At 42.5% G+C, this 144,179-nt stretch overlaps 1 protein-coding gene and 2 pseudogenes across 1 annotated transcript; 1 reads left to right on the top strand and 2 right to left on the bottom strand.

Annotated features, from left to right (window-relative positions):
• The first annotated feature begins 27,323 nt into the window (after positions 1-27,323).
• On the top strand, positions 27,324-31,508 carry LOC101430386 (zinc finger protein 42 homolog; annotated as a pseudogene).
• An 18,311-nt stretch (positions 31,509-49,819) lies between these two features.
• On the bottom strand, positions 49,820-96,902 carry TSPAN2 (tetraspanin 2). The gene is made up of 8 exons (XM_004462944.5): positions 96,658-96,902; positions 80,913-81,015; positions 65,696-65,793; positions 63,924-63,998; positions 62,954-63,052; positions 61,659-61,730; positions 55,347-55,430; positions 49,820-52,410 (listed from the first exon to the last, which is right to left on the bottom strand). Exons 1-8 carry the CDS (start codon positions 96,724-96,726, stop codon positions 52,345-52,347), a joined length of 666 nt encoding a protein of 221 aa, XP_004463001.1. The 5' UTR covers positions 96,727-96,902; the 3' UTR covers positions 49,820-52,344.
• Positions 96,903-101,293: 4,391 nt separating this feature from the next.
• On the bottom strand, positions 101,294-105,007 carry LOC101429944 (zinc finger CCHC domain-containing protein 10 pseudogene; annotated as a pseudogene).
• Between the last annotated feature and the right edge of the window lie 39,172 nt (positions 105,008-144,179).

Raw genomic sequence — 144,179 nt, 5'->3', positions numbered from 1 at the left:
AAGGGAATTTAAATAATCATACAAAAAAATCTTTATATTTACTCATGCAATTACCATTTCCTGTGCTTTTCATTATTTTCTATATATTCAGATTTCCATCTGGTGTCATTTTCCTTCAGCTTAAAGGACCCACTTTATTATTTTAATGCAGGACGGTTTGTGATAAATTCAGATTGTGCATGTTTGTAAAGTCTATACTTTGCTTTCATTTTTGATATATATTTGCTGAGTTAAGAAATCTGGATTGACAGTTTTTTCCTTCTTTCAATACTATAAAGATATTGATCCATTGTTTCTAGCTAGTATTGATTGTTCCAACTAGAAGTCTGCTGTCATTCTTACCTTTGTTTTACACTACATTTTTGTCTTTTTTCTTCTGGCTGATATTAAGATTCTCTATTTCTTACAGGTTTTAAACAATTTGATTATGGCATGTTTTGGTTTGCTTTTCTTCAAGTATTTTTGTGCTTGAGGTTCATTGAACTTTATGGATCATTAAATTTATAGTTTTCATCATTTTTGTAAAATTTTTGGCTATTATATCTTCACATATTTTTTCTGTACGCCCCTCTTTTGGGGACTCCAATTACATATATACTAGAGATCTTGAAGTTGCTCCATAGTCCACTGATGTTCCGTTCATTTTTCCAGTTTTTTTCCTATGTGTATCTCATTTAGAATAATTTGTGTTGCCATATCTTCAACATCACTAATCTTTTCCTTTTTAACATCTAATCTGTTGTTATCCTATTCCAGTGTATTTTTCATCAGAGACATTTTCATCTCTAGAAGTTCAATTTGGGCCTTTTATATTACCATATCTCTACTTTACCAGTTTACTCTTTCCTCTACCTTCTTTAATATATGGAAAATAGTTATATAGTGTCTCTTTTGTCTTCTACTAATTCTGTGATCTGTGTAATTGCTGACTTAGGCTTAATTGATTGATTTTCTCCTCACTATGGGTTGTGCTTTCCTACTTCTTCACACATCTAGTGTTTTTTGATTAGGTGCCAGATATTGTGGATTATACTTTCATGGGTAGTGATTATTTTTGTATTCCAATAAGTATTCTGCTTGTTCTGTGATTCAATTATGTTACTTGGGGACAATGTAATCCTTTGAGGGCTTTCTTTTAATCTTTGTTATGCAGGGCCAGAATATCATTTAGTCTAGGCTAATTTTTCCCAATAATTTGAAGCAAAACTCTGATTTCCCATGAATTGTGAGATTTTCTACTGTTGCTGGTTGGAACAGACACTATGCCTACCTCTTCCAGGGTTGTTTTCTCTAATCCTTTCTGCCTTCTCCAGCCTTAGGTAAATTCCACACATACATAAGCTTATCCGTTTTCAGCAGTTACACAAGAGACATCCTACCCAGATGTCCAGAATTCTCTTAGTGCAGTTCTCTCCTCTCTGATGGTTTTCCTATGAACTCTAACTGCTTTAGCCTCCTTGGACCAAGTCCCAGGTCCATTTTCTCAATCTGGGGACATTTCTGTCCCCTGCCTCAGTACATCTGTCCATCATGACGTAGAAAGTTTCTCCAGCCAATAAGCTGGGATTCTCTTGTTTGTTTCCCATCTCTCTGTTTGCCTGATGTCCAGTGTATTTGGAATCATTGTTTCATATATTTTGTTTTGTTTTATAATTGTTTTAGGTAGAAGATTAAATCCAGGCCAGAGGTAAAAGTTCCATCTACCTGGATTCTTTTAACAGTATGATATCATATACATGAGAGCCCCTTTGAAAAGAAAATCACTAACCACATGCATATTTGTTTGTATTTCTTCAAATGAGAGGCCAAGTCAATATCAGTTTTGCCTATTATGTGTTTCCCCAAGGATATATATTAAAGTTTCCCCAAGGATATATATTAAAGTTTCCCCAAGGATATATATTAAAGTTTCCCCAAGGATATATATTCAGATCCATTAGGAACTGCATTCCTGAGTCAAGGCAATAAGAGGCATTAGAAACAAACATTGAACATTCCCCCAGTTACTCTACATCTGTCTTAGTATCTCCCCTGAAATCACATGAAGCAGGTGACGTTGGCGCCCACCTTTCCATGTTCCCTGCTTTAGAGTCCTTCTCTTACTGTAAACTGTTTTCACATTCCTAAGACTTCTGACAAGACAAGACATTGTTATCTTCTGGAACCTGGAATGGCCCTTCCTGGTATATACTCTGCCATGATCTCTCCATCCGTCCTCCAGGGCGACTCACCTACACCGAGTCTCACTTCCTTTGTTAACTTCTAGGTAATAAATGACAACAAACTATGTTGTCAATAATCTGTAATAATATCTACCATTTATTGAGCACCTGCTATGTTCTAGGCATTCTGTATATTTTCTCTAATTCTCTTAAAACCACTAACCAAGAGGAAGAACATGGAGGGAACCAGAGAAAGGCTTTGCAGAAGAGGTACTTTCTACGTTAGGTCATAAAGGATGATTAGGAGGTTGGAGAGATGAGGTATGGAGTTGGGCGTAGAGCAGGTATCCCAATAAGAAGGAATGGCATGTGGAAAGGCATATTGATAATAGGGAATATTGCTTATTTAAGGAACTCAATTGGTTCAGTTTGACTGAAGAACAGAGCAAGTGGGAAAAGGGCATGGGAAGGTGGGCGGGGGGGGAGGGATGATGAAAGATGAAATGAGAGTTAAAACAGATCCTGAAGGGCTTTGTGAATGATGATAAGGGTTTTGGATTTTTTTCTAAGGGCAGTGAGCAATTTCCTTTGCCTTTTTTTCTTTCCTTTCCTTTTCTTTTCTTTTTTTTTTTTTTTTTTTTGGATGTTACTTTATTTGGAGTGAAGAAAAATAGTTTGAAAATAGCAAAACTGGGTTTTACTTATGGAGATGGAGAAAAGTATAGGCTGTTTGCAAAAATTCAAGGGGAACAGATGTAGCTCAAGGGGTTGAGCACTGGCTTCCCACGTACGAAGTCCTGGCTTCAATACCTGGTATCGCCTAAAAAAAAATCAATAATTATTTATTCATGCATTTATTGCTGACTCAGACATATATTTGTGTTAAGCAAATATATTAACTGCCTACTATGTACTAGGCAATGTGATTAAATATTTATTAAAGAAATAAATGTTGAATTATTATAAGCTATCATATATTGAGTACTTTTTATGTGGTAGGCACTGTACTAAGTGCTTTATATAAACATTGATATTAAACAAATCAATTTTATTGACACATTTAATAAAGCATAAATCCTCCAAAGTATAAAATCAATGGACTTCAATCATTTTTAGACCATTTTCATTTTTCTAGTAATAATAATAAAAATAAGAAAAACAAAGACAAACAAAACTTATCACCTCCAATCTGTTTCCCCTGCTGTACATAGTTGCTATTCAGTTTCTTCTCTCTAGTATAATTGTATTTATATTGTGTAAAAACAGAATTATATATGCAATATCACCCATATTTGTGTTTTAGCTTTCCTTCTAGTAACATACATGACTTTAGACTTTTTCTTCAACCACTGTCACACCCATACAATAGCACTGCTAGTTACAAACACCACGATATGCTTTCACCATTTCTATTTATTTCCAAAGATTTACAAATAACCTTTTTACCAGTTCTGCACAGATTAATCCTTAGCTTCCCATTTTCCACCCTCCTTCTATTTTTGAATTATTAACTCCATGAGTTTACACAATATATTTATTTCATAATATTTCAATCATTCAGTATTTGTCCTTTTGTGTCTGGCTCACTTTATTCAACATAATGTCCTCTAGGTTCATCCATGTTGTCTTATGCTTCATGACTTCGTTTCTTCTTATCACTGCGTAATATTCCATCATGTGTATACACCACAATTTGTTTATCCATTCATAAGCTGATGGATACCTGGGCTGTTTCCATCTTTTGGCAATCATGAATAATGCCACTGTGAACATTGGTGTGCAGATGTCTGTGTCTCTGCTCTCAGTTCTTCTGGGTATATACGTAGTTTATGGTATTGCTGGGTCATGTGGCAAGTCTATATTCACCTTCCTTAAGAACTGCCGAACAGTCCTCCACGGTGGCTGTACCATTCTACATTCCCACCAACATCTTGATTTTGGACTTCTAGGCTTGAAAGTTGTAGGATAATAAATGCTTGGTATTTAAGCCAACCCATTGTATGATATTTGTCATAGCACCTCTGGGAAACTAAGACAGGAAGGAAAAAATAAAGATTATAGTGGAATTAAATGAAATAGGGAATAGAAAAACAATAGAGAAAATCAATGAAAGCAAAACTTAGTTCTTTAAAAGACTGACAAAATTGGCAAACCTTTATATAGACTAAGAAAAAGAGAAGACAGATTTCTAAAATTAGGAATGAAAAAGAGGACATGACTATAAAACCAACAGAAATAGAAAGGAGAAAAAGAGATTATCAACAACTCTATGCCATCAAATTCAATAACCTTAATAAAATAGACAAATTCCTAGAATTAATTAAATTAAAGTCTATACAAATATCTTCACAGAAACTGAAAAGACATTTAGCAAAATTCATGATAAAAACAACAACTGCACTAATATCATACTTAATGGTGAGAGACAGAAGTCTTTCTCCCTAAATCAAGAACGAAACCATGGTGTCTGCTCTTGCTACTTCTTGTCAGAATTGTACTGGAGGTTCAAGCAAGAGTAATTAGGCAAAAAAGAAACAAATGCGTCCATATTGGAAAGACAGAAATAAAATTATCTCTATTTTCAAATGTCATTATTTTGTATATAGAAAATCCTAAGGAATCCACAATAAAATATTAGAACTAATAAGTAAATTCAAGGTTTCAGGACACAAGATCAATATACAAAAATTAATTGCACAAGGACTTCCAGGATTAGAGAGACACAGGAATCTCTACTTTCCCAGAAAAAATAGCTGGAGGACAGACATAAATGGCCTGGAAAAAAATGTTCTAGGGATTAGGAGGACACCAAGGGAAGGCTGGATACCCAGAAGAAAGAGGGGTACAGGAAAAAAATCTTGATGGAAAAACCGTGAGTAGAAGCCACAGCTGCAGTTGCAGCTGCCAGTGCCCTCCCCACTATGAGCAGGCAACTTTGAATTCTCCAGCCTCAGGCCAGTGGCTACAGACAGAAAGGGCACAGGGGACCAACTCCCCAGGAAATGGGAGAGAGGGACACAGCCTAAGGCCGATTCGGCTTTTGGCCAATTAATTTGGTCTGCTGTGTCCCATAAGAACTTCCAGGCTGGGTTTGGGCATGCCATTGTCTGCCCTGGGAGCCAGCATGGGACTGGAATCGCTCTCCCTACTGCCCAAAACTGGTTGTTGAGGACACGGAGGGAAGGGGAATCATTCCTACCTGGGAAAAGGGAGGGAGCTGCCAGAAAGGTTGGGGAGAAGCCTCTGAAAAAGAATTGGGAGGCTCTGAAGCCTCTAGGTAGGATCCTCTCTTTCATTGTTGTAGCTGGTGTTGCAGCAAACATGCTCTGACCAGGCTTTGAACTCAAGGAGGGCTGATGAGGATCACCATCTGCTGGAAGAACAAGGAAGTGCATGTGAGGATATTAAGAAGTAAGAGACACTTTTTACGGCCTTTATAGCCTCCCTCCCCAGTCCCTTGGAAGCAGTCTGTATCCCATTACTGGGTCCAGGGGCCAGACTTGAGCAAATAACAGGGACAATCTCAAGACCCAGAACAGGTTGAGCCAAGAATCAAAGAATGGCAATAACACACAGCCCCCAGCCAATAAATCCCTATGAAAGAGAGAGAAAAAGAGCATCAGAGTAAACTCACCATCTTAATTAGATACCTAGACATCACAAAAAATTATAAACCATACTAAGAAAAGGGAAGATGTGACCCAAGCAAAGGAATATATCAAAGACCCAGATGAGAAACAGGATTAAAGACAACCAATCAATGAGATGCATACAAATTTTCAAAATCAAATTAAGGAGTTGAAAGACAATATGGCTAAAGATGTAAAGGACATCAAAAAGTCCCTGAGTGAGCACAAAGATGAATCTGAAAACCTGAGTAGAAAAATAACAGAGGGAAGCGGATGTGGCTCAAATGATTGGGCTTCCATCTACCATATGGTAGGTCCAGGGTTTGACTCCCAGGACCTCCTGGTGAAGGCAAGCTGGCCCAAAGAGAGAGCTGGCCCAGGCAGAGTGCTGGCCTGTGCAGTGAGCTGGCCCATGTGGGAGTGCTGGCCTAAGCAGAGAACTCGTAAAGCAAGATGATGCAACAAAAAGAGACACAGAGGAGAGACAATAAGAGATGCAACAAACCAGATAGCTGAGGTGGTGCAAGAGATTGAGCACCTCTCTCCCACTCTGGAAGGTCCCAGGATTGGTCCCCAGTGCCACTAAAGAGAAGACACAGACACGGAAGAATGCACAGTGAATGGACACAGAAAGCAGACAATGGGGGGAGGGGGAGGTAGAAATAAAGAAATAAATCTTTTTTAAAAAAGGACAATAACAGAGCTCATGGGACTGAAAGACATGATAGGTGAGATCAGAAACACATTAGAGGCATACAACAGCAAACTCAAAATGATAGAAGAAAGAAGTTATAAAGACAGAACAGCTGAAATTTAAGAGAGAGAAGAACAGAGAGAGAGAAAAAAGAATGGAAAAAGCTGAGCTGGGGCTCATGGAATTGAGTGATAACATGAAGCACAACAACATGAGTGTCATGGGAGTTCCAGAAGGAGAAGAGAAGGGGAAAGGGGCAGAAAGAGTACTTGAGGAAATAATGGCTGAAAATTTCTCAACTCTCATGAAAGAAATGAACTTACATGTCCAATAAGTACAGCATACCTCAATCAGAATAAATCTGAAATAGCCTACTCGAAGGAAACATACTATTCAGAATGCCAAACATTGAAGATAAAGAGAAAAATCTGAAAGCAGCAAGGGAGAAGGAAGTTATCACATATAAGGGACACTCAGTAAGATAACATGGATTTCTCACCAGAAATCATGGAGGTGAGAAGACAGTGGTATGATATAATTAGGATACTGAAAGAGAAAAACTGCCAGCTGAGAATTCTTTATCTGGCAAAATTGTCCTTCAAATATGAAGGTGAGCTTAAAATAGTCACAAACAAACAAACTAAGAGAGTTTGTAAAAATGAATCAAACTTTGCAGAAAGTATTTAAGGGAGCTTTACAGCCAGAAAGAAAAATACAGGAGAGAAAGGCTTGGAGGAGAGTGGAGAAAGCAAGAATAGCAGAAAGGATAACCATCTCTTTGTGAAAAGACAGACAAAAGTAAGATATGACATATAAGAATAAAATGGTGGAAGTAAATATTGTGTTTGCAGTAATATCATTGAATGTGAATGGATTAAACTCCCCAATCAAAAGATATAGGCTAATAGGATAAAAATACATAAGCCATCAATATGCTGCTGACAAGAGACTCACCTTAAACCCATAGTTACAAACCAGCTAAAAGTGAAAGGTTAGAAATAGACACTCCACATAAACAATAACAAAAAAAGAGCAAGAGTATACGAATATCAGGCAAAATAGACTTTTAATGCAAAGGAGTTATAAGAATATAGAAGACCATAATATATTAATAAAAGGGGCAATCCACCAGGAAGAAATAACAGTCATAAATATTTATGCACCTAACTAGGATGCCCCAAAATATATGCAGCAAACTCTGGCAAAACTAAAGGGAGAAATAAACATCTCTACAGTAATAGTTGGAGACATCAACACAACACTTACATCATTAGATTGAACAACTAGACAGAAGATCAACAAGGAAACAGAGGACTTGAACAATGTGATAAATGAGCTAGACCTAACAGACATATATCGAAAATTGCATCCCAAATCAACAGTTATGCATTCTTCTCAAAAGCTCATGGATCTTCCTCCAGGATAGACCACATGTTAGGTCACAATGCAGGTCTCAGTAAATATAAAAAGACTGAAATTATACAAAACACCTCCTCAGACCATAATGGAATGAAATTGGAAATCAATTATAGATGACAGGAATGGATGTGGCTCAAGTAGTTGAATATCTGCTTCCCGTATGGAAGAGCCTGGGTTGGTTCCTGGTGTCTCCTAGAAAAAAGCAAAAACAAACAATAAGCAAAACAAATGAAAAAACCAACTCAGGGGACAATGTGGCTCAGCAGTTGAGCACTAGCTTCCCACTTATGAGGTCTCAGGTTCAATTCTCAGCCCCCAGTACCTAAAAAAAAAAAAAAAAAAGTAGATGGGAAAGGGGAAAATTCACAAATCTGTGGAGGCTGAACAACACACTCCTAAACAATCAGTGGATCAAAGAAGAAATTGTAAGTGAAACGAGTAAATATGAGACAAATGAAAATGAGAACACAACTTATCAAAACTTACAGGATACAGTTAAGGCAGGGCTGAGAGGGAAATTTACAGCCCTAAATACCTATATTAAAAAAGAATAAAAATCAAAGATCAAACTGAACAACTGGAGAAACTTTAGAAAAAGAACAGCAAAACCATTCCCAAACAAAGCAGAAGGAAAGAAATAATAAAGATCAGTGTAGAAATAGATGAAATTGAGAACAACAACATCAACAACAATAACAAAAATAACAGAGAAAATCAACAAGACCAAAAGCTAGTTCTTTGAGAAGATCAATAAAATTGACAACTCCTTAGCTAGACTAACAAAGGAAAAAGAGGAAAGATGCAAATAAAATAAAATCAGAAACTAAAGGGGGAAGTTACAACTAACCCTATGGAAATAAAAAGAATCACAAGAGGATATGATGAGAAACTGTATGCCAACAAAGTAGAAAACCTAGATTAATGGACAAATTCCAAGAATCAACCTACAGTGGCTCTACAAGAACTTAACAAACCACTCACATTTAAAGAGATTGAACCAGTCATCAAAAATCTCCCAACAAAGCAAAGTCCAGGACCAGGTGGCTCTACGGGTGAATTCTACTAAGCATTTTGTGAAGAATTAAAACTAAACCTGGGAAGCAGATGTGGATCAAGTGATAGAGTTTCTGCCTACCATATGGGAGGACCTGGCTTCAATCACTGGGGCCTCCTGGTGAAAAATAAGAGAAAGTATGCCTGTGTGGCAAGCCAGTGCCTGCATGAGTGCCTGTGTGGTGAGCCAATGCCCGCACAAGTGTCTGTGTATGTGCCCACACGAGTGATTGCATGAGTGCCTGCATGGTGCGCTAGTGCCCTGTGCAAGTGAGTCACATAGCAAGATGATGATGATGCAGCAAAAGAGAGATGAAGGGGAGAGTCAAGGTGAAGTGCAGTAGAGACCAAGAACTGAGCTGGTGTAATTGACAAGGAGCATCTCTCCAAACCAGAGGTCTCCAGGATCAAATCCAGGTGAATCCTAGAGGAGAGAAAATGAGAAGAGAAGAAAAAACAAGACAGCAAAAAACAGCAGGGTGGGAGGAGGGGAAGAGGAGGAAATAAATAAATAAATCCTTTTAAAAAATTAAAATAAAACTATTCATTTTAAAGATATTTTTGTCTATTCAGGGTCCTTTACCTTTCCAAATAAATCTAATAATTGGCTTTTCCATTTCTGCAAAAAAAGTTGTAGAGATTTTTAATGGGAATTGTGTTGAATCTGTAAATCAGTTTAGGTAGGATTGACATTTAGTCTTCCAATCCAAAAACATGGAATGTCCTTCCATTTATTTAAGTCTTCTTCAGTTTCTTTTAGCAATGTTTTGTAGTTTTCTGAATACAGGTCCTTTTATGTCCTTGGTTAAATTTATTCCTAAATATTTGATTCTTTTAGTTGCTCTTACTAATGGATTTTTTCCCCTGATTTCCTCCTCAGATGACACATCAGTAGTACATAGAAATGCTATTGATTCTTTGTGTTAAGCTTGTATCCTGGCACTTCACTGAATTCATCTTCTAGTCCTAATAGCTTTGTTGTTGTTTTTTCCCCAGAATTTTCTAGATATAAGATCATATTATAAGTGAATAGTGCAAATTTTACTTCTTCATTTTCTATTGGTTGCCTTTTATTTCTTTATCTAGCCTAATTACTCTAGCTAGAACTTCTAGTACAATATTGAATAACAGTGGTGACAATAGGCATCCTTGTCTTGTTCCTGATATGAGTGGGAAAGGTTTCAATCTTCCACTGTTTAGTATAATGCTAGCTGCAGATTTTGTACATATGCACTACCTTATTGAGAAAGCTTCTTTCTATTCCTATATTTTGAAGTGTTTTTTATAAAGAAAGTATGCTGTATTATCTGAAATGCCTTTTCTGCATCAACCAAGAGGATCATGTGATTTTTTTTCCTTTAATTTATCAATGCAGTTTATTACACTAATTCATTTTCTTGTGCTGAACCACCCTTGCATACTTGGGATAAAATTCATTTGATTGTGCTATATCATTCTTTAATGTGTTTTGGATTCAGTTTGCAAGTTCATTGAGGATTTTTGCATCAATATTCCCTAGGGATATTGGTCTGTAATTTTCTTTTTTTCATAGTATCTTTATCTGGTTTTGGTATTAGGATGATATTGACTTCACAGAATGAGTTTGGTAGCATTCTTTAGTGCTCAATTTTTTTGGAAGAGTTGGAGCAAAATTGGTATTAAATAATTTTTGAATGATTGGTAGAATTCACCTGTGAAGCCATCTGGTCTTGGGTTTTTCATCTTTGGGAGATTTTTGATGACTGTTTCAATCTCTTCAGTTGTAGTTTGGTTTGTTCAGGTCTTCTATTTCTTCTAGGGTTAGTGTAAGTGGTCTGTGTATTTCTAGGAATTTGTCCATCTTGTCTACATTGTCTAGTTTGTTGCATACAGTTGTTCAGTGTCCTCTTATGATCTCTCTTATTTCTGCAGGGTCAGTGATAATATCTACCCTCTCATTTCTGATTTTATTTATTTGCGTATTCTCTCTTTCTTTCTTTGTCCATTTATCTAAGGGTTTGTTGATTTTGTTGATCTTCTCAAAGAAACAACATTTGGTTTTATAGATTCCTTCTATTTTTCCCCCCTTGATTTCATTTATTTCTGCTCTTATTTTTGCTATTTCTTTCCCTCAGCTTGGTTTGGGATTAGTTTGCTGTTCTTTTTCTCATTCCTCCAAGTGTGCAGTTAAATTTTCAATTTTAGCTCTTTCTCCTTTTTAAATATAAGCAATGAGGGCTATACATTTCTCAGCACTGCCTTTGTGGTATCCCATAGGATTGATATGTTGTGTTCATTCATCTCAAGATATTTGCTGAATTCTCTTGCAACTTTTTGTTCCACTGATTATTTAAGAGTGTGATGTTCAAACTCCACATATTTAAGAATTTTCTCTTTTCTGACCATTATTGATTTCCATTTTCATTTTGTTATGTCAGAGAAATTGTTTTGTATAATTTCAATCTTTTTAAAATTTATTGAGTCTTGTCTTGTGACCTAACATATGGTCTATCCTGGAGAAGGATCCATGTATGCTTGAAAAAAATGTATACCCTGCTGTTTTGTGGTGCAATGCTCTGTAGTTGTCTGTTAGATCTAGTTCATTTATCATATTATTCAAGCTCTCTGTTTCTTTATTTGTCCTCTGTCCAAATGTTCTATCCACTACTGAAAGTGGTGTATTGAAATCTCCAACTATTATTGCAGAGACATCTGTTTCTCCCTTCTGGTCTGCCAATGTGTATCTCATGTATCTTGGGGGCATGCAGGTTAGGTGCATAAATATTTACTATAGTTATTTCTTCTTGGTGAACTTCCCCTTTTATTAAAATATAATGACCTTCTTCATCCCTTATAACAGTTATGCATTTAAAATATATTTTGTCTGATATTATTATCATTACTCCAGCTCTTTTTTGTCAACTGTTTGTGTGGAATAAATTTTTCCAATATTTCGATTTCAACCTAGTTGTGTCTTCACATCTGAGGTCTCTTATAGACAACATATGGATGTCTCATTTTTAAAAAATCAATTCTATCAGTCTTTGTCTTTTGATTGGGGAGCTCAAACCATTAACATTCAATGTTATTGCTGTAAAGGCATTATTACTTCATCAATTTTGTCCTTTGACTATCTTTTGTCATATCCTACTACTGTCTGTCTTTTACCATTTAATTTACTCTTCTTAATAATCTTCATTTCTATAATCTTCTCTAAGTCTCTCACCCTTGATTTTTCCTTTCAGGCTACAGCACTCCCTTTAGTATCGCTTGAAATTCTGGTCTTTTCATAACATATTCTCAGTTTTTCCTTGTCTGTGTAAACTTTGAACTTGCCCTCATTTATGAAGGAGAGTTTTGCTGGATACAGAATTCTTGGCTGGCAGTTTTTATCTTTCAATCTATATTGTAACATTTTCTTCTCACCTCTGTGGTTTCTGATGAAAGGTCAGCACTTAACCTTATTGAAATTCCCTTGTATGTGATGCTTTGCTTTTCTCTTGCTGCTTTAAGAATCCTCTCTTTATCTCTGATATTTGTCATAATGAATAATAGGTGTCTCTGGGTAGGTTTATTCAGATTTATTCTGTTTGTGGTTCTTCTTGGATATTGATATTTACATCTTTCATAAGGGTTGGGGAGTTTTCAGTCATTATGTTCTCAAATATTCTTTCAGCCCCTTTTCCATTCTCTTTTCCTTCTGGGACACCAATAATGCTTAGGGTTGTGCATTTCACATTGTCATTCAATTCCCTGAGACCCTGTTCCATTTTTTCCCCACTCTCTTCCCTTTTTATTCTTCTGTCTTTTCCCGATCAGATGTTCTGTCTTTGAAATCACTAATTTTGTCTTTGAGCAATTCAAATTTCCTCTTATGTGCATTGACTGTATTTTTCAAAGATTTATTTTATTTATTTATCCCCCACTCATTGTTTGAAATCTCTGTCTGCTCTCTCTGTCCATGTGCTGTGTCTCTATGTCTGTTTGTCTTCTCTTTAGGAGGCACTGGGACTTGAATCCAGGACCCCCCATGTGGAAGAGAGGTGCTTAATCACCTGAGGCACCTCAGCTCCCTGGTTTGTTGTGTCTCTCATGGTCTTTCCTCTTTGTGTCTCTTTTGTTGTGTCATCTTGTTGCATCAGCTTGCCATGCCTGCCTGCTGTGCCAGTTCGCCTTCTCCAGGAAGCACTGGGAACCAAACCCAGGACCTCCCATGTGGTAGGCAGAAGCCCAATTACTTGAGCCACATCTGCTTCCCATCTCTAATGTATTTTTAATTTTATCCATTGTGCCTTTCATTCCCATAAGCTCTATTACTTTTCTTTTCTTTTTTTAAAGATTTTTAAAATTTCTATCCCCTTCTCCCCACCTCCCCAACCCCCCCCCCCCATTGTCTGCTCTCTGTGTCTATTTGCTGCATGCGTGTTCTTCTTTGTCCACTTCTGTTGTTGTCAGCAGCATGGGAATCTGTTTCTTTTTTGTTGTGTCATCTTGTGTGTCAGCTCTCTGTGTGTGCGGCACCAATTCCTGGGCAGGCTGAACTTTCTTTCGCGCTGGGCGGCTCTCCTTACAGGGCGCACTCCTTCTGTGTGGGGCTCCCCTATGCGGGGACACCGCTGTGTGGCACGGCACTCCTTGTGTGTATCAGCACTGTGCATGGGCCAGCTCCACACAGGTAAAGGAGGCCTGGGGTTTGAACCGCAGACCTCCCATGTGATAGACAGACATCCTAACCACTGGGCCAAGTCCACTTTCCTCTATTACTTTTCTTTGAAGGCTCTCAAATTGTTCTTTATGCTCACCCAGTGTCTTCTTAATATCTCTTGTTTCTATAGTCATATTTTCTTTCAAGTCTTTGAATTGATTTAGGAGAGTTGTGTGATTATCATCGATTGTCTTAAGTCCTGTATCTCTTCAGGATATTTGGTTTATTTCTTTGGTTGACCCATCTCTTCCTGTTTCTTAGTATGGCTTGTAATTTTTTGCTGATATTGAGGCATCTGAATATGTTGGTGGGTTTACTCTGATAATCAATTTTTCTCTTAATCTTACCTATTTTTTTTTTTCATGGCTCTTCTTTGATATTTGGTTCAAGTTATTCTAAGTCTTTAAAATTGCCCAGCACAGGGAAACGGACTTTGGCCCAGTGGTTAGGGCGTCTGTCTACCACATGGGAGGCCCGCGGTTCAAGCCCCGGGCCTCCTTGACCCGTGTGGAGCTGGCCCATGCGCAGTGCTGATGCGCGCAAGGAGTGCTGTGCCACGCAAGGGTGTCCCCCGCGTAGGGGAGCCCCACGCGCAAGGAGTGCACCCGTAAGGAGAGCCACCCAGCGCGCAGGAGGGAGCAGCCTGCCGAGGAATGGCGCCGCCCACACTTCCCGTGCCGCTGACGACAACAGAAGCAGACAAAGAAACAAGACGCAGCAAAAAGACACAGAAAACAGACAACCGGGGGAGGGGAATTAAATAAATAAATAAAAATAAATCTTTAAAAAAAAAAAAAAAACTGCCAGCACAAGATATCAAAATTGGGCAAGGAACTCACTAATGGGGTGCAGATTTTCTCCCAAGAGTTTGGGTTAAGAGAGACCTCTAAAAGCAGTTTTTCTCTGTGCAATGTCCAGACTGGCCATCGGCCACACCCTTCCACAGAGGTGTTTCAATCTCTGCTTTCCTGTGTTTTGGGATGACCAGAGGCAAGATTCAAAGCAGGCTTTCCTGGCCAAATTCACTGAAGAGATATCCCCTCACTCCCCCGCCCTTTTCCTTTGTAACAGCTGACAAGGGAGGAAGATGTCTCTTCTCTCAGTCATCTGCAGTGAGCCAGGGATTTTACTCAGCTTAATATTTTGAGGGTGGGGTAGGGAAGCCCCTTCCAGCCATACCGGGGATTTGGTAACTCACATTTGTTGTTTTGGCTTCTTCTCTCTGTCTCTCACCCTTCTGGGAGTTGTGTAGCACTGTTCTGGTCTGCCGACCACCAAAACAGGTCCCTCGAACAACTTTGACCCTTTCTTCATTGATTTTGTGAGAGAATTGAGCCCTGCCTGCTTACTCTGGTGCTGTTTTCCTGAAATCCAACATTACCTTTTAACAGGTGAAGAAACTGAGGTACAGAGAGGTCAAATATGCCAATGTCATATAGTTAATAAATGTCAGAGCCAGGACTTAATCTTAGGTCAGTTTGACATCCTGACAGATTTGGCCATTTGCTTAAATGACTGTTTGTTCCATGCATATAAATTTTATTTAAAATTCAAAGAAAAAAGACAATAAAATATTTGGAAGTAATTAGTTTTTTTGTTTTAATGAGTCTTTGCTATGTAGATAAGGAGTAGTTTTTTATATGTCTAAATAAACATTTAAGCACATAAAATTTGGGCACTCAAACCCCAAATAAATTCTTATTCCTAAAACTTACTTAAATAATGTTAAGGTTTTGTTGTTTTTAAAAAAAATTTTTCCCCTTCTGTGTTGAGATCATATTAATAAAGGATCTATTTAAAAGGGTAATTTTATTTTGAAATAGGAGAGGGGAAAATGCATGCTGCAATAATGTCAGAGTTTCCAGAGGAAGATCTTGTGAACTTGTTTGTCTAAACACATTTTATTTGGGGTTCAGTATGAATTTTCAATAGATATTTTTCAGATAAGAGAGCAGTCATTCAAATGCAATTATATAAACAAGAAGATCAGAGGGGAATTAGCCTGAAAAGTATAAAATGAACAAGGAGCTTTTAGTATGGGCCATTACAGCATCAACTCATCAATGCAAATTCAGGTAAGTTTCTATACTGAGAAAGTTTTGGGAAATGAAATGTTCCTATTCTAATTTTCTTTCATTTTCACCATTTTAGTATTTATTAAAAAATGGCAAATGCTGAGTGATAATTTCCTTCAACAGGCTTTAAAATTTTTTTATTGCTCCAAATCGTTCAGTGGTAGGTAAAGGTGAGTGAACTGTTTCTAAGGATAAGAAAAAAATTTATTGACTTTAAGGAAGAGGCCAAGACAGGAAATATTTTAGTCAATTTCTCACAGAAATTTGTGGGGAGTTCTTGAAATAGAATTATGTTACTTTTATCTTAGACCACTATTCTCACCACTAGGTCACAATACGTCTACTTTATATAGAATCATAGAGATTGAAGTTAAAATTAAAATATGTGAAATTCATTTTTGCCAATGGCAAACCCCAGTAGCTGTTTGGCTATATAGGCAAGAACCCTGTGAGCATGGTGAGTGAGTTTTTTACATAATTTGCTCAGTGATGTTTTTAAGATCCTGTAGAGAATCCTGTAGGTCTGTGGCTCTAAAATAATGGAATCAGATGCTGTACCATAGAAAGTGCTCATAATTGTGATGCGTCTGAGTAAACAGGACTGTGTGAGCATGAATTCTTGTTTTCTTTCCTTAATTGAAATACCAAAAAACCTCCAATAGATGCTTGAATATGCAACTTTTTTTAAAGTGTTCATCAGAAAACCCTTCTTATTTAACTTTTACTGTGAAAAAGTCTTCCTAAAATGGGTTAGTCCATTTCCTTGTCTATACAGAAGAAAGAATATTAAACAAAAGGAAATCTTTGGTAATTGTAGGTCTAGAAGACATAATTTGGGCTCTTCCAGAATACTTAAAACAATCTATTTTCATTGTTTGTGTTAATCTTTATCTCCTCCACTAGACTGTCAGTCTTTGACATCCGTTTTGTGTCTCTCAGTTCTTGGCTCAGTTGCTCAACATATGTTTATCCAGTTGAACTGCAGTTCTCATTCTAGTAGTGCAAGACTGGATAGAATGGCTACTTATCCTGGAAGTTGACATTTAAAATAAATCCCTAATATTTCAAAATGTAGTTTTCGTTTTTTCTTTTAAGTTATTTGAAGACAAAATTTTGGTTAACTGATGTTTTATATAGATAATTGAGGTTTGAGTTAATGAAGTTTTTAATATATTTAGCTTGAAGAGAGTCTTAGGATATGATTGACAGGTTTGAGAAACTCTTGATACTTTTTTGATGAGTGAATACAAATGTTTGCTGAATTATAATTTATGTAATAGAGCTAGAAAAAATAGTTGTGTTTGTATATAGCAATACTGCTCCATTGAGGTGAGGTGTGTATTTTCTATTCTAGCAATGATACTTAAGAAGGAAAAGAAATCCGAATACACCCAGCTAGCTGTACAATATTTTTAAAACAAAAAATTCTTAATCTTTGAAGTTATCAACTTACACCCAGAAGCCTGAAATTTGATTGCCCTTTTATAGTTGCAGAACTAAAATAATTATGATATAAAATTACACAGCTCATTACGATGTCCATTGGGATATTGAGAAGGCTCTCCATCAGACAAGCACTACTGAAATCCACATTTTGCTTCTACCTGAAGCACAGTGGACCCTCTTTTGTCTTCCATGCAGTCAAAACTTATTTTTCTTTCCTGTCTAACTCATATTGGGTCTATCATCCATGACTGGATTACTTTCCTTGCATTCTTGCTCAGTAATCTTTTTGAGACAATGTGTTCAATTCATCTTCTCTTTCAACCTTAAAGGAATATCCTAAGGGCTGAGAAGAGAGGTTTCTAGACTTCTGGGATAGTCCCTTAGTATCACTGGTAATTTTTATTGACATTTTCTGGGCTTTCTACAGCTTCATGGTGTCTCGCTTGAAAGGTAATGAATAGAATTAGATGCAAGATTCCTGGGAAATTGCATTCGAATGGTACTGAAGTTTGGTTATGCTTCTTCTTGCCTTGCCTGTCCTGATTATGTCCACACAGTCTGTTGGCCTTTTAGGTTATTGAAAGTATAGCTCTGGGAAGGGATTTCCTGAAGTGACTCACTTCCTATGATCATAGAGGCGAGCATTTGATTATTTTTCCATTGAATGAATTGTTTTACAGCTAGTTACCATATGCATCTATGCTGCTTTTCTGCTGTGGTAGCTACCAGGGCAGCTTAATGGCACTTGCAAACAGAAGGTTCACTATTTGAACACTTACACTATGGTAATGGGGATCATAGCCACATTTAAGTGTATAAAGAAAGGTTATTGAGAGTATTAAATATGTAAAAGTACTAAATATAGGGCCTAACATATAATGGGCATTCAATAAATGCCAGCTATTATTGGTATTAATATAGCCCTTTTCAAATGTCCTGAAAGGCTATCTGTAACAGGTTATTTATTTTTATCTTTGTTTTAGCATGTCTGCTATCTTCCTGGTCTCCATGCTTCTTGGCCTTGCATGTGGGCAAGCAATGTCTTTTTGTGTTCCAACTGAGTATATCATGCACGTCGAAAGGAGAGAGTGTGCTTATTGCCTAACCATCAACACCACCATCTGTGCTGGATATTGTATGACTCGGGTAAATAGCTCATCTCACTTTTTAAAAACTATGAATTAGATAACCCTAAATTCATCCTATTCCCATCCAGAAAGAAAACAAAATAAACCACAGCCTCCTTTTCTAAATCTAACAGCTAACTGACTCTTAAGGAGTGCACAGGTTACAATATTATGTGGATATACTTAACACAATGGGTACACTTATTGCTAATTTTCTAAATTAATAGATAGATAATAAATCTATCTTAGATTTGTGTAAACCTTATCTGGTTCTCATGCTCAAGATTAAAAGGAAGGGGGGCGTCAGTTTGCTCTCTGTGGGAGTCTATGTGGATGTGTTAAATTGGTATTGGGGAATGGGGCCAAGAAATCTTTCCCCATTCTTATTTGTGACGGAGGACATTCTAACAGCAAATATAAGAGAGCTGACTTTTATGTTTCCATTAGCTGTATGTTTCCTTAAGTCCTATCACATCATATTCATTTTCTGTTCTTTTCTCAGGATATAAGTGGCAAGCTGTTTCTTCCCAAATACGCTCTGTCTCAGGACATTTGTACATACAGAGACTTCATCTACAGGACTGTGGAAATACCAGGATGCCCATACCATGTTGCTCCTTATTTCTCCTACCCTGTCGCTGTGAGCTGCAAGTGTGGCAAGTGTAATACTGACTATACTGACTGTATGCATGAGGCCAGCAAAACAAACTACTGCTCCAAACCGCAGAAGTCCTATGTGAGGGGCTTTTCTGTCTAACTTCATTCAACAACATTGTAATTTGCAATTTGGTTAAATGTGTCTACCCGCACTAAAACTAATAAAATATCAATATATTTCACAACACTGTGTGTACATTTTTTTGTCTTTATTTATTTATTTATTTATTTATTTATTTATTTATTTATTTATTTTAAAGATTTATTTTTATTTATTTAATTCCCCTCCCATCCCCCGGTTGTCTGTTTTCTGTGTCTTTTTGCTGCGTCTTGTTTCTTTGTCCTATTCTGTTGTCATCAGCGGCACGGGAAGTGTGGGCGGCGCCATTCCTGGGCAGGCTGCTCCCTCCTTCGCGCTGGGCGGCTCTCCTTATGGGTGCACTCCTTGCGCGTGGGGCTCCCCTACGCGGGGGACACCTCTGTGTGGCAGGGCACTCCTTGTGCGCATCAGCACTGCGCATGGGCCAGCTCCACACAGGTCAAGGAGGCCCGGGGCTTGAACCGCGGACCTCCCATGTGGTAGATGGACGCCCTAACCACTGGGCCAAAGTCTGTTTCCCTGTCTTTATTTATTTTAATGTTACATTAAAAAAAAATATGAGGTCCCCATATACCCCCCACCCCCCTCCCCCCACTCCTCCTCCCATAACAACAACCTCCTCCATCATCATGAGACATTCATTGCGCTTGGTGAATACACCTCTGAGCACCGCCGCACCTCATGGTCAATGGTCCACACCATCGCCCACACTCTCCCCCAGTCCATCCAGTGGGCCATGGGAGGACATACAATGTCTGGTAACTGTCCCTGCAGCACCACCCAGGACAATTCCAACCCCCGAAAACGCCCCCACATCACATCTCTTCCTCCCACTCCCTTGTGTACATTTTGAGTGTTACACATACATGTATTAGAAGCTTAAGGGACTGCAGACCAATCATGAGTGAATGAGCCATTCAAGCTCATATGAAAGATGGTTTCCAATGAGAGGACAGAGTGGAGGTAAAAGGAAGAACTGGAATATGAAATTCTAATGAAAACCAGCCTTGAGCAGGCTCACCTAACAGAGGGCTAGGAGGTTTGTCTTGACATAGAGTAAGAGGGGGACCACTACAGAGTTATGAGGAGAAGACGTGCTCAGAAACTGAAGGAACGTATGGTACTGGGGTGCTAGAAACACCTATTTTCAGAGACTCAAAGCAGGGCTGGCGTTGGGGGGAAGTAAGAAATATGTGAAATCTGCAATGTAATACTTTACCCTCGTCATTCAGATTCGCTGAGTAAAGCTCCACCAAAAGCCAGTAAAGAATATATGAACTATTCTCTTTAATTTAATTACTCTGGTGGGCCAACTGACCTGTGAAGTTATACCTCAAAAGGTCAATTTACAAAGCCTAGAAAAGAGCCATGATCATCTTACACGTGGAAGTCTAAATCCGTCATAGTCCTTCAAGTAATAGGAGATTCTTTCCAGCATTTATATCCAAAGCAACTCGTGCTGTTTTGACTCTTGATATCATGAAAGGTCTTAGGGGCATGGGGAGAGTGCTAAGGGGTTTAATAGAATAGAGTCATCCTAAATTCTAATCTAAACCTTCAATACTGAAACATGGTTTTCTTAAAAAGGTGCTTGGCAAGTGGCTGTTTATTTCTATTTTCCTTCATTAGTTACGCTTTCATGAGAGTTTGGTTTCAATAGATGCATGAGGATAGACCTAGAACCCTGCAGACTTCACCCAAAGACTACTATATTTATCCATATTTGTCCATTTCTTTTGATCCACACGACCACCATCAAGGTGAAAATCAATTGTCAGCATGGCCAGTTTGCTTTGCTGTAACACATCGTCACAGCTTGCAGTCATCTGGACACATTATAAAGGCCACATGCTGAAAGTGCCTGGGAGTCTGGTGAGGTGCTGTAGATGCATCAGTCCCAAGCCCATAGCTACCAAGAGGGAGGGAAGAGCTGTAATTTTATATACAAGAGAGGCAGACACCCACATTATTTTTGCCTTAATTTCTGAAGGTGGTATTAGTACGATCTCCAAATATCAGCCTGAGGCTTTGGTTTCTCATATTTCTTGATAATATGGACACTTAAAACTGCAGGATTTTAATTTCATCTGAAAACTGTCTAACAAATATAAATTTTGATTAATGAGTAAAAAGTCTAAAGTTTAACCTTATACTAGCACTGGTCACAAATGAGCTTCACAGATTTTTTTTTTTTTTTTTTAAAGATTTATTTATTTATTTAATGTCCCCCCCTCCCCTGGTTGTCTGTTCTTGGTGTCCATTTGCTGCGTCTTGTTTCTTTGTCCGCTTCTGTTGTCGTCAGCGGCAGGGGAAGTGTGGGCGGCGCCATTCCTCGGCAGGCTGCTCTTTCTTTTCACGCTGGGCGGCTTTCCTCACGGGCGCACTCCTTGCGCGTGGGGCTCCCCTATGCGGGGGACACCCCTGCGTGGCGCGGCACTCCTTGCGCGCATCAGCACTGCGCATGGGCCAGCTCCACACGGGTCAAGGAGGCCTGGGGTATGAACCGCGGACCTCCCATATGGTAGACGGACGCCCTAACCACTGGGCCAAAGTCCATTTTCCCTTCACAGATTTTTAAAAAACCATTTTCCTAGACCTTGAACTTGGGAAGTTTGGGAAGTTTAGGGAGGCCCCTTGTAAACAGACCAGTTCAGAAGACATTAGCGGAATGGACTTCTGCAACCTGCAGGGAGGAGGGTGGGAATGGACATGGATGGGTGGGCCTGTACCATCGTGGGCCACAGATTTCTCTAGAGGGTGCATCAGAGACACCTTGTCTCTTCCTACTAAAGGTGAGCCATTTGGAATAGATGCAAATGTATATGATATTAAGTTATTCTTGCTCAGGACAGAGGATCTTTAAGATTAGAAGTTGCTTGGCTGAGGAGAGAGTTAAGGGATTGGGATGACCACTAATAACCTGGACCTAGAAATCTGGTATTCTGTGGGTTTAAGAGAGGGAGAAGGAATAGAGAGTTTAGAAATGGGAAGGTGAAGAATCACTGCTGTGGAACAGGAGGTACATCCTCTCAAGTGGTCCTTAAAGTTTAAAGTCGTCAACTCTTGGCAGAAGACGTTTGGGACTTTGTGCTTTTAAGAAGTCTCTCTTGTTTCTCATTTAACTTTGAAATATAGAGTTCTTTCATAACTAAATGAATTTGGAATCAATGCAGCTGCAATCTCTGCTTTCCAAAGAGCCAAACTCTTTTAGAACTAAGTGAATGTACCAAGATGGGTATATTGGCATGTAACAGCATGATGCTTCCAGGTAACAGGAACTTCAGGTAATAAGAGCTCTCCTTTATATAAGAAATCTCTTCCTCCTCCCCCACCCCTTCTCCTTCTCCTCCTTCCCCTTTTCCTTCTCCTTTTCCTTCTTTTTCTTCTCCTTCTCCTTTTCCTTCTTTTTCTTCTCCTTCTCCTTTTTATTTTTCTTCTCCTTCTCCTTCTTCTTTAGAGCAGCAAATCTGAGTCTAAGTGCAATATAAATTATTTTATCAAGGTAATTTTGACTCTAACCCTATCCTTTAATGTTGGGCTCTTCCTTGCCCTCTAATTTTTCCTGGTTAATTCCTACTTATCCTTTAAGACAACTCCGTTTCACTTTCTTCATTTCTATTACCGTTCCTCTACCTGCTGTTTCTGCCTGCTTAGCATCCATCGTCTTTCTCCCGGTAGCTGCATCTTGATTGCTCCTTGGAGGCCCACTCAACCCCATATCTCAATTTCAGAAATTTGAGTGGAGCTGATGGGTGGAAATGTTACTCAGGTTCGCTTGGTTAAGGGGAAGGCATGTTACCTAAGCTCTTTCAGTGGCAGTCAGTCCGAGGCTGTTATTGTAACTATTGGACAGAGTGTTCATTCTGCTGGGATTTCTAAGCTGATAAAATGTGAGCCTGGAGCAACTGTTGGCCATCTTTGATATATTCTAGAAACAGTCTGCCTGAGAATGAAGCCAACCCAGAAAAGAGCAAGATAGACTAAGAAGAGGAGAGAGATACTTAGATATCATTTAAGCCTGATCTAAACTGGCTTCACCATCTAAAGAAGACATAACTTTCCTTTTCTGCTTAAGCTAATTAGAGTTGGGTTTCTGACACTTAGAACTGAAAAGTCCTAACTGACTCAGCATCATAGCTAACTAGAGTCAGAAGATTCTCCTGATCCCATCACCCATCTCCTCCAGGATCTCAATGTTCCCTCTTGTATCTTCTCTCATTTCCTTTGTTGACTCCTTCTTAGTAGAAAGCATCCTCCAATCTGTTTCCATTTTATAAACAAAAACGAAAACAAGCAATCCTCTCTAGATCCTGTGCAACCTTCCAGTTATTAGCCCTTTTGCTCCGTGACTTCTTATTCCAGGTTCTTCTTGAAAGACACCTCTTCATTTACCATCCACGTCTTCACTTTTCATCATCTCTGCAACCTGCTACTATTTGGCTTCAACTCCTATCCTCCCTAGAAACGGTTTTTCCTAAAGTCAACAATAACTTGCTAATGGCCCAATGTACAGGACACATTTTAGTCCTGATCTTCCCTGATCTCTCTGCTTTCCTAGAGGGCTCAGCAAAAGTCACGTATCTGGATTCGCAATGTAACACATTCAAGGCATTCATAATCAGTTAACTCCCTGGCATCCTAATGAAGCTTAAATCAACATTTTCTTCTCTTTTTCTTGCCTTTTATTTCTGCCCTTCTTCCAGATTACTAAAAATCTATGCTATGGGTTGTAGCAAGCAACAGAAATGTAGGCCTGTACAGTACTACCCTCTGGGAAAGTAATTTTGCTTGGTATTATATAGATGAGATTCTAAACCTTGTGAAAGAAAAAGGATTTGTGCTGTGATCCTTATGTGTCCTATTGACACTTTGGACACTAAATGTGGAGCATATAAGAACCTGGTGTTTGTATTAATTCAATTTTTAGATGTCCTAAAGGAATTACAGCCATTTTAGTAAAAGTCAGTCCAGATGGCAACTGCTGAAGGAATACAGGTAGCTAAGAGGGATCCTGCAGCTTGCGATTAAGAAAAGGGTGGGAAAAAGAATTGTTTGGGGCTTTTAACTTATTAGAGTAGGGGATTCTAATTTTCTAAACTTTAATTTCTCATTGAGGATTTGATCATGAGAGATGGCTCATATTGTTCAAATGTGGGCACTTTGACTTTTATGTTCCTCTAGTTCTAGTCCAGATTTCTTTCCTGAGCTTCAGACCTTTGCATCCAAGTGTCTGTTTATATCTCTGCTTGAATGTTCTATAGATATGTCTGACTCACCTCATCATTAAAGTCTGCTGTCCCCGCTGTGTCGTCTTCTCTGTGAGTGGCACCCACTACCTCCTGGCTGCCAAGTCAGAAACCTCAGAGTTATTATAGTTTCCTCTTTTCTTCATCCCTTGCATCCAGTTAGATTCCTTCTCCTTAATTTCTCTTTTAAGTCTGTCTACTTCTTTGTCTTGGTAGAGTTTCCAGTACCTTAGTTAGAAATTTTCCTGTCTCCAGCCTTTTGCCCTCCCATCATTCTTCATCCTGAGGCTTAGTGCTCTAAAAGGTTTTAACTCATTGTTTAAAATTTTCAGCATGTTCTTACAGGGGCCAGTTTACCTCCTCAGCCTCAGCTCTTGGAATGTCTTCCTGAATGTTTCCATACTTTCCTATTTCAGGGTCTTCTTGCATGCAATTCTCTTTTCTTCCTTCATCCACACAAATTTTTATTTGGTTAATTTGTACTAATTCTTTTTTTTTTTTAAGATTTATTTTTTATTTCTCTCCCCTTCCCCCCCCGCCCCCACCCCTGCCCCCACCCCTGCCCCCACCCCTGCCCCAGTTGTCTGTTCTCTGTCCATTTGCTGCATGTTCTTCTTTGACCGCTTCTGTTGTCAGCAGCATGGGAATCTGTGTCTCTTTTTGTCGCGTCATCTTGCTGTGTCAGCTCTCCGTGTGGGCGGCGCCATTCCTGGGCAGGCTGCTCTTTCTTTCGCGCTGGGCGGCTCTCCTTACGGGGCGCACTCCTTGCGCGTGGAGCTCCCCTATGCGGGGGACACCCCTGCGTGGCGCGGCACTCCTTGCACGCATCAGCACTGCGCGTGGGCCAGCTGCACACGGGTCAAGGAGGCCCGGGGTTTGAACCGCGGACCTCCCACGTGGTAGGCAGACGCCCTAACCACTGGGCCAAGTCTGCTTCCTGTACTAATTCTTTGAAAATTCAACTTAGGGACACCAAGATTGAGGAAACTTCTCTCCCCTGATCACCCTCCCCAAGGCTTGGTTCATCCACTCTGGATTAGTGATTATCAGAGCTGTTATCTCCTGGTAATATATATTACCAGGAGATATATATATTACCTGCTTTTCTCCAAAACATAAACTCCTTGAAGGTGAAGACTTGCTTTGTTCATCTTAGCATATCAGTTTTCTTACAAAACCTTTCTTTCCTCAAACGCACAAAATAGTGGCCCCCAAACAAAATAAAAAGTCAGCTCTGTTATGAGAGTGAGCTGCATTTTATAAAGCAGAGCAGGCCTGAAGAAACATAGGTGCTTTAGCTACTTGATACCACGTCTTTGAATTAAAACAGAACAGGGAGGTGCATCTCACCCTGTAGCATGGGCTGTAATCCATGTCTTGGATTGTGTACTTAACTCTTTTCTTGTTTCTTAATAAACTCTTTACTCCCTTGCCTACCCTACGGCATGTCCTTAAATTCTTTTATGCGGCATAGCCAAGAACCTAGACTCCCAGAAACCAGAGCATTCCACTACCTATTTGGTGAGCCAGCCAAGACACAAAGAGGCAAGTCATGCTCCCCATGCCTGCTGAAGACTGATGAGTTTTTAATTAAAGCCTGCCTGTGCCCTCTTTTGTTTTATTAGGGAGGTCCCCAAGACCCTCACCTTGAGCCAAGCCCAGAGGTTTTTTTCCTTACTCAGCCCCCTGGAGGCCCTGAGATTCCTGGTAATCCACTGCCGTCAGTGCCCCTGAGGCTGTTTGTAAACTGCAGATCAAACTCGGCTTCTTAAAGTGCCTCTTAATTTCCCATTTAACTGCAAACTCGGTTCCCTGGTAGTGGCCATAAAATGGGCCCTTTCTCGTGGCCAACCTTTCTAAGACCTCTGCAAGAGCAGGCCAAAAGAAAGGTTTCAAGCCAGCCCCTTTTCTAGGAAGAATAATGTAGCCTGGTAGCTTTGGTCCAGAACCCAGGTCTAGGCATCTCCCCAAACCTAGCTTGCCATGGGGTGCCCAGTAGCGTGGCTCTGAGTCTTCAGGATGCTGAGAACCAGAGCGGCAGCTCCAAACACCTCCCAAGGCCTGAGCAGCGCGGGAGCTTCAGTTTGGAGGGTAAAGTTGAGTCAGGCTAGGATCTGGGATGCAGATCTGCTGACAGGCTTTTTTCCCATTTCCCCCTAGAACAATAGGTGAGGCTTTTCCAGCAGACTCCCCGTTGGGGTGTCTTCTCAGGAACTGAGACAACCTGCCTACTAATGGTCTAGAAGGAAGAGGCTAATCTTTTCCTGCCACACCACATGGCCGCAGTGTGGCCAAGCATGGCCTCTGTACGGGACCTTGACCTCCAGTTAAAGCTGTCTAAGGAGGAAGGAGGGGACAGGCAGATCTGAGGGTCAGAGACCACGGGGATGTGTCTCCCTAAAGGGGTAGGAAATGCACTACCAAACTAGTCAATTATAAGCTCAAGGAAATTACTCAGAGGCAGGACAAAAACCCAGCCTTGCTTCAAGGGAAGCTGGGAGAGGCGAGAAAAATACCCTCTGGTGACTCCTGACTCTAGGGAGGGGGGATCCCCCTGCAACTCGCTTTATTAGCCAGTCTGCCTTGGACATCCACAGGGAGCTACAGAAACCTTCCCTGGGCCCCAAACGTCCTCTAACGCCCCCTTAGAAACAGCCTTCTCAGTTGTCGACAGTGGAGATGACCAAGATGGAGAAGGTAGGGAGCGGCGGGCACCGGGTCCAGGACAGGCTCACCCTTTAGCCGCCACCATTAGAGGCACCGTCCCCCAAGTCCAGGCCCCACGTCAGCAGGAACCTGGCCCCCCGCTGCCTCACCCCCAACGATGGTGCCTTGCCCCAGGGGAGGACGGAAAGGGCCTGAAGCCGCGCGTGAGCCGTCAGCCAGGAGGAGGCTCGGGTGACCCTCGAGGTGGCAGGGAAGAGTCTTAATACCTTAATTATCCCAGGAGCCATTTTCTCGGACCTGACCTGCCACCCCGCGCCTCTCTAGCTTCTCTGTGCCTAATAAGGGCAGTGAATGAGGCGTCAGGATGGAGGCCGTTTACTGCACCTCTCCCTGTAAAGAGGAAGCCTCCTCGTAAGCCAGCAAGAAGATTAAGAAGGTCCTGGAGAACGGCTGCCCTCAGGTCTTGCCCTATGATAAGTGTGTAGAATTCTCTCCTGTTCAAATCTGTGCTCACTTTAACTTTGTCAGTCTGCTCATACCTAGGAACTCATAAATCAGATTTGGGGTTCACCTGTTACAAATTAGATAATGGTGAAAGGTAACCTAAAAATGAGCCTTTAAATTTCAGCACTATCCTGCAGTTGAATGTGATGTATAGAAGAAATCACAAGTGGAATTAATTCACCTGCCAGAAAAGTGGGAAAACTTAGCAACATTAATGTTACTAATAAAACAGTTTTAGTTGCTTAGTTAATAAACAAAAGTGTGCAATTTGCTTTGAAGTAAAAACTTACTAGAAACTGTAACTAAGAATTAAGATCATTATATAAATGTCTTTATGTTATAAAACAGCAGAGGGATATCTGAAATTGCCATAATTGGGTGGATTTAGCCAGTTGTAGGAGAATCTTACATGTGTTGAGATTTCACAAACAATGAGCATTGTAAACTACCACCTATATGCAAAGCCTAGTATGTGATGGCATAGAGTTTTCATTAGCTTATCACAATATTCACAATGGAGAATTATATTACATGGTAGCAGAAATAGGCATTTTTAGATGTTGCTAATATTTTACCTCAAACTACATTGTAGATATAGGCTAATATTAATAAATGAAATCTATCCATGCCTTTCACACGCACAAAAGGAAATGTATCAAAAGGTCTTCATCCAATAAATGAATGCATTCAAATAGTCAGGTATTTGGTGTCATGGAGAAGATTTTTTATGCATGATTTCTAGAAAACTATGTTTGAGTTATAATTAACAAAATTTCTCAGCAGACTATCAACATAATAATTATAACACTAGCTATTTCATTAGCTGCCAGGTATGCTAAGCACTTTGTGTTGATTATTTCTTTTAACTTAATTTAAATCTCTTTTAATATAAGTGAAAACACCATAGCTTATATGGGGGAAAACATCAAATATCAAAGCTTTGGAAGGGTTACTGGCTCAACAGTAAAAAACTTCATGAAATCAGCATAGATTATGCTTTACAGCATTTGGAACTTCACTTCTATACTTCATGCATTTTCTGCCCCTAGGAGATGGCTATGTGAAGACTGGAATCTTGAACTATATCTAGCTTTCATTGTAATAATGAGGATGTCAATAAAAAAACAAAGAGCAACATTTTACATTGTATAGTCTGTTCACCTTTCAAAGGACACTTACATGTAATACCCTAAAAGATATATCTATACAGTAAAAAGTGAAAAGTCAGGTTAAAAAAGTAGAAGCCATTTATCCCTCTTAAAATATACTTTAACAGACGCACGAGGGAATGTGGGAAGATGGCAGGGTAGGGAGCTCCAGGAATCAGTCCTTCCACCAGAACAACTATTGAACAGGCAGAAACTGTCTGAAACAACTATTTTGAAACCCCAGAGGCCAGAAGAACACTGCCTAGCATCCAGGGAAAGAGGGAAAAGAGGTTAATAAATTATGGTAAAGAACAAAAATTGTTCTCTCCATGTGGCTGCAATTGGAGCCCATTCCCCGTTCATGGAGTCCAGCCCTGGCTAGCTTGCTGGTGACAGAAACGGACATAAAAATCCTCCTCCCCGAGACTAGGTGTGGGCGCAGCCGGTCACACTCAGGGCTGTTGATTAGTGACGTTGGCTTGCTGGGGGCCCAGCTCTGAGGGTGGCCGTTGTTCCCACTCCCCTGGAGGACACTTGAAGGGTCTGGATGTCCTCGGGGTGGTGGGGAATAGTCAGTTGAAGGGCAGCATTTGCTGAGCAGGCCACAAAAGCTTAGTGGTGGGGAGCAGTGAAAGAAGCCCTTGGCACCTTTCCTGATCCCCTAACCGGGGATCCTTGGGGCCAGTCTGCGCCCCCTTCATGGGCGCCTGACCCTGGTGCAGCTGGGAAACACTGACTTGGGAAAGTCTTCTCCAGGGCCCTCCAAGCAAAAGCCACTGGAGACAATGAAAGGAGTGTAAGAAACTACAGAGGCAGACAGTCTGGGACAAATGTTTACCAGTTTCAAACACCTGGGAGAGGGAGGTCTGTACCCTGGGAAACAGAGGGGACAAATTCCTGTAAATAAGAGAATTCCAAAACAACTAACATGCAAAGATCCGGACAAGACACAGGCTCAGGAAGACAGGGAAAGCCCTTCACCCTGCAGACCTTGGGCTGACCTTCCTGCTAAGGGGGCTGAAGCTCAAGAAAATCTCTGTCTTATCATCAGCTGGTTACAAAATCAAGAAACAGGCATCTTAGGGAAGGCATCCTAGATTTAACATGAAAAATATTAAAATACACAGTTGCAAAAAAAGAGTGCAAGACAAAGAAATAGGAAACGATGGTCCATCCAAAAGAAGAAAATAAAAATCCAGAAAACGCCAATGAAGACTAGAAGGGGATAGAAGTTCAGGAAATGCTGGTAAACTCCTATTTCCGAGGGGTCAAAACTGCCTCTGCTGCTTGATTTTAATTTTATTGATACACAACTTAAATATGGTTACCCCAGCATTCACGCGTTCAACAGACATTTACTGAGTGCACGCTGCATATTAAGGGTAAGCAAATGGGCTCAAAAAAGTGCCCACATGGCAGAGGCCTGGCGGCAGAGGCCAGTGACTGCAGCAGCGGGAGGATTACCATCTGCCCTGGGGCCTGGTCCAGCCTTTGCTGAAAGTGACAGAATCCTGGCCTGGGGCCCAGCCCCTGGGGCCCTGCGGCAGAGCCGTTATCACTTCTGCCACCCAACCCCTCCTCTTCCTTTGGAAGAGATTTTCTTGGGAAAACCAAACCTAATCAAGAAGTTAAAATTTACGGGTAGCCTGGTTAGAATGTGTCCATCAACAGGAGAGTGGGTGTCTAATTAGTTGAGTATGAGGCTTTGTTGGTTTCAACGGCTGTTGGGGTCGTGAGTAGCAGTTTCGCCCTCATCTTTGCTTTTCATGAAATGGAATAGAAAATAACAGAATGCATCGCAATAGCATGAACAAATGTGCTGAGTTCTGGGATATGTGGTGTACAAGACAGAAGAGGTCCTTGCCCTCACTGAGCTTAACGTCTAGGGGCAGGTGCTTGCTGAAGACAGCTTACTCAGATCAGCACTACCTGGAAGTGATTGAGAGATACTGGTGCTAACCTTCAAGGAGGAAGTAAGGCAGGATAACATGAACCAGCAAGTGAAGAAAAGGGCAAAGAGAAGTTGCTGTTAAGGTCTGCATGGAAAGGCTCTCAGTGAGAACAAGCCACGCTCAGCAGGTAGAAAGAGAGCCTCACAAACAGTGGGGACCTTATATGATGAAGATGTATCCATGAAACTAGACATCTGATTGTGGGAGAGGATTCCTTCCTTGACTGTTACTTAGAAAGTATAATAATGTGAATTTTTTCAACCAGTGATAGAAAAAGACTCATTTTCTTAAGTCCTTGGAATACAAGAAAGACATATCAGAGTAAGGGTTTTCTGAACAGGTTCTTGAAGATAACTCACTTCTCCAATGTTCTTTAGAATACATGAGAAAAAAAAAAAAACAAAACCAAAAACGAGGCAAAACAAGAGCTTCCTTAACAGATTGCTGGAGAGAATTCAATTCTTGAAAATTCTGAGCATATAACTGGTAAGGAGCTTCCTCCCGTAGGAATATCTGGTATTGCCTTATCAGATTCTAAACAGCTGGCAGAATTTGCTAGGAAGAAGCCAAGACAAAATAAAGAATATGGTGCTCTAGGAAAAATCATTTCACAGTGGATTCACAAGAAAATTGAAGGATAGCGCTGCCCTAAGTAGGCATTTCCTCATTCATGGTCCCTGAGATCATGTGCAGAATGGGAAAGCTTTCCATGAGAGCTCAAAATTAAAGAGACATTTTCTGTTTCATGCTGGAGACAAGCCCTTGCAGTGCACTTTTGAAGGGTGTGGAAAAAGTTTTGCCCTGGATTTCAATCTGCACACACTTGTATGGATCCACACTGGGGAGAAACTGCTCATGTGTCCATTTCAAGGATGTAATGTGGGGTTTAGTCAATCAAATAACCTGAGCGCTCACGTTAACTCATTTGAAAACAAAAAAGAATAAATGAGAAAAGATGGACTATAATCCTCAAGTAGGATAAACATCTCAATAGAAGAGGGTTTGGGAGTAAATATGCCTCTTTGATAATCATTTCTAGGAAAGAATGTTAAAATCAATATTGTAACCCCACAAGGTTTTTCAAAAAATGTTACCAAGATGCTCTCATACGTTGTGATACCATATTAAGAATATTGTTGTAATCTAAAGTGTGCTTCCAACAGGAAGGTCAGTGATAAATTTACCTCATAGGATAGTATCTAATGTACATTATTGGAAATTGGGTTTATTTTCACATACTAAAAATATGAAAGTGAGTTCTGACTTTTAATTTTATAGTTTTTACTTGTTACATTTGTAACTTTTAGGAGGAATATACTTAATGCTACATGTGCTAATCCTTGATATTGAAAGTAGATTGTTAATAAATGAGTAGATATGCATTAAAAAAAAAAGACCAGAAGATGGATATACCACACAAATCCTTTAAAAAATGATCTTAAAAAATGCTCAGTGAGGTGAGGAAAAAATACAGAGAAAGAACTAAAGGATATCAGGACAATAATGAATGAGCAAATTGAGAGTCTTAGTATGATGTGGGCTATGGGTGGAGGGCTCTGTGTCTCTTCAGAGATAACTAAGTTGTTTGACTTGTGGGTGTAGAACGGTAAGAGGCTGCAGTCCCAGGAAATGTTTAACAATGCAAGGGCTATAAACTGCGGTCACCCCTCGGGCTGAAGTGTGGTTTGCTGGCCTGGCAGGGGAGCGGCCGCGGTAGGCCTAATTCCGCTGCCCCCATAATAGGGTGGTTGGTCGGGCCCACCGCCACCCCTGAAGGAAGCTCGGCATGGGCGCAGAGTGCCCTCGGGTCTCCCCTTCTCGGCAGCCATGCTTCCACGGCCGCCCCTCCTCCCAGATGGCGCCACCCGATGCCTTGTGGGGCGGCACCCTTCTTCTTCCTTCTCCCTGCGCAGGCGCAGGGCAGAAAATTCCAGTTTGCCCTTTTCCCCTCCCCCGACAGCAGCAACAGCCAGGTGTGGGCGGAAAAATCCAGCCCGCCCTTTTCCCCTCCCCCGACAGCAGCAACAGCCAGGTGTGGGCGGAAAAATCCAGCCCGCCCTTTTCCCTTCCCCCGACAGCAGCAACAGCCAGGCGTGGGCGGGAAACTCAGGTCTGCCCTCCACCCCAGCAACAGCAGCCACCAATCCCTGAACCCTGCCCCTTCCCCCAGCAACAGCGACAGCCAATCCCTAACCACCACCCCTCCCCCGTCCAGTACCGCCCACTGACCTTTCGCCGGCAACCAATCAGAACAGGGCGTGGCTTCGACCAATCAGCCTTCCCCAGCCCCTATAAAACTGTTGCCTCTCCCTCAGTAAAGTGGACTTGCGTGTTTACCTTGTCTCCGCGGTAGTTCTTCTGCCGTGCGCCCTCCAGTCCTGAAAGCCCCCGACAAGGGCCTGGCCTCCCTTGTCCCCAGTTTGTCGCCTGCTTCTCCGGGCGACCCGTTCGTCGCCTGCTTCTCCGGGCGACCCCTTCATCGCCGGCTTCGCCGGGCGACCCCGTCAGCCGAACCGCGCAACCCCTTGTGAGACCGATCCCTCGTCTGCTGCCGGACCGACCCCTCGTCCCAAGCGGGACCGACCCCTCGTCCCAAGTGGGACCAACCCCTCGTCCAGAGCTGGACCGACCCCTCGTCCGCAGCCAGACCCCACCTCTACCGACCGAGCAAGCCGCCGCAATAAACTTTAAGTATTTAGGGGAAATGCAAAAACCAAGGCTTATCTAGAATGTCTGGAGTCCATGCTAAAAGCTTACCTAAGATGTGGAAGAGATATATGCTAATTGAAGCCTATTGAGAACTGAAACAAAGGGACCATTTGGCCTTTCCTCTCTGTATAAAAGACGTTTGAAAATCTTGTTCGGGGCTCGGGATTCAAACTGAAAGCTCCTGAGTCCGGCCGGCCGTCAATAAACCATTTTTCCTTCTCAAAATCATTCCTGAGTCCTGGCCTCTCTATACTCAAATAATTGAACTTCTCTTAAATTCCACAACATTTTTGGCGACCCAGATGGGACTTAAATGAAGGCCAGAGACGGTAGCATTTTGCTGCCCCTTCCAAATCCCCGAGGAAGCCGGGAGGACTCGGGTGAACCCCAAATCTGGGCGCCCCTGGATTAAATTTAATCCAGAAAAGATGTGGGCTCCACCAGAATCTTCCTGACAAAATCGAGGGCAATGGAAGGTCTGAAGAGAAGGATTCTGGGAACAAAAAAGAACTCCGAACATGGAAGAAAGTAAGACTCCCTGGGTGAGCACAGTCTGGAAGGCCCTAGCTTTAATTGCTAGGAAGGGGAGGCTGATCACCTCCCGAGAGAACCCTAGTAGCCCCAGAAGGCTGGGGGGAAGCCGTTCTCTCTAGGCTTGGGAAAAGGAGGAAAACCGGGGAAAAGCCCTGGTGTTTTGGGTTTGTCTAACTGCATGTTAGAATCTGGTACTGGTCTTATATCCACTAAAGGAGTGGAGTCTCGATTTTAATAGGAAGGGCTATTTATAGGTTCAAGTCCTAATGTCCTGGAAATTGGTCTAGATTAAGGGAAACAAAACTTGGTTACAGGAAAATGGATCGGCTTTTCTGGTGGAGCTTGGTCTGGGTGTAAAGTTTAAACAGTGGAAAAGTCTAGCTGAAATCTTTTGTTATGGTGCTAATTTGTGAATGAATTCGCTTTATACCAAATGTTAAATGTTCTGAGGTTTGTGATGGCTGTGGGGGCAGCCATGGTGAAAATAAATATATAAACTTGTGGGTCAGATTAGTGACCTTTGTGCTTCTGTCTGTGTCAGCTCAAGGCTAGTGTTGGAGTTGTGTCCTTATGTAGAGTGGAATTACAGCTGAGCTGGAGCCCTCCCTTGCCATTGGCAAGGGGGTGAAATGATTCTGGGGCAAAAGCTGAGGAGTCTGGATGTTTGCGGAGTCTAGATGTTTGTGCATGTTCTGCTGTCTTGTCTCTGGTCTGGCCCTTTACCGGGGCTTGGAGGCCATCTGTGTCCGCGCCACGCACCCAAGTTTGTTGGGGATGTCCCAGTCAGGGTGGCTGGGTCCCTGGGAGAGTTGCCAAATTTGAGTAGGTTCTGTCTGCCCATTTTGGCTGAAAGCTGGAAAGGGGGGAGCGGCTTGCCCCTTTCCAGTGAGTCCACCCTTCTATTCATAAGCCGCATTCCTGTTTGTTGTGCACCCGACTGCCTGGAAGGGGGGGGGGAGTGAAGAGGGTGAAAAGCAGAATCAGAATAAATGCAGTAAAGTTCCCTCCTTAGGGTGTCAAAGCCAAAATACGTTTGCATTCTGCTCAGGTTCTTAGAAGGTATTGTAGTAACCTTAAGTAAGAGAATGTGTTCTGTGAATGTAAAATTTGTCTTAAGGGTATAAATAATTATAAAAGTTTTACAAAGCATTGTTTAAGGTATTTAAGTGGCTAATTGCAGAAAGTCATTGTTTAACAAAACTGAATTGATAATAATAATAATAATAAAAGGCAATTTTATAACAAACTTATTCGGCAGCCAATCTCCCCTGCCAACTTGCTTCCAAAAAAACCATTTCTGGTATTACATGCTACTAAGTATTTAAAGTGAAGAAAAGTTCATTATTTTAACAAACTTGTTTAGTATTAATGGCAATTATATGTTGTAAGACGTTTGCCTGGTAACTTAGTATGTGGGATATATGGAGTGTGTTTTTATTGTTAAGGAAACAGAAGATGATTTTGTCCTAAGATAAAATGATTGATTATTGGAAAGAGTAGAGTGTGGGACAGAACCTGAATGAATACTGAAAGTGTAGAAGGTTTGTGGAAGGAAAATTTTTATGATTAAATTGAGTAAGATCAATATACAAAGAAAATCTTTTATCAATAGCTTCTTGTGCTTTAACCTCATCATATCCTCAATGTTTGAAGAAGAGTCTTACCTCTTTTAAAAGAACATTTTATGTTCTAGAAATCAAATCCTGAAAAGTAGCCTTTTATTTCAAACTAACTGCAAGAGATTTATTCTTTTACTTTAAAGGAAAAATTAAAGTAATGGTTAAGTTCATTTAATATGTTATAAGTTGAATGAAAGGTATTTAAAGGTGTTATAAAATTAATAGGTTTTTAAAAATTAATAAAAACTGTAACTAAGAGTTAAAATCATTTATAAATGCATTTATATTATAAAACAGTGGAAAGACAATAACTGAGATTATAGCTGGGTGAATTTAGCCTGAAACTATTATTTAAGTGTAAATTCTACACTAACCTTTCCTTTGTTTATGGTTACTTCAAGCCTAACCTCACCCTTTGCCTTTGCCTATGGTTATTTCATAATTGAGAAGAGCTGGGACATCACTGTCTCCTCTCCTGGTATTAGTAACCCTTTCTCTCATGAATTCAAGTGTAAACTAAATAAATTGCTGCCTGATAGAATAAGGTTAAATGGCCACTGGAGTTTTATTATCTCCAAAATCAAAAAGGGGGGTGGAGGGGGAGAAGTCTCCTGCCTTGACAGTCAGTGTTCCTAAGAGTGGCAATTCATGAGTGAAAGCAGTCTGTCTCCCTGAGGCTTCAAATAGCCTCAGTAAATATATATAAAGTTAATCTTGTTGCTTATCCAAAATTCTGCTAATTTCAAAGTAAAATATAAAGTTCTAAAACAAAATGGTGCTAAGGCATTGAGAACATTTTGGTTATTACAATCCATTAAGTAAGAAAGAAAATTCTTGTGGTAAACTGCATGGTCATAGTGCAAATTAAGAAGAGTTTCAAAAGTCTTTGAAAAGTTTAAAGTAACTAAAGTCATGTTGTTGTGTCAAACTATTCATGTCTGCCTATTTGCTCAAATTGTCGAGGTTAAATATGCAGTTATATAAGTAATATGCATTTCTGGACCCCTAATTAATTAAGCTAAACAGTATATAAAATAATGCAAATTACAAGTAATATCAATGAGTTGTGTTTGTGTCTAACTCTTTGTGTCTGCCCATTTTTAAAAAAAAGCTCAATGTATGTCTTCATACATCAGGATAATATCAAATTAACAAATAAAAATTCTTAAAAGAGGTCTATTCAAATTGTTAAAAATTAAATATGCAGTTATATTTATAAATATTCTTAAAGCCCAAATTGAACTAAGCAGGATGAAAAAGTCATAGAAATCTGATTATGGAAACAATTGGGAAAGGGCCTCCTCTTTGCAAGAGCTTTTAAGGCAAGACTAGGTGTGGCAGATTAAACCTATCTACTAGGCTAGGGAATTAAGAATCAGTTTGCCTGGTAATTTCCCAGTTTAAACCTTTGTCAGCCATAAATTGCAAAAAAAAAAAAAAAAAACACACAAAGATTAGGTTAATTTTCACATAAGAAAAATGTTGATGTAACCTGGCGGCCTGCTGCCTCAGTCTCCCACTCCCGGGTTGGACAGCAGTGGAGGAGACCAGTTTAGGCCAGTCCTATGGGCAGTGGAAGGATGCCCAAGAAGGAGCTAACTAAGTCGGTGCCATTTCAGCACTAAATTCTATTCCTTATTTGAAAAAGGGGGGAGCAGGTAAAAACTAAAATGGTTGGAATGTGATAGAAGAAGCAGTTAAATCAAACTTTTGCGTGGGAAAGTTAAATCTCAGATAAGCTGTAACTTCTGAAGTATCCAATCTATGGAAAAACAGGAAGAGCTTGCATGCTAGGTTTAGGGGTATAAATTGTGTCATTTTTCTTTGTTCGTGGCACCAGCCATATCTGGCTCTGCACCCCTTCTTGCAAGATTGAGAATAAATTATTTTCTTCTCCACAATCTGGTGAGCCTTAATTCTTCCAGAAGATTTCTTTCCAATGGAATAAAGGTAATTAGTGGCTCTATTAACAAATTTCAGTAAGTAAAGGAAAGTCCATAAAAACTATGGAGAGATCTTTCCTGGGTTATGATTTTTAAAAAATTAAGTAATTGTGTAATGTGTTTTAAAACCTGGTAGTCAGTATGCATGTGTTTTAAAACCTGGTAGTCAGTATGCTTTTAATTTAATAATTTTGATAACTTAAAGAAAAGAAGTTTTTAGCTTCCTGTAAGGGAAAAAGAGAACATTCCTTGCATAAACCATTATGGTTTCAATTTTATTTAACTTGAGTGTAATCTCCCATAGTTAATTTATAAACTAAATTAACATTATATGTACAAAATCTTTACAGTAATGAAAATTGTAAGTTCACATTGGTGAAATTAGGCTAAAGGAAAAAGATTGTAGATATGCTCTCTTAAATAAAGAGTAAATTTCTTTCATTGGTAATTGTAATTTAGTAAGTTTATTTAAACATGAGGTGTCTAGTCAATGCGGTTATAGTCAATTATAAAGAGTTTGTAAAACATCTTCCAAACTGAAAATGTTTAAATAGTTCTAGTTGTAGAAGTCATTGTTAACTAAAGAAACTTAGATTGGTATTGGTAGCAGAAATAACTTCATGATAATAAACCTGTCTGAAGGCCACTGCAAAATACACATTTAAGTAAATGGTAATAAAAAGTTGTCTTGATTCTATTGGAAATATTGTTTTCATTCTAACAATGAAAAATAATATTTTTCCTCTATTACTAAGTAAAGTACCTACTGTTATCTTCATAGTAAAATTGTGTAAGTAAATAGTCATTTGATATATGTATTGCGTTAAGTTGTTTAAAATATATATAAAACAAGGAATAAACTTTAACATTGTCAAACTCTTGTGCATTCGAACCAGGCCTTGTATATATTACAGGTGGCCTCTCCATGTGAGTTATTGGCTAGGCTGGTCACTGACCCCTCAATTAAAAACATGTGCTATATCAGTCTCTGGTTCTGCTCCTGAAGTTGATGGAAACTATATTGCAGTTTCAAGCTCCTGCAGCCAATAATGACTCAGTACAGCCAAGTGTACAATGGATATCGCTTCCAGACTGGCACTGTTCCATGGTGCCAGAGAGCACTATGCACCAGGCTAGTAAAATACTGGAAAATCTCTCTAAGATGAAGGATGCTGCAACTTGCTCACTGCGTTGAAGAACATGCTAAGTGGAGCCATGATACCAGGATACTGTAAGTAAAACTTAAACACAATTGGCATTATGGCCTGCTCTCATGGAGAGATAACATGTAAAGTATTACAAACCTGAAACTCAAAACTAATAATTGCAACTCTGAATCCTTATGCATTAAGTAATACATTAGTTAATATTAAGTGCTGCACTTTTATCCTGTACTAAATATATGCCTAATAATTGTAATGTTATCTTTTCTATTTTGGATCAAGTGCAGAAGTATATTAGACATGTTAAATTCCTGGTAAAATCATTTTCTAAACAGTTAATAACATGTCTATAGAATAAGGTGGCAGTCTCAGCCAGTCTCAGTTAGCAAAAGTGAGGCTTGCTTGCTGATGGTGAGTCACCTATTGAACAAGTCAAAATTGCTAGAAATTGTACAATGAAAACCAAGGTGTAAAAATCTTTATTCTGTAGTTCTGATCACTCCCACAGGTGAAAACTAAGAGTATTTCCAAATTAGTGTTCTAATCCTGAGTGAAGCCAGTTGCCCAAGGAGTGCCAGTTCACCAGGAGCATCTGACAGAGCGAATGAGTGTCAATCATTGAACAGCTTGGAATGTGTCTTCAGACAAAGCTAAGTGTCTGTTGCAATTTCTCTCTAAAGATGGATAACTTAAAAAAGAATATATATGCTGTTCCCACCAGCTTTTAAGGAATGCCATCTTTATAGGCACCTAACCTTGTCTACCTCTGTAATCCAATGTGTCCTCTTTTAAAAACAGGTATTCCAAATTTTTAATTAAGTTTGTTTCTTTCAGAGTGAACATCTTATTAACCATATGAAAACTTCATCCAACTTCGTACAGAATGCCAGATCCATCTTCCTCCAGTTAGAATAAATTAAAGAGTTTTTACACCTTATTAGGCAATGACTACAGCCCATGGCCAGCAGGAAGCAGTTACAGAAAAGAGATCGTCTCCCTTCAGCACCCCTTTTAAATTAAAGGTGTAAACTCTTTAAGAGTAAAATAAAAGTAATAGATGGTTCTGGAACCTGACTGGAAATCCACGTGAGTGCCAGTGGCAGCAGAGTAACTGCTATAGGCCCCTGCCCAAGATTCTGCTGTCCAGAATGAAAAGTTCTAAACTTCTAAAAACAGTCCTGGATGCTGTACTAAAGGCTGATAATCAATCAAGACAACAAACAGCCATCCACCTCATACCTCCAACAATAATTATGCCAAAGCTTAGCAAGTAAACTTTGGCAAAAGGGGGGGAATGATGTGGGCTATGGGTGGAGGGCTCTGTGTCTCTTCAGAGATAACTAAGTTGTTTGACTTGTGGGTGTAGAACGGTAAGAGGCTGCAGTCCCAGGAAATGTTTAACAATGCAAGGGCTATAAACTTTAAGTATTTAGGGGAAATGCAAAAACCAAGGCTTATCTAGAATGTCTGGAGTCCATGCTAAAAGCTTACCTAAGATGTGGAAGAGATATATGCTAATTGAAGCCTATTGAGAACTGAAACAAAGGGACCATTTGGCCTTTCCTCTCTGTATAAAAGACGTTTGAAAATCTTGTTCGGGGCTCGGGATTCAAACTGAAAGCTCCCGAGTCCGGCCGGCCGTCAATAAACCATTTTTCCTTCTCAAAATCATTCCTGAGTCCTGGCCTCTCTATACTCAAATAATTGAACTTCTCTTAAATTCCACAACAAGTAAAGTGATAGAAATTTTAAAATGGAACCAAACAGAACTACTGGAGTTGAAAACCACATTAACTGAAAAAAAAAAAAAAAAAAAAAATGACCAGGAGGGTTTCAAGAGCAGATTGGAGCTATCAGAAGAAAAGACCAGTGAATTCAAAAGAAGACCCTTGAAAGAAGTCAGGCTGAGGAAGAGAAAGGTAAGAGAATTATATAAAGCAAAACCAGCCTAAGACATCTCTGGGAAACCATCAAGTGCACCAATACATACATTATGGGAATCCCAGGTGGAGAAAAAAGAAAGAAAGGGGCAGAAGGAATATTCAAAGAAATAATGACAGAGAACTTCCCAAACTCAGCAAAAGAAATGAATATGTATATCCAAGAAGCTCAGAGAATACTAAGAGGATAAACATGAAGAAAAAATACACACCATCATATACTGATCACACCATTAATGCAAAGGACAGAGAGAGTTGTGAAACCTGCAAGAGAAAAGTAACTTGTTATATACAAGGGAGTTCCAATTAGATTGAGTGCCAATTGCTCATTAAAAACCATGGAGGCAAGAGGGCAGTTGGTTGAAATACTTAACCTGTGAACCAAGAATTTTATATTTGGCAAGACATTTTTTTTCAAAAATGAGGGAGCGATTAAGACAGTCCCACATCAATGAAAGCTGAGTGAGTTCATCACTGCTAGGCCTGCCACGCAAGCAATGCTAAAGGGAGTCCTTCAGAGTGAAAGGAAAGGACAGCAAACAGTGGTTCAAAGCAGCATAAAGAAATAAAGGCCTGTGGTAAAAGTAACCATTTGTGTAATTATAAATGCCGGTATTATTGTAATTATAAATGCCAGTATTATTGTAGTGTATTGTTTGGTATGTAACTCCACTTATTACTTCATGCAGGTGCTTAAATGCATATGCATGAAAAGTAATGATAAATCTATGTTTTTGGACATACAGTGTACAAAGATAGAAGCAATAACAGGTGCATATAAAAGGTGAATGGACAAGAAGAGTATATGTAGAAAAAATATATGTGTATGTTATGAAATTAAGATGGTATCAAACCAAAAACTACTGTTATATATTTAGGATGTTAAATGTTAATCCCATGGTGACCACAAGGAAAATAGATGAAAAATACATCCAGATATAAAAGAGAAAGTGATGTGGGTTATGGGTGGGAGGCTCTTTGTCTCTTCAGAGATAACCTTAACCTAATCTGTCTGTCCTGACTTGTGGGTGTGGGATGGTGAGAGGCTGCAGTCCTGCCCTTGGTGACCGTGGCAACGACTCCAGTCCTGGGAGGGAATTTAGCAATGCAAACTCTATATACATACCAGTCAGTCCAGGGAGACTCTGATGGTGGTGATGCTGAAGCTTAAGGGAACTTGGACTTGGCCTCGAATGGGAATATAGCCTGTGCATAAATTCAAAACCATCTAATTCTATATCCAAGTGTGCCTAGTCTCTAGAAATCCTGTTAAGTGATATGGGCTTTGAATGTTCAGAAAGCATGTAAGACTGAATGTTTATTCAAGGCGGCATCCAGACAGAATGTGGTCAAGATGCTAATTCAAGCTCACCTGAGGTGTGGAGGATATGTTAATTCAAAACCTACCTGGTACTCAGGCAAAGACTTAACTAACAAAGAAAGTAGTTTTCTTTGATAAAAGCACCGTTTGACTCCCCACTCTGTATAAAAGGAACTTGAAAATCTTATTCCGAGGCTCGGGTTTGCAACGGAAAGCTCCCAAGTCCGGCAGGCCGTCAATAAACCATTTTCCCTTCTCAAAATCATTCCTGAGTCCTGGCCTTTCTATATGCAAATAATTGAACCTCTCTCAGATTCTACAACAAAAGCACTCAATATGGTACAGCACAAAAAGATCAAATAAGTATGAAAGTAAGCATTAATGGAAGAATTGAGGGAAAAAGTTCTAAGATATGGGGACCTCTTTTATTTTTTGAATGTAACATTTAAAAAAAATAGAGAAAAAAGAAGACATGAGAAAAATAAATAAATAAAAGGCTAAATAGCAAAGTGGCAGAAATTGGTGGTTCTACATTAGTAGTGGGAGTCTTTAATGCATGACTTTCAATATTGTGTAGAAATGCATCTGGAAAAACACCTTGACCAAAAGAGGAAAAAATTAAATACAAATGAGTTTTTATGGCTAAGAGATTTCAAAGTGAGGTCATTCCAGAGGTTACACGTGTGCACGTCTTAGCAGGATCTCACTGACTGCCACAGTAAACAGTGCCTCAAACAACAGGGCTCCTGAGGGCTCTGGAGACATCCAGACACTATAGGAAGGGCAGTAAAGCTCAGGAATTCGGCACCCTGTCAGTGGGCCTTACTTTGGAATTTTTGCTCCCCAGTGTAACACTGTTAGACTCATTTATAACTTCCCTACACATGGCTCTTCTATGTCTTTTATTTGAATCCATAATTAGCACTATATTTATGGAATATATGTCCCAGAGACTTAAATCTTTGGTCTATTTATGTGCTGGTTGAGCCTTGAATCTCAGCAGAGTTGCAAAACCTACTCTCCAGTCCATTGGACTCACCCAGGACAACTAACAAGGAGATGATGATGGACAATGCCCGTTTCAAGGAACCGAGAGTGTCTGCAACTGCTAGCAAGATAGTTCCATCCATCTGCCCTATGAGATCTCAATCTCTTCTCAGTTAGAAACAGAGTGGGCATCACAACCCCAAAATCTTCACGATTGGGGAATGGAACAATGGACTAAAGTAGACATTATTATCCTATTATAGACTTATTATTATTCTAGCAATGGAAGAACTTTATCATTGATATAATGGCAGTGGCCACCAGAGGTTCTGAGGGAAGGGAGAGGGAAGAATAGGTGTAACATGGGGGCATTTTGGGGACATTGGAATTGTCCTGCATGATAGATACAAGCTATTATACATTTTGTCATAACCTATAAAATTGTGTGGGACAAAGTGAAAACATAATGCAAAAAATAGTTCACGGTTAGTATGATGCTTCAATGTGTTTTCATCAATTGTAACAAATGTACCACACTAATGAAAGATGTTAATGTGGGAAGGTGTGGGAGGGGGAGTGGGTGGAGCATATAGGATTCCCCTATATTTTGTATGTAACATTTATGTAACCTAAACCTTCTTTAAAAATAGAAAAAAAGAGGGAAGAGCAAAAAAATAATATTGGGTAGAAGATTTAGTCAGAAGATCAATAAGTAAATATAAGACTTGAATGATACTCTATGTTCTTGGTCTTTATTCATTTTTTTTAATATTACATTCAAAAAATATGAAATCACCATATATCTTCCACCCCCCTCACCCCACTACTCCCCCCATAGCAACATTCTCCTCCATCATCATGAGACATTTATTGCATTTTTTGAATACATCTCTGACCATCACTGCACCTCATGGTCAATGGTCCACATCATAGCCCACACTCTCCCACGTTCCATCCAGTGGGCCATGGGAGGGCCTACAATGTCCGGTAATTGTCCCTGCAGCACCACCCAGGACAACTCCAAGTCCCGAAAATGCCTCCACATCTCATCTCTTCCTCTCATTCCCCACACCCGGCAGCCGCCATGGCCACTTTCTCCACACCAATGCCATATTTTCTTTGATTACTAATCACAATAGCTCATGAATAGAATATCAATAAGTCCACTCTAATCCATATTCTATTCCTCCATCCTGTGGACCTTGGATTGGTTGTGTCCATTCCACATCTATGTCAAGAGGGGGCCTAGATTCCACATGGATGCTGGGTGCAATCCTCCTGCTTTCAGTTGTAGGCACTCTTGGCTCCATGGTGTGGTGGTTGACCTTTTTCAACTCTATGTTAGTTAAGTGGGGTAAGTCCAATAAACCAGAGTGTAGGAGTTGAAGTCTGTTGAGGCTCAGGGCCTGGCTATCATATGGTCAGCCCAGAAATTCAGATTCCCCTGGGTATATATTAAACCCCAGCACCAACTACAGTTCTGGTAAAGTAACAGGAAAGTCTTGTGAAAAGAGATCACATCTGAGTCCAGCTCCATCACACAGAAACACCAGCTCCAAAGAACAGCGAACTGACATGGCACTGAACTCCATCTGCCATGACCCTAAAACCTGTGGGTCTTTGTAGCTCTCAGAAGAACCAATACCTGGTGTTGTATCTACTTTACCTGTCTCTGGGACTCTGCTCAGGTGTGCATAAGGGCAACCCCTCTGATAACCTCCTGGCTCTTTTTTAGAGACTCGTAGCCATATAAACTCATTTGTCCTTTCCATTTCCCCCTTGATTCAGGTCAAAAGGCATTTTTAACTCCTGATATTATATGTAGACAGAGATATTCTGCTGGTCCAAGTTGAACCTTTAATTCAAGGTCATTTTCTAGTTACATCATCAGCTGGTACTTGGTAGTAATCCCTCGGTGCCAAGGAGGCTCATCCCCGGGAGTCATGTCCCACGCTGGGGGGGGAAGGCAACGAATTTACATGCTGAGTTTGGCTTCGAGACTGGCCACATTTGAGCAACATGGAGGCTCTCAGGAGGTAACTCTTAGGCACACTGCTGCTCTAGGCCTTGTTCTTATTTCAGGTGCACAGGCTTACAAGCATAGTCATTAGTATCAGGGGCTCATTGTTGGACCTTCATTCTTTTTTGATCATTGCTGTTGCAGTGATACTCTAAACTAGCAACACCTAACACACATATATAGAACACCTCACCCAAGAAAATACATATTCTTCTTGAGTGCACATGGATCATTCTCCAGATAGGCCAATGTTAGGTCACAAAACAATTCTCAGTAAAGTAAAAAATATTGGAATCGTACCATGTATATACTCTGAACCACAACAGAATTAAGCTAGAAATCAATAACATTAGGAGAAATGGAAAATTTACAACTATGTGGAAATTAACAAGAGACTCTTAAACAGCCAATGGGTTAAAGAATAAATCACAAGGTAATTAGGAAATATCTTGAGGCTATTTAAAATGAATATATGACATACAAAACCTTATGGGATGCAGTAAAGGCAGTGCTGAGAGGAAAATATAGCTCTGTTTATATTTAAAAACAAGATATCTTCCCCCTAGCATGGGACATGACACCCAGGGATGAGCCTCCCTGGCACCAAGGGATTACTGCCAAGCACCAACTAGCAATGCAACTGGAAAAAGACCTTGACTAAAAGGGGGGAAAAGTAAAGACAAATGAGTTTATATGGCTAAGAGACTTCAAAGTGAATCCCAGAGGTTATGCTTATGCATGTCTCAGCAGGATCTTGTTGACTGCCAAAGTAAATAATACCCCCAAACAGCAGGGCCCCTGAGTGCTCTGGAGACATCCAGACATTGTTATCAGGGCAGATAGCTGAGGAGCTTGGTGACTTGGCACTGGGCCCTACTTTGGAATTTATGCTCTCCAGAGTGACAGATTTGGACTCAGTTGTGGTTTCCCTACACATGGCTCTTCTGTCCTTCTACTTAAACCTATAATTAGTACTAGAGTTGGGAGGTGTATATCCAAGAGACTTAAATCTTTGAGTTGTCTGTGCACCAGCTGGGCCCTGAATCTCATTGGAGTTCAAACACCTACTCTCCAGTTCATTGGTCTCACCCAGGACAACTAACATGGAGGTGATGACAGACAACTACCATACCAAAGAACTGAGAGTCTACAATTGCAAGCAAGAGAGTGCCATCCATAGGCCCTATGGGAACACAGCCCCTCTCAATTAGAAGTGAAGTGGACATCACCATCCCAGAATTTTCAGGATTGGGGAATGAATTATTTACTAAAGTAGACTTACTGGTATTCTACTATAGACTTATTGTGATTCTAGCAATGGAAGAAATTAAATCATTGATGTGGAGGCAGTGGCCACTGGAGGTTCCAAGGGCAGGGAGAAGGAAAAATAAGTGTAATACAGGGGCATTGTTGGGACTTGGGAATTGTCCTGAATGACATTACAATGACAGATACAGGCCATTATAAACCTTGTCATAGCCTGCAGAATTGTGTGGGAGAGAGTGTAAGTTACAATGCAAACTTTAATCCATGCTGAGTGGTAATGTTCCAAAATGTTTTCATCAATTGCAATGAGTGTATCTCACTAATGAAGGACGTTATAAGTGTGGGAAAATGTGGGAGGTGTGGGGAGTGAGGCAGACGGGAATCCCCTATATTTTTAAAGTGACATTTGTATAATCCAAATATCTTTTTTTTAAAAAAATTAAATTAAAAAAAAGGAAGAAAGACTTCAAATCAGAAATCTAACCTCAAAACTGGAAAAACTAGAAAGAGAAAAGCAAACTAAGTTTGAAGGAAGGAAATAACAAAGATCAGCATGTAGATGAATGAAAAACAAAACAAACAAACAAAAAACAATAGAGAGAATCAACGATACTAAAATTTGGGTCTTTGAAAAGATCAATAAAATTGACAAGTCTTTAACTTTACTGACAAAGAAAAAATGAGAGAAGATACAAATAACTAAAATCAGAAATGAAATGGGGGATATTACCACTGACCTTGCTGAAATAAAAAGGACTATAAGTGGAACGACTGTATGCCAATAAATTAGATAATCTAGATTAAATGGACAAATTCTTAGGAACACACAAACTACCTACATTGATTCAAGAAGAAATAGAAGATCTCAACAAACCAATTACTAAGAAAGAGATTGAATGAAAAATCTCCCAATAAAGACAAGCCCAGAACCAAGTAGCTTCACAGGGAAATTCTACTAAACATTTCAAGAAGACTTAATTCCAATTATGCTCAAATTCTTCCAAAAAATTGAAGAGGAGGGAACACTTCTTAATTCATTCTCTGAGGTCAACATTACCCTCATATCAAAGCCAGATCAAGTTACCATGAGAAAAGAAAATGACAGACCATTATCTGTCATGACTATGGCTGCAAAAATCCTCAAAATATTAGCAAACTGAATCCAAGAGCCTATGAAATGAATTATACATCATGATAAAGTGGGATTTATTCCTGGTATGCAAAGGAAGTTCAACACAAGAAAATCAAGTAATTTAATATACCACATTAAGACAAAGAAGGTGAAAAACCACTTGGTCATCTCAATTGATGCAGAAAAACATTTGACAAAATCCAGGGCCCTGTCTTGATTAGAAGAAACAAAACAAAACACAGTACTAGGAATAGAAGGTAAACTTCCTCAACATGATAAAGGGCATATATGAAAAGCCCACTGTTAACATCCTACTTAACGGTGAAAGACCAAGAGCTTTCCCTTTAAGATAAGATCATGAATAAACAATGATGCCCATTGTAACCACTGGTATTTAACACTGTACTGAAAGCTCTTGCCAGGGCAATTACACATGAAAAGACGCAACAGACATTCAAATTGGAAAGGAACAAGCAAAACTATTTGCAGATTAAATGATTAAATACTCAGAAAATACTGAAAAATCCACAGCAAAGGTCCTAAAACTAATAAATAAATTCAGCAAAGTGGCAGGGTACAAGACCAACAGCCCCAAATCAGCAGTGTTTATATACACAAACAACGAAAATCAGAAGAAATCAAGAAAAAAAATTCCATTCACAATAGCAAATAAAAATCAAATATCTAGGAATAAGTCTAACCAAGGATGTACACAGAAAACTACAAAACATTGCTAAAAGAAATGAAAGGACACCTAAATAAATGGAATAACATTTAGTACTCATGGGTTAGAAGAATAAGTATCATTGAGATGTCAATATACCCAAAACAATTTATAGATTCGATGTAATCCTAATCAAAATCCCAAAAACCTTCTTTGCAGAAATCGAAAAATCAATTATCAAATTTACATGGAAGGGTAAGGGGCCCCAAATAACTAAAGACATCTTGAAAAAGAACGAAGTTGGAAGACTCATACTCCCCAATCTTAAAATTTATTACAAAGCCATAGAAATCAAAACGGCATGGAAATGGCACAAGGACAGATATATAGACCAATGGATTCAAACCGATAGTTTAGAAACCAACCCTCACATTTCTGACTAACCATCTGATATTTGACAAGAGGGAAAAGACACTCAATTGGGAAGGAATAGCCTTTTCAATAAATGGTGCTGAGAAAACTGGATCTCCATTTGCGAAAGAAATGAGGACCTTACCTAACACCATATACAAAAATCAACTTAAAATGGACTAAAGACGTAAATAAAATAGCCAGAATGATCAAAATCCTAGAAGAAAATATCGGGAAGTAACTTCAGGACATTGTGTAGGTAGTGGTTTCTTACACTTTACACCCAAAGCACAAGCAACAGAAGAAAAAAACAAATGGGAGCTTGTCAAAATTAAAAACTTTTGCACCTCAAAACAATCATGAATGTGAATGACAACCTACACAATGGGAGAAAATATTTGGAAGCCATGTATCCAATAAAGATTTAATATCCAGAATATATGAAGAAAATTTTCAACTTAACAACAAATGGACCAACAACCCAGTTAAAAAATGGTCAAAGGACTTGAATATACATCTCTCCAAAGAAGATAAACCAATGGCCAGAAAACACATGAAAAAATGATGAATGTCATTAGCTATCAGGGAAATGCAAATGAAAATCCAATGAGAAACCATTCCATACCCATTAACATGGCTGCTATTAAAAAAAATGGATAATAACAAGTGTTGGAGAGAATGCGAAGAAATAGGAACACTCATTCATTGCTGGTGGCAAAGTAAATTGGTGCAGCCACTGTGGAAAACAATTTAGCAGTTCTTCAGACAGCTAAGTATAGGTCTACCGTATGATCTGGCAATCCCACTACTAGGCATATACCCAAAAGTATTGAAAGCAAGGACGCAAGCAGATATTTGCACACCAATGTTCACAGTGGCATTTTTCACAATTGCCAATAAATGGAAGCAACCAATGAATGGATAACATGTGGTATATACAAACAACGGAATATTGTTCAGTCATAAAAAAGAATGAAGTCCTTATACATGCGACAACATGAATGAACTTCGAAGACATCATATTGAGTGAAATAAGTCAAACACAAAAGGACAACTATTGTATGATCTCACTGATTTGAAAAAATTAAAATAAGCAAACTCATACAATCAGAATTTAGAATATAGGTTACCAGGGGAGTGGGTGGGGACAGGGAATGGGAAGTGAAGGCTTTAAACGTACAGGGTTCCTACTTGGAATAATGGAAATGTTTTGGTAATGAACGGTAGTGATGTCGGCACAATCTTGTGAATGTAATTAATATCACTGAAATATCTGAATGTGATTAAAAGGGGAAATATTGGAAAGTATATTGGTAACAGAATAAAATTTTAAAAATCCATGGGCCACACTGTACAGTGAACCGTAAGTTAAACCACAGACTCTAGTTAATAATAATACAATTATAAAAATGTGCTCTCATCACTTGTAACCAATGTCCTACACCAATGCAAGGTGTTTATTAAAGGGTGGTATATGGGAATCCGGCTTTATGCATGATTGCTCTGTAAACCCACAATTTCTCTAATAAAGAAAAAACATATACACCTGAAGGCAAATTTGATTTTAATGAACCAAAACCAAAACGATGCATTTAATCTACTAGTTTCATGGGCACATGGCCACTCCACTCGAGATGGAGAAATCAGGGTGGATGAAATTGAGGGGCTGGTGCCCAAGCAGGATATCAAGGGGGCAGTGAACCAGGAAAGCCAGTGCATCTGCAGAAACCTCAGTGACAACCACGGGACCCATGCCTTACCTGTGGCGCCGAGGTTTCCCTTCCTTTTAACCTCAGGGAGACACACTTCAGAAAGTTACAGAAGTGGCCAAAATTTATATATACATGAATGTGTGTGTAGATATAAATATATATTTTCAATATATAATAAATATCTTGATATTTATTTAAGATTATACATACATTCCCTCACCGAGGTGTAGAATCTACCCTCATTCAATGGTGGAATTCTCTAACTTTCCTCTTGGCATGGATTTTGGGATATTACCCCGAAAAAGGGGCACAAGAACTATATATGGAACAGATCTGACTATAGGTTTCTTTAAGGCTGTTAATTCAGATATGGAATGAAACTCACTTTTGTTGAATCAGAAGTAATTCTGAGCTGGAAGGAACCGGAGTGTGCACACGGGCCTGGCCTCGCTCCTATGAACAAAAAGCCACCAGGAGCGGACTACCTGCTCCTTGTTACGAGGTTCCATTTTACAGCCACTGGGGTGTGAACATCTATTTCATGAAGTGATTTGCTTACAATAGTTGTTCCTTTAGCGATAGACACAAACAGCCATGTACAATACCATTTTCAGATTTTTTCCAATCTGATGTTTTTTTCCCTAGAAACACTTCCTCCGAAGTTAGTAGCAGTAGCAAGTGTTGCAGAAAGAGAACCGTGGCTCTCCATGGAGTTGGGACTATTCCAAGCAGGCCTGTCTTTTCAGCAATGGATATTATAGGTTTCCTGGGAGTGCAGCACTTTCCTTTAGTGCAAGCCCAAAGTCTTTTTTTTTTTTTAATTTTTTTTTAATTAAAATTATTTATTTTTACGAATTACATTTTTTCTTTTTTTTTTTTTAAGCCCAAAGTCTTTTGTTCTCACACATGTTCAAGCTCACCTGGGAGGTTCCAAAGTCCACCATATTTTCATGTCAATTAGCATTTGAAAAATGTATTTTAAAAATACCTCCATGATTTATTAAATGTACCAAGTTGTTAAAACTTACTTACAGATATGCCAACTTAATCCTAAAATTGAGGTTACATACCTATAAAATCAAACATTAAAAGCATGAAAGTACCTGAAAATTTTATTTTCGTAAGGCACTTGCAGAGACAGGACATATTTGTGGGTGTGTGTGTATTGTTGTTTCCTTAGCTTGTCCCTGGTGCATGCACACAACTAAGAGAAGAAGCTTTTCTCTTAAAAATTATTTTTGGTTTGACCAAGGACACTCATGAGATAATATTTGAATCATATAGATTTTGTTTATTTTATCTGGGTAAAAACTGCAGTTTTTAACCTATGAAGAATTCTCTAAGTGAATAAATAAGAAAATATAAAAAATTATGAAAATATGTGAAGTCAAGTTATGAGGTATTTCAAAGATACAGTGCCAGTAAAAATTCTCTTTGCCACAACTTGCAACTGCCAGACATCTTTCTTTAGTTTTTCTGTTCTTTTGTTTGGAAGAATACAGAAGAATTTGAGATAAAAGCCCTTTTGTGGATGTGAGAGTTGCAGTACTTCAGAGAAGAGTCATAGAAAGAAAGTAATAAAGCAATATTTACATGTTTTTGCATAAGAACAAAAATATTTCCTTAAAAAGTTGTTGAAAGATTTTTAGTCTAGTCTTAAAAACACGTACTTTTATAGGATACATGATTGTCCTTGTGACTATTCTTTCCAGAGGGAGGTTTTTGTTTTTAAACACTAGGAAAACATGACTTATTTGAGTTAGATTTTCCACGCTATATTTAGTTTTACAGATGTGTTTAGTTCTAAAACTGTAGCTTACTATATTCTGGGGACAGTATGTATATAAAAAAAAGCCCAGGAAACCCTTATACCCAACTCAGACAGCCTATTTTAACACTCCACCACGATCTCTCAATTCCTATTAACTAGAAACTCCGGAATTCTCTGTCTCTGGCTTTCTATAGTTAAGAGTGAGAAACTGATACCTCATTGCTTTCTCTGAACAGCCAAGTTTTGAAAATTTATCTAAGCTTTTTCAACTTTTTCTGGGTGCTAAATAGTTGTTCTTCTTATATAATAAGAACCAGGAATTCCCAGGAAACAGATTTCATTATGTATGCATAAACCAGAAATACACAAATCACACATGAATATACTTTCAGTCAAAATACACAGGCATTCACTCAAGGGGTAAGCCATATACAAGCCATACATACATACATACATGTGCAAAGGTACAACTGAGACCAGATTACTTTTAGAGCTTAATGTCCTTTGAAAATTAAAAATGAGTCAAAAGACAGCTCCCATGACATTTAGTAAGAAAGCTCTAGACGGCGGTTTTCATGTAGAAGTAGCTTCATATCACATCTTGTGAGTTTCGTATTGCACAGCAAAGGACCATGCTGAGTATCATGCCAAAGATCTGAAACAGAAGGAACCAGTGTTAGTGACTTTCAAATGTGCATAGATTGATAAATGGGTCAGGGAACTGCCTGGATGTCTGGTTCAAGGGATCAAATAATTATAACCAATAGTTACTAGTTATATACGGTATCTTTATATATACAATTTAATGATTGCTACTGGCTGAAGACTTCCATGTTAACCCTACTTAAAATGTATTACTATATCATTATTATTAACAAATAACCAGGACTCTGTTTTAAGAAAAGTGCCCTGCTTCTAGCTTATAGAAGAGGTTTTTTTTTTTAAGATTTATTTATTTTTATTTCTCTCCCCTACCCCCCTCCCCCCACCCCCAGTTGTCTGCTTCCTGTGTCCATTTGCTGTGTGTTCTTCTGTGTCTACTTATATTCTTGTCAGCGGCACCGGGAATCTGTGCCTCTTTTTGTTGTGTCAGCTCTGCGTGTGTGTGGCACCATTCCTGGGCAGGCTGTACTTTCTTCGCGCAGGGTGGCTCTCCTTACGGGATGCACTCCTTGCACATGGGGCTCCCCTATGCGGGGGACACCCCTGCGTGGCAGGGCACTCCTTGGCACATCAGCACTGTGCATGGGCCAGCTGCACACGGGTCAAGGAGGCCTGGGGTTTGAACCGTGGACCTCCCATGTGGTAGGCAGACGCCCTATCTGTTGAACCAAATCTGCTTCCCAAGAGTTCTTAATAATCGTAAGCAGGCTGATATGCTGTTACTAGTTTGGGGAATTTTATATTTCAGGTTAATCCCAGATTGTGCATCTCTTTTATATATTTATTTTGAGAACAAGAGGTCTAGAGTCACTTGTTTAAATACTCTCGTGGTCTAAATAGCCTTCTGTTATTGGAAAAGCTTTGAATTTCTGCCACGGTGACCACACATTGGAAAGTGAGGCAGCTCTTCATTTCTGGTCCATTTCTTGATGCAAATCTGCTTCACTGTTAAAGTTAGTGGTTTTACCAAAGCATAAACTGAAGGGTTTAAACTATGGTATTACTAACTTTTTCTGCCTCTTGGAATACTGCTTTGAAAAGCCAAATATTTGAGCAAAATCAATAGCCCCTTATATAAGTATAAGTATAAGGATGCCAAAAGACCCTTCTTGCCCTCAGTTGTTTCCTCCACAGTTTTGAAGAGCCTGTGAAACTCAATATGTGGGTCAAATGTATAAAAACCACGGTCAATGTTTGTTTTTTAAAAAGTCAGCACCATAACTCTCTGGTACTCTCTGGTTCTCTCCTCAATACTATCCTAAACCAGACGAGGATCTGTAAATGCTAAATTCAAATAGGTATGAATTATTAGGGTTTTGTTTTGTTTTTGTTTTTGGAGGGAAGAGAACACCTGGGAGCAAATTTCAAGCCTCTCCGAATCAGTGTGAAGTAGGAGAGCTCAGAACCGGCGTGGGGCAGGGGAGACACCTAATGGACATTTGGTTTACTGATTACCCCGGACACACACGAGACAAAGGAAAGCACTAAAGAAAAGAACACTTCCCCTTTCTCTCGCATACTTGGAGGCAAGCCCTGGCTCAGCCTGCTGAGTGTACCGAGGGACTCCCTTCAGAAAGCAACTTGTGCAGCCTCATCCTGCCCGTGTCTGAGTCAGCGGCGGCCACTTCCAGCCGCTGTTCACTGAGATTGCGGAATCTCCAGGAGGGTCCATTTGACACCCCCATGATGTTTTCAAACCTTGCTCCCTGAGGAGCTACAGAATGGAGTCCAGGTCCACCCCCAGCACAGGGGGGTGCTCGAGAGATGCCTCTGGGTTTGGAAGTCTTCGGCTTCGTATTTCCATCCACTGCGGCACCCCTTTTTTACTCTAAAGATGGAAAAGGGGGAGGACGCTTGTGTGTCCCCTGGGAACTGCCAATTCATTGACCTTGCGACTCCCACTGCCCCTGCCTTAGTTCCTACATGCAGAGGGCTACAGATTAAGTGCAATATTAGGATAGGCTATCATCACCCAAATCCTGGACAAAGCAAATCATCTCTTTACTGGTTACTCTGATGCCAGTCTTGCCTTGCTCAACCCGCCTCTACACTGCTGCCCCCGTCTAGCCCTCAGTGGTTCCTTCTGCCTGGGATAAAGCCACACTCTCTGAAAGGGCACACAAAGACCTAGATCGTTTGGACTCCCACCGTATCTCCAGGGTCATCTCTTGCTACTCCTTTTACCCCTGTCAACTCTTCCTGCCCACATTTCTTTTGCACTTTAGAAGCACTGAACCACCCACAGGTGCCTGGATGCACTGCACTTCACACCTTTGCAAAGGGCACGGGCTTTGGGTTGGGAACACTTAGCTTCTACACAGAGGCAGCGTTCACTGAATACTCGGTGCCAGAAACTTTACATGAGCTAATTCCTTTAGTAAGTCACTAGTCCTTTATGTGTATTATCTCTTTAAACTTCACGACGATCCCATGAGGTTGATATATTAAAATTCCCTTTTATTGATGAGGGAATTGAGATATAAGGGAATTAAGAAACTTTCGCAAGGTCCCAGGAGCCAGGAGTTGAATCCAGATAGTGTGACGTCATCGCTCTGCTCTACTGCCTCTCCAAGTCATAGCTGGGAGAGATTAGCCTGAATTTCTAACAGTAAGAAGAAACCTAGACTTGAAAGTTACTTATCTAGTTCAAAGCTTGGTGGCCTTCAAGTGGGAAGCTATTACAATGATCAGCTCAAGGGCATAATCAGGTTATAGCTGAAAGCTGTATCACATATTGGAGGACTAAGTTTTGATGTATCTGATCGGCTTTGTTCTTAGAAGATGTCCTTTGAACAAATGTCTCTGTCCTCTATATGAAAATTCTCTTAGGATACTGCCATATGACACTTAAATACTTGAAGCGAAATAAGAAAGAAAGATTCAAGTTTTCTTGGAAGGCAAAAAAGGTAAGTTTGGGAACTTTCTCACCGTGAGACCTGCAATTCCAATACCAACGGTTCCAATGAGCTGGAGCTTAACGCTGATTGTGGTCTCAATTTCATCTATGCAATTCTGTTTTGGAAAAAAAAAAAAAAAGTCAGGAATAACATCTGATCGCCTATGTGGATCATCCACCGGTCCATGAGAGTTAATTAAGGTGTCTCTCCATGTCAGCTTCTGCTCATATTCAAACCATTCCTCTCAGCAGCAGCCGCCTGAGAATCTTAAAACAAAAAAGGTAGCTTTGGAGACCCATCCTTTCCTTTGGGTGAGACTTTCCTGTTTCAGCCAGTGGTTGCTTTACAGCCCAAAAACCTGGCTGGTGGAAGCTATTTTGGGATCTGTGGCATTAAAAATTGGAGTCTCTTCTTTTATTATTAAAGAATAATAAATCAAAATCCCTACAAGAATAACCCCTTGCTTTCATATTGTCATTTACAGTTTTATAAGTTTCTACATATTTGATGTACTTTATTAAGCAAGGTAGGCATTGTCTGATTAAGTTGCTAAAAAGTTTATACATGGGAAGCGCATTTGACTCAAGGGATAGAGCACCCACCTACCACGTGGGAGGTCCAAGGTTCAAACCCCGGGCCTCCTGACCCGTATGGTGAGCTGGCCCACGTGCAGTGCTGATGTGAGCAAGGAGTGCCCTGTCACGCAGGGGTGTCCCTGGCGTAGGGGAGCCCCATACGCAAGGAGTGCACCCTGTAAGGAGAGCTGCCCTGCACTAAAAAAGTGCAGCCTGCCCAGGAGTGGCGCTGCACACACGGAGAGCTGACACAGCAAGATGATGCAATGAAAAGAAACACAGATTCCCAGTGCCGCTGACAAGAATGCAAGCAGACACAAAAGAACACACAGTGAATGGACACAGAGAGCAGAAAAGTGGGGGGAGGGGGGACAGGGAAAGGGAGAGAAATAAATAAAAAATAAATAAATCTTTAAAAAAAAGTTTATACAGATTCAAGTCACACCAAGCACTTAGGAAAGTCCAGTTTGGAGCTAGAGGACCTCTCTTTCTGTGGTGGTTGGCCTGGGTTTGGCTGTTCTGTCCTTCCATAGGGGTCCCTTAGGAGACTCTGTGGGGTGGGTTCAAAGAACCTTCCTAGAGGGAATAAAAACTAGACAGGGAGAGAACAGCAGAGTACCTGCAATTTCAGCCCCCAGCTCCAGAGCTTCTATGTGGAGTCCTCTAAGGACAGAGGTGGACTCTCAATGCATTTGTGTTCTCAGGTTGCCCAGATGCTTTCATTTGCTCCTGGTCAGCTCCCTCCAATACGCACATGAACCACACCAAATCCTCACCACTCTCCTTATGTCTCTATTACACCTCATTCATTCGTTCGCTCACTCATTCGTTCATAAAACATTTCCTGAGTGCCTTGTACTGCTCACTGGAATAGAGTAGGGGATGTGTAGATAAATAAGATGTGGTTTCTTCCCTCAAGGAGATCATAGTTTAGAAAAGGACCCATAGCAAGTCATAAAACATTACGGTAAAAGTTTGAGAACTGCTGCGCTAGACAGTGGCTGCCTTTTACTACCTGGAGAAAATGGGAGTCAATCTGTAGAAATTCTTCCAATTTCTCACCCATAAACTCAGAGGCTCCATTGATTCAGTGTCAAGCACTGTTGCAGGCACTAAGCCTATGAATGAACAGAGCAGCCCACTCCTTACTTCTCTCCCCTCTCATCAAAGCCAGAGGCGTCCCTGCTCTGCTAACTCCTTTAAAGGCTGTGGCTCTCATGCGCTGTCCTCTCCTCAGGCAGCCTGTCCTGCCGGTTGTCCTCCTTCCTTCCCATGTGTCATCCTCTAGTGCCATCTCCAGAGATCATCCCACACCATGCTCTAGTCCTTCAGTCTGAAACACAAACAGCTCCTCTCATCGTACTCGCCCCCTCAAGGTCTGCCCCAATGCCCTGCTTCCTTGCAGGCTGCTGTATTGGCTTTAATTAGAAAAGGGATACATGCTTATTGTAGAAACGTAGAAAGAGAGTGTGTAAAAAGAAGAAAATAAAAATCAGCCACCATCTGTACTCTTACCACTAAAGATGCTAACTGACGTTTTTGGTGTATTTTCTTACACACACAAACACACCTACACACAGTTCATTCTTTATATACAACCTTGTATGTTTTAAAACTTAACATTGTATCATCCAAAATGTCTTGTTTGATTAAAAATTCTTTGAAATCATCATCCTTAATGGCTGTAAAGCATTTCATAATTTGAATATATTGTAATTTATTTAAATAATCTGCCATCATGACACATTAGGGCCTGTGTAATTTTTTGTTCTTACGAGTAACACTGCCATGAATCTCACTGTTGCACATAAATCTCTTCCACATCTCTGATTTCTTATTTAGAATAACTCTGAGAAGTGATACTTCTGGATCAAAGGGTGTGAACACACTGAACCCTCCTCTATAGGCATACTAACCTCTAAACCATGCTGCCGATTTCTCTGACAACGCTCGTTTCACATCATTCTTGCCAACAATACATACTATTATTAAAGAAAAAAAAACTTGACTGGTGCCATAGGTTAAAAAAATGGCATCTCCTCATTTTAAGTTGATATTATCAAGATTACTATTAATTGCCTACACTTTTATATGTTTAATGGTCATTGTAGTTCATCTTTTATGAACTATCTTTTCATGCTCTTTGCCCAAAACCAATCTATTGGAAGGACGCCTGCCCTCCCCACCTCTCCTTTCCCATAGCCTGCTGGGCTCTGCTCTCCCTCCCTCTACTGCTCTCACCAAGGCCACCAGTTACTTCCTTAAGTGCTAGATCCTGCCAGCTGTACAGTAGTTATCTTAATGGGTGTTCTGGGATTTTTTGTTCTCTATACCAACCATCACATTTTCTCTTTCCGGGCTGCTTATGCTGCTCCCTCTGCAGACAGTGCCCCCGCTTCTGCCCAGAGCCTGTGTAGTTACTTTTAACATTTTAAGTCTTAGCCCAGACACTACAGACTCCAGGGGATGCCAGCCTTCCCAAATAATCCCCAACCTCCGACCTCTCAGAAGCACGCCCCTCTGCTTTCATTGCACCATGCACGCTTGGTGCATGCCTCTGTTGCTACACTTTCTATTTCTGGGTTCATCTCTCCAATTAGATGGCAAGCTCCCGAGAATCGGGACTTTGGGTCATCCATTCTTGTACCCGCAACACCTGACATAGGGTAAGTGGTCAGTGACCTTCACAGCGGCACCTGGCCACAGCAGCCCTTCCCCCCTCCTGCCTGCTGTCCCCTGGGGCTCCTAACACGTGTGGCTCTCACCCCATTTCTGTATTTGGAAAATCTTCCTCCATCCACCCTGAAATGTTGCTGTTTCCCAGGGTTCTAGTCTTGCCCTTCTTTGCTTCAAAACCTTCTTTTCTTTAACAACCACAGTGCCAAGATTCCCCAAAAGTAGGATGCTCAAACGTCTCTCCTGAGGCAAATGCGGGTTCTCAAGAGCCTACTGGACAATTCCATTTGGAAGTTCCACTGACTCCTCAGAATCAGCATGTTTAACACTAGAGTAATGTTCTTTCTTCTGAAGTTTGCTCTTGTTCCTCTACTCCTCAACTCAATAAACGATACCTCCGTATAGGTGAAGTGGGGCAGTTTGAATCCCCAAAAGAGAAAGATTGTGTTTGTAAACTAATCTGTTCCTCTGGGTGTGATGCCCTTTGACTGTATTAAATTTAAAGGATTTAAGTTTACTTGGCAAAATAAAGTCAGGACTTTTGATTCAACCACGTCACCAGGTGTGACTCAGGTTGAGTCACTGCTCCCTTGGTGGGCACTCCCTCCAGAGGACACACAAGAGAGACGAGCCATTTGCCTTGGGAAGAGAGTCGAGATGGATCTAGAAGCCCTGAGAGACCAGCCCCGTGTCAGCCCACAGCTGAGACTGGGAAGGAGCTGGAGCCTCAAGAGGGAAGAGGGAGCCCAGGAAGGAGGGACCAGGCAGGGATCACCCACCATCCTGCTTCAACTCATGGCAGCTGACTTTGGTGGGAAAGCAGCCATGAGCTGGATTCTTTAGGGCCTTGTAACTATAAGCTTTTACCCCAAATAAATACCTTATAAAAACCAACAGATTTCTAGCACTTTGCATCAGCACCCCTTTGGCAGGCTAACACAGGTGGTGAAGCCAGAAACTCGGCAGTGGATTCCTACCTCTTCTCTCATATTTAACTGGTCATCAGGTCCTATGATTTTACTTCCTAAATGGTTTTCTCCTCTCCATTCCTGCCACTCAGTCCTGTGGGTCGACATCTCTCGACTGACAGCCACTGCAGCCTTCCCAACTGGTCTTAGCTCCAGGTCACTCGTTTCCCATCAGTCCTCTACGCCGCCGATAGAGTGACCTCACTACAACACAAACCGCGTCACAGGCCCTACCTTCAATGGCTTCCCAAGCTTGGAGTGAGAAGTCTAAACCCTCGGCTTCACAAGAGCATGAATGGCTCTTCAAGAACTGGCTTATTTTCTTCAAGGGACCCATCTCCTCCAGGCACCCTGGGCTTTCAGTCACTTCCTGCTCCTTGCAGGAACCTGAATACATCGACTTTCTTTTCCCTCTGTGTGTCTGCCCTGCTTCTGCTGCCTGAGTGCACCCACAAAATCCCATTTGCTTACCAAACTCCTATTCATCCTTCAGAATTCATCCTAAGAATCACATCAAGGAGTCTCCGTGAACCCTTGGCTCCCACCCCACTGGCTGAGTCTAAAGTGCCCCCCAGTGGAGCCTCTACTTCCCCATGGGTGTTAACGGCTGGCTTGTCTCTCTCCCCAGCCAGGCAATCCCTTCACAGCCTAAAAGTAGCTCTATCATGGTCTCCACTTCTCACATGTCCCTCCTTTCCCCCACTGTACCTGTGCTTTCCCCCAAGCACGTCACTTAAACCGTCTGGCAAAGGTCACTAACGATCGTCTCAGCACCATATCCAACCGACTATTTTTATACTTCATTTACTTGTCCTCTTTCCAGCATTTGACTTTATGGACAAACCATCTCTTTCCTTAGGTCCCTGGAGGCCACTGTCTTTGGACTCTCTCCTGACCCTCTGACTCTTTCTTCGTAGTCACTTGTTCTGGCTTCTTGTCCTTGGCTTACCCCTTAAACAGCAGTGTCCTCAGCCCAGCTCCTTCCTTATTCTTCACACTCTCCCTGGGCCTTCTCTGCACACTCCTTTGCCTTGACTGCTACCGACATCCGGGGGTTCCTATACCTGTGTCCTTGGCTCAGACTGCCTGTAAGCGGCACAGGCACTGAAATCACATTTTGACCAAAACTAAAACAGCCATCTGTCCCCAGGATCTGCTCCTTTTTCTATTTTTGCTTCTCAATGAGTGGAACATCTACCTACCTGGACACCCAAACAGAAATTTGGAAATCTTAGCCTCCTCCCTTTCATTTCCCCCTTACACCCAATAAGTCACCTAGTTTTGTGGATTTTCCCTCCTGAATGCCTCTTGAATCTGCTGTTCCATTTTATCCCCACTGCTGGTGACTTGCTGTAGCCTCTCATCTTCTCTGTCTGGGGTGACCACAGTGCCACTTTAGAGGTGTCCCTCCAAACTTCTCTTTCACTCCTCACACCCAGCAGCCTGAGTATCTTTCTAAAATGCAGGATGGATTACATCAACCCTCTGCTAAAAGCAATAGCTCCCCCAAACCTCTGGATGTGAAATCATGCCTTTGCCGAGCTCTCCAAAACTATCGCTCACTGTTCCCTTTGGACACCTGCAATCCTTGAGTTTCAACCTGAAACTTGCTGCTTTCTGGGCCTGGCATGACCTTCCCCAGTCAAAACTCGGCTCAGGGACGGCTCCTCGATGGAGCCTTTCCTAACTGCACTGCGTCTCCACTGCACCCCCCAGACTCCTGTCAGAGCACGGCCTCCCTTCAGAAGCTGCTGAGGGCAGGACCAGCTCTTTTTCATTTTCACGTTCCCAGAGCGTACCATAGTGCCTGACGCACAGCACCTGAGAGATGAGCATTTGTCAGTGCTGTGACTCCCATGGAGAGGTGTGGGGGCTCCAGGCGTGGTGACCTGAATTAAAGCCATCAGTACTGGGCACTGTTATGGCACATCAGCATCCATCGTTCCCCAAGGAACCAGGAGAACATGACTCAGCTTACAGTGCTTCCATTGCACAGAATGAAGCTGAGGCACAGGGCGGCTGGAGAGGGCCCCAGAGGTAGGACCTGAGCCTCCTTCTCTCCACCCTGAGGGCAAGAACTGTTTTCACTCCTGGAAGGGTAGGAATCCCGGGAGAGCTGCTTACCTTGTGTGCTAGAAGCTCCTTTGGACATGTGGGTTGGACTTGGTCGGAGCTTTCTTTTCCACAGCACTGGAACTAGAGAGTCAGAAAAGAGAGTTTAGGTCATGAGAGGGAGAAGTAGCAGCTACAAGTCTGGGCATCATGGCTTTTAACCGGAGTGGCTGAAGCAGCAAAAGCAGTTAGGAGGCCTCGTCACGGCAACTCAAATTGTCTTTTCTGGAAAGAGAGCAAAGAATCACACAATTGTGCTAGCAAAGCCTACCAACAAAAAAATGACTCTTCTAAAGCTGTCCCAGTTTTGTGATAGCAAGTGACTCAAGGCAAGCCAAACAAGGCAGCAAGCGAATTGACAAGGGTCTGTGTAGACTGCTGCATTTGGACAGAACTTGGGTCTTTGAACCCTTTCTTCCAGACTGGGAGTAAGTTAGCTTAAGTGTTATGAGCGTCAGGAAGGGCTCATTAACTGGGAAGGAGAAGTGGCCGCGGTGGACCCCAGGGCCGGAAGTCCAGGGCGTGAACGCTGGCCGGCAAGCAGGTGCCCTGCCTTGGGGCTGGCCCTCTAAAGACAAAGCAACCTGTGGACTGCTTGAGTCCTTGGGGCAGCTGAGGCTAAGCGGTATAAACGGCTGGCAGCTCATCTGGTGGCCCTTCCAGGACATTCCTGCCATGAGAAGAACGGGGCTACCTGGAAATCCTCGGCCTGGGAGGTCAGAGCTACTTCTCCACCTCACGGGGTTTAGGAAAGCAGCCCAACTCTGCTCCTGCTCCTCTTAAAGCCTTCCTCCATTAACTGCTCGCAACATTCTCACGGAAACTTAGAGGAGAGCGGGAGCACGGTGGGCTCAGGGGACCCTTCATTTACAAATGAGGAAGCTGAAGAGAATACTAGGGAAGTTAAGTAACTTGTGCGAGGTCACCAGGCTGTCGAGGGGCACAGCTGCAGCTGGAGATGAGTGCTTCTGACTTGAGATGTCCTGGTTATTTCTGTGGCACCACAATGCTACCCCTGAGAGAACGTGACATGGGGGGCTTGGGGTGGGGGCGCTGCTTTCTCTGTGTTCTTGTTCTGCTCCTTTATCTGTTTGGGGCACGTATCCCGGCTTCTTGCGAACGCTGTGCGTTGGGCCTCTTTCTTTCCTAGGGCCCTGCGCATAACATACGCCAGGAATAAAATATGATGCTGTTGCTTGGCTTCACTGAATTTATGTTATTCTTAATCAAGATGATTAGCGAGATCCTGGCTCACGCATACTCTTTAGAAAAAGACTGTCATTTCAGAAAGAAGTAAACGTACTCACTGCTGAGTGGAAGGTAACGAGGGTCCCGTTTCCCTTTTCCCTGTCTTTCAGGTAATCATTGTAAGCCTCTTCATACATGGTCTGAACATGTCGTATAGCCTGAAATATCATAGAAAGCTTAATAAATGCTTTGTTAGTGTAAAGGCCCATGACCCCAAATCCAAAAAGATTTCAGAAAGTCCTAAGATCCGATTCTACTTTTAACTGGACCTGAATTTATGCTAACCTACAAATATTACCGGCTACTTTAGAAACATTCCAAAGGAGGTGACGGTTACTTATTCTACATATTTACATTTTTTTCTAGTCTAAAAGAAGTTCATAAGCACAACACTGATGGTACATGGACTTATCAAAAATACATAAACGTAAAGCTCCATTCTTCCTCCTCTGCCTTTTCCTTTCTTCTCTTTCACACCCTGAGTTTTACCCAGCTAATAAGGCCGCTGCAGTGGGTTCTCCCGATAGCCTTTTCTGTTAAGGCAGCAAAGCCAAACTGGCTTCACTAGCACACAGCAGGCCAGGTTTATTCTTTGCCCACGAGGCGGCCTCTGCGCAGGCCGAGCCTTAAGAACAAATGGCAATATCAACATGAGATGAGAGCACAGCGCGTCCCACATCCTTCCTCCCCATGTGTGTAACCCAACTCTTACCCACATTCCAAAAGGGGATAATCTTAAGCCGGAAAGCCTTACTATGTTTGGATCATTCACCCTTTTATAAATCTAATGAACACTATGGTCTGTCTCACAAGAAAAATCTGCGCATGTATAGCCACCACGCTCATACACACCAAAGCTCAGTTCTGTGTGGGACTTCTAAGTCAGCAAGCTCTGCTTAGACTGTAACTTTGGTGGTTATTTGGTATTTCTTAATATCATTGTGGGTATCGATATTCTCATATCTTTTGCCATCAAGAGAACACTGTAACCATTACAGAGAAAACAAAACGTAAGACATTTTTACTCACCACGCCCTTGCCTATAAAAGCAAAAACTCCAGTGGTTACTTCAGCAGCAAATATCACCAGTAGGCAGGTGAAAAACTGTAGAGGAGAGAAAACACTAACTTCATCCATTCAAAGCCTTTTCAATTTAATTAGCCTCCTTGATTCTAGTTCTATTTGAAAAGCATTAGGCAAAGTTGTTAGTTTCAACCAACCAGTCAGGAAGCATTTGCTTCCTGAGTCCCTTGACGTAAAGGCTGAGTCCTTTCTTGCGGCTCATTCATTCATTCATTCATTCAGCAGTTGTTTATTGAACATTTACTCTGTACCCCTTATTGCCCTTGATGCTGGGTATACAGTGGTGAACAAGATAAGACTCCAGTGGCCTGCGGTCATGGAATTTAGAGAGGGGAAGATGTGACAAGTAAATAAACAACAAAAAAGGGAATAAGATCGTTTCCGAGAATGATATAGAAATTGCAGCACCTAGAGCAGTGCCTGGCAACTATGTGCTCAGTAACTATTTGATAAGCAAAGTAGGTGATATAAAGAACATAAAATAAGGCCAGGTACTAGAAAGTTGGTGGGGTCTGGGCATGGCGAGGGGTGACTCGAGGTTTCATGGCCCAGAAGGAAGATCAATCTGAGGAGGTGGTCCTTTAGGAGCAGAAGAGGGAGTGGACGTGCTGGGATGTCCTTCTGGACAGATTTCTGTTCAGGTCTCTTGGGTTTGCTCTGGTCAAACTAAGTTCAGTGATCAACAAGACAGAGAGGTGCTCAGTGATCAACAAGACAGAGAGATGCTCAGTGATCAACAAGACAGAGATGCTCAGTGATCAACAAGACAGAGAGATGCTCAGTGATCAACAAGACAGAGAGATGCTCAGTGATCAACAAGACAGAGAGGTGCTCAGTGATCAACAAGACAGAGAGGTGCTCAGTGATCAACAAGACAAAGAGATGCTAGGTGATCAACAAGACAGAGAGGTGCTCAGTGATCAACAAGACAAAGAGATGCTAGGTGATCAACAAGACAGAGAGGTGCTCAGTGATCAACAAGACAGAGAGATGCTCAGTGATCAACAAGACAGAGAGGTGCTTGGTGATCAACAAGACAGAGAGTTGCTCACTGATCAGCAGGACAGAGAGGGTGGGGTAGGTGAGACACAGAATGGGAGGCTGAGGAAATCAGTTAGAAGTCTTACCTAGCAAGGGATCAGAAGAAGCCATAGTTAAGAAAAAAATCCGAAGAGCACTATGAGTAAGGAAGTTGCTAATAAAATTGCTGTTTCTGACTCTCCAAGGGGAAATAATAATAATTTTAAAAACCTTTCTTTCTGCCTCTCTACTCTCCTCATTTCTCCTTAGGCCACACTGGATGTGGAACAGATGACGGATATGATTTATTTTTTAAGAGGCTGCTCATTGAACTAAGCCACAAGAGGGATCTTTGGTTCAATTACTGATCTCAGACTGAGCAGCTTTCTCGTAGATCACAGCACTTCCCTGGCTCCAGGAATCTTTTAGCCGTCTCGCCTACTGTGAAACACCGTTTTCTAGAAAGGAAAATCACAATAGCCCCTTAAATTCTTGGGCACTTTTCCGCCGCAAACATCTTCGCGCCAATGATCTCGTTTATTTTCACACTTTCCAAATGAGACAGGGACAAAGATAGTTTTATTCTTGTGCAGAAGACGGAGAAACTGAGACCCAGGGAAAGGGAGCCAGCTGCCGAGGCCCCAGGGAGCCGTGAACCCTGGCTCCCCGCGGACCTGCCCCCACCCCGCCCCACTTACCGACCCCAGCACACACTGCGACTCCCGCACGGCTCCACAGCACCCGCAGAACCCCACGGCCATCATCAGGGCCCCGGCTCCCACCAGCACGTAGAGCCCTGCAGGAAAGAGGTCGGGGCGCTGGGGTCTGCAGGGCCCGTGCAGCAGCACAGCCCCCAGCGCGGGGCGCACAGTGCGTTTAATCGCTGACAGTTAACAGGTGACACGAAGCTCTCTGCCCCGCACTTCAGACACGAGGCCCACAGCCCTGGGAGGCAGGGGTGCTGTTTCCCCCCTGAACACAGAACACTGAGGCTCACAGAGGCGAAGCCGCCCGGCCAGGGAGATGGGCCCGGTCCCCAGTCCTGCTCCCCAGATGCTTAATCGCCACGTTTCACCTCCCTATGCCCGGCGCTCTCTGCTTAAGAGTTCAGCTACCCTGCAAAGCGGGTGTTGTTGCCATTTGCACAACTGGTGAAAAGGGGTCCAGGGCGGTCAAGGGCCATGCAAACCGGCACGTTTCTAGACTCCTCAGAACTGTGGCCGTCTCCGGCTCGTGGGGGCCACGTGGGCAAAGCTTCTGGGAGGGAAAAGCAGTGAGGGGATGCCCGGACACAGAGCGGGGAGCGGGAGCGGGAGCGGGGAGTGGGGAGCAGGTAACAGAGAGGTGGTTCTGGAGAGGTGTGGAGGACACAGCACGGGGGCATCGGTTTTGTATGAATGATAAACTTCCAAGGGCAACTCCATATTATACGAGGTTGTGAGGATAAGCCAACTAGGGCAGGAGATAAGGCAACAGACAGCAACTGATATTATTATGAATATAACACTAGCTACATTTGAGGGGTCCCCCCCCAAGCAATGTTCTAAGCACCTAGCACATATTTATCAATTTAATCTTCATGACAACCCGTAAATTAGAGGCTATCTAATCTTTATGCTATCCAGATGCTATTTATTTTTATCTCCATTTTATAGACAGAGGATCTGGGTACCAAAAGTTCCCTCTGAAGCTGGCTCCTAACCAGGTTTCCCTCTAGGACATTAGCAGTCTGGATTTGGTGGTGATTTCACTGGCTGCCAAGCCAAGTCACATCAACAGTTGTTCTCGTTGAGAGAGAAAAGGGCCACAGTTCTCCAGTTCTGAGAACAAGAAAGCCAAGCCTTTCCTTATTTCCCTTTTTGATCCCGAGATAAGCCAGAACACAATACTCTCTGGCCTTGACTTTCTTGGAATCACGTAATGGGCTCTGGGGCCAGTTCTGCATTTTATTCCTGTGAGTCACCTGGGAACCACTCCCAGGGGCCGGAGGGGGCCCCCACCTCTGCGGGGACACCCCGAAGCCCACAGGCAGGGGCCTACCTGGGGCCTTCTGGTGCTGCACGTGGTTGGTGGGCCGACCTAACTCGACCTAACTGTCTGCTGAGCACCAAAGCCCCAGGCCAGGCTGCTGAGCTGCCTGCACCACCCAGGCCAGTTCTCACAGGAGCTGAGGTCTTGGCTCTGCCGCTTCCTCCCTTTTCCTCCTCTCTACAAGAGTCATTTCATGGGGGAATGGACGTGGTCACTAGAGAAAAAAATACCATAAAAAAATGCTGCTTTCTAGTATTTAGTATTAGTATGGGCAAGATGTTGGTCCACTACCTGAACAGCTTATATATATATTTTTTTCATTTTTTTTAATTAAAGAAGTTGTAGGTGTTCAGAAAAATCATGCAGAAAGTACAGAGTTCCCATATAAGCCACCACACACACACACACAGTTTTCCCTATTATTAACAATCAACCCTTTGCAGTAGTATGGTACCTTTGTTGCAGGTGATGGAACAATATTATTATAGAATTATACTATTAATTATAGTCTATGTTTTTTTAAAATTTTTATTCTGGTAACATATATACAACCTAAAATTTCCCATTTTCACTCAGTATTTTCTTTTCTTTTTTTTTACTGTTCACAGTTCTTTTACTTCCATCTTTCTTAAGATAATATAACTGTAATCTATGTAGTTATAAATAGTTATAAGGAGTTTGTAAAAGCATTGTTTAAACTGAAATATTTAAATGGCTAATTCTAGAAAATCATTATTAAACAGAAACTAATTGATAATAACAAAATGTAACTTCATAACAGGAAAACTTGTCAGAAGCCACCTCAATTTGTATATTAAAGTAGTGGTAAGGAAAAAACAATCTCTATTCCATTAGAAATCTTAGGTTTCATAAAATAATGGAGAAACTAGTTTTTCCTGTACTGCTAAAATAAAATACCTATTAGTTAATGTAAGCATGGCAAAGGTGTAAAAGTGAAAAATAAAGTAATGAGATGGTCAAGTTCATTTGATATAAGTTGAGTGAAAAATGTTTGCAATCTGTTATAATTAAAAGGGATTCTTTAACCCTCCAATAATCAAAGTGTATAAATAAAATATTATATGAATACTTAAAGATTATATAAAATTCCTAGAATTTTACCAATGGTTCAGCAAAATATTAGATAAAAGTATAATGTTGTTAATCATGGTTTTAATTATTTTAAAAATGGTATGTGTCACAGAAACAAACTCTCCACCTGGAAATCAAAAGGTGGATGCTTTGGCTCATATTCATCTCATTTGCCCCACTTCCGCTAAAGAAGCAGCTCTATGGCTGCAAAAGAGGGGCCACTGGGGACTGCCAGGGGTGGTACAGAACAGTAAATTATCATAAATTAAAGTAACACCACTGCTGTATACAGCAGTCCCAAATATTGCTAGCTTGTTGCAAGAAATTAATATCCAGTTATGTCACTATCACTTTGTTTTAAAACTTGTAAAACTTTCTTATCTCCTTAAGCAAGTCAGCCTGCATTCATCTTTATGTGAAAAAGCCAACCGTCAATTTTAGTGCTTCCCCAAGACTGTGTGCATAGGCCACTCATCTGTCCTGGCCTGGTAGCAAGGAATCTGGCTGCGTAAAAAAACTGGTAGCTATAACCCTATTTCATTATATTAATAATATTATGTTAACCAATAATTCTTTTTCAGAATTAAAAGAAACACCAGACACAATGATATCTTATCTTGAAAGCCTGAAATAAGCAAACAGAACAAACTGCAAAGTTCTGCTGCTCTGTCAAACTCAAGTATTGTTAAGGCATAAGGTTTTCCCATACCACAAACTCCAAAAAACAATTATTGACCTTTTTGGGGTTGTTGGGGTACTGAAAATGCTTTATCCCTCATTTAACTCAGATATTAAAACCATTTTTTGTGTTAATTAAGAAAAACTGTGCATGGAAAATAAGAAATCCTGCCGGCCCGCCCCACCCCAGCAGGCTGCTTTTAAAACAATAACGCAGGCTCCAACAGTGAGGGGGGTAAACCTTGACTTACCCTGTGAATTGGACATGCCAGCAACGATACTGGCTTTGGGCAGGCAACATTCTAAACTAGCACCACTTGGGTTTTAATCACAATTGTAGAAAAGGGCCAAATTACAATATAGCCCCTTTAAAAAGCAACTGTGTGCAGCATATCACATCCTGCTGCAACTAGAAGGCTTAACCCATTAATGTCCAGTCACTCTGAAAACTGCCATCCCTGTCCCGCGGTGGACTGCAAATACTAGAAACAAGACAGGTACAATAAACTGTCGAAAACCACCCTCTGTGGGGAAGAAATCTGTGGAAAAACATCTGAAACACCTGCCAGCAGTGGCAGGTAACTGTCTATCATATCCCTGCCCACTCCTCTAACATCCCTCTTGAGACTGTTAAAGCAGCCTCCCTTGTGAGATCCAGGGCCACACCACTGAGCCCTGAGGAGCAGCAGAGTGGCTCTGCAAGAAAAACAGACAGCGAAGCTACTGAAACCTGTGGCAACACTTGCTGCTGCCTGTTGCTCGCCAACAGCTCATGGACATCACCCACGGGTATTCATTGTGCTCACTCCAAGGACGGTACATCAATCCCCTCCTGTCCCTGGGAGAAGAAAGTTATGCTTTCATAGCTACAGACACTTCAATGAGACTCTTCTAACCAGCTGGAAAATATAAGTGCCCTATATGAGATGCCAGGCCAAATTAAGAGTGACCAAAAAACTCTATTTACCAGTCACCTCACACCTTCTTAAACTATGAACCAGGATAGTAATTGGACGTTTTATTTGAAAAAAAATGAATGGCCTTTTAATAAAACAGATAAAAGGTGATAAAGAACCTTTACAACAATGAACTAAATTTAAAATCTGCACTCCAGTTAAGGTGCTAACAGTAAAACCAATGCAGGTACTGAAGTTATAAGTTAAAGTGCCAGCTGCCCTGCAGCCCAAAATGAAAAGTAGTAATAATTTATTGTTGCCTATGTCTCAAACTACACAAACTGGGAAAAATGAGGTCATTTTAGCCATAGCAATGGCTTATGCAGCCTCACTAGTTGGGAATCTTAGTCCATAAGAAATGAAAGGCACCTGAAACATTGTTATGAAACCACAGTTAATAACCTAAAGTCTCCTACTCCCTGCTGAAATCTATGTGTTTACATAAACTCTTCTAAACTGATTTTTAAATTTAGAAATAGAAAAATATATTGTCTTAGAAAGCTTCTCATAAAGTCCCTCTACCTGGTACTTTGTCATCTACTAATGAAAGTATTGCTTGTATCCTGTTACACCAGCAAAATCTGTCCGTCTGTATGAAATAACAAAAAGAAATCTGTAACATGAGATAGTTACCCACCAAATTATGTAAATTTCACTGTCAGGCATTAATGTTCAATGTCGTGTATAGGTTATTTCAATGCCCTAACTGTTTAGGTAAGATCTCAAAACATTTGCACATAGAATGGAATGTGAAAGGGGCACTGAAGTAAAATGTAAGAACATAAAATGCCCACTTCCGCTTCTGTAGAGTATATAGAAAAATGCCCTTTCCCTAACCTACAGGTAAAAAGGCTGGGAAAGAGAAACCCCTGGCACAAGATGACCCTTAGGGACAGCTCTATGCTCCGATCAGCAGGAAGTAGCTACAGAAGAAAGAAAAAAGAAAAAAGTGTCTGGGATATTAGGCCCAGGGCTCCCGTCCTGCTCCTCCCACCGCCCCCTCCCTCCCCTGCAGGTGCACATTCCCTGCTGCCGCCCTTCCGGTCAACAGAAAAGCAGCAGCCCACACCTGAGGCGCTGAAGGCAACTACGACGACGGTAAGAGTTATCCCACCCTGACCTTACAAGAGCAAAGCTATCACAAACCATCACAAACCAGCCCTTCCTAGTCTAGCCCCGCCCTGGCTGCTGCTGCCAGTCTCCGAGGAAGCCCGTTTGCTAAGCTCGTTAAAGGCTTTGTTTACACCGACCCTGGGCTCCCAGTCTGATTTCCAAAACGTATCCCTTTCTCGGCTTCCCTCCAAACCTAACAATGTATGGGTTCCTCAAAACAACCCCGTTAGGTAAGTAAGGGAAGAGTTCCAAATAGGGCTCCGAGGGGCAAGAGGGCTCCCGGCAGGGTCCCCAGGCTTGGAGCCTGATTCCAACCCCACCTTCCGTTGGACCAGCCCCCCGAGAGGGCCAAGAGCAGCAGCCACACCTTACTCAGTTTCCGCACATAACGTCTTCTGTGTGAACCACCTCACATCAATTCCCTGCTTAAAGTGTCCACTGCCTCCCCCTGCTGCAGCCTGACACCTGCATGCGGCCCCAGCCTCGTGTTACCCTGGGGCACCCCACCTAGAGCCCTACCTAGAGCCCTACCTCGAGCCCTACCTCGTGCTCTAACCCTGTCCCCGCTCTCTTCCATTTGTGCTGTCGCAGGTTCTCGTATTTGTCTCTCTCTCTAGATGTCAGGTCCACAAGCAGGTATTATTCAGCCTCTCTGGAGTTACGTCCAGTACCAGGCAGAATTCTCAGGGAGGGCTTGCGGGGTGAATGGGCAAGGAGGGTGAATCGGATCTGAGGTTTGGACTGGCTGGCACTGCGCACCTTTAGAGAACAATGCTGGGAATACGCGTCGATGACCGTCCACAAAGCTGCCGCAGGACTGGCTCCAGGAGAATTCCAGGGCTGGGGAGCTGAGGATGGTGGCTGTGCTCCCTGAGGAAAGGCTCCTGGGACACTCCCGGATTCGGGGGAAGTGGGGAGGCTGGAGGCTGGAGGCTGAGGCACGGGCAGCTGAGGACAGAGTCCCCCTGGGGCTGCAATCCCTGCCCACGGTCCTGAAATAATGAGCTTTCTGGAAAAATCTGTCCAATATTCCATCCTTAGCCTGTCAGAATCCCAAAGCTCATAGCAAAAACACCTTTCAGCCGCTCTGGCAGCTCTCTTCCCAGCAAACCTTCCCAGCTCTCTTCCCAGCAAACCTCAGTCTATACCTTATTACGCATGTATCGGCCAAGGGGCTTGACCCAAGTCCCTGAGCAATGCGAGCTGGAGCCAAAGAGAAAATCAAAATAGATTCTAAAGTGGACCTGCTGTGTCCAGTTTCCTGTGAAACTCTGCGCACCGTTTTAGGGCTACCTGTGGCTTCCAAGGATGTGCCATCCTTTTTAGGGGCTGACCCTCAAAAAGTAGCTGCTAAATGAACAAGTTACAGCCACATCTAAATCCCAAGGTTGTTTCTGCAAAGCCTCTCCCTTCCACAGTAGCATGTGTGAGAAATGAACAGCCAAGTCCCCAGATCCCTCATGCTTTCTACGTCCCTTGATTTGAAAAGAACAATTATTTTAAATTGCATTTTTATCATTCATAGCTCAACCTTGTGATGCCAAGGATAACATGGTGACATGTTATCAATAAGAGCTATTCCTAGGAACCTTCTTCTCTGACCATTCCACCACTTCTTCCTTAGGTTTCAGGTATTTTTTCTATGCGAGAAGCATCATTTCAGTGAACACAGAAAAGGAGAGTGACCTCATAAAAGTCTGCCCTGCATAAACTCATTTTAAGATGGCTCCCCTGCTGTTAGGGATCCGGTAATGGCATGGTCATCAATTTCAGAGGGTTTTTTGGGCAGCAGACCGTGCAAATGACCATTTTCCATTAAAAAAGTTATGCCTCTCTGCAACTCTCCTTCCCTCCCAGCTTCCCTTAATGCACATAATTAATATGTATGTAAGTGAGAGGATGTAGCTCAAGTGGTTGAGCGCCTGCTTCCCATCCTTGAGGTCCTGGGTTTGATCCCCAGTACCTCCTAGAAACAAAACCAACCAACCAACCAAAAAACATAACTCATTGGGGAACAGATATAGCTCAGCGGTTGAGAGCCTGCTTCCCATGTACGAGGTCCTGGGTTTGATCTCAGTACCTCCTAAAAAAATTGTATTGAAACTAATGGATGGGATTTCATTTATAGGAAAGGAAAGGGTTTTTCTGTAAACAACAACAGCAACAAAGAGCTAACAAGGGGGTCTCAGCCTGCTCTATACTACATCAGTACCTTGCACTTACCATACATCATCTCAAGAACCTGCAGGCTGAGAAGTCTCCATGCTATAAAATATTCTCTCATTCTGACTAAATGGCATTCGAACTCCTCCTATACCACTTCTTCCAGGCTTCTCACCTGGAACCAGGCCTCCCATGGGCTGACTCCTTCCTCTGCATGCCTGCAATTACAGTCGTAGCGAAGATTTGCCAAAGGCTTACTAGTCAGACAAGAGGTACTGGGCCGTAGCACGTGCATATATGAAATCATCTAATTTTCTCAGCAGCCCTGTGAGGTAGGTAATATTAGCCTTCATATTTCACAGCTGAGGAATCGGAGACCGGGAGATTCAGTGATTTACCTAAAACTGCACAGCTGGTTAGTGGCAATGTTGGAAGTGAACCCAGGGGGTCTACTCCATGGTGCCCACTCTTAACTCCTGGCGACGCTTTCAGCAGGACCTTGGAAGTTTTCAGTTTTATAATGGCAGGAGGTTTGTTTATTTCTTCCTTGAGAAAGGTGCTTGTGAGGTCTAGAATTGATGATCCCTTATAGTTTTCCCTTCAAGTACAGGTCTGGGAACCAGAAATCCAGGTCTGCCAAATACAGCGTTAGGTACCTTTCCTTTCTCAGTTTGGCCATCTACAATGTGGAAATAATGATCTATTCTCACGTACTGTAAAATGCTTTGGAAAAATTGTCTCGACTGGGTGAGCTACGGTAACTCTGTTATCTGGCTACCACGACTCTCAGGTACCACTGAAAACCAAGAAGTAAAAAAAAAAAAAAATATTACCAGCGTGAGTCAGAGTTTCCGAGAAGCCAAGTCCGTCGCCTTAACATTCGGCATGGAATGCTCTCCTTACACAGGACTTCCAGCCACAGTCGAGGCCAGTTTCCGGGATTCAAGAGGAGGCAGAGGCAGCTGCAGTCAGGCCGCGAGGCTGGACAGCCAGCGGCTCCTGTTTGTGTGGGCAACCCCTTGGTGGAGAAAACCTGCTAACATCCTCTGCTCACAGACGTGACTTCACCGCCTGAGCGCAGCTGTCTCCTCCGCTCCTCAAGGGCTGAGGGCTCCTGGGCTGAGGCTCTCCTAGAGGTTAGGCCCCGGGGGCACGTGTCAGCTACAGGAGGCAGCCCCCGAGTCTGTAACAGGCTGAGGAGTTTGGAAGCTTCTGGGGCCTTCCCCCAGGAGTTCCTGGAAGAGACTGAAAGGCAGAAGGTCTAGGAAATGCCAGCTTACTCAAACCTTTCTTGCTGCCAGCTCCATTCTTTCCAGGTTCTCCCTTCCCCACGTTAGCAACCAGTGGACACAGAGCCGCGCTGGCCTCCACTCAGCCTGGCCTGAGGTGCTCAGAAGAGGAGCCAGGCGTCGGCCAGTCTGACTACCCTCTCTCCCTGTCCTCATTTCTCCTGACTCGCCTCCCCGCCCTGTCCTAGGACACATACACCCCCTCAGCCCCATCCCCGGCTTTGAAGTCCAGCCCACATCTTTAGCCCAGGAAGGGAACCTTCTCTCCATCGCAAATGATGGAGCAATTTCTCTTAGAACGCTCGACAGGCATCTGCCCGGAAGCAGGGAGCTGGACACGTGGCCTCCTGAGGTACCTCAGAAGGGCAGGACCCTCGGCTGCGAGTCCTCCTTTCTCTAAGAGCCCCTTGAAGATGCGAGCCTGTGCTTGCGTTCTCCTTAGCAAAGGGGTGGTAAGAGTTCAATGGGATGATTCTCTGGACCTGATTCTAAAGAGAAAATACAAAGATCCGTGAACAGTGCCCAGTGACGTGAGGCGAGATCTTCCCCAAACTGGGCCTGCTTCTTCTGCCGAGTCCTGTGACCTCACGCGGTTGGCTACACAAGCCCATAAACGGTAGCCTGGCCTACTTTTTCTTCTAGTTTTAGTGCCAGAGAGCAGATACCTTACTTATTTGGAAAATTATTTATTGAGAAAAGAAACATCAGTCTCAGTATGAACACATCCGTTGTTCTTTCTATTTACACTATAAGGAATATCCGAAGTAGAGAAATTGCCCTTCGATCCAAACAGGGACTTTTTCTTGCTGTCACTCTCCAGAGAGGCAGCTCCAGGAAGCAGCACAAGCACAGGCTCGGGCGTTGGCGCACCTGGGATCCGGGCTCGGTCCACCACCGGAGAGCCGGGGAGCCACGGCCGACTGCCAGCCCCAGCGGCCTCACTCTCGGGTCGTCACTTTCCTTATTCTGTCCGGTGCTCAGATTCTAGGATGACCCACTTGCCCAAACGTTGAGCACTCACCGTGGCATCTTCACTAAGATGACTTAGTGGGGAGGCTGGCGTCGAGGGGAGATGTGGCTGAGGAGTAACGATGGGAATGGAAGTGCACATCTGCGGCCCAGGCCACCCAGGCCACCCGGAACGGCTCAGGCCCTGCTGCGTGACTGCTGGTTTTCCCTACCCAGAATTCACTTCTTTTTCTCTTGGAGAAGCGACCCTCCTCTGCTCTCGACCCAGGGGCTTGAGTTGGGCTCATTCCCCTCGAGCTCCAAGCCAACGAGCCAAGCCCAAGCAGCTGGACACCCTGACTGGTTCAGAGATGAGTACTGGACTCGGTATTGCCAGTGAGAGGTGGATTCAGGACTTCCGTTGGATCTGCTGGAATGAAAGGAGCAAGTTCTCTGCTGGGGTTATTGTGGAGAGGATGCAGCCTGAAGCTGCTGGCAGCCATTCCATCTTGTGGACAGGAAACTGCCCAAGAATGGAGCCAAAGGAAAGCAGAGCCAAGAGATGACTCCAACCTATATTCAGATCACATTGCTTGAGTCCCTGGGACCAGTAGTAATCCTGGGCTTTTCAGCTAGGTGTGTCAATAAATTGCCTTTTCTCTCAAATGAGTTTGTCAGGTTTCTGTGATTTGCGACTAAGAGTCCTGACAGGTATGCTCATAAAAATATGGCATGATAACTTATTTCTCACAGCTCAGGGAATGAGCATACAGCTTAGGCTTAGATTAGATAATAGAATCGGGACCTTTTACGTAGAGCTAGTTCACCCTCCCACTCAACAAAGGAATCTTATGAATTGAGACGTGCCCTTTTTTGATTTTTGCCGTTATCAGTGGTAAACACCAACGTAAAGGAGAGTTCACCTTCATCTCTGGGAGTCTGTTCCACCTCTTTGATTTATCAAATCATAAAAAATGTTTTCTTCTGCTGACCCAAATTTACACCCGTGAAATCACCGTCCACCAACATGGTACCCCGCTGTGTTTCTGGAGCAACAGAAAGGCTATTCCCGACTCAGGTTCCAGGCTCAATCCATACAACTGCCCTCTCTCTGACAGAGCCAGAGTCCTCTTCTGCAACTCAAGTCTCCATCTGAAAATCATGGATGATCCCTTTAGGCTTGTCTTTGTCTGTGGCTGATATCTTTTTTGGTCACTTTGATTGCTACTGTCCCTGCGTTTAATTAGCCAGATTTAGTAACATTTAACAACGCTTCCTGTCTTTCTGACCCTTCTGCACAATTCCTACTGCAACACCCTGGTCACGCCCTTACCGCCTCAGGTCCTGCTAAGTCAATCATCCAGTTTGTTCTTTCTCTGTCCTGTGACTGCCCTCTCATTCCACTGCTACCAGAATAATCTCTTTGAAAGGCAGTGCAACCACCACACCAGAGAGCCAAGAGTGCCTACAACTGAAAGCAGGAGGATTGCATCCAGCATCCATGTGGAATCTAAGCCCCTTCTTGATGTAGATGTGGAGTGGACACAACCATTCCAGGGTCCACAGGATGGAGGAATAGAGTGTGGATTAGAGTGGACTTACTGATATTCTATTCATGAACTATTGTGATTATAATCGAAGAAAATGTAGCATTGATGTGGAGAAAGTGGCCATGGTAGCTGCTGAGGGTAGGAAGTGGGAAGAAGAGACGTGATGTGGGGGCATTTTCAGGACTTGGAGCTGTCCTGGGTGGTATTGCAGGGACAGTTACCGGACATTGTGTGTCCTCCCATGGCCCACTGGGTGGACTGGGGGAGAGTGTAAACTATAATGTGGACCATTGACCATGTGGTGCAGCAGTGCTCAGAGATGTATTCGCCAAGTGCAAATGAATGTCCCATGATGATGGAGGAGGTTGTAGTTATGGGAGGAGTGGGGTGAGGGGGGTGGAGGGTATATGGGGAACTCATATTTTTCGAATGTAACATTAAAAAAATAAAGACAGAAAAAAAAAAAAAAGAAAGGCAGTGCAGATCCTACCCTGCCCCAAACCCTAGATTATCCTTCTACTGCTTACCAAAGGCCCTCTAAACTTGCTCCTGACGTTTCACATCTCACCTCCCACCAGGCCCCAGGCCTCTACGTTCCAAAAGGCGCCCTTGGCCAGCCTGGCCTGGCTCGTCACTGTCCTGTAAACAGGCTCCCCCCGACCGCCCACCCCAGCTCTTCCTCGTCCCCACTGATTACAGTCCAGTCTTTAAAACCAATTCACTTCTTGCCTCACCAGCTTAGAATGACTCCTGATGCATCTATTGCCAGTACCAATTTTTAAAATTATAATTTAAGTTGTCCAGACTATGAGTCTTTTCAACAGACTGTGGGTTACCGGGACCAGCGCAGTGCTCCTACCCCGTTTCGCGTGACTAGGAGCCCAGGACTATAAACGCTGGCTGATGTATCCATGGGCAGGTTATATTTTTACTAAACAGGAGAGTCTGCCAAGGTCAGAAAGAGTAGAGAACCTTCTGCTTAACACATAGACCGGAGCTCAACTGACACAAAACAAAACATCTGGTAAAATCTAAAAGAGCCATGGAGAGATCTTCAGATAACTGGGCGTTTTGTCACCGAGAGGAAGATGGCTCCTCTTGTACGCTTTTTACATGGCCCAGGCCTTCCTGCTCTTTTAAAATGGTTTTTCTTTACTATTGTTGAAAAAACTTCTAGGTCTCAGGAAGAAAAAAATCACTTCATAGAGAGGTAACTCCTTCACTCTCAAACCTGGTGGGGAGGGTGGTAGGTGGCTGGGATTGAGGCAGTTAGCTAATGCCAAGCAACTTGAAGCAACATTTCTGCTTGTAACGGAGCAGCTTGGTGTTCTCCTGTGTTTTAGGTTCTAAGTGAGAGTGGACTTCTCCCCATTCTCACGAGGGCACAAATGCATTTTTTTGGTCAGACGTTTCTGAGAGTCACAGCAGAAGAAAGCAAGATACGTGGGTTCAGGGCACACCCAACAGCAAGTGTGGAGTAGACAGACAGAACGCTGCTGTCCAAAATGCCGGAGTTTCAGGAGCAAACGACTTCCACTGCTTCATAGGGACTGGCCTCTGGGAGGGCATCAAGTGCCTAGTGACCGCAAAGTCAGGAGAGCCAAGAGGCCTCATCCCGAGCATTGGCTACGAATGCCTGGAAAGAGCCGGGTTGAGAAGACTCCTCTAAAACAGTGTCCTGAACAGTCAGTCCTATTTTCCAGAAGCAAGGGAAGGTGGTGGCTCTCTGCCATGTATTTCCCAACCCTAATTCAGTCATGAAGAAGGCCCCATCTCAGTCTATCCAAAACCTACCTGTCCTCCAAGGCCCCATTCAAGTCCTCACCTGGAGGCTCTTCTCACCAGCCTCCAGGGCTCGCTCTCTCACTAAATTCAGTGTTTATGTCTGGAGCACTCACACAGAACTTACCATAGGCGTGTGACTGTCACCTGTTGTTTATAATTGAACTCTTCCTCCGTGGGTGCCTGGAGAGACATGAATCTCCAGCAAGCGGGCTTAAACCTTGGCTGTGGTTAACGCAGGGGGAGCTGAGCTGTGACTGCTAAAACTGAACTAGGGGCCATGGGGAAGAGCTATGAAACAGGCAGCTCCTGGAAGATCCACCAAACGAAGGAAGCCCCATGCCTCTGTCCACCGCCAGCCTGCCAGGCCCCCGTGTGTCCCCTGGAGCAGAGAGCGAAGTCCGGGGTGAGGTCACTGGCTCCTGGATGCAGCGCAGGACAAGGACAGGGCCAGTGCTGTCCTTGGAGCACGCAGGGCTTTCTCTGGGATGGGAGATGCTTCCGTGAGGGTGCCAGAAACTGCCAGCCCAGAATTCCTCAAGGGAGACTAAACCAAGTGTGTTTCTTAGGCATTGGGCAGAAGGCCAGCACCCCCTGTAAACCGGGTGGTGGAAAGGGCACCTCACTCTCGAGTACTGTGGCACATTCTTCTGCTTCATCCTTGCAACAAAAGCCCGATTTTATTCACGGGTCAGAGGCCTCTGGAGAGCCTGGGGTGACTCTCGATTAGTCATGGTAATTCTCTTGGCCATGACTGGTATAGGATGAACACGCAATGCAACTGTGACCAATAAGCTGCAAGGGAAGTCACTGGTGAACTTCTAAAAAGGTGTTTGACACTCTTATAAAGGGCCTAGGAGGTGAAACTTCCTTTTTTTCTCTTTTGGCTGTTGCTGTATGAGGACATGATGGTTGGACCCAGGGAAGCTACCTTGTAATCAGGGGGGGACGTGTGTGAGGACACATGGAAGGTGACAGAGTGGAAAGATGGAAAGAACAAACCCGGATTCTGATGACTTTGTTGAGCCCTGAGCCAATTCTGGAAATTCCCCATCTCCAGAATTTTACTGCATTTCATTAGTTTGAAGATGCTTATTTTTTAGCCACTGAGCATTTCAGAAATCAGGATGCATCTTCTACGGTACAGCAGTTAAACTGGTAGCATTTATTCATTCCTTGGCGGAAGGTTAGGTGTTTTACAAAAGGCTGCACGTAAGATTTGATGAACGGTGGAGTCTCCTTACTGTCACTCACTTTCGGTGCTGCCCCCACGCACGCCTTCCTTCTGGAGGTATTCTAACCCACCGGGATTCACCCCCCACAGGAGGGGCCTCTGTGGGGAAATGTCACAGGAGGTGGCACTGAGCTGGCCCTTCACGGGATGGCTGTGGGGTCTGCGTCCCCCTCTCTCTGGGGAAGCAGACACCCCTCTTCCTAGGATCTGGAGGAAATCACTGATGCGAGACCCTCCTTCCACCTAAGCAAGGAGGCTCACTCCAAGCAACTAAAGGCTGCTCCGTCTTGTACTGACCTTACAGCAGCCAGTGTGACAGGGCTATCGTGGGCAGTGGCCACGGCCTGGCTTTATGAAATCTGGAGTCCAGGCCCCATCGGCCGAAGAGTGCGACAAGGAGAGGACAGAAGCGGAGAAGGAAGGGAGCCCAGGACGCAGCACCCAGCGTGGGCTTGTAGGGCTGCCCCTGGGCTGGAGGCCACAGTCACACCCGCGCTCCTTGCCCCTTCCCACTGCAGCAGGCAGAGCTGCTGCCCCCTCCCCAGGGCAGCTTGCCCCTCCCTCCCGCCTCCCCTCCTCTTCCCAGGTCTAGTGACTGAGGGGAGGATTTTAGCACCTCCCAGCCTTGAGGTGGCCTCTTCCCTGGGAGTCCTGTTGCTCTTCTAGACTATGTGAAGTGCAAGATCCCAAAATAAACTCCTGACTCCGCGGGACCCCTCGTTGCCCCAGGTGGAGCGTGGAGGACTGTGGTGTGCCCACTTCACTCAGGAGAGGAGGAGGAGTTCTCTAAACCTCTGGCAATGGGTTTCAGCACGTCTCCGCTAGTCTTCTCCTGAGTGGCTGAAGGTGGTACAGAAGGTCCAATCTTACCCGCCACCGTCTTCCTTGATTTTGGGGCTCAGAAGGGACGAGCCCTGCGAAGGGTGGGGCAGGGGGCTGGGCCCTCCCCGCTGCGGGCTGGGGGCGTGTCCAGGGACTCCCCCGTCCCTCTCTCCCCCTCCCACAAAGGTCCAAGGCCCTTGGGCTCTGCGCCCCCGACTCTCCTCAGGGGCAAGGCTGGGGAAAAGAAGGCCACTCACCCACATAGAAGTACTCTGGGGACCTGTCTTCCGGTGATAAATCCGTTATGGTGCCTCCAAACCGAAACCATAGTCCAAAAGCGATGACAGCCGACCCTGCCAGCTGGAAGGCAAAGAACACCGCTTAGGACCCAGGGGCTGGGGTGTGCACGGCCCAGGGGCGCAGGCTGCAGGCACAGAACGTGGGCGGCTGGGGGGTCACCCCCTCAGAAATCACCTAGCCCACCCTTCCCATTTCACCGGGAGGACACTTCAGTCCCACCTCCGTGACACCATCCCTGAGGCTCCGAGAACTGGGGTTTCCTGACCCCACACCCAGGGTTTTTTCCGAATCTTCCAGGCTGCCCTGTGGTTATCGGCAAACAGCGCGCCTGGAAGGCTTCTCGGAAAGAATGTTCCAGCACAGCCCTGCCCCTGCCACAAGGCCCCTTCGGACCTCCTGTTCCAGCTGCTGGGTCACCGAGAGCAAGGTGAACTCCAAGACCTGATGAAACGCACTTCTGGAAACCAGAAGAAAATACTGACCTCGGAGCCCGCCCACGCCGCCCGTGAGCAGTCCCCCGGCGTCTACAAGGCCTTCCGCCCCCCTCCACAGTCAGGGCACCGCCTGGGGTGGGGGGGGGGGCGGGGGAGATGCAGGGAGGGAGCCCGGCTGGGCCTTTTCCCCCCCCTTTCTTTCTTGGTTGCTATTTTGAGTTTCCATGGAAAGTGAGAAAGGAAAAAGTAATTAAGTGTGGTCGGTGTGCGCGCCACAGAGAGGCTGAGCATGCGGGCGGGTGGATGGGGCTCCCCGGGCCCACCGCGATGAGGGCTGCGGGGAGCCTGCACTCGCAGGACCCACACCTGCCGCCAGCAGGCGGTGGCCGCCGATACTCTCCCCACCCACACCCCCTCTTGGATTCCACCGCGTCCATCAAGGCACAGCCATTCAGCAGGTCCCTGGGGTGCTGGAGGTGCTCTGGGAAAGTTAGCAGGGCCCTGAGAATAGCCTCCTGGTCCTGCCAACCCCGCCAGGTACTGATCTAGCCTGCCCTAGCCCATCACAAGCTGGCCCGTTTAGAGGCTGCCCCTGCCCGGAGATATAGGAAGTGGCTGTGGCTCAAACAGTTGAGTGCCTGCCTCCCGCATGGGAGGTTCAGGTTTGGTTCTGGTGCCTCCTAAGAAAACAAACAAGGAGCAGACAAGGAGCAAAAAAGAAAAACAAAACAGATGAGGGGTCCCTGGGGGAGGCGGGAGAGATATAAGGGCAAAATTTACAGGAGGTTTATTAAGGAAAAATGACATCCAAGTCAGGGTTAGAACACAGGCCTTTTTATACAGGAAACTTCTGTCCTGTAGGCCTGTTTGTAAAGACCCCCTGCTACCTTTGGGGCCACCTGGCTGGACTGAAATGAGGACTTTATCCCATGTCACCGTCCTCACCCTGCCCCCCCCACCCCCGCCCTCGCAGGGGGTTTGTGGCCAGCGTCTTCAGTGAGAGTCAGAGGGCAGAGTCTACCAGCCAGCCTCCTGAATGTGGAAGAACTGACAGTTACCAGCACTTAAAGGAAGGCACTAATTGGATAATGTAGGAACAGCTAAAGGAACTGGGCTCACCCGGTTTTTAAAAGATTTTTGCGTTTTTAAAAAGGGCAGCATGGCATGGACAGATATTGGAAGGCGTCACGCGAACGCATTAACATTTGTCTTTGAACGGTGACATTATGGGTGATTTTCTTTCCTCGGCAATGTATTTTCTAGGTTTTCTGCATTAAGCGTGTATTACTCTTGTGACTTTAAAAATGTTATTTTAAAAAATATTACATGGTAGCTTATAGGGTCAGTCCAGAAAAAAGTGAGGAGAGGTTTCTGGGCAGGGCTTCGGTTTGGGAGGGCACCAGCTCTGCGGTCATCGCTGCTCCTGATGCAGAGGAGAGGGATGCCGCTGGCAGAGCACTGTCGGAGGAGCTCCCGAAGACAGCACGGCCTGGGCCAGCTCCGCCCCGCAAAAGCCTCTCGGCCAGCCCTGCCCATCCTGCAGTGACCTGATGGAAAGACCAAGTTTCCAAATACAAAGCAAAGATCTGTTGACCGAGGCGTGAGGCCCAAGCCTGCAGCCACTGAGCAGACTGTGGAGGAGGTGACCGGTCTCAGGGACACCCCACCACGAGGCCACATTTTTGGAATCTCTGTACACAAACTCTAATTTATAGCTGTCTGGGATCATCTTCCCAGACGGAACACATTTGTCTAGTTCTGGCACAGATGTGTTTGATGCATAATGGAAAATTTAAAAAGAGGTTGCAATTTAAAGCCACCGGGCAATGAGGAAAAAAAAAAAAATCTGCGCTTTCATCCAACGCCTTTCCAACCCCAAACCACACGGGTTTCCTCCTGGGTCAAGGAAACTGTGGCTTAGCTGAATGTCATCATTGTCTGGAAGGGAATCCTCCCAACACGTTGCCGCTCGCTGTGTCAGGGAACACAGTGGGTGCAGCCCGGCCAGGGCTGGCGTGACTTCTAAGGAGAGCCAGGATAATTGTTGCTTTGGAAAGTGCCATCGACAGAGACAAAGTAGGTCCTTTTTAACTGTATCATTCTATAAGGCTCGTGAAACACTGTGTTCACAGGACTTCAGCTGATCTACTGCAGACTAGAGATGGCTTGAAAAAAATCCCTATCAACTGCAGTCCAGGCAGGGACCAAGTGAATATATCTTGGGCCCTTCAGCTCTCTTCACTCCCTGCATTTCCCACCAGGGTCTCTAAGCCCCCACTGTAATCCTCTTAGAATAAAATGCCCCTCTGCTCCACCCCCTCTTCTTTTAATCTCAGCCACTCCTTGTACTGTTTTAAGGCTGCATCTTGGCCAATGTTTAAACAAAGAAGGAATGGGGGCTACCTTTTTTTCCCCCTTTCCTTTCTTTGCCCTCATTCTCCTCTCCTTTCCCATCTTCTCTTTCCTTTTTTTATGTTTATTAAGAACTATCGTCCAGGCCAAGCATGGCGCTAGGCATTCGGGGAAACTGGTGCAAAAGACATGGCTGTCGGGCTCTCCTGGAAGATAATTGTGTAAGTTAAGAAATGCCACATAAAGCCGGCAGCGAGCTGACGAGGGAGGACGACACACTGCTAAGGGAGGAGCAAAGCACCACAAAGGGCACGTGGCAGGAGACTTAGACCTTGATTTACGTCCCGAAGAAGGAACTGGAAGTCGCTGAGCAGGGACGTGCTGGAGGGAGGAGAGGATTCCAGGCAGAGGAGCAGCACGGAGAAAGCCTTCGCTTCCTGACTTCCAGGGCTGCCTTGGGGAAAGACAGGAGCTGGGGCAGGGGCGGGGGGCCACCCCCCAGATGAGGGGACAAAGCGGCCGTGACTGTGACCAAGGCCGGGGAGAGGACGCTGGCGTGGATGCGGTGGTGCTGAGGTCCTCCAAGGAGTCCCCGACCCCCCAGAGGGTGCTGCGAGGGCCGGCCGTGCGTCCAGGACTGGTGCCAGCCTCCAGGCCTTTGGAACAACCACTACCAGCACCGGTGTCTTCCCAGGAACGGCCTCCTTCCCACGATCGGGGCCGGGAGGCTCGTCGTTTCATAAGCATTTCCTGAGCATCTCCTGTGGACCAGGAGCCAAGGATTCAGAGAGGAGCAAGCCCCCAAGCGCCTCCTCCAGAGGACTCGGGCTTATGGAGACGCTAACCCCACTGGGGGCTGCAGGCGGACCCTCATTCCACAGGTAAGAATCCACGGACACAGCCAGGCCACAAGAACACATGGGACAGAGCGCCCGATTCCTTACGCCACCGTTCGTTTTGTGAGCACCAACTGTGTGCAAGGCACTGAGAGAATGTGATGAGTCTGGGTTTTGAAGGCAAAAATACGATTTAAAAATAAAAGAGAAATGAAAAAGGAAATAAAGATAAAAAGAGGACAGTGAAAGGAAAGCACAGTGGCACGTAAATCCTTGCCATTAAAACAGGAGGTCACCAGATCTAATTATATTACGTATTTTCATGGGCAAGTTATTTCAGTAGCCCACCATATTCCAGAGAGTTTGCAGAACAGGACATTACAAATTGTAAGCATATTTTAGTTGTAAAGCTAAAGAAGCAGAAGAGGACCGACTAAAGACCTGAGCAGAAGGCGTTGAAAGCAAAATGAAAAAACAAGTTGCCTTGAAGTAATGGCTCTCTGCGCAAAACAGGTCATTAGCACGAAGCCCAGAACTCATTAATGGATTACAAGGTTATTTTACTGTGTTTATCTCCACTTTCCTCAGACTGTTGATGAAGTGTCCCTCTTGAGGTCATATTGTTTTTCACTTAAAAACAGTGTCTGTGAATTGCAAACGCGGTCCCCAGGGAGGCGCTAGCTCAGGAACCGGCAGGTGGTACCCTGGCTGCGGAAAGGAAGGGGTGCTAGCCCCAGAGCAGGCTAACAAGCCTGATCGCAAAGTGCAAATAAATGTGACCTTGCTCTTTGGTGACAAGACCCAGCAAAAAGCCCTCTTTTTTGGGGTAAAAAGCTTCAATCGGGAAAATTCTCAGACAGCCCGTGTGCTTTTGCCTGGATGGGAGACACGATGAACTGTCATCAGGTGCTGTAACCACACACTTCTTTCCTGTTTGGAGGCCCCTGCTCTTGCGTTTGTCCTCAAATTAGACTGGCCCCTTCTGCCACCCAGTGAACACCCACCCCGACAGCTCTCAGTTCTAAAGTCACTTTCTCCCAGGAGCCTCCCCTGGTCGATAGAGGTCCTTTCCTTCTCATCGTGCGTAACCATTTCTATTTAGTTATTTCTGTAATTTTATTTTTCTAATTTTTATTAAGGCCCAGGCTCTGTGAGGCCAGGAACAGGGCCTGTGTGGCTGGACCCCGGCAACACCCTGCTGTTGTGCAGAGCCGGCTCCTGCAAGCGTTTGTGTGGGGACTGAACGAATGGACTTTCATGAAAGCACGCCGTAAGCTGACAGCAACGCGAACTGCTTCCTGTCAGCTCTCAAGGGAACGCTTCATCAAGTACTATTTTCAAATTCCTCTGCACCTGGGAAACACTGCTAAGACACCTCGCAAGCACCGTGTGAACAAACTGTTGAATAAACTCCGCAAAACACTCGCCCACAGAAAACCAAAACAGCTCCGTGTTTTCCTATCCTGCTGGAATGTGTGCCACGTACAATGCATGGCCACAGAGAATAAATCTATACAGGCCTTTTACTGGCAGAGCCACGCGAACACTTTGTCAATTACAGAGAGCACACACGCTCTCTTTTCTCTCTCTTCTGTATCAGGCTATCTATTTATCTATCCATTGTGTACTTGAATGGAAGAATGAAATAATCAATTCTGTACTCTCTTCTCCAGGGTAACTCATTTGCAACTCTGTTCTTCAGAATGAATTCATGCCAAGTCAGAAACGACACTTCAACCCAAGAGTTTTCATTAAAAGCTTTTTTTGTTTGAGGTACCGGAGCCAGAGATTAAATGCTGGACCTTGTATGTGGGGAGCCAGCGCTAAACCACTGAGCCACCTCAGTTCCCCTGAATTGTTTTTTATTTGTCTGCTTGTTGATTGCTTTTATTTCTTTTTAGGAGGCATCAGGAACCAAGCCCGGGACCTCCCATGTGGGAAGAAAGTGTTCAGCTGCTTGAGCCACATCTACTCCCCCATTAAAAGCTTTTAAGCTAATACTTGCTCTTGGTGGCAATTTTCAATGCAGACGGAATCATGTACTCACTATTCTTGATCTGATTGCAAACCCCATTAGCATACAAAAGGGTAATGGAGTCTCATCCTTTTAGCAGCCAAAGTCAGAAGCACGTTTGTTCTGGAAGAGGATACTAATTTTCTCAAAGATGGGAGCTCACACACAAGATTATCGTCCTATTTTGCAGTAAAGCAAGGCAATGAAGGATTTTATCAGAAGGAATACAAGGCCAAATGCCTTGCCATCCATGTGAAACACCTCTGAGGGGCATTGATCTCCTTGCCTTTGACATCGGGTCCGGTTGAGGCAGCATCAGGAGGCAGCAGATCAGCGTGAGATGAGATGGCTGTGTTAGTTTGGGAATGCTTGGCAATTTCTTAAGGTACCAAGTGTTTCTGATTTCCCCCATTCTTTTCTTCGTAAGATTTCCTAAGAACAAGCTCATGCTAAGAAATTCCTGAAGGACTTCCTTCAGGTAAGACATAGTTTAAAATCAGTCAGTGTTTAATTCTCTGATTGACTGATGGAAGGATGCTGCAGTAAGTCGAATCAGAAGTGTTCGATCCATTTTTGGGAAGAACACTGGGCTATATATTTGTGGCAAACACACCTTCTCCTTGCTTTAGGTTATTAAAATTGACTTGCATGCTGTAAACATGGATCAACTGACATTACTGGAGGCAGCTTGGAAGAGTTGGGAGAATAAAGCATAGGGAAACTGAATGGGGATGTAAAGCTTGCTGCGAACGATAAAGGAGATCATTTCCACATAGACGGCGGAAAGTTTGTTGTATTTAATCAGTGATTATACATATGTCTTTTCTCGAAAAAAATATCAGGGAAAGAGGAGTGAAGGGAAGAGTAAAAATTAGGAGAAAGTAATGATGGCTGTACAGATTTATTTAAACTGCAAAGCAAAGTCATAAACTATTGGCTAATGATTCCAATAAGCAGCGGGCTTTATCAAGTGAAGATTATATATATATACAGAGCTAAAACCCAGTCCAGCAGGTCACAGAAGTGACTTAAACACATTGTATGCCTTACCTCACCTAGGAGATAAGCTTTTGGGGAAAAGAGAAATAAAGGTGTTTTCTAAGATCTCTGGACTTCTTCCTTTTAGCATCCAGCTGGGCCTCATCCCTGCCTTGCCATAGGCCCTCTGAAGAAACACACTTATCCTGAGGGCTATGCAAGAGCTTTTGTAAGTAAAGACAGGGCATTAACCATAATTTATTTTACAGCCTAATATTTTTCAAGGTGGTTGACAGAACTATGCTTGAGCAGATAAACAGGATTCTTAAATATCAATCAATCATGATGATCTTTATTCCATTTTAGCCATGACAGAGAGAACAATGGAAGAAAACAACCATTTCAGTTAGAATTCAGTGTAGGTGGGAATAAGCCAAGACAATTCATTTATTAAAAAGTTAGCTTGGATGGAATGCAGAAGAAACCGTGGAAGTCTAGCTTGGTGCTCCATAGAGATTTTTCTCGAGAGCAGTTTTACCGGAACCCATTTGAGGACAGGCAGGTAGGCGGCACTGGCACACTCACAAAAGACTCGGGGGCCTTGAGCCTGCGCAGGAGCCCACCTGGGCTTCCAGTAGGAGTGCCGGGGGCTTCCACACCATCCGCTCCTGGCCTGTTGGGGGGCTCTGCCGCCTCCGCCCCATTCCCTTGCCCCTGTTCCTAAGTTGACTCCTTCCAGAACACCACTATGATGTGGAGAACAGGCTTGGCACGCACTCTGGAACGTTTGCCAATTGCTGTCCTAGAAAATCTTATTCTTCTGAGTGTTCAGACTGAAAAATGATGCCCTTTCCCAGGATGATAACGAAATCATCCATGTATACAGTGTGTGGTAGAGGGGAGTGAGGAGGATGAAAACGGGGACTCGAAGAGCCCTGGGTCTGAATCAGCTCTGCTGCTGACTAGTCCTGTGATGTCTGGTGATTCCCTTAACCTCGCTAACTCCTCAGCAAAATGGAGGTCATCGCAGAGGCCCCTGAAGGGGTGGACTGGACTCAGGCTACACCAGAACACCAGGGCCTGGTACTTAACGTTAGCATTATGTGTCAGAACGCTATTACTACATTCAACCTGAAACCTCATCTTACTCAAGATAGGAAACACCACTTCCACAGCACCAATAACTGGGTCTTCTGCTGCCTTCCTCTACTAATTTTTATTTTAGCTCTCTGCTCTATCTGTCTATGACAGCTGGAATTCCCTTGAGTTTCCTAAACTGTCTGTAACTAGAAACATCAGTGCCCTTTTGCAGAAACTGTTTGTACCTCTTTTTTTTTTTTTTAAGACTCAGTAAGAGAAAAATAGAAAAGGATGTATTTATGAGAGAAAAAATAAATATATTTAGGTGAGAGTTGTCCAACAGAACTTTCCCCAATGATGTAAATGTTCTCTATCTGTACCGTCCAATATGGTAGCACTAGCCACATAGGGCTACTGAGCTCCTGGAATGTGGCTAGTGGGATTTAGGAACGACATTTCATTATTTCATTTCATTTTAATTAATTTAAAGTTAAATAGCCACATGTGACTAATAGCCACTGTACTGGACAGCTCAGGTGTAGAAGGCACCTGCCCATCACAGCCTCAAGCGTCCTTTCTTGGAGTGGTAAGAGCCCAGGCGCTGGAGCTCGCTCTGCCACTGCCTACCCCTGAGACCCTGGGCGAGTCTCTTCCACTCCCTGAACCTCCTGTCCCCTCCTACGTAAAGTGAGGGTGATAAGAGCTACAACTTCATAGGGCTGCAGTGAGGATTAAAGGAGCCACTGTAGTAATGTGCTCAGGCAAGGGGCTGGCACACAGCTGACATTTAGAGAAGGCTTCCTGTTCTTCACGTTTTTGCTACTGAAATCATATTGCTAAACTGTCTTGAGACATCCCTTTCCTCACCTCCTGCTTCCTTTTCGCCTGCCTTAAAATGACTGGTCATTTTCTCAGCCACCTCTTCCTTCTCCCCCAGGCTGGACTCTCTTAGGCATCGTTTTGCATTCTGGAATGCAACACCACTAGGTCTGACACTGGATATAATCTCCCTGGTCTCATCACATTTTTCCCAGCTGGGGAGCATCTCTCCTACCTTATATCCCACACGTTCCAATAGGTTAATACCGTGACAAGAACACAGAGGGTAAAATCAGCAGAGCTGGGTGTGAACACTGCCTTCGCCGCTCCCCAGCTCTGATCTTAGACATATCTACAGGGCCTGATTTCAGCTTCCACATCTGTAAAATAATTGCATTTACATCATAGGAGTTGTGACACATGATCAAATGGGATAGTACAGTTGATGAAATAATGCCTTTTGTAAAAATAAAACATCGTACAAATATTATTAGCATTTTTGTTATTTTTGTGCCCAAATCCAAAAAGGATGAAAAAGGGCAGGCCAAGGTAACCCCTATTCATCTGTAAGATGTGCACCCAGCCTACTTGGTATTCCCATCTTACCTGTCCCATTCTCTTCTCAGTTCCTTAGTGACCCTGGCACAGTTTGTCTCAGAGGTTGGTAAAGCACCACTTAATTCAGGAGAATAGCCCTGATGTGACATTTATCACGAGTATTAAGGTGGGAGATGGAGGTTATATTGTCTTTTATGACACAGGCTGGGAGACCCTGAGATTCTCCACGGGTGATGTGTTAGAGCAACACAGTGAAACGAAACAGGATATGGACAGGTGGACGTCTCATCATTCTAAAAACCATCAGTGTGAAAAACAAGTCTTAAAACAGTAAGGATTAAAGCGGTAGCTGGAATGAAGAGAACTGCCACAAGCAAGCCAGGTGAGCAAGCCAAGGGGAAGCAGTCCACCGAGAGACGAGAGCCACCTGTGGGTCCCAGAGCGCTTCAGGTCACACTCTAAACCACTGTTTCTCAAAGTGTGTTCCCCAGATCAGCAGACAACAGCATCGGCAGCCCCTGGGGGCTTGCGGGCACTGCAGACCTTCTGAATCACAAAGTTCTCAAGCTTGAACAAGATCCCCAGGTGCCCGTGTGGACATGGAAGTCTGAGAAGCGCTGATGGCCAAAGGTTTTCCCTTGCCGCTCCCTTGGCCACCCCCAGGGAGTACCAAGGCTGGGCCAGGAACCAACAGCTCCTTCTGTAGGGGCAGTGCACACCACCCCGTCGCTGGAGCCAGGCAAAGCACTGCGGAACCTCTCCCAGTCTGAGGGATGGGAGAAGGGAGATACCTGTATTACACAGAGTCCTCAAGGAGCACAGGCACAAGGGGGAATAAACTATCATCCAAGCCGAACGGAGTGCTAAACAGAGTTGGGAGGGCCACAAGACCAAGGGCTGTGCCAATCACCTCTGAATCCCCAGCACTTAGCAGGGGCCAAGCACAGCACGGGTGTCAGCGCCCGTTTGCCCAGTGAACTGACTGCAGGGGAAGGCGTCTCTCCTTTTGTCTCCCTTGATAAGCTGTGAGACTTACTGCTTTGCCTCATCACGGGACCTAGGATACCTGCTTGCTTCTCCTTACCTTTGTGGACCTCCTGGCTTCTGAAGTCTGCTTTCCCACTTGTACCTGTGATATTTAAATCCTACTACTACTATATCTTGTATTATTAAATATTACCATGCATATTCCATGCTTGGAACTTTACACATATTAATTCGTCTGCACAAAGATCATGATTGTGATGCTTTATTATGTCCTTTTCACAGATGAGAAAACTGAGGCTCAAACAAGTTAAACGACTCGCTCAAAGTCCCCCAGGTAGTAAGTGTATTGGCAGAATCCAGGCAGAGGGATGCCAGGACCTACTTTCTGGGCTTTTTCTTCCTTCCCACAATGCTAAATCCATCTGAGGTTTAGCAGACCTCTGGAAAAAGCTCTGGCCTCTCCAGGCCGTCCCTGCCATAGACTCACTCTCCTCCCTCTTGTCCACACCAGGGGAGAACCGCCACTGCTGCTCTCTTCCTACCTTGATAGAAATCAGAAGGGAAGTCCAGCCTACAATGAGGCCGAGGAAATCCCTATCTGCGTTCCGGGGAGGTCTCGTTTTGGGGGTGAACCCCGAAGAATATTTTTCTTTAGAGAGTTTAAATTTATTTTTATTTTTTAATTTTACTGAAGTATATCTTTCACACATGGACATACACAACAACCAGGGCAGAGTAGAAGTTGTGAACTTTACAAAACAAACATGCATGACCTCATACGGGGCTCCCATAGATCAACCTAGAGGTTTTTTTCTTACCAGTCTTTCTGCCAGGTGGTAGCTCTGAAGTTAGGTTCGAGGTAAGTTTGGAAAAGAGGGGAGGCAAACACTGTCTGCTTCAGTTGACACCAACGGCTTTCGCTCCCAAGCCGAGGAAGCACAGCCTTTCCTAAAAGCACCTGCGGGACGTCACCAAGTGAAAACCCAGAGCCGCGCAGAAGAGGGGAAGGGAAAGAAAGCAGCTTTGACCTTGCCATATACGGCCCGTGCCTTTCCACAATGAGCAGTGCTGCTTCCTGTGGGTCAGGGACACGGAGCAGCACCGGGCAGCGAGGCACAATGATAGGAAAACGCCGCGCACACAACAATGAACCAAAGAACGAGCAGCGCCCGGGTTTCTCTTTACACCGACATATGTGGCTTGGTGGGTTATGGTGTTTTATTTATATTGCTATGCGACGGGAGGCGGGGGTGGGGCAGTAAAGGCGATTTCAGTGAAAGGCACAGGATTATGCCCTGCTATCTGATGGCAGTGGCCGAATTTAGACACGACAGATGGTGGGAGGGGTTTCGTGTTAGACATCAGCAGGGATAACAGAAATTAATTGAGGTTAACGGCCAGGCGCCACCGTCTTTTTAAAACACACTGGTGGGTACATCCAGCAGCCCTTGGCCAAGGGAGGGCTGGGCTGGCTCCCGCAAGATGGAATGTTTTCAAAACCAGGAGCGCAGCCCAGGGAAACTTAAACCTAGCTGCCAGAAGGTGGTTGCAAATCGATTTGTCAAACTGTGGCTCACAGTGCCCCGCCCTGCCTGGGAGCCCACTTTCCGCTGAGTTAAAGGAAGTGCTGTCACTGCGCCGGAGCCTGTCCCCCAGAAGGGCAGGCACACGAGCATCTAAGAGGGTGGTAGACGTTACATGTCAAGTGTCAGCTCCAGCCTGGCCTTTCCAGGAAAGCCGTCCTTGCCCTTTCCCCAAACTCCCTCACCACCTCCAACCAGGAAAAAACAACTCAGAAACCAGGGAAGGGCTTTTCTGGAATGAGGTTTCCTTAGTTACAGTGAAGGTAGTTATCGAGATAATTTATTCCAAACAAATGGTCAGGTACCTGTTTCAGTTTGCCCTTTCCCTGTGGTTGTGCAAATACAGACAAGGATTAGTGGCCCTTCACCAGTAGGGTAACAGTGTCCTGTTGTGACATGAAAGAAATTTCTGGGGCTGCCCCCTAACTTCTAGAATTTTATTTTTCCCCTATTTCCAACAGACTCTTTATAATTCACACTTATACTGAATTACTTATAATTTTCTGCACGTCACTTTCTTTCATGCCACTGACTTGGCACTTGCTGTTTCCTTTGCCTCTTATGATTTCCACCTGACTTATCGCCAGGAACCTTTGCCAAACGCTATTACTATCCCAAGTCTACATCTAAATCTAAATATTCAAGCGCGTTTGAAAAACAAAGCAAGCATCTATTGCTTGGACTACTGCTGCCATATGGATGTCCCTGAATCCACTTTTGCCCACTTCTCATTCATGGACCACATGTTGTTTTTTTTTGTTTGGTTTTAAAATTCATTTAACATGTATTTATTGTCTCCAAGTTAAGTAATAATTTAATTCGAATGATGGTAAAACAAGGTTTCATTTAAAAAGATTCACATTTAGAATGCACATTTATGTGCCTTCATAGAACTTTTTAAAATATATTACAACTATTTTTTTTTTTACTATAAAAGTAATGCTGGCTTGCTGTAGAGCATTTAGAAAAGACGATGAATATGAAGAATAGAAAAGCTACTAAAAAATACAGACACGGAAAGGCTGCCTGTGACTGCTGCTGTTCTGCCCCTCCCAGCCCCACACCACCAGGGAACTAGGGGACAGCACGGCCTCGTGCTTCCCTTCTGGGCCCGAGCTCTGCAAACCAAAAACAGAGCAGGCAGGAGGACACCGGCCACCAGACCCGTGCCCACGCCTCCTGCAGGAGTTGACCACTGCTCCTGTGTGCCAAACAGCAGGGCCCGAGGTGCCAAGCTCCCTGACCCGCAGATTCACTCATTCATCCCACAAATATGTACTGAGGGCCTCCCAGGTGCTGGGCATGACCGTGGGCGCTGGGGTACAGCAGCGAATGAGATGGAGACGCGTTCCTGCTCCGAGAGCGCTGACGTCCTCGTGGGGAAAATCCCTAAGTCCAGGCTGAGAAGACGTGTAGTTAAACTGAAGGAAGGCGAGCGAGGACGTGCAACAAACACGTTATTCCCCAACATTAAGGGAACTGGTGGAAAGAGAAGTAACATGTATTGAATGTTTCCTAAGCACCTGTAGGCACTGCAGGATAGAGAGCATAATTAACATTTATTGAGCACTTACTAGGTACCAAGCTTCTAGTAAGGTGACGGTCAGATGCTTTACATTTCCTCTTTTTTCTCTCTCTTTTTTTCCCTTTTCCTATGTTTCCTTTTATTCCTCTCAAGAACTCTATTACTCCAGTTACAGATGAGAAAACACAGCCCTCCAAGTAAGAGTGCCCATCTGGGGTGGGGCTGGGCTCTGCGCATTGGCCCGCTGGCTGCTCACACTCCCTGGCCCCGCTGCTCTGCTCCTGGACGGTGTGTCACCCTCCCCTCTGCCTGCCTCCATCCACCATCCTTCAGGCTTCCCTTAAGTACCCACGGCTTCAGAACCTGCCCGACAATCCCAGTACTGTGATCTCCTTCTAACCCCCTTAATTAGACGGCGCCTAGAAAGGTCACGCCTGACCCGAGGCTGACTCAGGCTGGGGAGTCCCACCCGGCTTTGTTCTCCCTCCCCTCCGCGCCGTGCTGATGTCGGCAGAGTGGACGCTGTCCCTCATTCCACACGGTCTCTCCTCGTCCATGTTCTGTAGTGCCGGTCTTGCTTCCTCCCCCACGTTTGCTGCTCTTATATTTATTTACACTATTTGCTGCATGTTAGTTTAATGGCGTGGTTCTCAAATGTGAGCATGCCTGAGAGTTACCTGGAGGGCTTGTTAAGAGATTGCTGGACCCCTCTCTCCCAGTTTCTGATTCAGCAGCTCTGGGGTGGGGCTGAGAATTTGCCTTTTTTTGACAAGTTCCCAGGTGATGCTGCAGGGCCAGCAACCAGTGCCCAGCGCCTGTAGGCTGGGCCCCGCCCCGCCACTCACAGCTAGGGCAGTTACTTAGCTTCCCGGAGCCTTGGTTTCCTCATCGGTAAAATGGGGATAATCAGAGTATTCCTCGCACGACGGTTGTGAGGATTAAATGTGATAATGAATGTAACTGTCTCTGACACATTGAAAACATTCAATAAACACTCCCTATGTCCCCGGGAGGGCTGGCACATCAGGCACTAAATAAGCACCGACTCCTGCCCAGAGATTCCTTCTCAGGCTGATAGGAAACTTCTTTTGGATTTGTAAGCTGTGAGAGTGAAGGGTGTCGCCGAAGCATGACATTTATAATTAACAGCTTTTGAAATTAAGCCTATTAAAAAAGCCACATGAAGGGTCTTTAGAAATGACCCCCCTACACTGGGCTGGATACACAGGCCTTGTACAAAAGCTGTGAGTGATATATATTTTTTAAGCCATGAGTCTTTTTAAAATTCAGAGGCTTTCCTGGGGGAACCTCCTTCCCAGCTTTCACTGCTGAAGGATTCCGAAATGGCCACTGTGCCTCTGAGGAGCCTGGAGTGGCCGGAGCCACCCGGGCTAACGGGCTTGGCAGGCACCGCAGAACCCATCACTAATAATTAATTAGGTGCAGTTATGGGAAGACAGCCTCCCCTGAGACGACAGACACCAGCCTCGTCCAGCCCCGTGGCTTCCAAGTGCCCAGGCCTGCGCTCCCTCTCCTGGGTAAACCTCGCCCCTGCGCCCCCAGGAGCCATCTGTATTTTCCCTCAGGATCCGTCTGAGCAGTTTCCCAGCTGGCATTCTCCTAAGGGAGCCTCAAGGGCAACGTGCAGACCAGACAATTTCCAGAACTCCAGCGCCTGGACCCGGTACCCGGGTAAGGCTGAGCTCTAACCTTGCTCCTTGGCTAAGGTCACCGCCCCACGTCTCCGAGAAGCCCTAACCCAGGGCATGTCGTCCCTTCACCAAATCCCTGCAAAGTGGGATGAGATCATCTCCGGGAGCACGAGGCTGTGGGCCGGGGGTGGTGGGGAGAGGCCGCCCCGCTCTGGAAGCCCTTCCCTTCCCCACTCCCTTCCCACCGCGGCCCCCACCTCCTCTCCTGCAGCTGTACCCTCCCCTACTGCCCAGCAACAGGACGGGTGACCACTCCCTCCCGCCAGCCCCCGCCCCCAATTTTCACCCCTAGTCCCAGTTTCCTAAACAAAACCTCCCTAGCCAGGTGGCGCCTCCAGGCTCGGTGGAGCAGCAGCCCTGCCAGCCCCAGGCCGGGGGTTTGCTCTCCCTCCTCGGCGGCCAGGCCCCGGCTCCAGCGCGAGGCGAGCAAGAAGGGGGCGTGTGGGTAGCGCCGGGGGCTGGAGGGGAGCCGGGGCGGCCGGAGACCCGAGCCCTCCCGCGGCGCATTGAGGCTGGGGTTCCCGCGCTGGGACCCACCGGCTGGGAGATGAAAGAGGAAAACAAGCCAGTGCAGGGGTGCCTCGCAGGGAGGGGCCCGCGGGGCGCTCCCCTTCCCACCGATTCGCAGTGCTCAGCCTCTCCGTCCTCTCCCCGCCAGCCTCCCCTCCCTCTTTGTCTTTTTCTAAGCTTCCGCCTTTTTGAACTCCCCTGCCTGCTCCCCGGAGACCGCGCGCACGCCGCAGCTGTCAGCCCCCGGGGACCCCGGCCCCGCGCCCCCGCCGCGCGCCCCCTCCGCGCCCCTCCCCTCGGGGCCCCGGGCTCACCCAGAAAAGCAGGTTGAAGCCGAGCAGCAGGTACTTGATGCACCGCAGGCCCCCGCGGAAGCGCCCCATGCTGCTGCCTCCGTGGCGGGATCCCGAGTCCCCAGGCCCGCGCTCCAGGCGCCGGGAGCGGCGGGTGCCGGCGGGGAAGGGGCGGGAGCGGGGAGGGCCGCGGGCGGGGCCTGCGGGGGGGCGGGGCGCGGGCCCGGAGCCGGGGCAGGGGCGACCCCGCGGCCGGGATGCGGGAGCGGCGCGAAGGAGCCCGCCCCCAGCCAGTCCGCGAAGCGCGGGGTCGGCTCCGCGGCTCCAGAGGCGGGGCGCCGCGCCCCGCAAGCGCCCCGTTCCCGGGGGCTACGGCAGCATCTGCGGAGAACGAGGGTCGCCCGGGGACCCGGGACCCCGTCAGTCCGCGCGCAGCCCAGAGGCGCCTTCGAGGCTTTCGGGGGAGACTGGGGGATAAGGAGGGGGCCTGGGGTGGAAGGGGTGGGGGGCACTCGAGGCCAGCCCGGAGCTGGCAGGAGCCGTCACGGGGCACCCGGCCGAGCGTCCCGGGCTGCGGCCCGCCCCGCGTGGTGCCCGGCGCGGTGTGTGCGCCCGGCGCGGGAGCCGCTGGCAGCGACCCTCCCTCCGGCGCCTCCCGCGCTCTCCGAGGACTCTTCCCTTAATAGGCAAGAACTGGGAGAAGGCGCGGGAGGGGCCGCCCTGCGCCCCGGCGGCGGCTGCCCACCCCGCAGGGCCGGGCTCGGGGGAGGCAGCCTCCCGGCTCCTCTCGGACTCGGCGGATGGGGCGCTGGGGAAGGAACCGCGCTCCTCAGGACCTTGCTCGTGCTGTGGCGATGGGGGAGGAGGGGGCAGCTGGTTGGCTTATTTAGTTAGGCTGCTGCTGGGGAAATTCGGGCTCGCGCCCCCGACCAAGCATCTCCCCTACGTGGTGCCAGACCATGGGGGGGGGGGGGGGGGGAGGAGTAAAATTCAGGGATCTTAAGCATAAAACTTTTTTTTTGAATTGACATTTTTTATGATTTTTAAAGAAGCTTTAGAACATGTAAATGTTAAATAAAAAATATAGGGGATCCCGCATCACCACCCGCCCTCCCCCACTTTCCCCCATCAACACCATCTTTCTTTAGTGTGGCACGCTTGTTTCACCTGATGAACACATGGAGGCATCGCTACTAACCAGGGACTACAGTTTACATTATAGTTCACACTTTGCACGGCACAGTTTGATAGGTTTTGACAAAATGTATAGCGGTCTGTATCCGTCACTGCTATGTCATGCAGGACAATTCCAATGTCCCGAAAATGCCCCCTATTATGTCTCTTCTTCCTCTCCCTCCCTTCAGAACCTCTGGTGGCCCCTGCTTTATATCTTTACCAGTTCTTCCATTACTACTCAGTAAAACTTTCAGTGCCTGTTCTAGGCCAGGCATAGTAGCAGGCCCTGCGTATCCCCCAAGGAGGAGGCAGCCGGGCCTCCCGCCACAGCCTCTGGTGGTGGAGACAGACAAGGAAGCAATCACAGCATGGTGAGGAGGCCTGGCAAGGTGCTGGGCAGGGGTATTGGAAACTCTGTATTTTGTGCCTTGAATAAGAGAGTGTAGGAAGTGCTTGACATGCTCCCTAAATGGTAATAACAGCAGTGATCGCCCTTTGTTGTACAGGCTGCCAGGTCCTCAAAGCAGACGGTGCTCAGTGCCACTCTCAGAGCTGGTGAGAGCCAGCCCTGACTCCAGGGCTCTGTGATGTTCAGGCGGTCTCAGCCTTCCTCACCGGAGGACACAGGGACTGGTGCCCAAAGTTCAGGGAGGAGAGGGGAGGGCACAGGAGGGCACAGCTGGGAAGAGGCGGGCCAGGCAGTTGCCCGGGCTTTAGCCTCCTGTCTGCACCCTGGGGCAGTGTGTTCCTGTCCGTACCGTCGGCCCCTGGAAGCTGAGCTGTCTTCCAATTCAAGTTGCTAAAACTGTCTGAGAAGCTGCTTTGCCCAAGACTGAGTCTTGGCCTCCTCTTAGAAGGTGAAACCTCTGACCTCCCTTAGATGGAGTGTTCTGAGCTGGTGAAGTCTGCTGGAGAACAGTGGTGAGAGAAAGAAAAATAGCTCGTGTCCTGGAGACGTCTGTCCCGCATGCTGCCTGCCTCTGGGCATCACGGGCGCAACAGGGGCCCTGACTATTCTCAGTGGGGTGGTGAGTGCCCAGGTGTTTTTGGGGGTTGGGGGCAGACACTCTGCCTGGGGGCTTCCAGGCTGCTAAGAAGAGCTGCTCCAGGGTGCACCAAAAGCAGCTTGTGAGGAGGATGGGTCAGGGTCTGGGGTATTTCAAATGACCTGTACTCTCCTGGGCAGCTCAGCGGACCTGGCAGCACTGAGCTCTTTTGAAATTTAATACAATTTAACTTAATTTAATTTAAATTTTTAATAGAGAAGTGGGTTTACAGAACAATGATGCATAAAATACCAGATTCCCATATACCACCCTAATATTAACACCTACCTTTGGTATGATACTTTTGTTAGAATTGATGAAAGCCCATCTTTATAGTTGCAGTTGTACTATTAACTATAGACCATGGTTTGACTTAGGGTTCACTGTGTTGTGCAGTTCCACAGATTTAAAAAAAACTTTTTATTCTAGTATCATATGCACAATCTAATGTTTCCCCTTTTAGCCACATTCAGATATGTATTTCAGTGTTATTATGTTCACATCACCATCATCCATTTCCAAAACATTTCCATTGTTCCAAATAAGAACCCTGTACATATTTTGTGTGTGTGTGAGCAAGAAGGGGGTGTATGCGCTGGGAGCTGGAGTTTTATTTAACTGCAGGTAATTGCAATGTACATATGCATTGTTTTTTCCTCTTTCAAGTTCTTTATCTGCCAAAATTACCTTTCCAGAGACTACAGACATTGAAAAGTGTGTTTGATCATTTAAATTTATTAAATTTACCTGTCGATTGATACATTTCGAATGGAACCCTTGAAATGATCATTTGAGAGTTTATTTGTAATCATTGAAAGCAGACGGTTCTGTAAACTTTACCAATAAGCACAGGCTCCTTAAATTCACAAAATACATATATTTCAAGATTAAATAGAAGCCCATTTTCTTCTAAAATAATTTTCTACTTTTAAAAAATATTGTACAGTATTTATTTTTTTATACCTGACTTGTTAGATTTCAAGTATGTATATGGTATGCAAATTCACCAGATTTAATCCGTCTTTCATATTTATGTTGTAGACTGTCATATGTGACCAGGTACCATATACAGTCATAAAGTAATTGCAGAAATGGCAAAAGGCAATCTTTATGAAAGACAAAAAAATCTTTTTAATAAAAGGCAACTGACATTGCCCTAATTTTCTGCAAAAATTACCTTGTCCTCCTATCTTCTTTTCTCCTTTTAATGGTACCTTTTATAGCATGCCATTACACAAAGATATTTATATCACTTTTACTTAAGGTAATGTTTTACATGGCTGCTTTCTTTTCAGATACACTGATTTTATCAAAAGATACCAAAACCAGACTCCTAAGTAGTTTCTGATTTTTTCCCTCTAAAATGGTTTTCCTCAGACAAGGGTAACTCTAAGAAAATAAGAAACCAGAATAAAATGAATGCTACAACAAGCAGTGTGAAACTTGTACCATTCAAGAGGTATAAATATATTAATAAGCTCCTTGAACTTTTCATTTTGGAGAAGTCAGGAAAACTTTCTGAATGTAAACAAAAATAGCGCACATTTATTAACAATAAGAAAACTCATAACCTTTACAGTTACAATATATTAAATCTTGCAGAATAACACATAGCCAGAAGTATTAGAAATTCATTATCTGATATTCTGATGCATTATTCTGAAAACATGTCTGAAAGATATATACTATCAATATATAGCAAAATATGACATTTATTTCACAGGGAAAAAAGATGTTTCATCACAAAACCAGATTTACTGGCTTTCAGCTTTTATTAAATTTAGAGATATATTTTAAAAAATGAAACAGCAAAACAAAATTCCTCTTAAATTAAAAATGGTTTTTATACATGTAATCCACTATTAATATGCTTTATGCCCATACAATGTAAAATATTTAGAAACTTGAACTCTAGAAAGTTTGACCAGTTAACCAATTTGACCTTAAACTATTTAAATTCCCTTTTGAGAATCACTTTAATGTTTTCAGTCTATAAGTCCAACAAGTGGGGCTGTTCCATTTCTTTTTCTTATTCTTTTTTTTTTTAAAGATTTATTTTTATTTACTTCTCTCCCCTTCCTGCCTCCCCCTGCCCCCAGTTGTCTGTTCTCTGTGTCCATTTGCTGCATGTTCTTCTTTGTCCGCTTCTGTTGTTGTCAGTGGCACGGGAATCTGTGTTTCAGTTTGTTGCATCATCTTGCTGTGTCAGCTCTCCATGTGTGCAGCACTGTTCCTGGGCAGGCTGCACTTTCTTTCACGCTGGGTGGCTCTCCTTACGGGGCACACTCCTTGCACGTGGGGCTCCCCTACGCGATGACACCCCTGCGTGGCAGGGCACTCCTTAGGTGCATCAGCACTGCACATGGGCCAGCTCCACATGGGTCAAGGAGGCCAGGGGTTTGAACCGCGGACCTCCCATGTGGTAGACGGATGTCCTATCCATTGGGCCAAGTCCGCTTCCCTCTTTTTCTTATTCTTTGGGGTTCATCTTCAGAGCTGCTATTGGTATTGGGGCAACTGCTATCAGAGGAGCTGGAATCAGTCTGAATCGGAGGAGGAAGAGCTTGTTGAGGAAGCTGAGGATGATGAACTAGAAGAGGCTTCATCAGTGTCTCTACCCTCTGAAGGGTAGGAGGTAGCTGTTTCTCCTTTTCTGATGAAGAATCACTGGCTGAACTGTCACTGCCATTGCTATTTGAACTGGTTACATGCTTAGACCTTTTTTTCTTGGTCTTTTTTTCTACATTAGGTTCTCCAATGCTTTGTTATAATAACCTGCTTTCTCTTTCTTTTAAAGCTTTCTTTAGTTCTGGTATTCTCGAAGGCCTATATAAGTATTTTCTTTTCCCACACATTCATAAGGCCAATGTCCAAATTATAAGCATTCTGATATCTTATATGTTGCTTATGTGCTTCTGCCTGTCTTTGGGCTATGACTGATGCGTGGGTGTCGCCATCTTAGCAGGGCTCTGGACAGCTGAGCTGGGTTCCCAGATTTTTTTTATTAGAGAAGTGAGAAAAGTCATGCATAAAATACAGAATTCCCATATACCACCCCAACACCAACACCATGCATTGGTGTGGAAAATATGCTACAACTGATGATAGTAGCACATTTTTATAGTTGTACTATTAATTAAAGTACATGGTTTAACTTAGGGTTCACTCTTTGTGTAGCGTAGTTCCATGGATTCTTTTTAAAATTATTATTGTGTCACCAAAGGTATAATCTAACATTTCCCCTCAGAATAATATTCAGTTAAATATTTCACTGCTGCTAATTGCATTCACAATTTGGTGTTATCATCTCCACCAATCCATTACCAAAACATTTCCATGATTCCACATAGAACCCTGTATATTTTAGACCTTAACTTCCCATTCCCTATCCCCAGTCCATCCCCTGGTAACCTATATTCTAGATTCTACTCTATGAGTTTGCTTATTTATTTTAATTATCACATATCAGAGATATCATAAAATATTTGCCCTTTTGTGTATAACTTATTTTACTCAACATGATTTCTTTAAAGTTTATCTAAGTTGTTGCATGTATCAGCCCTTCATTTCTTTTTATGGCTGAATCATACTCCATTGTGTGTATATAAAACATTTTGCTTATCCATTTGTCCACTGATGGATACTTTAGTTGCTTCCATCTTTTGACAACTGTGAATAATGCCACTGTAAACATAGGTGTGCAAATATCTGTTCAGACCCTGCTTTCAATTCTTTGGGTATTGTATTAGCCAAAGAGGTGCTGATGCAAAATACCAAAAAATCTGTTACCAGGCCATAAAGCATAAGTTACTTCTCTCACCAAAGTCTGTTGCCACTGTTGGAGCAAGATGGCAGCTGACATCTAAAAGAGTTCAGGCCTCCTGGGTGCCTCTCTTCCTGGGGGCCTCTCTTCCTGGGGGCTTGTTTCTCTCCAGACTCAGCGCCTCTGCATGCTCCATAAGGCCAGCTGTAGACTATCAGGCAAGTGGCTAGTCTCTGATCCCAGGGCCTCTGCTGTGTCCAATTGAACATTCCCTCCTTCCTCATATATCTGCTTCTCTATGTGTTTATTTCCCAGGTTCCAGGATCAAAACTCCAGCATCAAAACTCCGACTAACTCCTCTGCTCTGTCATGTAGTTTTTATGTAACTCCCTGTCCACCAAGGGGGCGGGGAATCAGTTTACTACTGACATGACCCAATCAAAGCCTTACTCATTATTTAATCAACTTAAAGTGAAACCTCTGAATCCAGTACAAGCTAATGTGCAAACAGGTCAGTTTAGAAACATAATCCAATATGTATTTTTGGAATTTACATTGAAATAATACCAAATTACTATAGGTATATATCCAGAAGTGGGAATAACAAGTCAAATGGTAATTCTATATTTAGCTTTCTGAAGAAATGCTAAACTGTCTTCCATAGTGGCAGTACCATTTTACATTCCCATCAACAATGAATGAGTGTTCCTATTTATCCACATCTTCTCCAACACTTGTAATTTTCCAATTTTTAAAATAGTAGCCTTTCTAGTGGGTGCGAAATGGTATCTCATTGTGGTTTTTGTCTGCGTTTCCCTAATGGCTAATGATATTGACCATCTTTTCATGTGCTTTTTGGTCATTTGTATATCTCCTTTGGAGAAATGTCTCATGTCTTTTGCCCATTTTTAAAGTGGGTTGTTTGTCTTTTTGTTGTTGAGTTGAAGGGTTTCATTATATATTTTGCATATTAAACCCTTATCAGTTGGTAGTTTCCAAATATTTTCTCTCATTGTATATACTGTCATTTTAGTTTCATGATAAAGTCCTTTGAGGAACAAAGGATTTTAATTTTGATGAAGTCCTATCAAAATTATCTATTTTTTCTTTTGTTGCTTGTGCTTTGGGTATAAAGTTTAAGAAACCATTGCCTAACATAAGGTCCTAAATATGCTTCACTATATTTTCTTCCAGGAGTTTGATAATTCTGGCTTTTATATTTATGTCTTTGATCCATTTCAAGTTGATTTTTGTAAATGGTGTGAGGTAGGAGCCCTCTTTCATTCTTTTGCAAATGGAGACCCAGTTTTCTCAGCACCATTTGTTGAAGACACTATTCTTTTCCAAATAAGTTGTGATTGTCTCCTTGTCAAAAACCAGATGGCCATAGATGTGAGTGTTGATTTCTGAGTTTTCAGTTTAATTCCATTAGTCTATATGCCTGTCCTTGTGCCAGTACCATGCTTCTTTGATTACTGTGGCTTTGTAATAAGTTGTTTAAGATTGGGAAGTATAAGTCTTCCAACTTTGTTCCTCTTTTTCAAGGTGGCTTTGGTTAATGGGCCTTTCCCTTCTGTATAAATTTGATTGGCTTTTCCATTTCTTCAAAGAATGTTGATTGGGATTGTGTTGAATCTGTAAATTTATTTGGGTAGAATTGACATCTTAGCAATATTAAGTCTTCCAATCCATGAATGCTGAATGTTCTTCTATTTATTTAGGTTTTCTTTGACTTCATTTGGCAATGTTTTATAGTTTTCTGTGTACAAGTCCTTTACATCCATGGTTATATTTATTCCTAGATATTTGATTATTTTATTTGCTATTGCAAAGGAAAATTATTTTCTTGACTTTTCCTTCAGATTCTTCATACTAGTGTATGATTTTGGGGTGTTGATTTTGTACCCTGCCACTTTGCTTAATTCATTTATTAGCTCTAGAAACTTTGTTGTGGATTTCTCAGGATTTTCTGTATTTAGGATCATGCATATTCCTGTTCAATTTTGATGCCTATTATTTCTTTTTCTTGCCTAATTGCTCTGGCTAGAACTTCAAGTACAATGTTGAATAAGTGGTGACAATGGGCATCCTTGTCTTGTTACCGATTTTAGAGAGAAAGATTTCAGTCTTTCACCATTAAATAGGATGTTAGCTGTGGATTTTCATACATGCCCTTTACTGTGTTGAGGAAGTTTCCTTTTATTCTTAGTTTTCTAAGTGTTTTTTATCAAGAAGAGGTGCTGGATTTTGTCAGATGCCTTTTACACATCAATTGAAATAATCCTGTGTTTTCCCCTTCATTCTATTAATGTGGTGTATTACATTAATTGATTTTCTTATGTTGAACCACGCTTGGATATCAGGGATAAATCCCACTTTTGATCATGGTGCATAATTCTTTTAACGTGCTGTTGGATTCAGTTTGCTAGTATTTTGTTATGGGCATTTGCATCTATTTTCATAAGAGGTACTGTCAGTCCCTAGTTTTCTTTTCTTGTAGTATCTTTGATATGAAGGTGATGGCCTCATAGAATGAATTAGGGAGTGTTCACTCCTCTTCAATTTTTTTGGAAGACTTTGAGCAGGATTGGTGTTCATTCTTCTTGGTATGTTTCATAAAGTTCCCCTGTGAAGTCATCTGGTCCTGGGCTTTTCTTTGATGAGAAGTTTTTGATTACCTATCCAATATTTTCACTAGTTATTGATTTGGTGAGACCTTCTATTTCTTCTTGAGTCAGTGTAGTTGTTTGTGTGTTTTAGGAATTTTCCTATTTCACCTAGGTTAACTAATTTGTTGGCATACAATTTTTCATAGTATCTTCTTCTAGTCCTTTTTATTGCTGTGGAGTTGGTAGTTATGTTTCCCTTTACGTTTCTGACTTTAGTCATTTGTGTACTCTTTCTTTTGTTCTTTGTCTGGCTAAAGATTTTCATGTTTGTCTTTTCAAAGTATCACCTTTTGGCTTTTGTTGATTCTCTCTAATTTAATTCTCTATTTCACTTATCTCCACTCTAATCTTTCTTTCCTTCCTCCTACTTGCTTTGGGTATAGTTTGCTCTTCTATTTCTAGTTCTTCCAGTTTTGAGGTTAATTCTCTGATTTTAAATCTTTCTTCTTTCTTTTTTTTTTCTTTTCTTTTATTTACACAGTACCAGGGATTGAACCTAGGACCTAGTACTTGGGAAGTAGGTACCCAACCACTAAATGATACATCCATGAGAGTTGGTTTTTTGTTTGTTTTGTTTTTTCAGGAGGTACCAGGGATTGAACCTAGGACCTTATACTTCCTTCTTAAATGTTCCTTCTTAAGTACATCTTCATTGGGATTCTCATATTTTTTATTCATTGTTTTCCTGATATACTTTATTCCTTTATCTGTATGTTCCTTCATCCCTTTGTGCAGATTAACCATGTTCCTGATATCCTTTAGTTCTTTCTTTGTATTTTCCCCCATCTCCTTGAGCATATTAAAGATCATTTTTTAAAAAGTCTTTGTCTGGTATGTGTAAATCTAGTCTTCTTCATTGATGTTTTCTGGATTTTTATCTTTTTCCTTTTTTTGGTCCATCATTTCCTATTTCTTTATTTATCTTGTAATCTTTTGCAGCACACTGTACATTACAGTATTTTATAGAGTTAACACTGGAATTTATTCCCTGAATGTTTTTTTCTTGAGTTTGAAGTCAGCTAGAAATATGACAAATATTTTCTTGAGTGACATCAACCTACAAAACCAAGCAAATCTATGTTAAAAACACTTTTTACCATCTTTGCAAATTTGCTTTGTGTTGGTACTCTCTCAGAGTCTGCCCTCCTATCAGGAAGGTAAGCCCAATGCAAATACAAAGTGCAGGGTCCCACCTGTCTTTTCTGACTTGATATCTTCTCCTGGGGTTGTGTTTGCGAGTGACCCTAGGAGTTTCTCTGTTTACAGAACTTTGAATATACCCTCTACCTCCTAGAAAACAGGCCTTCCTTCTCTTCCAGGTATTCCACTGTCAGACTTAAAGCAGAGAAGCCTTTGCCCCAGGCTATCTGCCTCAGTTGTTTCTTATACTTCTTTTCTTGTCTCAATATGCATTTGCCTGAAGGGTAAGTTCTGGGAAGGGGGACATACAGGAGAGGAATTTCCCAAGTTAGACTTTCCCATCTGAAACTCCCTACAAAGGGAGTGCCAGCTGGCTCCAAATTACTCTGGGAAGGTTATGAGGGAGGGGCCTGGAAGGAACGCAAACACTTGAGCTACATCAGCTCCCTCTTCTCTCTTAATGTAAGCATTTAGAGCTATAAATTTCTCTCTCGGCACTGCCTTTGCTGTATCTCATAAGTTGGGTATGTTGTATTTTCATTTTCATTTGCTTCATGATATTTCCTACTTTCCCTTGTGATATCCTCTTTAATCCATTGGTTGTTTAAGAGTATGTTGTTTAATTTCTACAAATTTGTGAATTTTATATTTCTCTCTCTGTTACTGATTTCTAGATTCAATAAGAGTAAGTGTTGGCCTTTCAATTTCCCAGCTTATTCTTCATCTAAGAACTTTCAAGGGGCCAACTCCTTTGTTATGTAGATGAGGAAATAGGCTCAGAGATATGAAATAATTTGACCAGAGTCAAAGGGCTACTTAAGGGAAGAATTGAGATGACCAGAATCCAGCTCTTTTGGCTCTGAGGCCAGTGTTCAGCACAAGGCTCTCTCTCTGGGATGCCAGGGGAAGGTGGGGGCAGAGGAGAATCACCTGCAGGGAGGAAGTTACCGAAGTCCTAAACTCTGGCCGCAGTGACTGGTTATTGCTTCTGCTCTCAGCAGAGATGACAGAAAATGCCAAAACCAAATAGTCACTAGAGGCTAAGGCTGAACAATTCAAATAAGTTTCAGTGAGTCATCCAGTTGAAGGGAACACAACACACTGAGAAATCCCTGCAAGGGACAGTGATAGCCTTGCTGATCTTATGGAAATGATTAGGGGCATTCTTCTGTAGTTTATATTTTGAAATTTCTCCCTTTTTTTTCCTCCACAAAGGAAAAGTAATTTTTATCCTGCGGTTGTGAAGTCCAGGAGTCCTCTGGAAGCCTGTGATCAGTGAGTGACAGTGTCAAGGTGAGAACACTCTTGATGGATAGCCTTTGGGCTTGACAACTCCCTTCTATGTCTCCAATCTCTGTCCTCCCACTCATTTCTAGAAATCTGTGCAGATGTGGAGGTCACACCAGGTGCTGATTCTCTTAGAGGCACAGAGGTAACCCCAACTCTCTCCTGCCTCAATGGTGCCCATCTGGGAAGGGTGTCTCTTTCATTAAAATGACAGCCTTTTCTGTCTTAGCCTGGGCTCTCCTTTAGTACCTTACTTTCTTCCCCATTATTATCATCTTTTTTTTGTAGCTTTTCAAATCCCAAGTGCCCCTCTGTCTCCTCTGTTAGAACTTGCCCATGTTCTCCTGACTGGGGGAAGCTCTTTCTGCCTGTTATTTCTAAGCTGCAGCTCCTTCCCTTGGGCTCTTTTCTACCTTCCCCAACCTTTTGCCCACCTGACAGTTCTTAGGGAGTGATTAATGGTGTCATCTCTCATTACTTTGCTTGAGGGGAGAAGGCGAGGAGGCTGAATGAGAGAGAATGGGGCCTGAGCCTGGCGTTGGGTGGATTTGTCCCTATGGAGGGGCCCAGAGGACCTATGTAATTACTTGCATTTCGAAAATGCCTGGATCCCTCTGTGGTCAATAAAATAAGTTTTAACATCTTTTTTTAAACTTTATTTTTAAAGGAGTTTTAGACTACAGAAAAGTTACATTGAAAAAATAGGTGTCCCATAAACCCACTCCTCCCCCTCTCATAATTTTCCCCTATTAATAACATCTTTCATTAGTGCAGTACATTTGTGCAATTGATGAGCACATATTGAAGCATTGCTACTAACCATGGTCTATAGTTTACATTATGGTTTACACTTTGCACCATACAATTTTTTTTTTTTAAAGATTTATTTATTTATTTAATTCCCCCCCCTCCCCCGGTTGTCTGTTCTTGGTGTCTATTTGCTGTGTCTTGTTTCTTTGTCCGCTTCTGTTGTCGTCAGCAGCACGGGAAGTGTGGGCGGCGCCATTCCTGGGCAGGCTGCACTTTCTTTTCATGCTGGGCGGCTCTCCTCACGGGCGCACTCCTTGCGCGTGGGGCTCCCCCACGCGGGGGACACCCTTGCGTGGCATGGCACTCCTTGCGCGCATCAGCACTGCGCATGGCCAGCTCCACACGGGTCAAGGAGGCCCGGGGTTTGAACCGCGGACCTCCCATATGGTAGACGGACGCCCTAACCACTGGGCCAAAGTCCGTTTCCCTGCACCATACAATTTTGTAGGTTTTGACAAAATGTGTAATGGCCTGTATCTGTCATTGCAATATCATGTTAGAATTCCAATGCCCTAAAAATGTCCTTTGTTCCACCTATTCTTCCCTCTCCCTCCCTTCAGGTAACCACTGTCTTTTCAGCAATGGTACAAGTTCTTCCATTACTAGAATAATTATAAGTCTACTTTGGCCCATGGCTGCATTCCCCCCTTATGTTTGTTTATTTCTCAATCTTGAGGATTTTGGGATGGTTATACCAGGTCTGCTTCAGATTGAGAGGGGGCTTAGTTCTTATGGGGCTGATGGAAGGAGGTGTTTTGCTTGCAGTTGTAGATACTTTTTACTTTTTGGGATGGGGGTTGTCCATCACCATCATTTTTGTTTGTCGTCCTGGGTGAGTCCAATGAACTCAAGAATAAGTGTTGGCTGCAACTCAGCTGAGATTCAGTGCTCAACTGGCTTATGAACAGACCCAAAATTTAAGTCTCTGGGACATATATTTAATGGGTATAGTGCTAATTATAGGTTCAAATAGAGGAAAGTGGACTGGGCCCAATGCATAGGTGTGTGCCTACCACATGGGAGGTCTGCAGTTCAAACCCTGGGCCTCCTTGACCTGTGTGGAGCTGGCCCATGAGCAGTGCTTATGCACACAAGGAGTGCCGTGCCATGCAGGGGTGTCCCCTGTGTAGGTGAGCGCCACATGCAAGGAGTGCACCCCGTAAGGAGAGCCACTCAGTGTGAAAGAAAGTACAGCCTGCCCAAGAATGGCACCACACACACAGAGAGCTGACACAAGATGACACAACAAAGAAAAACACAGATTCCCGGTGCCACTGATAAGGACAGAAGTGGTCACAGAAGAACACATAGTGAATAGACACAGAGAGCAGACAACTTGGGGGGAGGGAGGGGAGGGAAATTAATAAATAAATCTTAAAAAAAAAGGTTCAAATAGAAAGGGTAGAAGAATCATGTAGGGAAGTGGACTTGGCCCAGTGGTTAGGGCGCCCATCTACCACATGGGAGATCCGTGGTTCAAACCCCGGGCCTCCTTGACCCGTGTGGAGCTGGCCCATGCACAGAGCTGATGAGCGCAAGGAGAGCTGTGCCACACAGGGATGTCCCCGCACAGGGGAGCCCCATGTTCAAGGAGTGCGCCCCGTAAGGAGAGCCGCCCAGCGTGAAAGAAAGTTCAGCCTACCCAGGAATGGTGCCGCACACACGGAGAGCTGACACAACAAGATGACACAACAAAATCCTGTGCCACTGACAACAACAGAAATGGACAAAGAACATGCAGCAAATAGTCACAGAGAACAGACAACTGGGGTCAGAGGGGGAGAAGGGGAGAGGAAAAAAAAAAAGAATCATGTGTAGGGAAATTATAAATGAGTCTAACTCTGTTACATTGGGGAAATAGGTCATCATAATTTCCAAGATAAAGGCCCACCAATGGGGTACTGATGCATGGGGTTTTGTGCCTTCCCATGTGGAAGCCTTGCCTAGCATGTCCAGATGTCTCTAGAGCCCTCAGGAGCACTTTGTATACTGGGGCAGTTGCTGAGATCTATCTGAGACATGCATAAACATAACCTCTGGAATGACCTCCTGATTCACTTTGATATCTCTTAGCTGTAAAAACCCTTTTGTATTTAATATTTCCCCTTTTAGTCAAGGTCTTTTTCTCAAATACATTGCTGGTTGGTGCTTGGTATTAATCCCTCAGTGCCAGGGAGGCTTATCCCTGGGAGTCATGTCCCACACCAGGGATGGAAGGTGGGGGGAAGGTAGTGAGTTTACTTGCTGAGTTTGGCTTATTAGAGAGAGGCCACATTTGAGCAACAAGGAGATTTTCAGGAGGTAGCTTTTAGGCAATAGATATTATTAGGCTAAGTTTCAGGACTGTACCCATGCACTGATGCTCTGGCATGAAAAGGATGTTTTATTTTTAAACAAGAAACAAAAAGTATTTACCATACTTTGATTACATTAAAATAAAGAATTTCTATTTCTCAAACATCTTAAAGAAAAGTTGCAAATTGGAAGATATTTGGAATGCACATAATTGGCAAAGGATCAATATCAAGATTATATTTACAGAACTCCTACAATTCAATAAAAAGAGGACAAACAACTCTAGGAAAATGGGTAAATGACATGAACAGGAGTTTGCATCAAAAAGCTAATTATCATATGAAGAAGTATTCAGGTCATTAGTTATCAAGGAAAGATAAATTAAGACAATAATGAACTATCATTTATCAGATTGACAATTACAAAGACAGTTGGAAAAGATGAAGATTAGTTAATATATTCAATAAAAATTTACTGAGCCCAAACTTTGCACCAGGTACTCGTAGATGCTCAGAAAATAGCAGTGAACAAAAAAGACAAAAATTTCATCACTTGTGGTAGCTTATATTTTACTGAGTGGAGATGGACAATAAATGTTAAATGTGATAGAGTAATTAAGTAAATTATATAGTATGATAAAAAGGGAAATACAGAAGAGGGTAAGGACAATTGGGAATGAAGGTGAGCATGATGGGGTAATGTTCAGTTTAAATGGGGATAGATTTCAGAATGATTTGGACAACATGAGGGAGTGAATGGTGCAAATGTCTGTGGGATGAGCATTCCAGGCAGAAAGGACAGCTGGTATGATAGCTCTGAGTTGGGAGAGCAACAGGATTTCTTATACCTTGTTGACTGAAATGTAATTTAGCATAGCCTCTTTGAAAAACAATTTGGCATTATCTTGTAAATTTAGACAGCATTTCTACTCCTAGGTTACATACCCAAAAACATTCTTTTACATGTGTACCAGGGGAAATGTACAAAAATGTTCATAGCAGTAATGGTCACAATAGGCAATATAAATAAATATCCAGGCATAAAGGTTTTAAATCATATTGTTTAGGCATGTGTTCCAGTTATCTATTGCTGCATAAAAAGTCACTCTAAAACATAGTGGCTTAAGGAACAATAATTCTTTTATTATCGCTCATGGTCCCATGGGTCAGAAATTTTATAGGGCATAGGAGGAATGTCTGGGGACTCTACATTGTCTGGGGACTCATTAGGGAAGCCTTGAAGGTTAAGAGTCTCAACATCTAAGTCTAGAATTATCTGGAGATATTATGGGTCACATGTTTTGTGGTTGATGCTAGCTGTTGGCTAGGATCTCAACTGGGTTGTCAGACAGAAAACTTTTGCATGGTCCCTCCACATGATCTTTAAGTGCAGGGCAGTCTGAACTTTCTCACAATGTGGTAACTGGATTCCAACAGTGAGCATCCCTGAGAAACAAAGCAGTAATGCATGGCATTTTATTATTTGATCTTGGAAGTTACATACTGCTACTTATATCTGGACATAGAGGTAGAGGTCCACCTCTACGTTTAAGGGATGGAAAGATCAACCATACCATGCAATAGGAATAATGAAAGCATGCAGGATGGAAGATGTGCCTATGCCTGAAAAATACAATCTGCCTCTGTCCACAATCTAACTACAACTACAACAATTCACATTCCTACCACATGTGAAATACATTCATTCCACTCTCAAGGTATTTTAGTTTGCTAGACTGCTGAAAGCAGATGCCATAAAATGGATTGGCTTTAGCAGTTGGAATGTCTTAGCTTACAGTTTTGAGGCTGAGAAAAATGTCCAAATGAAGGCATCATCAAGGCAATGCTTTCTGTCTGAAGATTGACTGCCAGTGAACTTTGGGTCCTCTGACACATGGTAAGGCACATAATGGCACCTGCTGATCTCTCCTTTCTCATCTGGATATCCTTGGTTTCAGCTTCTTGCTTCCAGGTTTTCTCTCTGCCTGTGTTCATCCTGTTTATAAAGGACTCCAGTATGGAGATTAAGAACCACACTGGGACTTTCCTTAACTGAAGTAACCTCATCAAAAGATCTTACTTACAATAGGTTTACATGCACAGGAATGGATTAGCTTCAAGAACATGATTTTTTGGGTTACATACAGTTCCAAACCATCACACAAGACTTATCTTATTATGCCACCAGCTTGAAGTTCATCATTTAAACCAGGTCTGGATATGATTGAGGCTATTTAGATGTAGTCCTTGAGTATAACAACTTGAGCATGTTCTTTTTAATCTGAATAACTGTGAACTCGAGAGAGAAGTTTTCTGTCTCCCCATATTTCCAACATACAAGGATAAGAAAGGCATAAGCTATAGATCCTTCAGTTTCTAAAGAGGAAAATGGAGGCATATAGCAGTCATTGGTCCAGAGCAGTCCTGAAATCTAGCTGGGCCAATGTTGCTATATTTCTCCATGATTAGGGCTCAATTCTTCTCTTTGGAAGTTTTTGTGTGTCTCTTGGCTCTGCTCTCTGAGCGCTTGATTTCTTGGTTTTGTCTTCTGAGTCATTCTTTTTTTATGTATAAAATAGCTCATGTTTACAGCTCAGTAATTTTCAAAGCCTACTTTCTGCTTGTAGAAAGTTCAGAAGGTTGTAGAAGTTCAGAGGTTCAAAGACCTCTTCGTTTTATATTGTCTTTGTTCCTTTCAATCTAAACTAGTATAATTCCTTAGAAACCTTGAGGGCTTTTATGTATCAATTTGTAATCCACTCTGTCAATCAAAAGCTACATCCACAAATATCTTCAAGATAAGAACTTTTCTTCCTTGGGCTCCTAGAGATGTTACTAGTACAAAGCCTTAATATTTTACATTTTATTTTTTAACAGAGAGGATCTTTAAGACATGTCCTTCCTCAAGATTGGGGAATTAACAATGGACTAAAGTAGATGTATTATTATCTATTATAGACTTATTATTCTAACAATGGAAGAAATTTTCTCATTGATGTAAAGGTAGTGGCCAAAAGAGATTCTGAGGGGAGGGAGAGGGAAGAACATTTGTAATACGGGGGCATTTTCAGGACATTGGAATTGTCCTGAATGATATTGCAATGATAGATACAAGCCATTATATATTTTGTCATAACCTATAAAATTGTGGGGGACAGAGTGTAAACTATAATGTAAACTATAGCCCACAGTTAGTAATAATGCTTCAATAGGTGTTTGTCAATTGTAACAAATGTACCACAGTAATGAAGGATGTTCCTAATGTGGGAAAGAGTGGGACAGGGAGGGGTTGGGGCATATGGGAATCCCCTATATTTTTTATGTCACATTTATGTAATCTAAAGCTTCTTTAAAAATGAAAAAATTTAATAAAGGCATGTCCTTAAAATCCTTATAAGGGAGAAACCATTTCATAATAGTAAACCTCTGAAAACTCACTACACTATAAAGCAATTAGAACACTGACAAAAATTGTCATAATCAAATTTTGACAATTCCAGAACTCTGGAATTTCCTAAAATTATGTATTTTGGAAAATGGCTGAATCTCAGTAAAAACAGTAAACTTAAGGGGTTTTAACTTGCCTTATTCCCATTCCCTGCTCCAAGGTCTGTGGCAGCCTTAAAAAACAACCATCTTGAAACCATGGTAGTTGTGAAAACCTGTAGCCTAGCAACCACTGGAAGGGGAGGTTGGCCTTGGAGCTCCCCCAAAAGCACATTCCCAGAGAACGGTCACTATTTAACTAGTCTGGAAGGAAGCTTTCTTGAAAATTCCCATTCACAAGGGCCTTTCCCTCCCTCCCTCCCTCTCTCCCTCTCTTTCTCCCTTCCTCTACTCATCCCTTCCTCCCTTCTCTATCTCCTGCCCACCTTCCCTCCTTCTCTCCTTCCCTCCTTCCTCCCTCCCTCCCTTCCTTCCTTTCCCTTTCTCCCTCCTTCCCTTTCTCCCTCCCTCCTGCCCTCCCTTCCTTCCTTCCTTTTTGTATTCTCTGGTTTGCTTTTTTAAAAAATCAATTTTATCAATACATGTTAATAAAGCATAAATCCATCCAAAGTGCACAATCATTGTTATTTAGTATGATCACACAGGTGTGCAATCATCACTCTAATGATTTTTTGAGCATTTTCATTATTCAAGTAATAATAATATGGCTAAAAAACAAAAACCAACCAACCAACCAAACAACACTCATCACCTCTCAATCTCTGTATGCTTCCCCTGCAATTCATAGCTACTATTCTGTTTCCTTCTAATATTTAGCTTTCCTTCTAGTAATATGCATGTCCTTAGACTTTCCCTTTCAACTACTGTCATAGCCGTATAATAGCTCTGCTAGTCACAAACAGCATGATGTGCTTTCACTATTTCCATTTTTAAAAATTAATTTTATTTATTAAAAAATTTTTTTAAAAGATTTCTCTCCCCTTTCCCCCCATTGTCTGCTTTCTGTGTCCATCCACTGTGTGTTCTCCTGTGTCTGCTTGCACCCTAGGTGGCACTGGGAAATTGCATCTCTTTTTTGTTCTGTCATCTTGCTGCATTAGCTCTCCATGTGTGCTGCGCTTTTTTCACATGGGGTGGCTCTCCTTGCAGGGCACACTCCTGGTGCATGGGGCACCCCCACGTGGGGGCACACCTGTGTGGCACAGCACTCCTTGTGTGCAGCAGCTCTACACGTGGGCCAGCTTACCACACGGGTCAGGAGGCCCTGGAGCCTTCTATATGGTAGGCGGATGCTCAATCAGTTGAGCCATGTCTGCTTCCCTTAATTTTATTTTCAAAAAAGCATTAGATTACATAAATGTTTCATAAAAAATACAGGGGATTCCCATATGCCCCACTCCCTACCCCTCCTACACTTTCCCACACTAACAACATCCTTCATTAGTGTGGTACATTTGTTTAAATTGATGAACACATATTGAAGGATTACTACTGTGGACTATAGATTAAATTATAGTTTACACTCTGTTTCACACAATTGCATACGTTATGACAAAATATATAATGGCCTATATCCATCACTGTAAGGTCATGCAGGACAATTCCAATGTCCCAAAAATGCCCCCATATTACACCTATTCTTCCCTCTCCTATCCCTCAGAACCTCTGGTGGCCAGTGCCTTTATATCAATTATAAGAGTTCTTCCATTACTAGAATAATAACAAGTCTATAGAAGAATAATAAGCCTACTTTAGTCCATTGTTCATTCCTCAATCTTCAGGATTTGGGGATGGTAATGGTCACTCTGCCTCTAATTGAGATGGGGCTTAGACCCCATTGGGCAGATAGATGGAACTAAATTGCTTGCAGTTGCAGACAGTCTCTGTTCCTTGGAATGGGCATTGTCTGTCCATCATCATCTCCTGGATGAGTCCAATGGACTGGAGAGTAGGTGTTGCAACTCTGCTGAGATTCAGGGTTCAACTTGCACATGGATGGATCAAAGATTTAAGTCTCTGAGACATATATTCAACAAGTGGAGTGCTAATTAGAGGTTCAAATAAAAGAGGCAGGAGAGCCATATGTAGAGAAGTTATAAATGACTCTAATTCTGTTACACTGGGGAGCATAAATCCCAAGTAAGGCCCCCTGACAGGGTGCTGAATTCCTGAGCTGTCTGCCCTGATTATAGTGTTTGGATGTCTCTGGAGCCCTCAGGAGCCCTACCATTTGAGGCACTGTTTACTGTGGCAGTCACTGAGATCCTGCTGAGATGTGCAGAAGTGTAACCTCTGGAATGATCTCCTAACTCACTTTAAAGTCTCTTAGCCATATAAACTCGTTTGTCTTTACATTTTGCCTCTTTTGGTCAAGGTCTTTTTCCAGATGCATTGCTAGTTAATGCTTGGTAATAATTCCTTGGTGCCAGAGAGGCTCATCCCTGGGAGTCATGTCCCACACCAGGAGGAAGGTAGTACATTTATATGCTGAGTTTGGCTTAGAGTGAGGCCACATTTGAGCAACAAAGAGGTTTTCAGGAGGTAACTCTTAGGCAGTATATAATGCTAGGCTAAGTTTCAATTTCACAAGAAAAGATTCATATGTACAATCATCAATATCAAGGGCCTGGGGCATTGGTCTGTCTTTCTTCACTAGGTACTGCCTTTGTACTCAGGGGATTCTTGCTGTAGCAGAACTCCCCAGGATGGGAATTGAACAATCTTTTGGTTATTGTGTGACTCTCCACCCAACAAGACAATGCCCAATAAACACTTGAACATATTCATATACCTTAGGGCCATGCTCCAGGTAAAATCCTCCACATGCATCCCCCCCATCAGCACCCCACACCAGGGATCCTCCCCTGCCACCATTGTGACCCTTCTGTGATCCAAAACCTCTCCAAAAATGAAGCCAACAAAATAACAAAAAATGAATAAGAAAATGAAACAGTTGAAAAAATAACATAAATTTTTTGCCCTTCCCCTTTTCTTCTCTCCCCTATTAGTAAAATTTTACATGCAAAAAGTACATTTGTTACAACTGATGTACAAATATTGATGCATTGATACTAACCATAGCCAATGATTTACATTTTGGACCGTACTCTTTTATAGGTTTTGGCAAAATTTAAAATGGCCTATATCCATTTTATTGCAAGATCGTGCAGAACAATGCTTATGCCCTAAAAATGCCCTATGCTCCATCTATACTATTCTTTCCTCCCTCTCCCCTTAGAACCTATGGTAACCCAACTAAGTTTCAATTTTTGAAGAATAAGATTCATAATTACTTGCAATAATATTGACTGCTTAACATACTGGTCTGTTTTCTTTTATTAGGCACTGCTTATGTTCTTGAGGGATTCTTGTCCCTCTAATTGAGAAATACCAGGACTCCCCAGGAAAAAGTTTAATATTTTCTTGTTTATTGTGTGGGTCTCCACCCAATAGTATAACACACTATGAGAAAACGAACACATATTCCATAGAAGCATGCCCCAAGTGTGCCCTTTCCCATATAACCACCCCCCACATCCGACACCCTACACCAGTAACTCTCCTTTGCCATATTTGCAAAAAGAACATTCCCAACATTGTAGTTTTAACCATACACCTGCAAATCCCCAGAGTTCCTTCACCCAACCCTCCCCCCGGTTCCATGGATAATCCAACTGAAACCCCACTCCCTACTCCCCCTCACAGACAAGCACTGCTGAAAGCAATTTCATACATCACTGCACCACTTGTACAGTGCACAACTCTACAGCCATTGTACAACACCCTTCCAACTTATCATAGATTTTGTCCATATGGGCATTGGCTCACCACTCTCTATTCCTTTTCTGTCTCCTGTAAACCTACCTTCCAGACTTCAGTTCTGTGAATCTGCTCAATTTGCTTAATTCATATCAGTGAGGTAATGTAATATTTGTCCTTCATTGCCTGGCTTACTTCACTCAACATAAGGTCTTCAAGATTCATCCATGTTATCCTGTGTGTTAATACTGCATTCCTTTTTACAGCTGAGTAATATTCCAATTGTATGTATATACCACAGTTTGCTTATCCATTCTTCTGTTGATGGACATTTGGGTTGCTTCCAACTTTTGGCAATAGTGAATAATGCCACTATGAACATTGGTGTGAATATATTTGTTCTTGTTCCTACTTTCAATTCTTCTGGGTATATACTCAGCAGAGGGATTGCTGGATCATACAGAAGTTCTATATTTAACTTCCTGAGGAACCACCAAACTGTTTGCCACAATGGCTGCAGCATTCTACATTCCCACAAGCAGTGGATAAGTGTTCCCTTTCCTCCACATCCTCTCCAACACTTGTAGTCCTGTTTTTTTTTAATAGCCACCAGTATAATGGGTGTAAGATTGTATCTCATTGTAGTTTTGATTTGTATTTCTGTAATAGCTACTGATGTTGAGCATCTTTTCATGTGCCTTTTTATCCATTTGTATTTCTTCTTTGGAGAAGTGTCTATTCAAATCACTTGCCCATTTTTAAAATGGGTTGTCTTTTTATTTTCAAGAAGTAGGATTTCTTTACATATGCTGGATATTAGGCCTCTTTTGCATAGATGGTTCCCCAATAGTTTCTCCCATCGAGTAGGCTACTTTTCACTTTCTTGACAAACTCATTTGAAGCACAAAAGTTTTTAGTTTTGAAGAGGTTGCATATATCTATTTTTTCTTTCATTGCTTGTGCTTTGGATGTAAAGTTTATGTAACCATTTCTTACTACAGGATCTTGTAGATGCTTCCCTACATTGTCTTCCAGGAGCTTGGTAGTCTTGGCTCTTATATTTAGATCTTTGATCCATCTTGAGTTAATAATTTTTGTGTAGGGCATGAGATGGTGATCCTCTTTCATTCTTTTAGATATGAATATCCAGTTCTCACAGCACCATTTTTTGAAGAGGCTATTCTCTCCCAGTTGAGTGGGCTTAGTGGTGTTGTGTAATAACGATTGTATATGCAAGTATCTATATCAGAATTCTCAGTTCTGTTCCATAGGTTATGTCTATTCTTGTGCCAATACCATGCAGTTTTGAGCACTGTAGCTTTGTAGTATGTTTTAAAGCCAGGTAGTGTGATTCCTCCAATTTCACTTTTCTTTTTCAATATGTCTTTGGCTATTTGGGGCCCTTGCCTTCCAAGTAAATATCATAGTTAGCTTTTCCAATTCAGTAAAAAATGCTGTTGTAATTTTTATTGGGATTGCATTAAATCTGTAATATCAGTTTGGGTAGGATAGAGATCTTAGTGATGTTAGTCTTCCTATCCATGAACAGGAAATATTCTTTCATTTATTTAGGTCTTATTTGATTTCCTTTAACAATGCTGTGTAGTTTTCTGTGCCCAAGTCCTTTACATCTTTGGTTTATCCCTAGGTATTTGATTCTTATAGTTGCTATTGTAAATGGAAATTTTTTTCTTGATTTCCTCCTCAGATTGCTCATTATTGGTGGATTGACACACTACTGATTTTACACACTGATCTTATATCCTGTCAACTTACTGAACTCATTTTTCAGCTCTAGAAGCTTTGTTGTAAATTTCTCAGGGCTTTCTATATATATAGGATCATGTCCTCTGCAAATAATGACATTTTTACTTCTTTCTTTCCAATTTGGATGACTTTTTATCTTTTTCTTGCCTAAGTACTTAAGCAAGTGCTTCTAATACAATGTTAAATAAGAGCAGTGACAGTGGGCATCCTTTTCTTGTTCTAAATGTTAGAGGAAAAGCTTTTATGATTTCACCATTGAATATGATGTTAGCTATGGGTTTTTCATATATACACTTTATCATGTTGAGGAAGTTTCCTTCTATTCCCATCTTTTGCAGTGTATTATCAGGAAGGAGTGCTTTATTTTGTCAATTGCTTTTTCTACATCAATAGAGATGGTCATGTGATTTTTTTTCTTTCAGTCTGTTACGTGGTGTATTACATTGATTGATTTTCTTATGTTGAACCATCCTTGCATACCAGGATGAAACCCACTTGGTCATGGTGTATAATTCATTTAATGTGTTGTTGAATATGATTAGCAAGTATTTTGTTGAGAATTTTAGCATCTAGGTTCATTAGGAAGATTAGTCTACAGTTTTCCTTTTGTGGTGTCTTTGTGTGGCTTGGTATTAAGGTGATGTTGGCATCACAGAATGAGTTAGGCATTGTTCCTCCAAGTTCTATTTTTTGGAAAAGTTTAAACAGTATTTACTTGCTTTGGGATTAATTGCTGTTCTGTTTCTAATTCCTTCAGGTGAGCAGTTAGGTCTTTGACTTTAGTGCTTCCTTCTTTTTTAATATAGGCATTTATGGCTATAAATTTCCCTCTCAGAACTGCTTTTACTGCATCTCATAGGTTTTGATACATTGTTTCCATTTTCATTTGTTTCAAGGTAGTTACTGATTTCTTTTGCAATTTCCTCCTTGACCCACCAGTTGTCTAAGAGCATGTTGTTTAACTTCCGTATCTTTGTGCCTAATCTGGTTATCTGCCCCTTACTCATTTCCAGCTTCATTCTCTTGTGGTCAGAGAAATTACTTTGTATAATTTAAATCTTTCTGAATTCTTTGAGAATTGTTCTGTGGTCTAACATGTGGTCTTTCCTAGAGAATAATCCATGTGCACTTGAGAAGAATGTATATCCTGCTGTGTTTGGGGATAATGTTCTGTATATGTCTATTAGGTCTAAATCCTCTAATGTATTATTCATGGTCTCTTTGAATAATTTGTTTCTTTGTTGATCCTCTATTGAAATGTTCTGTCTAATTGCAATAATGGTGTATTAAAATCCCCCACTATAATTGTAGAGGCATCTATTTTTCCACTTAAATTTTCCAATGTTTGCCTCATGTATTTTGAGGTGTCCTGGTTAGGTGCATAAATGTTTATGATTTTTTTTTCTTCTGGATAGATTACTCCTTTTAATAATATATAGTGTCCTTCTCTGTGTCTTCCAATAGTTTTGCATTTAAAGTCTATTTTGTCCAATATTAGCAGAGCTACTCCCACCTTTTTTTTGGTCACTGCTGTGTGTAAAATTGTTTTCCAGCAATTCATTTGCAACCTTCTTGCATCTCTGGGTTTAAGGTGGGTTTCTTGTAGACAGCATACAGATGGATCATTTCCTTACCCATTCTGCCAATCTTTGTCTCTTGATTTCTAAGTTTAACCATTAACATTCAGTGTTATTACTCTCAAGGCATTACTCACATTAGCCATCTTTTCTTTAGATTTATATATGTCATATGTTGTTTTTATTTATCTTTTTATTCTTACCAATAATCTTCCTTCTTACACTCTCCTCCAACCCTCTCTTTCTCCTGTTTTTTCCTTTCAACCTGTAGAACTCCCTTGAATGACAAGTTTCTTGTTGACAAAATATCTTAAATTATATTTATCTGTGAATATTTTGAACTCTCCCTCATTTTTGAATGTCAGCTCTGCTGGATACAGAATTCTTGGCTGACAGTTTTTTCTTTAGAACTTCAACTATGTTATGCCACTGCCTTCTAGCCTTCATGGTTTCAGATGAGAAATCAGCACTTAATCTTATTGAGCTACCCTTGTATATGATGGGTCTTTTTTCTCTTGCTGCTTTCTATATTCTCTTTTTGTTTTGAGCATTGGACAATTTGATAAGTATATGTTCTGGGGTAGACCTGTTAGGATTTATACTGTTTGGAGTGCACTGCACTTCCTGAATATTTTTGTCTGTGCCCCTAAAAAGAGTGGGGAAATTTTCAGCCATTATTTCCTCCAACACACCTTCTGCCCCCTTTCCATTCTCTTCTCCTCCTGGGATACCTTTAATGTGTGGGCTTGTGTGTTGCATGTTGTCATTCAAATCCCTAAGTCCCTGCTGGATTTTTTCTTTTTATCTATCTGTTCTACTATCTGATTTCAGATGTACTGTCCTGACATCACAATTCTTTCTTCTGCCTTTTCAAATCTGCTGTTATGTGCTTCCAGTGTATTTTTAATTTCTTTCATTGTGCCATTCATCACTATCAGAACTGTATCTTTTTATGTTTGTTTACAATTGCTTTATTATGTTCCCTCAGTGCCTTCTTAATACCCTTTATCTTTTCTTTCAGTTTATTAAGTGGATTCTTGATATTTAGACATCCCTGATTAGTTGTTCCATCTTCTGCATCTCCTCCTGATTTTTAGTTTGTTCCTTAGACTGTGCCATATCTTCCTGTTTCTTAGTATGGTTTGTAATTTTTTTGTTGGTGTCTAGGCATCTGTTTATCCTGATGGACTTATTCAGTTGTTTAGCTTCTCTTTCTATTCTAGGGTTTTATTTTTATTATTTTTGTGTGCATGGTAAGGTTCCTTTTTGACACTTGGTTTCTCTTATACTATATCCTTGCTGTTGTCATGTTCTGGTCTTCCTCTTTTTTATCTGTCTTGCTCCCTCCTGGTTGATGCACAGCACTTTCCTGTTCTGTAGATCCCCAAAGCAGCTCCCTCAGGTAGGTTTTTGCCCTTTCTCCATTGTTTTTTATGAGAGAATTGAGTTCACCTACCTCCTTTGACACTATCTTCCCGAAGTCCTCTCACCATTTCCATTTATTTCCAAAGATGTACAAACAACCTTTTAACCATTTCTGCCAGATTAACCATCAGCATTCTATTCTCTAACCTCATTCTATTTTCTGGTGCACTACATTTTAATTATTAATTCAGTGAGTTTACATGATATGTTTAGTTCATAATAGCACAATCATAGAGTGTTTTTCCCTCTCTGTCTGGCTTACTTCATTTTATATAATATCTTCCACGTTCAGCCATGTTGTCATATGCTTCATGACTTCATTTCTTCTTACCACTCCATAATACTCGATCATGTGTATACACCACAATTTGTTTATCCATTCATCACTTGACCGACACCAGGGTTGTTTCCAACTTTTGGCTATTGTGAATAACATCACAATGAATATTAGTGTATAGATATCTATTCATGTCACAGCTCTCAGTTCTTCTGGGTATATACCTAGCAATGGTATTTCCAGATCCCATGGCAAGTCTATATTCAGTTCCTTTTTAGGAACTGCCAAACAGTTCTCCACAGTGGCTGTACCATTTTACATTCCCACAAACAGTGAATATGTTTTCCTATCTCTCTGCATCCTCTCCAACATTTACAGTTTTCTGACTTTTTAATAGTGGCCAGTATAATAGGTGTGGAATGATATCTCATTGTAGTTTTGCTGTACATTTCCCTAATTGCTAATGAGGTTGAACATTTTTTCATGTGTTTTTTTTTGCAATTTGTATTTCTTCTTTGGGCAGCTGTATTTTCAAGTCTTTTGCCTATTTTTAAAATTGGATAGTTTGACTTTTTATTGTTAAGTTATATGATCTCTTTATATCAGGGATATTAAACCCTTATTGGACATGTGATTTCCAAATATTTTCTCCCTTTGAGTCAGCTGCCTTTTTACCCTTTTGACAAAGTCCTTTGAGGTGCAAAAGTGTTTAATTTTGAGGCTATCCCATTTATCTATTTTTTCTTTTGTTTCTTGTGCTTTGGGTGTAAGGTTTAAGAAACTACCACCTACCACAAGATCTTGAAGATGTTTTCCTGTATTTTCTTTTAGGATTTTTATGGTTGTTTCTTTTTATATTTAGTTCCTTGATGGATTGTGAGTTAATTTTTTTTATAAGGTGTGAGATAGGGTCTTCTTTCTTTCTTTTGGATATGGCTTGTTGAATAGACTGCTCTGGCCAGGCTGGATGGGCTTAACAGCCTTGTCAAAAATCACTTGACTGTAGATGTGAGGGTCTGTTTCTGAGTTGTTCCATTGGTTCCATTGGTCAAACTGTCTGTCTTTATACCAGAACGATGTTGGTTTTGTTTTTTGTTTGTTTGTTTGTTTTGTTTTGTTTTGCTTGTTGGTTTTTTACCACTGCAGCTAAGTAATATTCTTTTGAGTCAGGAAGTGTTAGTGCTCCAACTTTGTTCTTCTTTTTAAAAACATTTTTGACTATTCAGTACCCCTTACCATTCCAAATAAACTTGATTATTGGCTTTTTGATTTCTAAAAAAGATGCTGTTGGTATTTTTTATACAGATTGCATTGAATCTGTAACTCAGTTTGTGTAGAATTGACATCTTAATGATAGTTAACACAAAATGTTCTTCCATTTATTTAAGTCTTCTTTGGTTTCTTTGATCAATGTTGTATAGTTTTTGAGTACAGGTCCTTTTTGTCCTTTGTTAAGTTTATTACTAAATATTTGATTGTTTAATTGCTATTACAAATGGATTTTTTTCTGATTTCCTAATCAGATTGTACATCAGTAGTGTATAGAAATGCTATTGATTTTTGCATATTAATCTTGTATCCCACCACTTTGCTGAACGTGTCTATTAATTCTAGTAGCTTTATTGTGGGTTTTTCAGGGTTTCTAGATATAGGGATTTCTAAATATAGGGATCATATCATCAGCAAAAAGTTTTTTTTTGTTTTTTTTTTTTTGTTTTTTGGGCACCAGGGTCAGTGATTGAACTTGGACCTTGTATGTTGGAAACTGGTACTAAACCACTGAGTTTCATCAGCTCACCCAAGTTGATTTTTTCATTTTTTTTTTTTTTTTTAGGAGGTACTGGAGATCATATCTGGGACCTTGTATGTGGGAAGCAAGTGCTCAACCACTTGAGGTATATCCACTCCCAATATTGAAAGTTTTACTCCATCCTGTCCTATTACAGTGCCTTTTATTTCTTTATCTTGGCTAATTGTTCTAGCTAGAACTTCTAGGACAATATTAAATAATAATCAGGACAGCGGGCATCTTGTCTCATATCGGATTTCAGCAGGAAAGCTTTCAGTCTTTCACCATTAAGTAAAATGCTAGCCCTAGCTTTTTAATATATATACTTTACCATATTGAGAAATCTTCCTTCTATTCCAATCTTTTGGAGTACTTTCATTTTTTTTTTACCGAGAAAGGATGATGTATTTTGTCAAATGCCTTTTCTGCATCTATTGAGAGGATCATGTTATTTTTCTTGTTCAATTTTATCAATGTGGTTTATTACACTAATTGATTTTCTTGTGTTGAACCACCCTTGCATACCTGTGATAAAACCTTTCGATCATGCTGTATAATTGTTTTAATATGCTTTGGATTTGGTTTGCAAATATTTTCTGAGGGCTTTTGCATCTATGTTTACTAGGAATATTGGTTTGTAATTTCCTTTTTTCATAGTATCTTTATCTCATTTTTGGTATTGGGTTGATGTTGGCTTCATAGAATGAGTTCAGTAGCATTCTTTCCTGTTCAAGTTTTTTGGAAGAGGTTGTGCAAGATTGGTATTAGGTCATCTTTGAATGATTGGTAGAATCTACCTGTGAGGCCATCTGGTCCTGTGCTTTTCATCTTTGGGAGGTTTTTGATGACTATTTCAATCTCTTCACTTGTGATTGGTTTCTTAAAGTCTTCTGTTTCTTCTAGGGTCAGTGTAGGTGGTTCATGTGTTTCTAGGAATTTGTCCCTCTTATCTGCATTGCCTTGTTTTCTGTCATACAGTTTTCATAGTATCATCTTATGATCTCTCTTTTTCTGTGGGGCAGTGGTAATGCCTCCCTCATACTTCTGATTTCATTTATTTGTGTCTTCTCTCTCTTTTTTCTTTTTCAGTGTAGCTGAGGGTTTGTTGATTTTGTTGATCTTCCCAAAGACCCAAAATTGGTTTTGTTGATATCTCTATTGCTTTTTTCCCCTTGATTTCATTTATTGCTGTTCTGATCTTTATTATTTCTTTCCCTCAGCTTGGTTTGGGATGAGTTTGCTGTTCTTTTTCTATTTCCTCCAGGTGTGCAGTTAGTTCTTCAATTTTAGCTTTCTCTTTTAATGTAAGTACTGAGGGCTGTAAATTTTCCTTAGTACTGCCTTTGTGGTGTCCCCTAGGTTGTTTTGTTTTTTTTTTAATTTTAAAGATTTATTTTATTCACTGCACATTCTTATGTGTCTGCTTGTCTCCCTTTGTTGCATCATCTTGCTGCACCAGCTCCCTGTGGGCACAGGCCATCATCTCTCCATGGATGCAGGCCAGTTTCCCTTCACAAGGAGGCCCTGGGAAGCAAACCCAGGGCTTCCCATATGGTAGAGGGGAGCCCAATCGGTTGAGCTATAGCCACTTCCCATCCTCTAGGTTTTGATATGTTGTGTTCTCATTTTCATTCATTTCAAAATAGTTGCTGAGTTGTATTGCAATTTCTTTTTTGACCCACTAACTATTTAAGGGTGTGCTGTTTAATCCCATATATTTAGGAATTTTTCTTTTTCCCCCATTATGGTTTTCCAGTTTCATTCTATTAGCATTTGAGAAAATGTTTTGTATTTTTTAAATTTATTGAGACTTATCTTGTGACCCAAATATGGTCTCCCTTGGAAAGGGTCCATGAGGACTTGGAAAGAATGTATATCCTCCTGTTTTGGTGTGCAATGCTCAATAGATATCTGTAGGTCTAGTTCATTTATCATATTATTCAAGCTCTCTGTTTTTTTACTTATCCTCTGTCCATATGTTCTACCCAATACTGAGACTGGTATGTCGAAGCCTCCAACCCTTATTGTAGAGACATCTATTTCTCCCTTCAATTTTTGCAGTGTTTGTCTCATGTATCTTGGGGCACTCAGGTTAGATGCATAAATATTTAGGATAGTTATTTCTTCTTGGTGAAATATCCCTTTAATTGGGAAATGGACTTTGGCCCAGTGGTTAGGGCGTCCGTCTACCACATGGGAGGCCCGCGGTTCAAGCCCCGGGCCTCCTTGACCTGTGTGGAGCTGGCCCATGCGCAGTGCTGATGCGCGCAAGGAGTGCCGTGCCACACAGGGGTGTCCCCCGCGTAGGGGAGCCCCACGCGCAAGGAGTGCACCCATAAGGAGAGCCGCCCAGTGCGAAGGAGGGAGCAGCCTGCGGAGGAATGGCGCCGCCCACACTTCCCGTGCCGCTGACGACAAGAGAAGCGGACAAAGAAACAAGAAACAAGATGCAGCAAAAAGACACAGAAAACAGACAACCGGGGGAGGGGAGGGGAATTAAATAAATAAAAATAAAATCTTAAAAAAAAAAATCCCTTTTATTAATATATAATGACCTTCTTCATCCCTTATAACAATTTTGCATTTAAAATCGATTTTGTCTGATATAAGTATAGCTACTTCAGCTCTTTTTTGGTTACTGTTGCATGGAATATCTTTTTCCAGTCTTTCACTTTGAACCTGTTTTTGTCCTTACATCTGACATAAATCTCTTGTAGACAACATATAGATGGCTCATGTTTTCAAAAATCCATTCTATCAGTATATGTCATTTAATTTGAAGTTCAAGCCATTAACATTTAATGTTATTACTCTAAAGGTATTTCATCCATTTTATCCTTTGGCTTTTTTTTTTTTTTTTTGTCATATCATACTATTATCTGTCTTTTTACCCTTTATAATTTACCCTTCCTAATAATCTTCATTTCTATACTCTTCTCCAGGTCTCTTGCCCTTGCTTTTTCCTTTCAGCCTACAGCACTCCCTTTAGTATCTCTTGCAATTCTGGTATTTTGTAACATAGTCTGTCAGTTTCTATTTGTCTATGAGGACTTTGAACTCACCCTCATTTTTGAAGAACAGCTTTGCTGGAAACAGAATTTTTTGTGGCAATTTTTCTCTTTCAGTATCTTATATACATCATACCACTTTCTTTTCTCTTGAGAGGGTGGCACTTAATCGTATTGAGGTTCCCTTGTATGTGATGCTTTTCTTTTCTTTTACTGCTTTCAGCTTCTCTCTCTGTCTCTGATATTTGTCATTCTGAATGGTAGGTGTCTTGGAGTAAGTGTATTTTATCAGGTGTACATTGTCCTTCTTGCATATTGATATTTACATCTTTCATAAGTGTTGGGAAGTTTTTGGTCATTATTTCCTCAAATATTTCTTCTGCCCCTTTTCCATTCTCTTCTCCTCCTGGGACATTGATAATGTGTCTCCTCTTGAGTTTCACATTGGCATTCAATTCCCTGAGATCCTGTCCCTTTTTTCCCCATTCTCTTCTCTTTGTCCTCCTGTCTTCCAGTTCAGATGTTCTGTCTTCAAAATCACTAATTCTGTCTTCAAGTAATTCAAATCTGCTCTTATGTGACTCTAATGTATTTTTTTTTTTTAATTGGCTCATATGACCATTTGGATGCAGAAGTACACAATTCATGGGAAAGGCTTCAAGCCAGGAACTCTGATGATGGTCCTCAATAAATTTCTTTTTTTTTTTTCCTTTTTTTTTTTATTGACTTTGTAATAATATTACATTAAAAATATATATGTGAGGTCCCATTCAACCCCACCCCCCTACCCCCCCTCCCCCCCCAACAACACTCATTCCCATCATCATGACACATCCATTGCATTTGGTAAGTACATCTTTAATCTCATCCATCATGTCTTTCATACCCATAAGATCTATTACTTTTCTTTGAATAGTTTCAAATTGTTCTTGATGCTTACTCAGTGTCTTCTTAATATCCTTTAGCTCCTTAGTCATATTTTCTTTCAATTCTTCAAATTGATTTGGGATAGTTCTGTGATTATCATTGATTAATTGTCTTATATATCTTTCAGGATATTTGGTTTGTTGCTTTTGCTGGGCCATCTCTTCCTGTTTTTAGTATAGCTTGTAATTTTTTGTTGATATCTAGGCATCTGACTATAATGGTGAATTTACTCTGATGGCCAATTTCTTTCTTGCCTATCTTTTTCACAGCTCTTTTTTGATAGTTGGTTCAAATTATTCTCTTTTAAAATTTCCCAGCTGAAGTTATCAAAATTATGCCAGGGACTCACTAATGGCCTACAGATTTTCTCCCAGGAATTAGAGAACAGAGAGACCCAAAGCAGTTTCCAGACTGGCCAGCAGATGTTGCTTTTCAGCACACCTTTCCATGGAGAGGTAATCTCTGCTTTCCTGTGTTTTGGCCTGGCCAGAATCAAGATTCAAAGCAGGTTCCACTGGTCAAATTCACTGACTACCTCTCTCTTTTCCCTTTAAACATCTGACAGAGAGGAAGACGTCTGTTCCCCTTCAGTGAACTGCAATGAGCCAGGAGTTTTACCCCAGCTTAATATATTGGCATTTGGGAGGGGTGCCCTTCCCAGCTGCCATGGGTGTTTGGTAACTCATGTTTGTTGTTTCAGATTCTTGGTGTCTCTGTCTATCACCCTCTGGGATGTTGTGAAGCACTGTCCTATCTGTTAATCCCTAAAGCAGGTCTCTCACACAGCTTTTAGCTCCTTCTGCATTGTGTTTGTGAAAGTGCTGAGCCCTGCCTACTTAATCCAATGCCATCTTTCCACAATTCCCTCTGGTGGCTTATCTTCATCTGATGTGATTCAGTGAAGAAAGCTCTATCCCTAGGGAGTTTGTAGGTAAAATAATCAGCTGCAGTTGTTTAACACCCAGTTGCCTGAAGTGGTGTACCAGCTGGGGGAAAAGGATACCTTAAAAGAGAAATCTAGGAAATTAGATGTCAATAAGGAGCTTTGTAATGCTTCAACATATTTTTGTGGATATACAAGGCCATGCACATGTGCAGGGATGTTCATATCTCCAGAAAAGATCTGAGAAGGCCCTAAGCTCTCACTTGAGGCTCTGCACAATAGGAAGAAAAGGGTTATAAACTGCCGGCGTATTGAAAATGTGCCCCAATATACACACAGAGCTCCTTGGTAAAGGAGAGGAGACTTATTACTTCAAGGCATTTAAAGAAATCTCCATTCAATCATTAGTTAACTACCAAGCTAACTGAGTGGAGACTTAATGACTGCATGTAACTGAGATTACAGATATTACAGAATTAGTCCAGGAAAGTCACAAACAAATAGCTTTAACAACAAGAAACCTGAAGAGAGGTGGGGAGGTCCTATTTCCATAATTGCCACATTGTAATTGCTTGAAATGTCCTTTTTTTCCCCTAACAAAAATTAAAAGACATGAAAAGAAATGGGAAAATATGGTTCACCCACAGGAAAAAAGGAACTAATAGTAACTATCATAGAAGAAGTCTAGATGTTGGACTTAAGACTTTAAATCAATTATTATAAATATATAAAGAACTAAAGGAAACCATGTCTAAATAATTAGAAAAGAGTATGACAATGATGTGTCATTAATTAGAAAATATCCAGGAGAGGTAGAGTTTATAAAAAGGAACTGAATAGAAATTTGGGGCTTGAAAAGTAAAATGACGGATATGAAAAGTCACTAAAAGGATTCAATAGTAGATTTGAGCTGAAAGAGAGAATCAGGAAAACTGAAGATAAGTCAATTGATATTATCCAATCTGAGGAACAGAAAGAAAAAAGAATGAAGAAAAATGAACAGAGCTTCAAAGATTTGTGGGATACCATCAAATGTACCAATATACCAATAATGTAAGTAACATATGGAGAAGAGAGAGAGAGAGAAAGGAGCAGAAAGAATATTTGAAGAAATAATAGTTAGAAACTTCCAAAATTGGATGAAAAACATTAATCTACCCTTCTGAGAAGGTCAACAAGCTCCAATAGGATAAATTCAGAGATCCACACTTAACACCCAACAGCGACAAACTTTCAAAAGACAAAGAAAGAATATTAAAAGCAGCAAGAAAAAACCAACTCATCATATGTAAGTGTCCCTCAATAAAATTAACAGCTGACTTCACATCAGAAAACACTAAGGCCAAAAGGAAGTGGGATGACATGTTGTCAACAAACAATTTTATACCAAGCAAAGTGATCATTCAAAAATGGAGGAAATCCATCTTGCTCAAATGAGGCCACTCTCTAAGCCAAACTCAGCGTGTAAATACATTACCTTCCCCCCACCATGGGACATGACTCCTGGGGATGAGCGTCCCTGTTGTGGAGGGACTACTACCAGTCACTAACTGATGATGCAACTAGAAAAAGACCTTATATAATTGGGGGAAATGGTAAAGACAAATGAGTTTATATGGCTAAGAGTCTTCAAAAAAGAGTCAGGAGGTCATCAGAGGGTCATGCTTACACATTCCTCAGCAGATCCCAGAGACAGCCAAAGTAGATACAACCCCAGATACCGGTGCTCCTGAGGGCTGTAGAGACACACAGGTTCTACAATCATGGCAGTTGGCTCTGGAGTTCAGTGCCTTGTCAGTGGGCCCTACTTTGGAATTTGTGTTCCTGAGTGTGATGCAGTTGGACTCAGATGTGAACTTTCTACACATGCCTCTTCTGTCACTTTTACTGAACCTGTGGTTGGTGGTGGGGTTGTTGTATACCTAGGAGACTTGAATCTCTGGACTGGCCATATGCCAGCTGGGCCCTGAGCCTCAGCAGAGTTGGAACTCCTGTTCTCCAGTTCGTTGGACTTACCCAGGTGAGATAACAGGGAAGTGAAGATGGTCAACTACCACACCAGGGAACGGAGAATGCCTACAACTCCAAGCAGGAGAATAGCATCTATCAACCATGTGGGATCTAAGCCCCCTCTCGATACAGAGGTGGAGTGGATATCACCAATCCAGGGTCCACAGGATGGAGGAATAAAATATGGATTAGAGTGAACTTACTGGTATTCTACTATAGAACTATTGTGACTAGTAATGAAAGAAACTGTAGCATTGATCTGGAGAAAGTGGCCATAGTAGTTGCTGAGGGCAGGGAGAGGGAAGAAGAGATGAGATGTGAGGGCATTTTATGGACTTGGAGTTGTCCTAAGTGATACTGCAGGGACAGATGCTGAACATTATGTATCCTGCCATAACCCATTGAATATACTGGGGGAGAGTGTAAACTACAATGTAAACTATAATCTATGTGTTGCAGCAGTGCTCCAAAATGTATTCACCAAATGCAATGAATATGCCACAATGATGAAAGAGGTTGTTGATGTGGGAGGAGTGTCGGGGGGTAAGGTGTGGGGTATGTGGGAACCTCATATGTTTTTAATGTAACATTTTTAATGATCTATGTACCTTAAAAAAAGACAATTCAATAAAAAAAGACAGAAAAAAATAAATTACATGTAAAAAAAAAGGAATTTGTTTACCAAAAAAAAAAAGCCACTATTGAAAATAATTCTTACTTCAATACAAAAGACCACAGCTATTCTTCTTTTCTTTACTTTTTGTTGTTTAATTGTCATTCTGACTTTCCACTTTTTAAGTGGCTAAGGTGATTTTCTCATTTAATTGTTACCTCTTGTGTCATTGTAAGGAAAACTCAGAGTGATATTTAGAGATGTAATTAAAATAATAAAAAAATACTTTCTACATAATAAAAAAAATGGAGGAGAAATTAAGAATTCCCAGATAAACAAATAATTTCTCTCTGGAGAGATCTGTTCTGTAATAAATACCAAAGAAGGAGTCCTTCAGGTTGAAATAAAAGGACACTCACCAGTAATTTGAATCCACATGAAAAAAACAGAGTCTAGTTAAAGGTAACCACATAAGTAAGTATGAAGGACAATGTAAATGTATTTTTGTAAGTCTTTTCAACCCTTCTGATCTAAAAGATAAATGTGTAAATTATAAACTGTGTTGATGAGTTTGTAATGTATAAAGATGTAATTTGTATGACAGTACTAACACAAAGGGAGGAGGAAAGAATGACACTATATTGGAACAAAGTTTTTGTATATTATTTAAATTAAGATGCAAATAATCCAAGCTAGATTGTTTTAAGTTATGTTGTTAATTGTAATCCTTGATATAATCACTAAGAAATTAACTCATATAGTAAAAGAAATGGGGGAATTAAAACAGCTCACTTAAAATACCTATTTAATGCAAAAGAAGGAAGTAATGGAGGAACAGAAGAAAAAGACATTGCATATAGAAAATAGCAAAATGACAGATGTAAATCCTACCTTATCAGTAATTACATTAAATGTGAATGGATTAAACATTCCAATAAAAAGGCAAAGACTGGAAGATGGACAAAAAGCATGATCCAATTATACACTACCTTCAAAAAACACTTTATATTTAATGACACAAATAAATATAAAATGATGAAAAATATTGATTAATGCAATCATTAAGCAAAAGAGAACTGAAGTAGGTATACTAATATTGGATGAGAGATTTTAAGATGAAAATTGTTACTAGAGATAAAGAGGTCATCTTATAATGATAAAAAATAGCATCAATCCATAGGAAGGGATAATGATTATAAATATATATACACTGACATAAAAGAAAAAGTACCAGAATTAAAGGGAGAAATAGACAATTCAACAATAATATTTGTAGGCTTCAATAATGGATAGAAAAACTAAGCTGAAGAATGACAAGAAAACAGAAGACTTGAACAAGCTATAAACCAATTCAACCTAACAGACACCTATAGAACACTCCACCCAACAAAAGCACAACACACATTCTTCTCAGGCATACATGAAACAATTTCCAAGATAGATTGTATGTTAGATCATCGAACAGTTCTCAATAAATTTAAAAAGGTTAAAATCATGAAAATCTGCTCTGTGACCACAATGGAATTAAGTTAGAAGTAATAACAGAAGAAAACTTGTGAAATTTTAAGTATATGGAAATTAAAGAACACATTCCTAAGAAATCAAGTGTTAAAAGATATTAAATCAATAACGTACCTTCCACTTTAACAGAATAGAAAACTAGTCCCAAACTAAACCAAATGAAAGAAATAATAAATATCAAAACAGAAATAAATTAAATTGAGAACAAAATTACTATAGAGAGAATCAATAAAATTAAGAGTTGGTTTTTTGAGAAGATGAACAAAATTGACATATGCTAAGCTAGCCTGACAAAGGAAAAAAGAGAGAAGATGCAAATAAATAAAATCAGAAATGTAAGGGGAGACATTACCACAGACCCCAGAGAAAAAAGAGAGATAATAAGAGGATACTATGAAAACTGTATGCCAGCAAACAACAAACTAGACATTGTAGACAAAATGGACAAATTCTAAGAATCACATGAACAACCTACAGTGACCTAGAAGAAATAGAAGATCTCAACAAACCAATCATGCATAAAGAGATGAAAGCAGTAATCAAAAACCTGCCCAAAATGAAAAGCCCGTGACCAATTGGCTTCACAGGTAAATTCTTTTTTATGATGATATGCATGTTTTTTTGTAAGTTCACAATTTTTACTATACACTTATTATTTATGTATATTCCTGTATGAGTGATATACTTCATAAAATTTTTAACAAAAGAAAAAAAAAAGGAGATGCTAGAGAGGAGAGTGAGATTACTATATAATGGAGGATTGCCATCACCAGAATGCTACCAACTCTGGAAGAAAGCATGGCTTTTCAGGCATCTTGGTTTTGAACTTTTATGCCTCTAACACTGTGAGACAGTATATTTTTGTTGTTTAAACTAACCCTGTGAGGGCTCAGCCCTGTGAGGCCCTGTTAGGGCCTTGTGACTATAAGCTTTTACCCCAAAGAAATATCCTTTATAAAAGCCAACAGATTTCTGGTACTTTGCATCAGCACCTCTTTGGCTGACTAATACAGGTACCTTGGGGGAAGTGTCCCTAGTTGCGTAAGGTTGGGTGGCATCACAGCTTCAATGACACAGTCACAATGAGAAAGTTTATGAGTTTATTACTTATAGGTCCTCAAGATGAGAGGGCAACCAGAGAGGGGCAGAGAGCATTCCTCCATCCCAGGCCTTGGTAAAGGGTAAAGCATGATTTGGGATGCAGTCTTTTCTATTTAAGGGGAGCTCAGGTGGGGCTGCCTTACTTTCATGGGATTGTTTGCTATTGGGTCTTCGAATGACTTTGGCAGTTAAGTGCTGTTGACTGACCTGGCTGTAGGCTGAGGTTACGGGGAAGGGTTGCTATCTGTGCTGAGCAGCCCTGGCCAGGCCTAGGTAGCAAATAACTAATACTCTACTTGTTCCCAGACAGTTGACCTCATGATGCCTAGACCATTGGCCAAGGCTGAGTTCCTTGAACTGAGGAAATGTTAATACTACTGGGAAGGCATGGCTCAGATATTTAAGTAAATAAACAGAGTTGTGACCAGGAAAATGCAGAGAGTACACAGAGAAGGATTTGAAACCCTATCCTTAGCCAGCCACCCCAGGATGTAGGATATAGTCATGAGAACTGAGCAAAGCCATTGGACAGTGTGGGAAGGCTGGCAAAACTTGGGTGAGACTGTGTGGTCTCTTAAACACTCCCTGAGCTCTGAAGATTCATGCTTTGAAGGCAGCAGACCCCACTGTGCTAGGCTAGTATGTTGTTCAAAGCTAGATGGTTATCTAGGACCTTATGGGTTAGGGACTCATGGGATTGCTGCATCAGGGCTAAGATTTCTTGGAGGTTTTGCAAGGAGGTAGCTAGAGTAGTGGAGAAATTAGTGTTAGGCTGTGTGAGCAGTGTGGTGGCACCTAGCCCTGCCCCAGAAGGGGAGAGCAGCAGGCCTATTCCTAGTATTATGAGGATGAATATGGTACATTGGTCCCATGTGGGTGTTATGTAGTGTGGTCTTTCTGGTGTAACCTGGAGTGGGAGTCTCAGTGCAGCCAGGATGCATCAGTGGGAGCAAATAAGGCTCCCCAGGTATGGGCATGGAGGCAGATATGCTGGGGGTTGGTAAAAGGAGAAGTGCACATATTGGGAATCCAGCCCACAAAGACACCATGTGTTTGGTTAGTATATTGGTTAGCCCAAGGTGTGCTGATGCAAAGTACCAGAAATCGGTTGGCTTTTATAAAGGGTATTTATTTGGGGTAGAAGCCTGTAGTCATAAGGCCCTAAAAAGTCCAACTCAAGGTTACTTTCTCACCCGTCAGCTGCCATGTGTTGAAGCAAACTGGTCACTGCTCTCTGCTTGGTCTCTCCTTCCTGGACTTCCTCTTCCTCTTAAGCTCCATGGGTCCAGCTTCTTCCAGGCTTAGGGCTCTCTCTCAGGGTTCCCTATTTGAGTCTGGCATAGGGCTCATTTCTTTCCAGGTTTTCTCAGCTGCTTAGCTGCAAACTCTCAGGTGAATGACTCATCTCTCCCTGGGGCCCCAGGATCAAATATGACAGAGCTCTCTCTCTGCCCCTGTGTCTTCCTGAGTGAGTGTTCCTTTATAATCTGCCCACCAGGGGGGTGGGGACTTAACCTGAGTCATGCCTTACTGATGTGATTGAATCAAAACCTTAATCACAACAGGTAATTTAATAAAAGACATCTCAGCTGAATCTGATGCAATCAAGGAGTATCACACCCAGAGGAATAGATTAGTTTACAAACATAATCTTTCTCTTTTGGGCATTCATAAAATAATCTCAGTTTGCCACAGTTAGTGTTTTAGTTTCCTTGGCTGCTCAAGCAAATACCATGCAGAGGGATGACTTAAACAATGGGCATTTAATGGCTCATGCTTTTGAGGCCAGGAAAAAGTCTAAATCACAGTATCATCAATGTGATGATTTCTCCCCACAGTCTGGGGCATTCTGGGCCTGGCTGTGGGTGATCCTTGGCCCTGGGCTCCTCTGTCACATGGCAGTGCACATGGTGGCCTCTCTTGGCCTTTCAGTTCTTTTCTGGGTTCCATTGAATTTCAGCTTCTTACTTCTCATGGTTTTCTCTCCTGCCTGAATTTCATCCTGCTTATAAAGGACTCCAGAATAGAGTATGGATTAGAGTGGACTTACTGATATTCTATTCATGAACTATTGTGATTAGTTATTGAAGAAAATGTGGCATTGGTGTGGAGAAAGTGGCCATGGTGGCTGCTGGGGGTAGGGAGTGGGAGGAAGAGATGTGATGTGGGGGTGTTTTCGGGCCTTGGATCTGTCCTGGGTGGTGCTGCAGGGACAGTTACCGGACATTGTATGTCCTCCCATGGCCCACTGGGTGGACTGTGGGAGAGTGTGGGCTATGATGTGGACCATTGACCATGAGATGCAATGATGCTCAGAGATGTATTCACCAAATGCAATGAATGTCTCATGATGATGAAGGAGGTTATTGCTATGGGGGGAGGAGTGGGGTGAAGGGGGGGTATATGGGTACCTCATATTTTTTGAATGTAACATTAAAATAAATAAATAAATGACTCCAGTAATAGGACTGAGATGATCCTGATTGAGGTGGGCCACACCTTAGCTGAAGTGACCTCATCAAAAAAGTACTTACAATGGACTCAACCCACAGGAATAGATTAAGTTTAAGAACATATTTTTCTGGGGTGCATACAGCTCCAAACCACCAGTTAGGGAAGCTGAAGTGAGTTGGGGTTTTCTGAGTGACTAGCTAATATCTTGGGGTGGTTGGTTAATAAGCCACATGCCTGCAGGACCTGTGGCCCACCAGATGAAATGGGTACCATGTGCAGTGGGTACCAAGGCAGATGTGGAGCACTGGGTGAGTACCCTTGGTGCCAGGTGCCAGGTATTGTATTTTGAAGTGTTGCACATGGGAACAGTCAAGTGTTATGGAAAGGGGATACCTCCTGTCTGGCAGTAGGGTTAATAGGTCAACCAATAGGCTGCTAACGCAGGAAATAATCTCCTTTGAGCTTGATAACAAGCCGGCAATTGCAGTGCCTGAGGAAATAGGTGCTGGTTTCAGCCCAGTGTACAAATTTGGGCTATTTTGGGGAACTAGAGCCTCAGTGGTGGTTGGAGGCACCTAGGTGTGGGAGCTGATGTGGAGGCTGGCCCTGCTATTGGCATGGTTTCCTGAGGCCAACAGTGTTAAATGGAGACTAGCCCTTCAGCACATAGAATACATTCCAGTCAAGGAGCATTTCTCCTGTGGGGCAGGAGAAGGTAACATTATTGAAGGCCATGGTCAAATTTAGGCATCACAACACACAGTCCTCCTGTCCCCAGCTTCTGTATATAAAGGCTGAGGCTGTCTCACACTGACTGGTGTTAAGAGGTGCTCTGTAACAGGGGATGTAGCTATGAGGGTTGCATTTAAAGCAAGAGGTTTTCTCAGCTAGATGTTGCCACTCTACAGTGTCTCGGGAATGCTTAGCAAAGCAGGCATGGAGCAAGTTAGCATTGCATGGGTCGGGGGTCTTGGCTGTGAGTAGGCACTGATTTGGGGAGAATTAAGAGTCTGGTTTTCCAGCAGTGTCAGACTGGGGCTGTCTTAGAGATGACCCCATGGTTGCTTCTCATCCTGAGAGCTGAAATTTCCTGCAGTGACCTCGTGGGTTGAGGCAGTGGTGAGGCTGAGAAGATGGTCACCCAGGAGTGGAATGGTAGGGGCTGAGCACTCTGATGGATGGCATAAAGCCATGAGACCCTTTGAAATATTTCTCTGTAGCCTGTTCTGTTGTTGCTTCTATCCCAAAGGTTTATTAGCCTCTGTGGGTCTTCTGGGAGCATTCCACCAGGGCTTGACCAGTGCCTTCATGGGGAAGCATAAATGCTTCTCTCCCTAAGTAGAATAACTCAGAAGGACATGCGTTTCTCTGAGCTGATGATAAATCTAGAATGGTCTCCCTACCTGTAAAGCACAAGCCTTTCAAGACCCACTGTGGGTTAGTGCTGCATAGCAATATTAGCCAATTTGAGTTTAACTGGCACACCTCAGGGACTACTCCTCTGCCATCAAAATTTGGTCTATGGTGGTGGTAGGTTTGGTAGCCTTTAAACACGTGTGCCATTTAATGTATATAGTCTGAATTGCCCAGTTGGATCTGGATTTGGTGGCACTTGGGGCGCAGCCCTTCTAATAACTTTCCAGCAAGCTCCAGTGGCTAAGCCTGGAGTATAGTTGCTGCAAAGGCAGTCTTGCTCCAGCATCCTCGAGGCTGCCAGACCTTGGATTCAGCAGGAGCTCCATGACCCAGGTCACACGTAAGCTACCAAGTAAGGCTAGCCCCAAGGAACATTGATGTGTATAACCTGGGCCTTTGCATTGGTGCCCCCATGCTGACACTGATTACGGGGCCTGCTTTTGTTAGCATTTTGTTAGTGTCCTCCTCCACCACTGGCAGGGGCCATGCCTTGTAACTGTACCTCCAGGTGGTTATTGCCTGATACCGTTAAGGTCCAGTAGTTTGAGACACTTTTTTCCTTGCTTCATGACCTCTGCCCTGGGTGGGACCTGGAGCAATGATTTCAATTTCTCGTGGGGAAGCAGGGGTAAGAGCGAGTAGCCAATCCTTAAAGCTGGTAAACATGGGGGACTTCTGCCAGAAGCCGCTTATCAAGCAGGTAATTGTGGTCCAGCAAAAGCACTGTGGGTGGGCTGTTGCCAGGTGGGGACTGGGGAGGCTCAGCATTTGGCCAGAGACGTGGCCAAGCTGCCAGTAGAGAGCATTCCCTGCTAAGTGACGCCCTTCTCCTGAATGCAGAGGCAGTGGAGTTTGCTCCTTGCTGCTTATGGTAAAATGGGAGAAGAAAGAGGTAAAGGTAGACTGAACTGTTTAGCATAAAGGAATCAGCTAGTGCTTGGAGGGGGAGAGCCTTTTGTCCTGGCTCTTGGAGAGGGTGGGGTCTTCACCCAGATATCTGGGGACAGCATGTCCACTGCCAAGTGTTCAGAAAGGCCCAGAGGACAAAGCATCAATCCACAGGTGACTCTCCACCCTTGGGAGCTCATGGAGTATGCCCTTCTGGGTTTGGGACTTGCCTGGGACCTGTGATGCTAGTTTTTCTTACAACTTCTCCCTTCTAGAATGGGAATGTCTACCCTTGCCTGCCCCACAATCGTACTTTGGAAGCAGGTAACTTATTTATTTATTTCAGGTTTCATAGGACCACAGAAGTTGAGAAATGTTGCCCCCGGACAGGCCACATCCACAACTAGTTTTGATGAGCCTTTGTACTTAGAGCTGCTACTGAAATGAATGAAGGCTTTGGGACATTGTGTTGGGTGAATGTAATTTGCATGTGGGAAGGGCATGTTTTTTGGGGTCCAGAAGGTGGACTGCTGGGCACTGAATCATGGTATGTTCACGTCTTAATCCACGCTTGTGTGGGTGTGCACCCATTCATAAACAGGACCTTCTGATGATGTTTTTACTTTAAAGTGTGGCCAAATTGAATCAGTGTGGGCATTAATCTGTCTGAATGGAGGCTTTATAAAGACAGGAAATTCTGATGTTGTCAGTAGAATACAGAAGTCAGAAGAAGCCAGAAAAGAGAGAGAAATCACCACGTAACACCAGAATGCTACTGAACCTGGAAGAAGTCATGGCCTTGCCAACATCTTCCTTTTGGACTTTTAGGCTTGAAAACTGTAAGATTATACATGACAGATTTCTAAAATTAGGAATGAAAGGGAGGATACAACTATTAACCCAACAGAAATAGAAAAGAGAAAAAGGGAATATTATCAATAACTCTATGCCAACAAATTCAATAATTTGACAAATAGACAATAATTTGATAAATAGACAAATTCCTAGAATTAATTAAAGGTGAATCTCACATAAATATCTTAATAGAAGCTGAAAAGACATTTGGTAAAATTTATGATAAAAAACCTGCACTAACATACTTAATGGTGAGAGACAGAAGTCTTTCTCCCTAAATCAAGAACAAATTAGGAAAGAGGATGTGGCTCAAGCAATTGGGCTCCTGTCCACCATATAAGAGGTCCAGGGTTCAATACCCAGGGCCTCCTGGTAACGGCAAGCTGTCCCACACAGAGTGCTGCCCCACGTAGGAGTGCTGGCCCACATGGAGAGCTCATGTAGCAAGATGATGCAACAAAAAGAGACACAGAGGAGAGACAATAAGAAACACAGCAGACCAGGTAGCTGAGGTGGCACAAGAGAATGATCACCTCTCTCCCACTTTGGAAGGTCCCAGGATCGGTTTCTGGAGTGCCTAATGAGAATACAAGCAGACACAGAAGAACCTACAGGAAATGGACACAGAGAGCAGACAATGGACGGTGGGGGAGAAATAAATAAATCTTCAAAAAAATTGTACTGGAGGTTCTACTCAGAGCAATTAGACAAAAGTAAATAAATAAATAAGTGCATCCATACTGGACAGACAGAAATAAAATGATCTCTATGGGCAAATGGCATTATCTTGTACATAGAAAATCCTAAGGAATCCACAAATAAAACTGTTAGAACTAATAAGTAAGTTCAAGGTTTCAGGACAAGATTAATATACAAAAATTAATTACACAGGGACTTCCAGGAAGACGGTAGAATAGAAAGACATGAGACTTTTTTCTCTCCCTGAAAAATGGCTAGAGGTCAGGCAGAAATGGCCTGGGAAAAAATGTTCTGGGGTTTAGGACACAGTGGAAGGCTGGACACCACCCAGCAGAGAGAGGAGCACAGGAAAAAAATCTCAGCTGAAAGACTGAGTGGAAGTTGCAGCTGTTGGCACATTTTTCCCACCCTAAGAGCAGACAATTTTGAATTCTCTGGCCTCAGGCTGGTCCTTACAGACCAAAGGGGCCACAGGGATCCACCTCCCCAAGAAACAGGAGAGAGGGATGCAGCTTAAGGCTGGTTCAGCTCTTGACCCACTAATTTGGTATCTGCTGGGTCCCACAAGCCCTGCCAGGCCAAGTGGGGATGCACCATTGCTTGCCTTGGGAGCTGGCAAGGGTGTAAAGACAGCAGACCCTCTAATCACCTTCCCTACTGACTGGGACTGGTTGTTGAGGATGCGGAGGGAAGTGGAATTATTTCCTATCTGGGAAAAGGGAGGGGGCTACCAGCAATGGTTGGAGAACAGCATCTAAGAAAGTTTGGCAAGGCTCTTAGCCTCCAGGCAGGATCCTGGGTCACACTGTTGAGGTTGGTGTTGCAGTGAACACATAGGCTTTGAAATGCACCTTCTGCTTCCAAATAGCACCATCTGCTGGCAGAGCAAGGAAGTGCATGTGAAGACAGTAAAAGTAAATAAGAAAGAGAGGCTTCTTCAGATCTTTACAACCTCCTTCCCCAAGGCCCTTGGAAGTGGGTCTGCATCCAAACACTGGGTCCAGGGCCCAACTTTGAGCAACTAACAGGGATAATCCTAAAGACCTAGAACAGACTGAACCAAGAATCAAAGAATGGCAATAACACACAGCCCTCCATCAATAAATCCTTATGAAAGAGAGAGAAATAGAATATCAAGGTAAACTTACCATCATAGTCTAGACATCAACAAAAAATTATAAGCCATACTAAGAAAATGGAAGAAGTAACCCAAGCAAAGGGATATATCAAAGCCCCAGATGAGACACAGGATTTGAGACAACTAATTTTCAATGAGATTCATACAAATTTTCAAAATCAAATTAATGAGTTGAAAGATAATGTAGCTAAAGGACATCAAGAAGACACTGGGTGGGAACAAAGAAGATTTAAAAACCTGAGTAGAAAATTAACAGCTCATGGAAATGAAAGTCGTGATAGTTGAGATTTAAAAACACATTAGAGGTGGGAAGATGGCATAGGACTATCAGGCAGGCTCAATACTCACACAAAAACAATGGAGAAAATGCCAGAAGCTGTCTGAGGGAACTGCTTTGGGGGTTTAGCAGACCAGGACAGTGCTACATAACTCCCAGGAGAGTAAGGGACAGAGAGACAAAGAATCCAAAACAACAAATATGAGTTACCAAGCCCCCATAGCAGCAGGGAAGGGCTCGCCTCCCCTACCCCAAGATTTTAAGCTGGGATAAAACCCCTTGCTCACTGCAGCTAAGAGGGGGAACAGACATTTTCCTTCCTGTCAGCTGTTACAAGAGAAAGGGGCGGTGGAGTTGTGGGTTCTTTCTTCAGTGAATTTGGCTAACAGAGCCTGCTTTGAATCTCCACTCTGGAGATTCAACACAGGAACATAGGAAAGGTGAGACTGAAACACCTCTGTTGAAAGATGTGCCAACAAGCGCCACCTTCTGGCAGGTCTGGAAATTGCATGGACAAAAACTACTTTTGATTCTCTCTGTACTCTTATTTCTGGGAGAGAATCTGCACCCCATTAGTGAGACCCTGTCCTGATTTTGATAATTTAAGGTGGGCAATTGTAAAGACTTAGAATAAGTTCAGACAAATGTCAAAGAAGGTCTGTGAAAAAAAAAGTAGGCAAGAGAGAGGAATTGATCATTAGAGTAAATTTACCAACATATTCAGATGCCTAGACATCAGCAAAATATTACAAGCCATACTAGGAGACAGGAAGAGATGGCCCAGTCAAAGGACGAAACCAAATATCCTGAAGAGATAAAGGATTTAGGAAAATTAATCAGTAGTAATCAACACAACTCTCCTAAATCAATTCAAAGAATTTGAAGAAAATATGACTAAAGACATAAAGGATATTAAGAAGACACTGGGTAAACATAAAGAATAATTTGAAAGCCTTCAAAGAAAAGTAACAGATGTTATGGGAATGAAAGACATGATGGATGAGATTTAAAATACATTAGAGGCACATAAGAGCAGATTTGAATTGCTCAAAGACAGAATTAGTGATTTTGAAGACAGAACATCTGAACTGGAAAACACGAGAGAATAGAAAGAGAAGAGAATCAAAAAATGGAACAGAGTCTCAGGGAATTGAGTGACAATGCAATATGCACAAATATTTTCATTATCAGTGTCACAGAAGTAGAAGAGAATGGAAAAGGGGCAGAAAAAACATTTGAGGAAATAATGACTGAAAACTCCTCAATCATTATGAAAGACATAAATATCAATATCCAAGAAGAACAATGCACCCCAAACAGAATAAATCCCAAGACACCTACTATTCAGAACAACATATATCAGACATAAAGAGGATTCTGAAAGCAGAAAGAGAAAAGCAAAGCACCCCCACAAGGGAAACTCAATCAGATTATGTGCCAACCTCTCATCATAAACTGAAGAGGCAAGAAGAAAGTGATATGATATATTTAAGGTACTGAAAGAGAAAAACTGCCAGCCAAGAATTC

The sequence above is a fragment of the Dasypus novemcinctus genome, chromosome 9, assembly GCF_030445035.2.
Source record: "Dasypus novemcinctus isolate mDasNov1 chromosome 9, mDasNov1.1.hap2, whole genome shotgun sequence".
Lineage (NCBI taxonomy): Eukaryota > Metazoa > Chordata > Mammalia > Cingulata > Dasypodidae > Dasypus > Dasypus novemcinctus.
The sequence above is the reverse complement of the archived record's forward strand: the minus strand, read 5'-3'. Positions and strand labels throughout refer to the sequence as shown.

Coding starts and splice junctions, on each gene's coding strand:
- TSPAN2 (XM_004462944.5), bottom strand. CDS start 96,726: ATGGGGCGCTTCCGCGGGGGCCTGCGGTGCATCAAGTACCTGCTGCTC. Junction 61,731..62,953: donor TCGTTACCTTCCACTCAGCA/GTGAGTACGTTT, acceptor CTGACTCTCTAG/TTCCAGTGCTGTGGAAAAGA. Junction 55,431..61,658: donor AGGAGCTTCTAGCACACAAG/GTAAGCAGCTCT, acceptor TTTCCAAAACAG/AATTGCATAGATGAAATTGA.